This window comes from Populus trichocarpa, chromosome 10 (genome assembly GCF_000002775.5).
Source record: "Populus trichocarpa isolate Nisqually-1 chromosome 10, P.trichocarpa_v4.1, whole genome shotgun sequence".
NCBI lineage: Eukaryota > Viridiplantae > Streptophyta > Magnoliopsida > Malpighiales > Salicaceae > Populus > Populus trichocarpa.
The window spans coordinates 18,795,985-18,906,644 of NC_037294.2; the positions used below are offsets into that span (position 1 = coordinate 18,795,985).

At 33.6% G+C, this 110,660-nt stretch overlaps 14 protein-coding genes across 19 annotated transcripts; 4 read left to right on the forward strand and 10 right to left on the reverse strand.

The window, feature by feature from the left end:
- Window positions 1-18,400: 18,400 nt before the first annotated feature.
- Window positions 18,401-22,867, forward strand: LOC7490347 (coronatine-insensitive protein 1). The gene is made up of 3 exons (XM_002315142.4): window positions 18,401-19,700; window positions 20,520-21,000; window positions 21,731-22,867. Exons 1-3 carry the CDS (start codon window positions 19,186-19,188, stop codon window positions 22,550-22,552), a joined length of 1,818 nt encoding a protein of 605 aa, XP_002315178.2. The 5' UTR covers window positions 18,401-19,185; the 3' UTR covers window positions 22,553-22,867.
- Window positions 22,868-30,300: 7,433 nt separating this feature from the next.
- Window positions 30,301-32,777, reverse strand: LOC7490348 (transcription factor DIVARICATA). The gene is made up of 2 exons (XM_002316196.4): window positions 31,573-32,777; window positions 30,301-31,039 (listed from the first exon to the last, which is right to left on the reverse strand). Exons 1-2 carry the CDS (start codon window positions 31,953-31,955, stop codon window positions 30,541-30,543), a joined length of 882 nt encoding a protein of 293 aa, XP_002316232.1. The 5' UTR covers window positions 31,956-32,777; the 3' UTR covers window positions 30,301-30,540.
- Window positions 32,778-34,228: 1,451 nt separating this feature from the next.
- On the reverse strand, window positions 34,229-37,936 carry LOC7457267 (laccase-4). Its single transcript, XM_002316197.4, has 6 exons — window positions 37,770-37,936; window positions 36,906-37,057; window positions 36,566-36,810; window positions 36,296-36,424; window positions 35,214-36,134; window positions 34,229-34,742 (listed from the first exon to the last, which is right to left on the reverse strand). Exons 1-6 carry the CDS (start codon window positions 37,857-37,859, stop codon window positions 34,612-34,614), a joined length of 1,668 nt encoding a protein of 555 aa, XP_002316233.1. The 5' UTR covers window positions 37,860-37,936; the 3' UTR covers window positions 34,229-34,611.
- Window positions 37,937-41,405: 3,469 nt separating this feature from the next.
- On the reverse strand, window positions 41,406-44,022 carry LOC7458089 (sedoheptulose-1,7-bisphosphatase, chloroplastic). Its single transcript, XM_002316199.4, has 8 exons — window positions 43,785-44,022; window positions 43,481-43,600; window positions 43,192-43,377; window positions 42,935-43,016; window positions 42,593-42,814; window positions 42,275-42,375; window positions 42,087-42,158; window positions 41,406-41,988 (listed from the first exon to the last, which is right to left on the reverse strand). Exons 1-8 carry the CDS (start codon window positions 43,893-43,895, stop codon window positions 41,704-41,706), a joined length of 1,179 nt encoding a protein of 392 aa, XP_002316235.1. The 5' UTR covers window positions 43,896-44,022; the 3' UTR covers window positions 41,406-41,703.
- A 1,052-nt stretch (window positions 44,023-45,074) lies between these two features.
- LOC7458090 (uncharacterized) lies at window positions 45,075-48,900 on the reverse strand. The gene is made up of 10 exons (XM_002316200.4): window positions 48,546-48,900; window positions 48,295-48,438; window positions 47,952-48,167; window positions 47,670-47,852; window positions 47,286-47,507; window positions 46,543-46,659; window positions 46,310-46,453; window positions 45,863-45,964; window positions 45,567-45,635; window positions 45,075-45,420 (listed from the first exon to the last, which is right to left on the reverse strand). The coding sequence occupies exons 1-10, from the start codon at window positions 48,762-48,764 to the stop codon at window positions 45,187-45,189; spliced, it is 1,650 nt and encodes a 549-aa protein (XP_002316236.1). The 5' UTR covers window positions 48,765-48,900; the 3' UTR covers window positions 45,075-45,186.
- Window positions 48,901-53,058: 4,158 nt separating this feature from the next.
- On the forward strand, window positions 53,059-56,995 carry LOC7458091 (uncharacterized protein At2g39920). Of its 2 annotated transcripts, XM_002315143.4 has the most exons (6): window positions 53,059-53,246; window positions 53,757-53,805; window positions 53,932-54,088; window positions 55,045-55,492; window positions 55,796-55,996; window positions 56,621-56,995. In XM_002315143.4, exons 3-6 carry the CDS (start codon window positions 54,019-54,021, stop codon window positions 56,829-56,831), a joined length of 930 nt encoding a protein of 309 aa, XP_002315179.2. In that variant the 5' UTR covers window positions 53,059-53,246; window positions 53,757-53,805; window positions 53,932-54,018; the 3' UTR covers window positions 56,832-56,995. The 2 variants fall into 2 exon arrangements, with proteins under 2 accessions (XP_002315179.2, XP_006378678.1); XM_006378616.3 differs by lacking the exon at window positions 53,757-53,805 and having other exon boundaries at window positions 53,060-53,246.
- Window positions 56,996-58,759: 1,764 nt separating this feature from the next.
- On the reverse strand, window positions 58,760-60,822 carry LOC7490349 (glucan endo-1,3-beta-glucosidase 2; the record flags this gene model as incomplete). Its single annotated transcript, XM_024610714.2, has 1 exon — window positions 58,760-60,822. A coding segment is annotated over one exon (1,080 nt), but the record flags the coding sequence as incomplete, so codon positions are not given.
- A 4,085-nt stretch (window positions 60,823-64,907) lies between these two features.
- Window positions 64,908-68,023, forward strand: LOC7458092 (LIM domain-containing protein WLIM2b). The gene is made up of 6 exons (XM_002315144.4): window positions 64,908-65,114; window positions 65,455-65,655; window positions 66,097-66,196; window positions 66,286-66,320; window positions 66,437-66,526; window positions 67,571-68,023. Exons 2-6 carry the CDS (start codon window positions 65,521-65,523, stop codon window positions 67,778-67,780), a joined length of 570 nt encoding a protein of 189 aa, XP_002315180.1. The 5' UTR covers window positions 64,908-65,114; window positions 65,455-65,520; the 3' UTR covers window positions 67,781-68,023.
- A 3,988-nt stretch (window positions 68,024-72,011) lies between these two features.
- Window positions 72,012-75,666, reverse strand: LOC7458093 (probable sugar phosphate/phosphate translocator At3g11320). The gene is made up of 4 exons (XM_002316203.4): window positions 74,863-75,666; window positions 74,188-74,291; window positions 73,858-74,086; window positions 72,012-72,552 (listed from the first exon to the last, which is right to left on the reverse strand). The coding sequence occupies exons 1-4, from the start codon at window positions 75,301-75,303 to the stop codon at window positions 72,406-72,408; spliced, it is 921 nt and encodes a 306-aa protein (XP_002316239.1). The 5' UTR covers window positions 75,304-75,666; the 3' UTR covers window positions 72,012-72,405.
- A 7,379-nt stretch (window positions 75,667-83,045) lies between these two features.
- LOC7458094 (60S ribosomal protein L35a-1) lies at window positions 83,046-84,190 on the reverse strand. The gene is made up of 4 exons (XM_002316204.4): window positions 84,034-84,190; window positions 83,871-83,906; window positions 83,337-83,565; window positions 83,046-83,248 (listed from the first exon to the last, which is right to left on the reverse strand). Exons 1-4 carry the CDS (start codon window positions 84,063-84,065, stop codon window positions 83,207-83,209), a joined length of 339 nt encoding a protein of 112 aa, XP_002316240.1. The 5' UTR covers window positions 84,066-84,190; the 3' UTR covers window positions 83,046-83,206.
- A 1,511-nt stretch (window positions 84,191-85,701) lies between these two features.
- On the reverse strand, window positions 85,702-89,954 carry LOC7458095 (syntaxin-81). 3 transcript variants are annotated; one of them, XM_024611216.2, is made up of 9 exons: window positions 89,747-89,954; window positions 89,554-89,651; window positions 89,372-89,455; window positions 89,155-89,259; window positions 88,527-88,670; window positions 87,739-87,987; window positions 87,484-87,615; window positions 86,556-86,602; window positions 85,702-86,022 (listed from the first exon to the last, which is right to left on the reverse strand). In XM_024611216.2, exons 2-9 carry the CDS (start codon window positions 89,629-89,631, stop codon window positions 85,998-86,000), a joined length of 864 nt encoding a protein of 287 aa, XP_024466984.1. In that variant the 5' UTR covers window positions 89,632-89,651; window positions 89,747-89,954; the 3' UTR covers window positions 85,702-85,997. The 3 variants fall into 3 exon arrangements, with proteins under 3 accessions (XP_024466984.1, XP_002316241.1, XP_024466983.1); XM_002316205.4 differs by lacking the exon at window positions 86,556-86,602 and having other exon boundaries at window positions 89,747-89,952; XM_024611215.2 differs by lacking the exon at window positions 86,556-86,602 and having other exon boundaries at window positions 89,554-89,648; window positions 89,745-89,952.
- Window positions 89,955-90,056: 102 nt separating this feature from the next.
- LOC7458096 (uncharacterized) lies at window positions 90,057-92,261 on the forward strand. 2 transcript variants are annotated; one of them, XM_002315146.4, is made up of 3 exons: window positions 90,057-90,224; window positions 90,694-90,940; window positions 91,935-92,261. In XM_002315146.4, the coding sequence occupies exon 2, from the start codon at window positions 90,697-90,699 to the stop codon at window positions 90,928-90,930; it is 234 nt and encodes a 77-aa protein (XP_002315182.1). In that variant the 5' UTR covers window positions 90,057-90,224; window positions 90,694-90,696; the 3' UTR covers window positions 90,931-90,940; window positions 91,935-92,261. The 2 variants fall into 2 exon arrangements, with proteins under 2 accessions (XP_002315182.1, XP_024466985.1); XM_024611217.2 differs by having other exon boundaries at window positions 90,069-90,239.
- A 1,016-nt stretch (window positions 92,262-93,277) lies between these two features.
- LOC7490352 (proline transporter 1) lies at window positions 93,278-97,547 on the reverse strand. 2 transcript variants are annotated; one of them, XM_002316206.4, is made up of 7 exons: window positions 96,613-97,547; window positions 95,959-96,183; window positions 95,751-95,845; window positions 95,186-95,375; window positions 94,378-94,502; window positions 93,778-93,993; window positions 93,278-93,677 (listed from the first exon to the last, which is right to left on the reverse strand). In XM_002316206.4, the coding sequence occupies exons 1-7, from the start codon at window positions 96,719-96,721 to the stop codon at window positions 93,300-93,302; spliced, it is 1,338 nt and encodes a 445-aa protein (XP_002316242.1). In that variant the 5' UTR covers window positions 96,722-97,547; the 3' UTR covers window positions 93,278-93,299. The 2 variants fall into 2 exon arrangements, with proteins under 2 accessions (XP_002316242.1, XP_024466374.1); XM_024610606.2 differs by having other exon boundaries at window positions 96,588-96,734.
- Window positions 97,548-106,440: 8,893 nt separating this feature from the next.
- Window positions 106,441-107,797, reverse strand: LOC7458097 (L-type lectin-domain containing receptor kinase S.4). The gene has a single exon (XM_002316207.4). The coding sequence runs from the start codon at window positions 107,660-107,662 to the stop codon at window positions 106,631-106,633; it is 1,032 nt and encodes a 343-aa protein (XP_002316243.2). The 5' UTR covers window positions 107,663-107,797; the 3' UTR covers window positions 106,441-106,630.
- Between the last annotated feature and the right edge of the window lie 2,863 nt (window positions 107,798-110,660).

Below are 110,660 nucleotides of genomic sequence, written 5' to 3' on the forward strand. Positions count from 1 at the left end.
GTGACTGGTAATGATGAATTGTTGAGTCGACTGCATTTTTGAATCGATTCTTTCTAGAGTATAAAAAGGCATTAAAGCTGTGACGCTTTTTGTCGAAAGTCGTGGGGCCGAATGAAACCCTGAAGTTCAATCATGTTTGGTGATAATGCTGCCTGGCAATGCTTACAATGGGTGAGAGGTAATGGGAATTCCCGATGGAGTTCGCTTCTATAATTTTAATACAGATGAAAATTTGTGTGGACTCATTTACCTTTCAATAATTAAGACGAAGGCCCTGTGGTTCAAGGGTTTGTTTGTTTTTTCACCTCTATTCTGTTGGCCCGACTTCCCTCTTGATTTTTAACCTGAACTTGTTAGAAAATGGCCATACTCTGGTGATACTCTTGGCACTACAGAGTGTTCGAAAGGTGGAGAAACCCACCCTTCGTCCAATGATGTAAAAGAAGAAGGTTGAGGCTCGTTTGCTTGTATTTGTTTCCCCTATCTGCGGTGTATTTGTGGTCTCAGTTAGGCTCAGTTTCGATGATGAAGGCAAAGATTAGAGAGACAACACATTGTAATCTGTTTGTATTATTGGTGGTCTAAATATTTATTGTAATCAGTGATCGGTTTCCCTTTGATGGGTTTTGTTTCTTGTAATTGGGAGCAAGAACAAGAATCAAACAATTGTATCTCACTTTGAAGTCACCCATTCTTAACTCCCAGCTACCATGTATATAACTTGATGGCACAATTCGAGTTCCGAAGATTGGATTGAGGAATCGGGAAAAAAGGAACTTATAACTGGATGGAAGGAGCTCGGTTTCTTAAATGCAGTACCATGACATTAAACTAGCAAGCTCCACTTCTTTAGTTAGTAGAATTATAGAAGGATACCTAACAAGGCTAATGCTTCAATCAGCAGGGACATTTATGAATGGCTCTCTGCAGACTAAGAACGTGGAAAGTTGGAACAACGGTAACCTGCATATATTTAGCAATTGACCTATAGAATAGCAGACAGACAATAGAAAGTATCCCTTTAACAGAGTGTATAGCAATCCAAAGATGGAAGGGAAAACCAGGGAAATTAAAGAGAGAGAATGAAATTGGAGATTTTTAATTTCCCCGTTTTCCCTACCGTTACTTTCTTCTCTATTCCTAATTTTAGGATCCAAATTCCATACTACGGAAATTAAATTTCTTTTCCATCACTTTCATTTTTCGTTCCATTCCCTCAAAACATCACATTGTGATCTGCTGTCCTGCAAGGAGGGACTAACTATTAATAACAGAGTGGCATCACATAGAGTTCCATGAAAGAGCATTTTGATCATGATGGTAATACATTAAAAACAAAATCCTAGGGACAAAAGGTACTACGGCAACGAGCAGAATTGGAAGCATCCGCATCTTGACAACTTGGGTGCAACAACAAGAATCTTTTTGACAGATATGCAACGTGCTGCATTGAAAAGATACGCGACAAATTTACGTGGAGAGGTAATTTGGCCATCTGATGCGTGAACAACAAAGATCGGACCCAAGAGCAATCAGATGTTTTCCTGTAACTAATGTCCATTCATCGCCACTGCAGAATGGGTTCTGTCTACAGTTTACTCCAAAATCCGGACGAACATACCTTTAAAAGTTTTCTTTAAGAGAGTCCTAGTTAATTAGGATGATAACTTTGGTTACTCTCTTTTCTCAATCTTACTGGGAAGAATGTCTAGAATGGGAGTTCTTTCTTGGTACAATAGCTATTCTAAAGCCCTCCAAAAAAACAGGAAGTACTTCATATGTAAAGAAGAAATGCTCAAGTTTCTAAATATTTTGGATTCGAACTGGTAAACGAAAACCGCAGCTCTTGCAATTTGATTAAGCATAGTATAAGTCCCTTCCCGGATTACAAGCGGCTCTTAAATCCTTGGTTGTAACGTAGAACAGATCACATGTTTGAATCTTTACGTTTATTTTTTCCTGGAGGTGGCGTATTTGTTATAGTGTACTCGAGGCCCTGGCTGTGGATCTAGCTTACGGCATACCTTTAATGGCGTTTTGTTTCTTGTAATTGGGAGCAGTAACATGAGCAAGCAAACAGCTGTATCTCACTTTCGAGTATGTCTACGTTCATCTCCCAGCTACCACAGCCTGCTTGGAGTAAATGTAATGCTTGATGACGTGAACTTCGAGCTCAGAGGGTCATTAAGTATTGGGTGAATCACGACCTTATAACCTGAAGAACGGAGACGGGTTTGTTAAATGGAATGCAAGTACTGGGTTGATGAGCTTTGAAGGCCCCTGTACTATCGACTTTGTTTTAATAAGGTCCCTCATCTTTGAAACTTCTTAATCCAAACCTTTTATTGTAAGTCTGTGCTAGTCCTGCCAGGCTGCCATTAATAACGGTGTTAGATAGCTTTGGCTTTGAAGTATTCTTTTGAATATGCTCTCTTTTATATTAGAAAAAAATAATAAAAATAGATAAATAACTTTAAAAAAATTAATAAATTAAGTTCTATACCACTAACTCTTTCCCTCGTGTATAACCAATCATTTTAAAAATCATAAAGAAATTTTAACTTGTAAGAACATAAAATCGATAATACAATCAATTCACATTAATAAAAATAAAAAAGAAGCTAAAATAAAATAAATACAAATTTGTTTTTATATAATTAATTGTTTTCCCCTCATTTATAATTATTTATTTTTATAATTAACATAAATGTAATTATAAAATCAAGGAAATGCAAAATTGGCGGGACTTATTTAAAAAAAAAATATTTTTTATTTCTTATCTTTTTATGTTTTTTTAATATAAAAAGTAAGCATATTCTAAGAATTTTTAAAATTATCGGCCAAATAACGTTGTTAGTAACCGAAGACTAATAACAGTGTTAACATACTCATTGTATAAAGTTTGAATTAAAAAGTACAAGAGTTTAGGCTAATTAAAAACCTATTGGTATTGTCATAGTAGGTATTTTTTAAAAAAATTAATTTTAATATTAACACATCAAAATAATTTAAAATTATATAAAAAACAAAAAAAAATATAATTTGAAGTAAAAAAATAAAAATAAATTTAATTTTTTAAAAAAAAATCCTTTGAGATGCATGAATAAATAGGCTTAAGTGCTTAACCATCAGTAAATTAATTAGGTAATAATTATTGAGGTCTTGGCTTCAACATCCATCCAAAAATACCTAATGACAAGCACCCCAGCAGAAAAGTCTCCATGCCATTCTGTCTTTATCAAAGAAAACACCATTTAAGGCAAGAATCGGCCTAAAATCGCAGACGAGGCTCTTATCTTTCCACAATCCTTCATTTAAGATTAATGGTGAAAGAAACATGCCGCCATTCATGTATATACAATTGTAAGTTGAAGCTTTTGCTTTCAGACCATTGAGGTATCCCTTTAAAGAAATCTATGCTGTTAATATTTTTGAACCTGGAAAGAAATTATATATATATATATATATATATATATATATATATATATAATTTCAGTGCCCGTAAAATTTTTTATATATATATATATATAATGATCCGATAAGAGAGGCTGCTTCGTCTGCTATCCGTTGAAGGACTAATTATTGATAGGTCTTTATCATTAATAGGTTTCCAGGGAGGAGCATCTTCATGCTATTGGTATAAAACATTATCACAAGGATAAGAAAATCCTGTGGCTACAGAAGGAATTCGAAGTCATGGAATCTTGTCAACTTAGGGCAATAGCAAGAATTTTATGAACAGGCAGGCAACATGCTGCTTTAAGAACATATGCAAAACATTCAAGTGGGTAAGTAATTTGCTTATCCCAAGAAACAGTAAATCGGACCCATTCAAAGCTGGAGCTGAGTAAGCAACTGAAGTCATTTTTTCCTCCTTTTGATCAGCCACTAATGTCAGTTCATCCTCGATCTACTCGGTGACACCAATATTATACCCATCTAAGACGAGCATTGTTCAGAAAAACCCTTTTACCTGAACCAATTTCGGTATAAAATCTCTTAAATTTTGGAAAATAGGTTGTTCAGATAATTATTTGAGTAATTCGGATAGTATCGTAAAAAAATTCGAGTTAACAGAATTATATTTTTTTATTGTTCTATATGCTACAATTTTTAAAATTAATGTGCTTGTAGTTTTTTTAACCTAATCTTGGTTAGTGAAAACATTCCTTGCACTTAATCCTCGCCGGTAAAAACAGTGAGGGTTTTTCTAAGGTGTGTGCTTAGGGCACACATTATTAACAGCTTTTGGTAAGTTGCTCTTCCTCAATTATGGGTTGTTAAAATGTTTAGTTACAGATTTTTGAATGGTAAAAAATAAACTTTAATTGAATTAGATTAATATTAAAAAAAAATAGCTTTCTTGTTTAATTATAAACAGGGGAAAAAAGGCACATCTAAGGTTCGAGATTTTCCAGACTTATTCCGGCGACTAAAAATTGTTAATTAATATTAAGTATCTTCTTTGTTTGTTAATTAATTTCAGTAGAAAAAGACTATTATGCTCTTCATTAAATATGTAAAAAAAAACATTATCTTTATGTTTTGTCGGGTTAAGTTTCCCATCAAATCTCACAATTAAAAATTAAGTATTTTCATAAGTGGCATGACAATTAATCCTGAATAGTATTTATTTTATATGTTAGTTTTTCTTTTTATTCCAAGTATAAGATTATTTTAATGTACTTTTTTTTATTAATAGATTAATAAGAAAGTTAAAAGAACCTCAAGCTTTTTAATATTAATTTAATTTAATTAAAGCTTACTTTTCACCTTTCAAAAACTTATAACTAAACATTTTACAAATAAATGAAAAAAAAGGGCCGGGTAACTATCCTTAATTTCAAAGAATATTTGTGACAATTATTTATTAGGTTCGTGCAGCGGTAAAAGCTTGGGATCATGTTTTTTCTGTGGTCTCAGGTTCAAGCCATGCAATTGTTAATATGATGGTCACTGGAGACTTACCTGATCGTTAATTTTAGAGCCCGTGAGATTAGTTGAGGTGCGTGCAAGCTAACCCAGACATCCACGTTAGTAATAATAATAAAAAAAATATTTATGATATTTTTATATATATATATAAAAAAAAAACATATGAAACCACCATAAACGCGGTTCTACATAAAGAAAAACAAATATTAAATTATGTATTAACCACGTCGAAAAGAATCTCCAGATTCCCTAAAAAAAAACCTGCAATTCCAAATCCAGATCTCAAAAAAAAAGAAGAAGAAAAAAAGAGATATCCTTTTCAATAAATCAATTGGCATAACTGGCACGCGATTCCAGGTGCCTAACGAGTCCAGGAACCTTGGAATTTAACAAGAGCAGAGACTGTTTCTTGATGGGCTTTTCCTAGATATTTTTTTGATGGTATACAAAACAAACTATTTTCAATATTAGATATTTTGAAAACGTAAACATTATTGATTTAATTATTAACATTCAGTAAAAAGTTTGGCTTTTCACTGTACAGTGAATTATGGAAAGCAAAGCTATTTTTCATTTTGACGATTCAAATTTTCTAGAATTTTTTTTTAAAAAAAATTATATTTTAACATAGGTTTTATTAAGTATTTAACTTTATAATTTATTTTTATTTACTTTCTAGAAAGTTTTTCAGTTTCATAACTCGGGTTATACGTTTTATGAATTAAACGTGTTAACTCAGGTTATTTTTCTTTTTATTTTTCTAATTATTTGTTTATCAACTTTATTTTTTAGTATTGAGTTGATTAAGAATTGAGTTTCATAATTGTTTTTTTAATTTTCTTTCTATAAGGTTTTCACTAATTTATGATCTAGATTTGACAGATTAACCCGGTCAGGTTGACTTAAATCATTTTTATTTTATTTTTATTCAATTTAATTTTTTAATATTGTGTTGATTTGGAATTAGAATTTGTAATTATTTTATTACTCGTTTATTAAATTATCATAATTTTATGATATAGATTACAAGTTAGACCGATTGACTCACGATTTTTTTTTCATTCAAATTGGAAGTATATCTGTACATAGAGCAGGGATTCATTTACAACCGTGAGTGAAACTATTGGTTTTCTTGAGATTTAGCGGTCGAGATCAAATCACTGCTTTTACTTGTCTATAGATAATCTTCGTTAATTAACTTACCATATATTGGTCATTCAATCTTTATATATTAGCCACGAATCAGACAGGTAAAATAATCGACACGCATGAGTCCCGTCACTGATCGTCAAGCTAAGAGTTGTGGATTGAAAGCTGGAACTTCATGGCTTGGAAAACCTTTCCCCGACAGAACAATTAATGTATATATGGATCGATTTATTTTTAGGCTGAGTTACTCTTTTTCCTCGAAGATTGACTCTTATTTTTCCATGCAAATGATTCCTTTCTGTAATTAAACAGAGCTAAAAGAGGGGGAAAAGCAACTCTTTATCCTACTTTTGACTGTATTTTTCCATGCAAATGATTCCTCTCTGGAATTGAGCAGAGCTAAAGGAGGAAAAAGAGACTCATCAACTTCAAAGACAATCCTGGGCGATTAAATATAATTAAGACATATCAATTCAAGTAAAAAATAGAATGAGTTAACATGTTTTGAGTTGTAATAGTGATAATAATTATTTTTTAAAGTATTTTTTACTTACAAATGTATTAAAATAATATATTTTTTTATTTTTAAAAATTTATTTTTAATATTAGCACATAAAAATAATCTAAAAAAATTAAAACAAAAAAAACTATCAAATTTTAAAAAAACTCCAATTAAAATATTATCCAAACATAGATTTAACATCAAGAGAGCAAAAAACCGTAGCTAATAAATGGGTTCACATGGGGACCATGGTGCTGTCTTATGGAGGACCATCCTTTATTCATGTGAGCTCCCTGATTATTTGTAACCCCACTCTCGAAGTTCTTATTCCACGAGACTAGCTATTATTCAGGCTTTATATTAATGTTTATTTTTTAAAAAAATATTAAAATAATTTTTTTTATTTTTAAAAAATTATTTTTAACATCAACATATTAAAATGATTTAAAAACATAAAAAATAAATTTTAAATAAAAAAAAATTTTAGAGTTTCAATCACGTTCCCAAACAATATTAAAAACAAAAAAATTTCATTGCAGGCATTTTAAATTCCTCTTTGGTGGAGAGGTTGAACCAACATTTTGTTAATTTTAGAAATTTTTTTGTTTTAATTTTGTTTTAATATATTTTTAAATTATATTAATTTCAAGAATAAATTTGAAAAAATATATATTATTTTAATATATTTTTAAATAAAAAATATTTTAAAAAACATTTTCAATTATTAGGGGTTTTGTTGTTTTCTGGTTAGCGGAAGGGACCGAAAATTCTAGTGATAAGATCTCCATCCTCCCTTTAAGATTTGAAATTGTTGTCTCCTGAAACACCCACCAAGCCTATGAATTGTTAAAAATCAAACTTTTAGAATTTTGATTTAATTAACCAGTTAATATGTTGAGATTTATTTTTTCTGAATATGTTTTATCCGATCCATAATTGAGCACCAGGGTTGAACAAAAGATCACCGACGTTCTCCAGTCAGCAATTGGCATTTTGAAATTAAGTTTTTTTTTTCCAGATTAAATCTTAAATAGACAGGATATTTACACTATGCACAATATCTCCTTTTCTAGGCTCTTGATTACAACAAACTTAAACGGTAAAAATGGAAAGAAAGTCTCTTAGAACCTGTTTGGTTCCGTGAGAGCGTCCACGTTTCCTGCGGTTCTATTGTTTCAAGACCCACGTTTTCAAACTCCATGGGGCCCACACAAATTGCGTTCCAAACGCAGGATAAGCAAAAGCAACTTGCAATTGCTTTTGCCGTGGCTGCTGTTTAGAAAACGCTGCAACCTTTACCAAGAAATTAATTAGCCCTATCTATCCTCAACATCACGGTCGTTTTTCTTGTGTTTGTACTTTATATGCTTGTAAATAGTCTTCGTTCACAGGTCTCATAGTGACATATAAGCTTTCTTTTGTAGAATATAAACTGAAGGTTTTCTTTGTCTAAACTTCTGCCAACTGTAATATTCTATACATCACATATTAATATATTATTATTATCTTCATTGGCATTAAAATTGAAGAAATATTTGTAATACTAGGCAATGCAAACATTGACTTGCATTCGTGATTGCATTAAAGTTATTGCATTCAACAAGTTTGATAGTCATCCTGATTTCGTTCCTTTAGATATTTTTCCTGATGTCATTCCACAATCACAAACAACTGGACACCAGAGAGCATCGCGTATGTATTATATTTGTGATGACATTGCAAATAGTTTGATGAGACAATAATATTTAATTATAATAACAAATCACGCTTTTATTATTTTACCGGTATTTATGTGGACAAAATATTTTATTTTCTCTTAACACAAAGAATTATTTATTTTATTTATGTCATTTCTCGTCATTTTGGGTACAAAAGCAATCGCAACTACAGGTTTAACCAAACATGTTTTTAACAACAATAAAGTCAAACTACACTTTTAACCAAACACTCAAAATATATACACAAACCACAGAAAAAATGCTTTTTTTTTTAAATTATTTTTTTCCAACCGCAACCACAACAATTACAGCAAAAACAAATACACTCTTAACATCCAAGTCAAAATTAAAAAAAAAAAAAAAAAAAGAAGCAGAATTAAATATCAATATCCTATGAGAAAAAAAAAATTCAAGGCAAAAAATCAAGGCTGTAGGTTTCCAGTGACGAGCAATGATGTATTTTTCTCATCCAAGCGAGAGAAAGGACAAATATGATTCACGTGATCCATCAAATCAGTCAAATTATTCGTATGATGTAAAATTTGATAGACGTGGGAACTGTTACGGTGCAAGAGTAATATACTAATATCTCGTTTAGGTGCAGTTTGGAATTTCATGAAAATTTAAAATTATTATTTTTATATATATTTGTATTATTTTAATTTATTAATACCAAAATATAATTTTTTAAAAATAAAAAAATATTATTTTAATAGAGTTATGAGTAAAAATACTTTAAAAATAACCGCTATCATATTTTCAAAAACTTTTTTAATTTTAAACATGCTTCATCGTGGTTTGTATTTTTTTTAAAAAAATAAATATATAGTTTTTCTAAGTATGTTGTTTTCAAAAATAAAATAAATATAAATTAAAAATTTTATACAAATATTTAATTAAATAAATTAAGAATTGTTTATGAAAATAAATGAATATATAATTATTAATGATAAATAATAATAAAATTAGAAAAATCAACAATTAAATATGAATTAAGATATTTGTTCTCATAAGGTATGATATTTATCTAGTTATATTTATTTAATTTAAATTTTTATTCAACTAAATGACAATAAAAATAAATACACACAATAAACTGATTGAATAAAAAAAAAATATTATGCAAGGCAACATATATTAAAAATATTATTTTTTATTTTTAAAATAAATTTTATCTATATAAAACATAAATCAAATTATATATGAATCATAAAAAATATATTTTAAAAATAAATACATACAAATAATTAAAAAAATTATATTTAAAAAAATTAAATAAGCAAAATAAAAAATGAGGGATATTAATTGAAACATGGATTAAAAAATCATTTTAAGAAACAAATTAAAAAAAAGGTATCAATTAAAATATAAAAACAAAATTAGAATGAAAATAAAAACCTATAGAAAAAACCATTGGATCAATGGCTTATTTTTTCTTGATTACAGGGGTAAATATGTTTTTTTATTTTATTTAAAAAACAAAAGGATAAAAACATCATCGACTGACAATTTTTTTTTTATTTAAGATAATTTAGTTATTTTACTCTTTATATATATATATATATATATATATATATATATATATATATATATATATATATATATATATTAAACAACCCTTTGATAACCACTATGAGAAAATGTTGAGTTACGCCTAACACCAAAGGCATCTTATTTTTTCTCTTAAATGGTTAAAAAACAATTTCATTGCAGTAATGGTTTTTTTTTTGTGTCTGGGCGTTCAGTGTTTTTGCCACATAGCTATTGTAATTGTAATTCTACAATAAACAGATGCATTTTCCTCATAAATTATCATAGTATATACCCACCAAACAAAATGGTTGAAACTGCATATAATGACCTGAGTCTGCCTAGATCAACGGGTGCTGTGCTTCACATTGGTTTAATTTATTTATTTTTATTTTTTAGAGATTAATCTATTTATTTGTCGTTATTGTCCAGAGATGCAGACAGAAAACACATACTGGGAGTTAAATCTTCGTCAACCATGGAAGCTAGACAAGTGGATATGAATACTTGCTCATCATTGCATCATCGGTGGCCTCTCCTATCTCGCTATGGACATGGGACTTTAGTCAATTATTCTTTAGAAATGGCAATTTGTCTAATTATTGGAGTTGGACTTCAGACGATTGCTCTCAGCTGCGTAATCGGTCTTATTAGCTACGAAAAATCCTTGGGTTTCGATGGCGAGACCACGGCAAATGGCCACTAGAAAGTATAGTACGCCACTAAAAAAGAGCAAAATAACCAAGCGGGATGTTTTCTTTATATGCATTATTGAACACTGAAGTGGATTTGGCTAATGTCAAGAGGAAGATTTGATTAGAAAATCAGGCACTCTTGACTAAAATATTGTTCGAGGAAGGTATTTGTAGGCAGAAAATATATTCTCCACTTGGGATTACTACTAGTTAACTCATGGAGAAAGCTGGGTTCCAGCTTAACCTAGTAATAACACATAAAACGACTGTCTTTGTCAGATTTGGAAATATTCAGTGTAAGAACTCATCGTGCCATTGCCTTGTAAAGCCTTCTCAGGAGGCCTGGAATAGAGATTTAGTATTCCAATTCTGCTTGTGAAATATTATATGTTTTTTAGAATTCTCGTAAACCAAAAAAATCTGTCATTTCTAAATATACATACAATTCAGGTATCTAAATTAATATTCTTCTCTTCTATTTTTTTTCCCTTGCGTTATCATTTTTCAAAGCCATGCTGTGGTTGCTTTTAAAAAAAAAAAACAAAACTCGGAAAATTTAATTCTTGCGAAGGCAAACTTATAAGAGAAGAAAGTTTTTATATCCATCAAGTTAATTAGTTTTAGATAGATTGAAGCTAATTTATGGGCATGTTTATCATTGCTGTGCTATACTGCGATCGATGGTGTTGCTGTGTTGTAACTTGTAAGGTGAAATCAGTTTCTGTAACAAATTATGTTTTATTTTAAAAAGTTTTAGATGATATTTTAATATATAATTTATATATATATATATATATATATATATATATTTTAATATGTTTTTTCAAATAAAAGCTATTTAGTTTTAAAACTTGAATAGATAAAAGATTTGAAATTTGTATAATTCAACGTATTCCAACTCATAACCGCTTAGTCGATAAGACTTTGATATTATGTCAAATAATTATCTCTACTTAAAATTTAAATTGTTAAGCGAAGTTCCAGAATATAATTTATAATTATTATCTTTACCATACTAATCAAGTCTTAATACATAATTAATTAATCTTGTGTACTCAATTAAGTATAAAAATAAACGGGTGTTATCTAGGTTGATTTTTGTGTTCTTCTATTTTTTTTTTCCTGAAACTTTACACTCTTTTTTGTATTGATTAAGTCTCTTTACTGTTATTTTATTATGTAAAAATTCTTTTATCATAACACCGTGAGTTTGTACGTGCACATGGTACCTTCATGTTAGAGTAGCTCTTCTATTTTCGAAAATTATGTAATTAACTAAAGAAACGAGGAAAAACATGTAAAAATAATCTACTTTAATTAATTAGGTTCATTTAGGTTATTTTTTTCTCTCAGATAACTTGCTCTATTTTAACCATTTAATTTTTACATCAAACAAGAAAAATTAAAAAATGGAAGAGTTGTTGGATTATAGTATTATGACATAAAGGCGTCTCATATACATGCTAGCTAGCATCATGTAAATGGAGGAATTCATTCAACACAATAAGAAGAAGAAGAGGAGTGGAGGGACTCAATCGGTATGAAAAAGTGCAGGAGAGGTTCCAGTAAAGAAAATTAAAATAATCTACAGATAAAACTCCAAAATAAATAGTTATACCGATAAGCTAATCACATAATTGATAGAAAATAACACGACTCTCATGTCCAAATAAATTCATACAAATCATACCACTTTTACATTGGAAGTTGAAACTTAAGGTAATTCTGCGAATGAAGCCAAACGGAAACTAAATATGTTGCCTCTAATCTGTTTGCACGTTCCTTAAAAATTTAATTTTTTTTTGTTAAAAATTATTTTTTTTTATGTGTTTTGAATCGTTTTGATGTGTTGATCTCAAAAATGATTTAAAAAAAATAAAACAACATCATTTTAATGCATTTCAGCACGAAAAACACTTTAAAAAGCAACCGCAACCATAATCATACTCCCAAATAGATTGACACGTAGTTGAGCTAGAACAAATTATTTGAATTTAAAAGGGCCATGTGAGAAATATGCAAGAGTGATATTAAAATGAGGTGAAAGAAATAGAGCCAATAGGTAAATTTCTTATAAGGTGTCTACTGGAATTAACCTGAAAAGGAGGGATGAAATCTCACCTTTAAATAATTTTGGAGGACTGCAACATCCTCAGAATATAACATAGCTCGCGGTGCCGCTGCCTCTGCCTCTGCTCTTGAAGGGAATGCTAAAACTTTTCACTTCCACGCGCATTTCAAGTCTCCCAATTCCTATTAAAATTTAAATTATTTTTTTCTTAATAAAACTAATTAAGCGTGGATATATTGATTTTTTAAATTAATTAACAACAAGATTCAACCCACATCCCTTGTATGACTGAGTCTTTCTCCCTCGTCACCTGAACTAAGAATATAAGAACACATGAACGCCACAACTCTGGACACTTGCATCAAGAGAGCGGGTTGCTTCCGTTCTAATTTTGTGATAAAATAATAACTGACATGCTCAATCAATTATTGAAACTTACAGCAACAATACACACAACAGGGCTATATCACGAATGTGACCACATAGTGACCATAGTTTAACGTGATACTTGATATTGTATAACCTGTTTGTTTTTATGTTTTAAATAAGTTTTTTTAAAAAATTTAATTTTTTAATTTTTTATTTATTTTAAATTAACATTTTTTTATATTTTTAGATCATTTTGATACATTGATGTCAAAAATTATTTTTTTAAAAAAATTATTTTAATGTATTTTGAATAAAAAATAATTACAATCACACTCTCAAACACATTTTTACCATTAATTTTTTTATATAAAAAAAATCTGACAGAACCGATTTTACATTTTAATACATGCAAGCTGTTGAGATTTTGGTATGAAAAGTTGCAGAAAACGTAGATTTGAATCTTCCGAATTTTTTTTTTCAAATTAATTGAGTGCATGATTATGAGTGGATTATACATGTATACTTTTCTTAATAATAAATGAAAGGAAATTAGAAGAATTAATTCAAGACCCTTTTTCTGGTCCTTTAGAAATCAAAGGGAAAAAAAAAGGAGACAAGAAAAGGATCTGATCAAAATCCATACTTGCAATTTGGTTGAAGGAGAGGGAACTGAGATGAAAAGAAAAGAAAGGGAATTTTCACTTTTTGTCCACCGTTTTTTCTCGTACGAGTTGGAAAATTTGAACTTTAAAAATAAAAAAAGCTTAAGAAAAAACTTCCCTGCCACCTCATATACAGGACAGAAATCTAGTACCTACAGATTCGTCAATCGTGAATATATTTTATTCGATTTTCACTCTTGTTTTTCACCCTGGCACGGAAGACGAAAGCTGATTTAATTGAGGCAACAATTTTTCTCGACAACGAAAAGTGGAAGATGTTCGGTTTCCTTGCCAAGTTCTTGTAGCCATTTAATTTAGCAGGAATGTCACTTTCAAAGATTTTGGTGGTTGTGGCCCTTAAATGGAGCACTAATCTGAAACATGACCGTAAGCTGATTGGTTCGATGATCAGTAGCCACCGAGTTATTTGATTGTTTGAATTACGTTTAAAATATTTTTTATTTTTTCAATATTTACACATTAAAATAATTTGAAAACATATAAAATAATTATTCTTAAAAAAAATCAAAACTTTTAAAAATAGTCTACATCGCGAAACAGTCTGCATCAGCCACATATGCCCCCCCCCCCCCCGCGGGGGAAACTTTTTTTTTAAAAAAAAAAACAAACTGTTTTAATATTCTGATTGCTATACAGTGGAATCTTTTCTACTCCCATATCTCATGCAATGGTCGAGACAAACCTCGGAAACTTAATGCAGAAACACACTGTATTTTTTATTGCAGTTCTCTAGCAAACAAGTCCGCTAATTTCGAAAACAGTGTAAGCCGCACATTGTCACTTCCTTTCGGGGGGGGGGGCGGTCGAAGCTCCACAAAACGATATCAAAACTGTTGCTATAAAATTGAAAGCTATTAAAAAAATATGTGCACACATTTATAATAAGAATTGACTTAATATGAATTAATCAATTTATAAATTCAAAAGTAATCTAAATAATTTATAAAAATATAATTTAGTTCTTAAATTTTTTTTAAGATGATAATATTTTTTAAAAAAATATTGAGACGACACCAGATTAGATCAATCCCGCTCACCTCGTAACCCAGGTCATGGACTTTATTTGGTTTAATAACTTTGTTTTTATAAATTATTTTTTTAATTTTATAATAAAAAAATAAATGCTCATAAAATCATGCATCAACCCTAAAATAGATATTTTATTTGAGACTATGATAATCTGTAGAAAACAAACAAAAATAAATCATGAAGTTTATTTTCCAACCACTCCAATATTAAAGGATAAAATAAAACAAATCAATTACAAAAAAAATAAAGAACTAGAAACTAAAAAAAACATATCAGGTTCAATGGGTAAAACTGTCAAACCATTAAATTGAGTAACTTGTGTCAACATGTCAAACTCACGAACTACGTCGTGGACTCCATTGGAATTAATAACTCATTATTTATTTTAAATATTTTTTACTCAACTATATGATTACAAAAATAGGCAGTAATAAAGTCAAGCACCAACCCACTACCCATATTTCTTTTGAGATCGCGATTACCTCTTAAAAAGTAAAACAAAATAAATTATAAAACTCAATTTTCAATCAACCCAGTATAAAATGATAAGATCTAAAAATAATAATTTGAAGTAAAATAAAAGTTAAACTCGTTAGATTCATGAATAGGTAAATAGACTTTATAAAGTTTAATGACAAGGTTTATTTCCAAAATTATTTTTTTCCAAGTATATGATAAAAAATAGATGATCACAAAATCAAGTTTAATTAAAAAAAAAACATTACTTTGTTAAGCCTGCGATCCAGGGCAATCAGAACTGTTCCACCAAACCCCTAAACTATGTCATTGACTTCACAAAATTTAATAACTTGGTTTCTTTTCTGAACCATTTTTTATTTAGCTAAATGTTAAAAGATTTAGACAATCACAAAATTGATTATTAACTCAATGTCGGTATATTTGTTTGACACTACGATAACCATATAAAAAGGCAAAACAAAATGAAACAAATTATTAGTTTCAAAAATCAACTAGCCTTATATTGAAGGATACAAAAAAAAATTAAAAAAATCAATTAAAAAATATAGAACTAAATTAAAGAGATTTTAAAAATTAATGGACTAAATTAAAAGAAAAAAGGAAGAGTACTTAATGCATGTGTCAAGGCGCAAGGAGACCCATCTTCGAGAGTCGTTTGAGCCTTTTTTATGCTCTGATTTGTTTCTTTTTGTATGTTGTTGACATCTTCGAGGCATCTTCTTCCATATAAGACAGCGTGTGTTGCCGTGAGAGGTCCAACGTGGCTTTGACAATCCATTTATTACAAGCCTTAATGTTTTCTTATTCTTCAATTGTAGTCCATCAACTATCAATCTTTTTCTCATTCTCATTCTCTTTTTTTTTTTTTTCTATCTACTCACTCTCCTTACCTTGTTTTCATGCTTGACTAATTCATTTATCCCCTATAAGCCATAATGTGTTTCTATTCTTTGATTCCAATCCCTTAACTATCAATTTTTAGAAAAATAAAAAGTCTAAATAAGTTCTTGTAAAATCAAGCATCGACCCGATATCATGATATTTTTTTATACTACAATAACTATATAAAAAACAAATTAAAATAAATTATCAACTCTAAATTCTAATAAAAACATGATGTGAGAACTAAATTAAAAATTAAAAATAATAATAATAACCAAAGCAAAAAAAAAAAAAGACCAAAATGCAAAAAGAAAAGGCATAATGTGGATTATTATTGCAATTCATGGTTTTATGGTTGTGAGTGAAAAATAGTTTTACCGCACCCTTTAGTTTTTGTTATAACTGTAATATGATGTAGACAAGGCATAACCAGTATTTAACGTGCAAAAATCAAACTAGAAACTCAAGAAGCAGCAAGATTAGACTCAATTCATGTAGAATCGATAAACTCGATCAAAATCATGCAAAATCATAATTTTATTACTAATTTTACAAGTTTAATTAAATTATAAATACTCCCCTTGTTAACTCACCTTTCTCTCAAATTAAAACAAAAAAACCCTAGCCCACTACTCTCTCTCAAAACACCTTTTTTACTTTTTACTTTTACTCTGTCTCCTTCACATTCCTCTTTGTTTCTTGTTTGTTGGAATAGATGTTAAATTGCACTTCCAAGTGAATCAACAACCACAACATCACAACGAAAACTAACTCTCAGCCACGAGTCCACTCCTGAATACTGGTTGCAACCCGCGCTCTCCTGACCAGCTCAAGGGAGTGGACAGAAAGGTACATGCATGCTATGAATAATTGTGCACCTAATTTATTTTTCTTTATTATAATCAGTCACTTTATGATTCGATAATTCACATATTTGGAAACCCATATTGTATGCGTACTAATTGCATTATATACATATACATATATAGTAAGTACTAGTTATCATGTGATTTTTTTAAAGTCACTAATAATTCATAATGATTATAATTATTCTCAATTATTATCATGTTGCTTTCCTTTTCCTTTTCCTTTTCTTTTTGTTTCTTTCATATCAATGTTTTCGTGTTGATTAATAACAGTGATATGGAATATTAATATTTGCTAAAGTTTGATGGTGTATGGTTGCTTAATTTTATTCTAATGTTTGTGTGTGTGTACACTAATTAAATAGGAAACACAAAATAGAGTTTAATTCCAGAAAGCCATGAGAATAATTGTATGATATCATTTCTTGAATTTAATTTCCACGGATCGTTATCCTAGCACGTACGTAGAAAGATAAGATATTGGTGTTGAAGAGTATTTGTTTTACAATTAACTCTAAAGATTTAAAGCGGATGTTATAATACATTATGGTTTTTTGGATACAACTGCCGCTTGGTAGCCTTTTATTTTTTTAAGTTGATTGGCTGTGTCATTACGGTTATTTTTTAAAGTGTTTTTTTATGTTGAAATATATCAAAATAATATATTTTTTTATTTTTTAAAAATTATTTTTTAGATCAGCGTATCAAAATCATTCAAAACATACAAAAAATTAATTTTTTAAAAAATAAAAAATTTAAATTTTCTGGGAACACAGATAAAAACTTTTACTTCTAATTTCGAGCATATATTATATCTTTTATATCATTTTTTTTTTTTACAACCATGATCACCACCATAACCCATAGTCTTCGCAAGTCCAACTTAACACCTCCACAGCCACTACTCACAATTCCAGGACCATCCTTATTAAAATCACTAGCTACCGCCAAAAATCATGAACAAAGTCATCCTCGATTTTTGTTTTTAACCAAAATAACATAAAAAACCCATGAACTTCAAAGAAAAATCCAAAATAAAAAGAGTAAATACTGAAGATGGAATTAAATTAACCCTTGGATCACCATCTAACTATCAATTTAAGGATTCTAATTGAATATGATTTCTATTTGCAAGGGTATATATGGTTAATCTCGTGTGAAGCGAGGATGCAACGTTCAAAATACACGGGATAATTTTAATAATCTATCAAAAAAGAAATAATAATTACTCCCACCATGTCCTCGCTTTCCTCTTTCCAAAGTCCCTCAATGGAGTAAAATAAATAATAATCACCACGCTTTCTCTCGTTTCTCAATAGAGTAATAAATGAGTAGATAAATAAATAAAATACTCTCTGATTGCTTAAAACACCACTGCAGCAGTATTTGTTTTGTCTTCTCCTCTTTTATCTTTTCCATCCATCATCCATCCATCCATCCATCCATCCATCCCTTTCACTCTATTACACGCATACATGCGCACCCTTTCTCCTTTTGTTTGTTTTTTCGAGAGGCGTACAATCCTAATAATCAAATACCAGTAGAGAAATAGAAGCACAGAGCCCCTTAAGAGGCTGTATCTGATCCATAAACCCACAGATTTCAGTTTTTCCATAAAAAAACCGTCTCAACTGTCGCCGTCTGATTTCCTCTCTCCGTCGATCACCACCGTCTACTCTCTCCTCGATCTCTTTTTCTCCTTTTTAGCTTTCGTTCCCCTTTTCTTTGCTCTTGCTACCTCTAACCCCACCTCACTCACTTACCAACAGTCTCGGTGCTCTATCGATCTGATGCAACTGTCATGATCCGATTGGCTCGATTCCCGTTCCAAAATCGCTTAAATCACCAGCTACTTTGCTCTGCATCCCGCTAATATCACCACCTATCGATTTTAGTAACTTTATATTCCATGTCTCTCTTTTTTTTAAGTTAAGTGAGCTCAACGTTTTTGATTTTTATGTAAGGTTTCAGTCATGCTTAGTTCTTTTTTCTTGAGTTCAAAATTGCAGGATTTGAATTATTTTTTTTTGGTTTTAGATCGGATAGTAAAAGTGTTAATCAATGAGTTTTAATAGAAAATTCTCAAATCTATGAGGTACTCTATAGTAACTTCAGATTTGTTTTCTTATTCCCATTTTTGATTACTCAGTTTATTTTATATAGTATAAGCTTAAAATCTGTAAATTACGAATTCCCTTTAACAAATCAAGTCTCCTATCTTTTTGGCGTTCTGTTTTTTTCTTCTTTCTTTTCTTTTGTTTTTTTTTTAAATTTCAATGGAAGAAATTCAGAACAGAAAAATGAATAACTTGAATTGTAGCGGAGGCGGGGTTGGAGGAGGGATGTCCGACGTCGTACTAGAATGCGTGATGCCATACATACACGACCCGCGGGACCGCGACGCTGTTTCGTTAGTTTGCCGGAGATGGTACGAGCTAGATGCGCTAACACGAAAGCACGTGACAATAGCTTTATGTTACAGTACAAGTCCAGATCGATTACAACGTCGTTTTAAGCACCTCGAATCATTAAAGATGAAAGGGAAGCCACGGGCTGCTATGTTTTTTAATCTGATACCGGACGATTGGGGAGGGTTTGTGACTCCATGGGTTAATGAAATAGCGGAGAGTTTTAATTGCTTGAAATCGCTTCATTTTAGGAGGATGATTGTTAAAGATTCGGATCTAGAGTTGCTTGCTAGTTCTAGAGGGAAAGTTTTGCAGGTTTTGAAGCTTGACAAGTGCTCTGGGTTTTCCACTGATGGCCTTTCGCACATCGGTCGCTCTTGCAGGTAATTCTATTTTGGGCCTTTTCAGTATCGGGTTCATTAATTATTGATGGTATTAAGATTTTATGTGCGCCTAATACTGCAATTATATTTAATGTTACTGTTAATGAACAAGCTGTGACTGTTTTTCAAGAGTTGTGGTTTTTTTGCCCTTTGGTTTGGTTGGAACATTGAGCAGCTATGCTCTGTTTTAACAAACCATGAATGCGTGATTTTAAGGAAATTTATAAAATGCTTATATGAATTGGTTATTTGCGTGAGGTGGAGAATTGAAGGTTTATATAACGAAATTCATCATGCTTGTAAACATGACTATCTGGGTAGTTTTGTTTTTGAACATGCTGAATGTTTACTTGATAACTGCAATCCATATAACATTGGCCGGAGTGAGTTTGTTCCAGATTCAATATCCTCATGCCTTATTCCAACTTGCATGGCTTTGTTTTCTCAGGATTGTCAATAAAGTAGAATCAACAAGTCAATTGTTTATAATGGACTTTCTGATTTGTATAAGTTGTAATACTATGGGGTTGGCTGTGGCTATTGCCTACAGTTTGTGATAAAGGAAAATAAAATACCAGAGCAATGGAGTAAGAGCTGGAGGATCTTTTAATGTTTCCTACATGGTCTGGATCCTGTTCTAGTGACACTAATGCTTTAAGTCCTCCAGGAGCATACTCTGCTTGTATTCTTGTTATCTGAGGCATTATTAATCATAATTCCAACCCGCCTCCCCCTCCCTTTTCCATTGCCTTTGGGTTTGGGGATCTTAACATATCGATTATGATGCATTTAATTTATTGTTATCATGTGTTTCTTCAGGCAATTGAGAACATTATTTTTGGAAGAGAGTGCAATAGCTTATGAGAAAGACGGTGACTGGCTCCATGAGCTCGCTACAAACAATACAGTTCTCGAGACTCTAAATTTTTACATGACGGATCTTACCAAAGTCAGATTGGAAGATCTTGAGCTTCTTGCCAAGAACTGTCGTTCATTAGTATCTGTGAAGATTAGCGACTGTGAAATCTTGGAACTTGTTGGTTTCTTTCGTGCTGCATCTGCTATAGAAGAATTTTGTGGAGGTTCCTTCAATGAGCCAGATCAACCAGGGAAGTACTCTGCTGTCGTATTCCCCCCAAAATTATGCCGTTTGGGTCTCAGCTATATGGAGAAGAATGTAATGTCAATAGTGTTCCCTTTTGCATCCCTGCTCAAAAAGTTGGATCTCCTCTATGTATTGCTTGGCACAGAAGATCATTGTGTTTTAGTCCAAAGGTGCCCCAACCTAGAAGTTCTTGAGGTACAGTCATAGATATGTTTCAACTCTTTGTTACCTTTAATTGCTGTCTTCATTCATAATTTGTCTGGAATCATGTCTTCATTTTACCATCCCCTTTCTGCAATGGCTTTGTCCCTTAGAAAACAGCTTTCTCAATTAGGCTTCTGTTTCCTCTTCTTTGTATTCTTGATCCTCCAGAATCTGTTGTTTCTTATTTATTCATCAAATAAATGTGTGGATTAGGCTGGTCGCATTCTAGAAATAACATGACCACCTTATCTTAGTCTTAATCAAACTACCCCTCTTCAATTCAAAAGTACGAGGAGAAAATAACTTAGGAAGGAATTTTGATTTGTTTAGCAATATAATATCATAATTGCCCATGATAAAATTGTAGGTTGAAAGAAGCTAATTTGACCCGTCATATTATCTGTAACATAAAGTAGATCTTAACTCGATTCTATATTTTCTTATTGACATTTTTAATGTGGATTTTTTTTTTCCTGAAGAACATCTAATGCCAGAATTTTCCCTTTGTGCTTCTAGCATAATTTTGAACTTCTCTTTGGTTTGAAGGAATCCTGTGTTAATTGTACAAGAAAGAGATTTGAAGTTCTTTTGAATGATGAGAATATACCAGATTTATTACTGAAAAAGGGGATTCTTATACTCTGTTGCATGCTGAACTTTATTTGGGATTTGTGCATGTATTTTAAGTTTATACATTTAACCTTGCGTTTTAAATTGGCAGACAAGAAATGTTATTGGAGATAGAGGGCTGGAAGCTCTTGCCCGGAGTTGTAAGCGACTAAAGAGGCTTAGAATAGAGCGTGGTGCTGATGAGCAGGAAATGGAGGATGTAGATGGCCGGGTATCACAAAGAGGACTAATCGCCTTAGCTCAGGGCTGCCTAGAACTTGAGTACATAGCTGTTTATGTTTCTGATATTAGCAATGCAGCTCTGGAACATATGGGTGCATACTCAAAGAACCTCAATGATTTTCGCCTGGTCTTACTTGAGCAAGAAGATAGGATTACAGATCTGCCACTTGACAATGGAGTCCGAGCTCTATTGAGGGGCTGTGAAAAGCTCCAAAGGTTCGGTCTGTATCTCCGATCAGGGGGTTTGACTGATGTAGGTCTTGGATATATTGGACAGTACAGCAGACATGTGAGATGGATGATTCTGGGTAGCGTTGGGGAATCTGATGAGGGGCTTTTGGCATTTTCTATGGGCTGTCCTAGTCTGCAAAAACTTGAAATGAGGGCCTGTTGCTTCACCGAGCGTGCACTGGCTAGAGCTGCCTTGCAACTGACTTCTCTGAGGTACTTGTGGGTGCATGGTTATAGAGAAACCTCTAATGGTCATCGTGATCTTTTAACAATGGTTCGCCCATTTTGGAACATTGAATTGATTCCTTCTAGAAGGGTCGCGACGGTTAATAACGCAGGAGAAGATATTGTGTCTGAGAATCCAGCCCACATACTTGCATATTACTCCCTTGCTGGACCAAGAACAGACTTTCCAGATACTGTGATACCACTGGATCCAGCGAGGGTAGTTGCTGCGTAGAGCTGTATATGAAATCGATGTCCCTGTCATTTTACTGCCACGTGCTGTTCATAGATTTATCCTTCCTTTTGCCATTTGGTTAAAGAGTGTTTGAGTTTAATTTTAATCTGGACCCTTGTCCTGTAATAAGTTGCTTTCCCATCTGTAATTTAGCACTTCCACTCGTCTTTTTTCTGCCGCCTGGGGCAATTAGCTTAAGGTTTAACCGTTTGGTGACTTTGTATTTCACCTGCTTCAATGTTGGAAATATTGCTGTTACCGGGTAGAATTTTGGGATGTTTTCTATTGACAAATACACGGAGATTTTCACTTGTATTATGGTTTCAAATTTCTGCTTGGCGTGCTTTGAGAAATGCTGTACTCGAGCTAATCCCTGTAAAAGAATCACCACGCCCACACGGGTTTGTCAGGTGTGTTGTGTAAAAGAAGAATGAGTGGGCATTTGCTGTTCGTTCGTGACCATGCACGGGCAACATGGTTTGCTGGTGCTTTGGGATGTGTACTCCACAAAGGGCACGTTTTGGCAGCTTCAAAGATTGGTGGCTTGAGATGGGGTATCTCAGACTGCAATGATACGCTGGCAAATACCGAAGCTAGACGCCTGTGTGACGGAATGAACTCAAATTAATCCAAAACGAATCTCTTTTCGGAAGAGTCGGAATCTATAGCGAGTGGCAGGGAGCGGAGCTAGATACGTCTCCGGGAAACAACAGGTCACACCTTCAACAAATTTTAGGGCTTCTAACACAGATTAATAAAATTTTTGAGAAAATAACACTGTTAACAACAAGTCATACAAGTGCTCTCTCGTCAATTAACTCTTTATGATTATTTTCTTGCTTAGCTTTATCTAGTTTTTTATGTCGTGAAATTCCAAGCTGTTTTTTTTTTAATTTTTTATTTTATTGATAACCTTTCCAACCTTCTTTCTTTCTTTAAGGATATCAACCTGTATAAATTTGTTGTTCGTATAAAATCAATAAATACACAAAATACCCTTAAAAATATTGAATCAAGTTATAATAGCAGCCCGTCTTGCTTTGTCTGCTGTGGTTTTTATCCAAGTGATCAATGAGTGGACAAATGATCCATTTCATCTTATTTGAGAAATTCATTTTTAAATATAAAATTATTATCACTAATATTCACGTAAATTGCTAGCTAGATTGGTTGTATAGTTCTTGTAATTTTATCGATCCTCTCATGTTCAATTGGCCATCCTCCAATAACTAGTATGGATATTGTTTGTGGTAATTTTCTCCCATCAATGATTTGATAATGATCTTTATTCTCACTATAGTAATACGATTATTTTTTCTCTCAATCTGCTATTCTCTAATTGCAGATTTCGAGTTTTCCACTCCTTTTGCTTTCTTTTGTTAATTTTTTTTTAAATCTTTATATTTTGATCAAAGAATTTGGTTCTTGTTGTTTTACCAATTGGGCTTATCTAATTTTTTTCCTTGAGACTAATCAATTTTTTTCAATGTCTATGAAAAGATGAACAACGAAATTATACATGCATTCATGAGCTTCATGTGGATAATTTTTAGATTCACTAACGCAACATGTGACATCTTTCATATTTTAGAGCTTGAAGGGCAAAATGGTAGTAAAGGGCGAGTTTATTTTTGGTTGATTTAGGATCTAATCACACAATCATAAGATTCTGGGGATCAAAATCTAACCCACCCGGCTCAAGTGTGTAATGGGTATGTGTTATTAGTTTGTGTTACTGTGTCTTTTTCTAGTTTGTGTTTCACAGCACAACGAGAAATAAATTCCGTAAACTAACAATCATCTTTTAACTGTTTATGTTTAGCGTCAGCGAGAAATAAACTATCATTAGTGGTACGATAAACTGAAGTAACAATCGCTAGGGCATCTTACTGAAAAGAATGTTAACGTTAGAATAGATCTGACTTTCTAGGAACTTGCTGTACCATAATTATGTGTTCCTACGCAAGCGGTCCGCTTTGCTAATTACTATGGAGTTAATTCAAACTTAAAAGGTTGTAGTAACTAGAACCAAGGCTAATTACTATGGATTTTGCTGGGCCAGTTTGGCAATGTTCCTTTTGGGCAAAAATATGAGACATGGTGGGCCGAAACGAATAATTTCTCTTACAGGGTGGCCCAGATCTTTAACAAAACCTCCTCCAATAGGATTTGGATCCTTTTACGGCAAATAAGATTATAGGATCTATTTATCCATCGTGGTTTTAGGGGAGCTGCTTCTCCAATCTCTCCCAATTAATCAGTGAATGCTCGTCTCATTTTCAATATGATGGGCTCGGGATTTATACTCCAGATCAGCTGGCCCATCTCACTGAATACAAGCCAATGTTCATGATAGATACAAGTTCAGAATCCTAATAGGTCAACAAGCTTTTCCGAGCATCCAGGATCCAAGTACAAATCACCTTTTTTCTGGCCTTGTAAATATGAAGTGGCTTTTTTTTATGTTGGATATGAAAAGGACGACCCAGTTCTCTAAAAACCCTAGTTAACCCATTAAGTTAACGATTTGTTTTTAGACGGTGTTAGACAGTACTTGGAGCATTCACAAAGCTCAATCAGATAACACGTTATGTAACATGAGAAGAGAAGTGTCATTTGATTAGGTTTTAAATTTGAATTTTTAAAGGTTATTTTAGAATCATTAGATATTTATATAATTATTAATTTTAAATTTTTAAAAAATTAGTTAAAATACACGTAAACTAACTCAGTCATCCATTAAAAAATAAAAAGAAAAAAAGAAGAGGAAGATAACACGCTGTGTATAAAACTAACCATGACTTTTGGGAAAGCTCAAGCCTAAATTGACAAACACACCTTGACGCTTATGATCATTCATCCTGAATAATACCTAAACTATTCCACCTGCTCTCCATATAATTGATATCGAGCATCTCACATGTTTTTAATTATGTTGTAACTGAGTTTATAAAATAGTGTTATGATATGTTCGGGTGAATGATCCTTGTGACATCATCATTTATACTCAACAGTAGATTACAAGCTATTAAGAATTATTATCCCAAACGACGGTCTCTGAAATAGGTATTAATTGTAGTGTTTTCTCCTCTCTCCCCCATGTTTCCATTCAAATTAGTGTGACTCGTGCCTATATTAATGTCTATGAACCATAAGTGAAAAATTCAAACTTCTTAGCCCACTTCTCTTCTCCTTCAACATTTAATCATCTTTTTCCTGACGTCTTCGCATAAACACACGTACAATACATTTTTAAAAAATCTTCTCTTCCATTACAATGCTAACTTAAGCATTGAAAAGTTCTTTAAACTAAACAAATGACTTGTTTGATAGGTGTGAGGTTTTTCATAAGCCCCGTCACAATACCTTTACCTTTATGTTCTGTCTTGGCCCTTTAGAATGTGATATTTTGGAAGATTTAGTGATGGAACCGTGTATGCTATCTGGCATAATAATGAGAAGCCATGTGCTGTTATTTTAACTAGAAAGTTCAATTCCAGAAACACCGAAAGATCATTATTGGACTCGAGGACTGTGGACTCTGGTCCAAGGCAAGGCCGAAGAGTACTATGCAGAGAGAGTCTATAGTTAGGAGAAAGGGACTGCTCAGAATCAAAGAGATCATTGTGCGGTTAATATTGCAGGAAAAATAAAGGCGAAAAACTGAAGAAGACGAAGTGACAAGTGTTGACATTCAAGGAGCAACTGTTGGAAGAAGATTGATTTTAGAAGAGATCCAAGACAAGCCATGTGTGAAACTAGAAGTGTTGTTATAACTAGTGAATTGAGTTACTATAACTAAAGTAACGGCATATCATCATTGGACTTTCCTTTTCCATGGAAAGTTGAAGTTACACTAGTGGGTGACTTTCATGGAGATGAAGTCAAAATTGATCAACACCAACAAAACTTGTCGGGTCACTTCAGTCTTCATACCATACTTCCATTTATTTTATCTCTTGTGCTGATCCCATCAAATGACCAACTCCACGATATGAGCTCAACTGGAGAGGAAAAAAAAATTGCCCTCTGTGTTTACAACTTGTACTGATCAGTAACATTATCTTTACCCTTGTTTATCCCGTTTGGAAGATCTTATACCAAGGTTTTTTAGAGAGAATCACCATTAAAATATTTCAGGCCAATATTGTGGTGGAACCTAAACCATGCCTTTTGCTAGATGCATGTCACGACAAACTGAATACAAACATGACCTATGCGTAGCTAATTCAAAATGATTCCAAGAAAGAGTGACCGACATATTATTAAAAGTTTCTATATTTATTACAAAAAAAAATGAAAAAGAAAGGAAAGGCGACTTAGGGATCTAAACGAAGAATAAAAAACAAAATAAAAAATAATAATCTTTTGGCTTTTCTATTCTAATTTTGTAATTTAAATGGAATAGTTAGATGAAGAGTCAAAATGATTTCTTGTCAAAGAAAATCCATTTCTACATGAAACATTAAAATATATCATTTAAAAATTCATTCATTCTTTCATCAATTAAATTTTTCTCAATAGCTTTTCTTAAAAATAAAAAAAATATTAATATTAAATATATTAAAATACAAATAAATTGTTAAAATATGTTAGAGAATAATATAAATCATATCCTGGGACCTCACCTAACACTTTAAGCTATTGAGTTGAGATGGTTCTTTGACATGGTATTAGAGCCTTAATGACCAAGTGGTCTCGAGTTCGAATCTCACTATCCTCATTTATTTGATAAAAATTAAGCACAAGGTAATGTGAGCTTGTGCAAGTTTCAAGTCCAAAGGGCTTTCACTTGAGGAGGTGTGTTAGAGAATAATATAAATCATATCCTGGAACCTCACCTAACAGTTTAAGCTATTAGATTGAGATGGTTCTTTGACAAAATAAATTCTTTTATAAAAAAAATCATATTTATATCATTCAAAAAAACCATATTAACAATTTATTAGCTTTTATAAATGGTTTTTGCCTTGCGGTTTTTATTTTTAAACCTATTGAAGATAGAATTGAGGGGCTAGTGCTTTCTTATGCAACTTGCAGAGAAGATTATTATGAAAGTTGATTGCTTTGTCATTTACCGAGAAAGGTTAATAAAAATGACCGTACTGCTCGTGTTGCTTAGGAGCTTTTAATACCCATTATGTGGATAATTAAGAAATCGATAAATATACACAGGTGGGCTTGCACTAGGCTTCTAATGATTGATTCAGCAGCACAATGGTAGCAGAACCCACAATGGCAACATATACAAAACAAGCACAGTGACAGAATATTATATAACCTTATTTATAATCTTGGATAGACAAACTTTGTGAGATAATGTTTATCAAGCTAGCAGTAACCTTTTCTGAAGGACCCAGTAAGAAGCTGGGGGGAGGGAGGTTGAGCTGCAATGATATGAAAAAGATCAATGATCTGAACTCGTTTCCATATCAGACCATTACCATTATCCATTCCATAATACTGTTTCCTTTTTCTTTGTATGTTACATAAAGAGTTCAACTTCTACACAGCCAGCTGCTGTTACAGGAACATCGCATCTTCTTTGTTCGTAATCAGGAGGACAGGCATATCAGAACAGGCCCTTAATCATCATATATACGATCCATCTTCCTGGCTCAATCCAGAATAATTTTTTGCATTTTAAAGATTAAAAGTAACAAGCTCCTCATATATAAAAAGCCAATTCAGCAATATATAACTGAATCACTGAAAGAGATGTTCTCCGGAGAAAGGCTGAAAAAAGCAGTACAGGGACAGCAAAGTTTTAAAGATCACAGCTCCTAATTCTGGAAGAGGAATTCCTGAGGAATATCAGGAAAAACCAATATCTTATCCCTAAAGAGTTGAGGAAAAGGTTAACATCCAACCAGCCTTATTATAATGCTAGATTCTCTATTCCCACAGAAACCCGGTTAAAACTGTGCACAAAATCTAGCTAGACCCACTCACTATTCTTTCACGCGTTGTCAAGTTAAATAAAGAATCGCAAAAAGGCATACGCTTCCAGAGGCTTTTTTTTTATATATATATATATATATATATATATATATATATATATATAAAAGGACAACATGTTGTTAATAAATACTGCTGACAGCAAGACGTGGCAAGCCAATAAGAATTCAACCTGAGGAGACGGTGCAACCCACGCGTTGCTGGGAAAATAAAGGTGAGGGGGTATGATTCTGATAAGGCTTACTTAAATCCAAAGGCTTATATTTAAAGTCTATATCCATCCCTTAACTTTTGATTTGACCTAATTTGAACCTCGTACTTGTTTTTGTATTAAAACCAACACTTTACTCCCATTTGTTTTTGTATTTTACACACGGTAAATTGATTTGTTAGTTTAACTATATGATTCCACCTGTCCCTTAAATCAAAGAAAATGAATTAAATTATAAAAAATATTAAAAATTAAACAAAAAATACACACAAACAAGAAATTTTTAAATCAAAATAATTAAAATAGAAAGCGTATAATTTAGATAATTTAAATTTTTATAATTTCACAATACCTTGACATGTAATTTACCATGATCTATTATGTCAAATAGACATATATTTGTTTTTAAGAGGGGAAGGGGGAGGGGCAATTTCTCCATAAATTAACTTCAAGATGTTGATTGTATATTGTCCTGGGATAAAAATAATTTATTAGTTTATTCTCCGAAGATAGAGCAAATGAATTCAGTTGATATTTTTTAAGTTTCAGATAATTTATTAGTGGTTAAGAAGCCATCTGAACTAACTTTAAAGCTTATTTTGTAAATAAATAAATAGAGCTTGAGCTTGGATTAGCTCAACTAATTTAGGTTGATGAATTGACTGATCAATTAGGCTAATGATTTAGCTTTCGAATTAGTTTAAGTGTTTGCTTTAATTACATGTACTTTTGCATTTCCTCACGCGCTTAATTGAGATGGCAAGAGGAGCACACTTCATCCTGCTAAGTCGGCAAGTAGATGCTGTCAACCAACCACTGCAGTAAAAGAAGAAGTATGCTGATGAAACAGTGTTGCCACCATCGGCAATTGGGTTGGCGGAAAGACAAATATCATAGAAAAAGCAAATATATATATATATATATATATATATATATATATATATATATATATATATATATTGGTTGAATAAAAGATGCTTAAACAAAATGTAAAACCTGTAGATTGGCATTCTTGCGTGGATCGTTCCATATTCTACGATAGATTGAAGCATGTGATGCTCAGCTAAGTGGAATGCAAACTCAGCTGCGACTAAAGTGATCATGGTGATCAAGCTTAGGTCAACTTGGCCATATTGGATCGCATAAAGCTAAGAATTGCTCAAAGGTTCTTTAGCGACGAGAAATAAATAAATAAAAATAGAAAATAAAGCATGCAATCAGATACCGCGGAATTCCAAAAAAGAGTGCCTAGTGAGTCAGCTATAGCTTCGCCAAATCACTGAATGACATGGCGGATCGTATGTCATAGTTACAAAATTGCAATGCATAAAGTGCTTTCACATCACCCTTTGAAAGCACGACAAAATTTTGTACCTAATTGATAGATTATTATACTGCTGATCTTGAGTTCAGCACAACGCCAACATAAATCGAAGTACGGATTTTACAATCATCGAGATTTAGTCTGCACTGAAGGGGAGACTTGAGAAGAAGGTTTCCATTACTAGAAGAAAGCCTCCTGAAACTAGCTTTCCCTTCTTGAGCCCTGCATTTCATTTTCACCACCTGGAAGTTGGGATTTCAGGCATTATATAGAGTCCATATTTCTTTTATGTTCAAGAACAAATTACTACAACTGTTCAGGGAAGAAAAAGGAAAAGAAACAAAGCAAGAAATTAAAGAAAATATACTGGAACAGTCACCGATTAAACCGATATCACACACATGACTAGGGCAGAAGGAAGCACTGCCATCCAGATTCGATTGAACCTAAACCAAATTCGCTTTTCCATCCACCTATACAACAAAGAAAGGTGCCCTAATATTGAATTTGAAATCTTGGGGGTGGCAATTTAAAAACCATGTTATGGGGGTTGATACGAGCCCCATGATGAGCACCGACACACAGATTTTGCCCCTGAAATTTTAGACCGTTCGAAGGTATCTCATATGGAGATGACTTAAACAAGTCTTCATGAGTTGAATCAAAGACCATAATCGATCCATCCTTTGCTTCGTCCCAGTCAATCAACACTTTCTGCATCCCTGCTGGCTTTTGCTGCGATAAAAGCAAATCAGATTGATCTAGCGAGGAAGGTTCGTCACCATCTGACGGAGTAGTAGCATCTGCGAGATTGACAGTTGTAATGTCATGGATGCTAGGTCTTCTCTTATCCTTCACTCCGGAAAGCTGCTGCCGTATGAAATACTTCTGTGCATGGCTCGCCACTTGAGTTGGAGTCTTGGAAACTACAAAATTGCGAGAGATGTTCCTCCAGTCCCCTTTTCCATGCTTTAGAAGCCCCATAAGGAACCGCCTATTGATCATCATCAAAAGCAAGAACAAGTTCAAGGAGAAATAAACACCACTCGAAAAGAAATTGTTTCTGTCACCTTCATTGCAAAACAGAAAAAAGAAGAAGAAGAAAAGCAGCCCCTGACAACTATAAAAAGAGTTCCAATCTGGACATTTCCAACTTCTAATCTCTCAGCTAGATAATCTTAGGCCTATTTCCAAAAATTTACAATGACAAGAGAAATGGATGTAAAATATAAAAGTTCCTATCCTGGAAATAACAAGTCATGAATTTGAACCATGGCTTGAGAGAAAATGTTCCATCATCTGAAAAACCATTTTGCTGCTGATAAATTAACCAGTTGAATTGAAAAGTGCATGATCAATGAAATAACAACTCTACTGAATCTCTTACAAATCATTTCACTGTGTTTAATTAATGATTTATTTTTGTTGTAAACTAATGGCTAGATGCCTTGTCACTTCAAAATTTACTGTTTTACATAAGAAATCTTACAAGAGGGAAGTCATAACAAAAAATTGAAGGGGATTCACCTGTGCTCATCTTCTGTCCATGGCACACCTTTCTTTCTCTGCTGATCAGCACTCTTGGCAGTCAAAGACCTCTTCCTATACGCATCAAAATTGCTATTGCCAACCAACTGGAAAGTGAAAGACGAGCTAAGGTAACCCGGAACCGGAACCCTCCCTGCTTCTATATCACTAACATCCTCTTCCAGCTCCTTGTATTGCTTGATCACATCATAAACTGTCTTTCCAGGTATCATAGCTGCCACCTTTAGCCACCTATCAGGCTCATGCTCATCAAATATCGCCAAAGCTATCTCAAACTCCTTGTTCTCCTCTCTAGTCCACTCTGTGGTTTGGGTAAACCAATTCGAATTCGACATGTACCAAGATGGATTCAGAGTTTCCATACCTATCAGCACTTAATATGCAGCGATTGCTTACAGTTTCATATTGATGAAAAGTGAAAATGATTGAAATCAAGAAATAAACAGCAGGGAAGAGAAGAAGAAGGAAACAGGTAGTATATGGAAGATTAAGGGTTTTAAGCAAGTCTAAAAAGCATTTACAAAGAATCATACACAAGGAATCAGGAATCTGCTTTCCTTAACAGCATACACTGAAGAATCTAAAAAAGACCCATCTTTCAAGAATCGAAGAGAATCCTGAAAAGACGAAAAAAACTTAATCTTTTACCCAGGTATTTGCCCCAAGAGAGAAAAGCAAAAGCCGAGATGGAAAATTGAATTTGAAACAGAGAAGTTGACAGAAATTTTGAAGAAGTGAATCTCAAAAGATTGATTTCATACCACACGGATTGCTATTATTAGCACATAATTAAAGTGAAAGAAACTTTGAAACCAAAAAGGAAGAATCTAAGTGAACGATTATCGAATAAGAAAAGGTAAGAAAATGATGATCAAGTCGACCGAGTAAGCAAGAGAGTAAGAAAGAAGCCAGGGAATCTGCAAGAGAGAAAAAGCGGGAAAATTATTTTCTTTCTTAATTTCCTTGAAGAGAAGAAAAGGAAAGGGAAAGTTTTATGTATGTATTTATAGTACGAGTAGATTGCACAAAGGCGGCTGGTTGAGCCGGAGATAATCAAAAGTGAGGAATCAAATTATCAAAACAAATTTCAGATATTTTTTCCTGATTGTAGATGCGAGAAGGAGACATGGAAAGTGGCAGTCCGGTATTGGAGTGTGGCACTTGGACCAGTGACAGTAGTTCCTCTTAATAATTATATACAGGGAAGATGAAAAAAGATTTCGGCTTTTTAATGGGCAAAATTAGATCTCCAAGGGTGTCTAGCTTATGAAAATAAAACTTTTTTCTTTGTAAATTGAAAGATTTTGGATCCTCGTTTTTTTTTTTTCTAATTATGATTTTTGGTACTGCAATTAGAGGGTTTTTTTTTTTTTTTACAAAAGTACAACCTTAATGCTATTATACTTCTCCTTTATGGGTTTTTTTTTATACTATTAGTATTTGAATGTGAAAAAGAAAAACACCAACACACTTGAACATATGGAGTATTTTTTTATTGTACTTCTTTTTATATAACATTATCTATTTAAATAGTATTTTTTTTAATTTATAATTTTTTTTTAATTTCAAATTCATATTTTAATAGTAGGTTTGTTACGAATTGTGATTTATAATTTTTTTCAATTAATTTTTTTATAAGGTTATCTCATACTCATGATATAAACTACAAGTTTAACAGTTAACTCGATTGATACGAGTTTTTTTCTCTTTTTGTAGTTGATTTTCTTTTCTCAGTTCTAACCTTTAATATTAGATTGATTTAAAACTAAACTTTATGATTTGTTCTGATTTGTTTTCTATAAGGTTATTCTCATCTCATAACTCGAGTTACAGATTTGGTAGGTTAATCCTAATCGACCCGCGTTATTTTTTTGTGCTCTTTTTTTAATTATTTTTTTAATTTTATCTTTCAATACTTGGTTGATTGAAAATTGAGTTTCATAATTTGTTTCAATTTGGTTTGTATTGGGTTATCCTGGTTTCATGACTCAAGTCGCGGATTTGACAAGTTAACTCGAGTTAACTCGAGTTATTTTTTTACATCTTTTTAATTGATTTTTTTCTAGTTTCATTCTTCAACATTAGTGGCTTTATTGGAAAATGATTTTCATAATTTTTTTTATTTTTTTATAGGGTTATAATGATCTCATGACTTGATATGCAGATTAGCAGGTGAACCTAAGTTGACCCAAATCAATCTAATATGTTGTTGTCTCGGTGTTTATTAAATAAAGTTCATCTTAAATATTTATTTTGACTCAAACTATATTTTTATTAATTATTTAAGTTGTCTTTAAACTGGCCACATAAAAATTAAATTTTAATTAATTTTTTTTTAAATAACATTTGCAACACCTATACATATTTTTTATATTAAAAATATTAATTATACCTGCAGCAATAGCATATCACGTGATAATTATCTATTTGTTTCTGCTCATTTTGAGGTGACGATTTTGAGTTCTGAAAGCTCATGTGGGTTATTATACGTATGAAATCCATTTGATTTACCCAACTTTTCTCTCTCTCTCTCTCTCTCTCTTACATATCCATGGCCTAAAAAAAGAACACTTCTCTCTTCCGAGTAAAAGCTAATGATATGACAATCTTTACAAAGAAAATATACAAAGTAAAGTTTAAATTAACACCCCCAAGTTGGGATTGCCTGCTTTTAATTCTCTCCCAATTGTTGCAACAGTCACAAGCATTCATACAACTTCAAGTGGAATCAAAGTGTGTTTAACAAATTCCACCTGAAAATCAAAATAAAAATAATAAACATGACTAACTTTTACAGCTTTATTTATTCACTCTTTCTGAGCAACTTCATTTGGCTACATATATGCAAAAAATAAAACGCAACCCATTTATCTCCTGTTTATTAGCTTTTGTGATCAAATCTCTTTTTTTTTTTTTTTTTCCTGAGCACTTCATCCCCCAATTGTAAACTATACTATACTCCTCCCTCCCGCATCCCTAGTCTCAAATATGTGGTTTCAAAGCATCTTCATCAAGTTTCTAGCACGTTGGAAGGTCACTAGGAGGTGGTAGTATTGACTCATTTGGGCCCTTACCATTGTCCACCACAAATGCCATCTTTAGTCCCCATGTCGTGTGTACTTCCAAATGGCAATGCAAAAACCAAACACCTGCATGTCACCACCAACTTATCAGAAAAATGGATAGCTATAACAACACACTTCGCCAATCAATTCAAGCATGAAACTGTGGTCATAAACAATTCGAAGAGATAACCATTCCTAACAGATGATTTATGCTTTATATTTAGTCCACTCGTTTTTTTGCCTTACAAAACTGAAAAGAAATTTAAAAGGAGAAGGAAGAAGCCATTCAAAGTTCAAATAGTAAGTACTGTTTAGGGAAGGATCTTCCCACTTCAATTTTCAAAGGAGAGAGAGAATTAATCTTGTCAAATACTATAACTTCATGCCAAGGCAACATAGACAGATTAAGGTAGAAAATCATTGTCGGGAAAGTTACTACCATGACAAAAATCTCATATCCGCATTTTAGACAGCTACCTTTAACCTGATTAAATTGAAAAGTACTACGACAGAAAAAGAAGAAGAAAAAAGAAAAAGGATTCTAGATTTAATTACCTGGATTATCTGCCTTGAATCTGATTGCAATCCATCCGGCAGTAGGTACACTGACTGTGTTCCTTTCAACAGGATCAGCCAGATTAAATTTCTTTGGATCATTATCTGGATCAAAATTTCCTATTCCCTTGCCAACAACAAAGAAATTAAATCCATGAAGATGGAATGGATGACTCTCAGGTGCTATTATAGTGGTTCCTTGCAGCACCACTTGAACTGCTGAATTAAAAGCCAGCCTATAAGCTCTAGTCCCATTTGTGGTCTTTAGATTCATTGCCGTATTATTTCCCGTATAATTAAAAGAAATCGGTGGTTTTGCTGGGAAATCATCTGTGAAGACCCCACTTATGTTATAGTAGTGTGCTTGAAGTAAAGCTGTAGTTGGCATTATAAAAGAAACATTATTTATATCTGCCACAGCCTTGCTACCATTAGTACATGTTGCACAAGGGTCAATCCCGACACCGATCGTGAAGTATAGATCATGGTCTACTGTTAATGGGACATTGGCTGGGTACTTCTTTGAATTCAGGCTTCGAAGTTTGTCCATGAAAGTTGAAGTTGCCGGAGTTGCGTTTATAGCAGGAGTGGTGGTTAGGACAGGTGGGGAGAATGCAAGGGTTCCCTTATAGCGCAAGAAAGCGATTGCAGTCACATTATCAACAGCAACTACAGTATCCATGAAGGGAGAGACAGCTATTAAATACTTGCCAATGCTTTTATCTGCAGTAAGCAGGGCATTTGTGGTTTGGCCTGGACCGATAAATATCGTGTCGGTGCTAAAGGGCTTAGTGAAAGTAGCATCCACTTCAACAACGGTAATATTATGCCCTGCAATCTTGAAGAAGAGTTCATCATTTAATGCTGCATTGATAATGCGTAGCAAATAGGTCTTGCCACTTTCAACATGTAACGTGAAACCTGCGCACAAAATAGAATGTCAAGGATCTATGTCAGTCATAAATTTTCTTCATGGCAGCAAAAAATGTGGCAATAAAAGAAGACTTTATTTTTTGCTTTAAAGTTGAAAATTCATACACAATATGAATTTGTTATCAGAATCATTAAAAAGGGGTCATTACCCGGAGAAGTGCAGCCAGGAACTGCCCCCGTATGGCCATTAACGGTGTGTGCATCTGATATATTTGGAGGCAAGCCAGTCATTGTTGCTTGGTTGACCACAGCTTCAACATCAGCCTTCCACCATTCACCTACATAATTAACAAAACCAATCACCACCACTAGCTTAATTATCGATCTATGGGCTTTATAGGACAACCACAGAATGAGCCAATAAAATCATTATAATTGCAGTGAAATTGAAAGGAAAAAAAACTAAGATTGGGACTCACTCAATATGATGATCTTTTCCTTGTCAGGTTTTGGAAATGGGTAAGGAACCCCTTTCTTAGGAAAGATGACAATGGCACCATGTATCGTTGCCCTTAACCATGAAATATGTGCATGCCAGAGAAGTGTGCCTCTCTGGCCTGTAAGAGTGAAATTGTAGAGATAACTTTGCCCAGGCTGTATTGGACACTGTGTAATGTATGCTGGCCCATCGGCCCAGCCCGTACGCAACTGCCTCACTCCATGCCTGCCAAAACAAAAAGAAGCTCCATAAATCATCCTAATCAACAAGAACCTCTTATTTTTAAAAAACAGGCTTAAGATGAACTTAATGATTCTCACCAATGGACGGTAACATTGTATTGGACCTGGTTAGTGAGCCTTATATTGACATTATCACCTTCCCTTGCATAAATAGTGGGTCCCGGAAACTTTCCATTGATGGTGGGGATGGACTTAGTTGAACAAAGCTTTGTTGTGTTCGTCAGGACTACCTGCTCGCAGAGCAGCCAATATAATTAAACAGTGGTTTTCACAGTCAAGTTCTCGATTTCCAGTTCCAAAGAAGTTTGCAAACTTTTCATTGAAGGGGATAGAAGAGACAAGGAAAAGGGCATACTACCCTAAGAACTTGTATTTCGACCATGTCAAAATTACTTGCTAGAGAATGATTTTTAAATTTAGATTGGTGTGTGTATGTAATGTGTGAAAAATTCTTACATTGATTTAATTCGTATGAGCCAAACTAATCACATTACAAGAATTCGTTTTCAATAACCAATAATAATGTATACGAAAGCTTATTACACCAATCAATAGAAAATTTTCATCTGCGTACGTAAATCTAATTTATTTAATATTTTTTTATGATTGCATAATGACACCAACAGGTAGAGATAAACTTGTGTTGGGCGACAAGAATCTCCTTTGATTAAATTTCATACATAAATTCTCACATTTGATCATGCATGCTCGTATATAGCAAAGTTTGTTTTGTTCGGATTAATGCTTGATTTTTCTGAGGCACTTGGCCCTTTTGCATAAAATAAAATAAAAAAAACGAAATTATCTTTTAATTTGTCATCACAGCTAATGAAACATTAAGCATGACCCTCTCTTTTTTAACTATCAAAATAAGAAATGGCAGCCCTCGTCCATCGCTAGAGGTGAACTCCTGCAAAAATGTAGCAGAGAATGGAAACTTACCCTGAAATTATAAAGACGGACCTTGCACTCGACCAATGCCGGAAAAATGAAAATCACTAGCAGCATTGTCCGAGCCTGATAGTACTCCATCCTCTCTCACTCACTCTCTTTCTATCTTGTCTATGAATTGTGACTTGTTTTGAAACGCTAAGGTACGACTGACCACCTTAAGTTTTATAAGAGAACAAATCTTTGATGCAATGTCTTTCTACCTTAGTTAGGTGAATGAAAAAAGCCCGTCTGAATTTTTTTCAGGTTTTCTTGCATGTTACACAATGCTGGCCCACACATTTGGAAGTAAGCTAGCAAGACCTTGTTGCCATTAATGTCAAATGACTGAAACCCTATGTGTTTTGAAACATATAGCTCAACTGAACTATCTCTCTCGGGAAGATAAACCTTGCATGTAAAGCCATTAATGTAGGCGTACTCCCTTGTTAAATACATTGAAACCAAGATTTGTTTAATTATGACAATTAATCAGTGATGCTTGTACCAATTGCGGGAGCTCTTTCACCTGCTTGCACCGCGTACTCTTCCAGAAGAGTATAAAAGCACAGGAGACGGCAATTGTGGTGGTGGGTAATGGTCCGTGAAAGAATGAAAATGTTAATAAAAATACATATTTTATAGCTGAGAAATGGCTTTCAAGAATCAAAATGTTTAAAGTAAGCTTTAGATATGGGTTTGTGCAGTTCAACCTGCCTATCAATTTCCAAATCCCGCATCTGTTTCGCCTTTTAAACCCACATTCTTTTTATTATTTCATCAGGACACCTCTTCATTTCCTTTTCACTTCTCGACTAGTTTTTTTACTTTGCAAGGAAATATCTTACAGCTCAAAAAAGGTTGAGATCGAACATCCAAATTAGAGCAAACCACAAACTAGATAACTATGATGTGAAAATTTGTTGGTGTGAAGCCTTTCAGTTCACTCACTCCTCGTCATCACTAAAGTTAAATGGACAAAAAATTACAGTAGCTTTTACATATGTAGCTGCCACATTTTCATTGACTTAAACATTTGTACTGTGATTGTAATTTTCCGAAGATTAGCATCAATGAACAATATCTCAATGATTATACTGTGATTATGACACGTTAACTATGGTATTTCCTTTCGTTTATACGTCATGGAGTTTTGTCTTTGGCACTTGAAGGTTGGTTAGCTTCACAGGCTGAAATTTGACATCAAGGGCAGCAGCGATAATGTAGACTTTCTAAAATAAACCGATCTTCAGTCAGATCCGAGTTTGCATCAGTTGTCTGGCCCATAGATTAGCCTAAACCGCATATAAGGCCCCGAACCCTGATTTTGTGATTTCAGAGCGTAGCCCAGCGAGAAAGCTTATCGAAGTGTGTATTTAAACTTAATTACACCGGTCATCTTTCGTAAATTTTATGTATTTTCTTCGAAAATAATAAATAAATTTAGGTGCCGTTTCTACCATTGTTAGGAGCAGCACGACGCTATTTAAGAAAAAGAAAAGGAAGTGGCTGGAAAGTTGAGGATCAGAAAAACAACGGCCATCATATGTACGTTTGAATTTAGCAACGATCATTCAATAATTTATTTGGAGGCAACCACCACCAAATCACAGTTAGTCAAGCGTCTATAAACGCTCCAAAATTACACTCTTCCTAAGCAAAACTATGTACATCTGGAACCCATCCTTGTCCAGTATTATTGAATGTGATTAGTAGAACGTAAGAGATGGGGATGCTGAGTTCGTCATGGCATTGACAGGTAAATTTTGAAGTTGAGAAATTGTTTTCAATAAGCACCCGAAAGCAATTTCTAAATTTTTCTATATTTATTTACTAAAAAATTTATAAATAAAATTTATTTTTTTGTTGGCTTGGTTTCTAAAATAATGTTTTTCTTTTATTTTAAGCTTTTAAGGTGAATATACTTTTTAAATCTTGATTATATCAAATTTAGGGTTCAATTCTTTTATTATTATATATTTTGTTTTAATTTTATTTTTTAAAAATTTCATCCTTTAGAATTTAATTTTATTTTTTATATATATTAGCTTTATTTTATTCTTTTGATTGTTATTTGTTTTTTTCTTATTATTTTTTTAATTGAAATTTGTTTTATCCTCGTTCTTTTGATTGTTTATTTTAAATAATTTATAGAATTTAAATTTTAAAAAAACATTTATCCTCTTTTTATTTTTTTTATCTATCAGATTTAGTTTTCATGTTTTTTAATTGTTATTTATTTTATTTAAAATAATTTATAAAATTAGATTTTTTTAAAATTTTATCTTTTTTTAATATTTTTATCTGTCGGATTTCATCCTCGTTCTTTTAATAAATTTTTAAAAAAACTAAAATACTAATAAATTATTTACCATCTTAATTTTTATAATATTCATGAAAACACAATACCGAAAATATACTAAGGAGAGCGAAGTAAAAGTGCAATGATGGATGTGAGATCTTTCTTTTTCTATTGGAATTTACTCCAACGTCCAACCACTCAGAAAAAAAAAATTCTGGCTAACCAACACTGCACTTTGTTGGATTAGCCTAACAGAAAACCTAAAATATTAATCAAACTCCAGTTGATGAAGCTCTTAGAGCACCTCCAATCCTATTAATGCCAGATTTGTACAGAAATCCAAGATAATCTATATTATGCTATCTGAAATTAATGACCAGTTAACTAGTGTGGAATCATCCCCGCAATCAACAAGTTTTAATGTATTTATTGATCCATCTAAACCAACATTGCTGACCTCCATTTTGTAAACATGGCTATGTGATGTAGAATCCATTGCAACCAGCCTCTCCTTAATCCATGACCTGTCACCATCTCGTTGAGGGAACATGAATCCTGATACTGCCCGAACATAACCTGGAACGCCTTCTTCTCCAGCCAAGTCAGTGCATCTTTCAACCATTGGCATCCATTCTGCTAGTTTCTTGGTTTCAGAAACCATGGTCCAGACTTTGTCTATAGGTGCCTCAACTATGCCTCCTGCCGATCCGCGCTATTTCACCACTCCTGCTTCGACCTCCTATATGAAAGGTAACTGCTATTGATTAGACTAGAATGAAGTTCAAAAGCACAAGCAACGATACATAAATAAAAAGAACTTGTGCATCCCAATGTTACGTGTTGGTTTTAGTTTCAAGATCATAGATTGTAAAGAGCTACATACCATGTGTATCGGTATCTAGTGTGGTCTAAGGTTCTGTCTCAAATTGTGTCAGCAAAATCCTTCACCTTGCAAACAATCAAATTTTTAGGTTCGCCCTTGATAGAGTGGGTAAACTTGCTATGGATCTTCTTATGATTATGATCACCTTAAGCTGGCAAATAGAATATGTTCACTGTAAGATCGCAGCGATAGTATCTTGAGAAGAATCCTATGAAGTAAGATCTAAAGCAAAGCTTGGCATGGTCTGAGAATCAAGACAAGGGAATAGGGATAATTCCAGGGCCAACCATCTTTATTGCCGCTCAAGTAGCAGTACTATTGCCACTCTGTATCTTTACGCGTTGAGACAACAGACTCAAAAATCTTGCCGGTGAAGTTCACGAAATTCCTAGCAGGCTTTTAATAAATATTACTCGTAGAGCTGAAACCATGAATGTAACTTCCCCCTAACAGCAGCAGAAACTTCAACAAAACCCAGTACAAATTTATGATCATCTAACTTTAAAACATATTTATAAGCAGTTCCCTTGAAGGTCAGTTCCATATATAGTCAATCACACAAATCAGAGAAGAAAACATGCCTAGGAAAGAATAGTCATCATTCCTGCTTGATTTTCATGCTCGCGCAAATCTAATCCTTTAATTGTAGAAGTCTCCAATATTTGAATGTTCCATGCACTATCGCACAATTCTGTATACCAGATAGCTTAAATTTGGATCAAAACAAAGATAAGAAAGGCATGAGAAGCTAGCACTTTTGCTTAAGCAGCAGCTCCGACAGGAACGCCCTCAGACTTAAGTCTTGATTTCCCGTATAGAGTTTCTTCAAACCGTATAATCTCATTCTTGGAGCCATATGCAACTTGAGTTCTATCATCAAGATTTATGATTTCCTTGTCTAGCACAGACTGATATCCATCACTACTGTAACCCCCAGCCTTTTCAACCAAGAACCCCAATGGCGCAACCTCAAATAACAATCTCAGCTTGGCTTTGGAAGATGGTGAAATAACATTTGTGAAGACACCCTTCTCTTTAACAATGATCTGCGGATGATGGATAATAAACTCCTTTAGACATCTCTGAAACCAGCCATTGAATAGAAAATATGGGAGTAACATTTGATGGGAAAAGTTATAATAACCTGGTTTACATCTGGCACCATTCCTCCTGTGTATCTCAAGGTGTACTTCTCTTTAACGTAGTAGTTGATCAGCTGTTGAGTGAGCAATAAAGACATTTGATAAGAGACAGAACCGCTTATGGTTTAGAAATATTGATAATTAGCGGAACCTCTCAATTCAATCAAATAGGAAAAAATAAAATGAAAACCTTTTCATAGTCAACGTTGTCAAATGTGGCTCTCAAATTTCCAGGGGAGAAAAGTTTCCCTTCACCGATCTCTGTTGTCTCTTTGACATGTTGCCATTTTCCTGGGAAAAGACACAAACAGATTCTTTTCAGAGAGAAAGTGTAGATTTAGGCACCCAACAACTCTGGTGAAACCTGATTTCTATGCTGTATGGAGCAGAACAAATGAACAAGGGAAGAGGTAACAACAACTGCTGGACTGAATATGAGATGATCATAACAGTGATAAGAATTGCCCCTCGACTAGATTGAATATTTGATCATAGTATTAAGCCACACCTTCATCAAGAAGAAGAAACTCGTGGGTTCCAGGGTAGTCTTTAAGAGCAAGAACGTATGTAGTTCGAGGACCATAGACCCCCATGGCTGCAGCAACTTGATCTCTCCCTGTTACCCCAGTTAATTTGTCTCCAGGCCACACTCCAAAGATGGTGCCCACAGAGAAATTTGTGTCGACGATACTGGAACCATCAAGTGGATCAAAAGCAACACTGAATCCACCTGTTCATAGCATCATTATCATATAAGGCTACTTTACTTCCTAAAGAGAGTAAAAAGTTAAAAGGTGTTGATATCTGGTCAAAATGTGATTGTTTTTAGACAAGTTGTAAATATGCAGACCTTCGGTTGGGCCACCCATGTCTTGTAATTCAGGGACTTCTTCAGAGCAAGCATATTTGCAGAAGTGGGAGTAAGTCAAAGCCTGCGCATCAAAACCAGCACTCGTTATTTATAAATTTAAGAAATATGTCCAAAAGGTGATAACCAAATTAATATCAGAATGTTCTGGCAAGGTAAATAAGCTATCTAGCAAAAATCTAGTAAATAGTCCATCAAGCAAACTTAAAATAGTGATAAATTAATGTTTCAAATCAAACCTCAAAAAGAAGATTGTTGGCAAGCATGTCCACAGCAAGCTGCTCATCTCCAAAGGAGTTCACACAAGCTGTTCCTCCACAGGAAGCAGTCCTGACTTTGAAGGCAATGGTCCTTAATGCCTCTCCCATGCACATCAGCACCCTTATGAGTCCCTTATCTGAAGTTGCCTTTGTGAGGAATTCTTCCTAAAGTCGGGAAAAAAAGAAAGGAAGGAAGAAAAACTTGTAGCTATTAAGATCATAACTAAAACTGTATGCACCAAAATTACAAAAATACTATGTTGCTTACCAGGCTATCACCAATCTCACATCTGGTCACAAGGGAAGAGTTCTTTGCCTTCGAAACCTTCAGTGATGATCTTGGTACGAAGCGCAACGTCTCCCCAAATAGTGAGCTTGATTTCAGACCCTGTGATGCATTTTAGACTTTCTTTTACAACTTATTTTTTGTCCATAAATGTTCTTATGCATGTAAATAGACTTATTCATGTCAAATTCTCATTTCTGCATCTCAAGTCTTACCAGGCAATACTGAAACATGCATAGTATTTCTATAAAAGTAATATATAGGGTGTTATTTATTAGATGCATACCCTGGAACTGCAGGATGGAGAAATGGACTGCGGAGACACCGGAGCTTTTGAATGCTGAGAAACACCAGGTAAGTAAGCCCCACGAGCACAACACGCTATGCCAGTCTCCATTTTAGCTGGATGACCAAATTTCCAGGAAAAATAGTAAAGGAGTGCAGCAGCGTTGCTTTTCTTGAAAAGCTAGAAGCTCTTGCTAGCAGAATATTTCAGTTTTGGCCTTGGAACCTTGGAATGGAGTGTGATAATAGATAAGCAGAATGCCACGTGGATGGTGGTGAGTAGATAGGATGATCGAGTGGCATTTGGGTCAGGTTAATTACCATCTCTCAAATATATGTGGCTCTGCTCTTGTTAAAGAGTAATGGTATAGCAAGCCCAACATTTTTGTTGTCTTATCATACTTTGACGACCCACGGTCCGCACTACGTCTTCGAGGTTACGAGGCATTGTAGTTTGTTGCCGAAAGGTAGGAAAACAAAAACCTCCAGGTTCTATTGGAGTCGGTGCCACTAAAATTTCACGTCAGTAGCCATTCGCCAGCTTCGTATTGTTTTTCTACACAGAACAGATAGTAATCAACCATGGTTAATGCGCATCTGATAGATTATATTAGTTATCATAAGGTACGCAAATTCACTTCGATAATCACTGATTCCAAACCAAAGCATGTTACTTTTGCCGAATTCCTGTTATACCCTCAAAAAGTAACCAAGAAACCTTGCTCGGAAAAAAAAATCCTAGGTCTCTACTGATATTATTGCTTCTTTCCCCGATTCGTCTTTGGATGTGGTATGCCTCGCCAGATCAGGTTCCACTCCAAAAATTGTCCGCTTCAAGATCTATTATTTCCAGCAGACAACTTGGTCAAATTTCCCAAAGCACCACTAGTTCCCGCGATTAAAGAAGAGTAATCTCTAAAATTAAGCCCGAGAGTTGATCATAAGGTTAATAAGATAAAGATTGGCTACAAAATTTCCACCCTCGAGTTTTCTTAGTAAGCTTACATGACATGGTCATTTTCAATAGCAATGCTACAATATTCTAGCAAGAAATCTAATATCTTTCTCTCTTCCCCTATCAGAATGAATCATATTCAACCTTGTACGAACTGAAGTAAGACTACTTTGTGCATAGGACTACTTTGTGCATGTTTATTTCTGCCGCATAAACAATGTTTTCATAAATTTTGAAAAAGATTTTTTCCTTTAATTTTTTTTTTGTTTTTAAATCTTTTTAATGTGTTTATATCAAAAATAATATTATTTTAATACATTTTAGGTCGAAAAGCAATTTGAAAAACAATTGCTACCACAAATACCAATTAAACACTTATATCTGATTCTGTGGTACAAAAATATGATGGATGGTGATCCCTGTCCTTGAACGACTTTCCACAATCCACTTACAAAGTTGTCACCCCATTTACCAAACTGATAGCATTATCCAGAGTCTTACTCAATTCAATAGCTGCTCCAACATAGGTATGGGGTGTCAACTCCAAAAGATAATCCTTTGCTTCTTTGGGTAATTCCAAGCCTTCAATGAACTCCTTTATGCTATCTTTGGTAACAGCTCTTCCCCTGGTTAGCTCTTTCAGCTTTTCATATGGCTCAGGAACACTATATCGGCGCATCACCTGTACATGATAGGGATGAGGGGTGTTTTAAGAATGTAATGGAAAAGACTCGAGATGCATCGATCTAAAGAATCATTGAGTAATGATGTCTTGATTACAAAGGAGACAGGAAAATTAAAGATTAAATAAAAAGGAAAGGCACGTACAGTCTGTATTGGTTCAGCAAGCACCTCCCATGATTGGTTCAAGTCTTCACTCAAGCGAGTTTCATTGACCTAAATGAAACATTCAGTTCAGTTAGATAAAAAAAAGCTAAATGTAGTAGCAGTTAAAGCATTCTCCAGCAATCATGATTGCTGCTTATTCAGTCAAACGTCAATTGAGGTTTCATTATCCAGGAAAAAAAAAATCAATTCTACTACGAAAATGGAGCACAAAATTAACTGCCTTGCATGCACCTCATAGGAGAGAAGGTGCATTACATATATGTTGTATCCCATACCTGAAGCTTTGCTATTCCTTGCAACGCACTTTTGTAGGCAAGAAGAGAATGTCCTAAGCCTTCACCCATATTCCTCAGAACAGTTGAATCAGTCAAGTCACGCTGCAAATAGAATACATTGCAACAAAACAATTACAGCCAAAAACAAAAAGATCACCACTTTCAAATAACTACCTAAATAACTGTGCCTATATAAAGATGCATAAAATTAGAGCAGCTACCTAAGTACATAACTACTACTTCTGTAGGAATATAACAAAATTATGGAATTAAAAAGCAAAAGGCACTGTCACTTCTAGGTCTATGCTGTTGTGCAGGAATGACTTCAGAAGCTTCATTTAGGTAGGATCTCAACACAATTCTTCAATATGCCATAGAAACTAGAAGCAAAAGCTTAGTACCATAGACAAGTAGCCGAATAATGAAAGGGAAATGGGCTGGCCTTACCTGCCAGCGTGAAACTGGCAACTTCTCACCAAGATGAGATAAATTTCCATTGGCTTTCCCAAGATTGCCTTCACTATTTTCAAAATCAATAGGATTTACTTTGTGAGGCATAGTCGAGGACCCAATCTCACCAGCCTTGGTTGTCTGTTTCAAGATTTGAGCAAATTAACTACTCTACTATGAGGATAACTACTTCACAGTTCAGAGTGTCAATCCAACACCAGAATATTCACCTGCTTAAAGTATGCCAATGATACATAGCCCCATATATCTCTATCAAAATCGATCAATATAGTGTTAAAAACAATAATTGCATGAAAAAGTCTTGCCATGTAGTCATGTGGCTCAATCTGCAAAGCAAGCACAAAGGCATATAGTCAGCGGGAGGACCAGATGCATTGATATAAACATGGGACAAAAATATCAAGAAAGAAAGGAAAGAAAGAAAATCTAAAGGAAGAGAAGAAAAGATGCAAGCAGGAACTTTTTAATATATCCCTTCAACACAGAGTTCCTATGTAACTACTCCCAAATTTTATAGGATAATAGAGATAATTTTTTTACTAGAATTCTTTACTAAGTGGAGTGGCATCATGCAATTGGTGTTATATTAATCACTCGATTCTGTAATTAAAATTATCCCAGTAAATGTGATAAGAATCATAAGATCTACATTCCATGATTTGAAATTCTTTCCTTGTAATAGATGCCAAGTCACTTAGTAAAAATATTTACCCCTAGCATTTCCAAATTTTATATTGACAATCAATGAAAAAATATCACCCTCCAAGTTCCCATTCCCCCAAATTCCTTTATTTGAGCACTAATGTGGGCAGTGAAGCAATTGAGTTAGTTACAAATGATGTTTCGAATGAATTTAGAGAGTAATTAAGAACTAGTTGGCTAGCTCTTAATGGGGAACCAGAGCAGGACTAAGAAGATCTTACAAGGAAGAGTATAAGCACAAAAATTATACCTGAGTAACATAGGGGTTAAAACACAATCCAAGAGATTCCACAAACTCTTTTGCAATTAGAGGCCAATTAACACTGGGATATGCTGAAAAATGGGCATTGTAGTTTCCAACAGCACCAGCAAACTTCCCCTTTATCTTAACTTGAGAAATTTCATGCCTTTGTTCGCTTAGCCTGGCTGCAAAAACTGCCATTTCCTTCCCCAGAGTTGTTGGTGAAGCTGGCTACAGACAATGAAAATAACAAAATCATCACGATCATAAACAAACAGCAATTTTTTGAAAGCAAGGATATGAAACAAAATTGATAAACAAGATGCGATGGACTCTATAAAATAGTTTTGTAAATCAAAACACATCATTACATGCTAGAGATAGCTATATCACCTGTCCATGAGTGCGAGAAAGCATAGGAGTGGAAGCATTATCTTCAGCCAATTTACAAATGGCTTTGATCAATTTATCCATGACAGGAAATACAACCCCATTCATTGCTTCTTTCAGCATCAATGCATGGGCAAGATTATTGATGTCCTCGGATGTGCAAGCAAAATGGAAAAACTCAAGCACCTGAGGTGAATTATCAAGAGAAAAGGACATTTTTATGTAATTGCAAAAATTCCAACAAGATAGCAAGCTATCTCTGGCAAGTTAGGTAGGATTTGTAACCTTGGCAATCTCCGGATGCGATTGGCATTTCTTTTTCAAGAAATACTCGACTGCTTTTACATCATGGTTAGTCACTTTCTCAATGTTCTTAACTTCCAAGGCATCATCCATGCTAAATCCATCAATTAACCCTTCCAAATAAGCCTCAGCTTCTTCACTAAAGTTCGGGACCTCGGTAATTTCAGGAATTTGTGAAAGTTTCAACAACCATTTAATCTGAGAAAGAACACTTAAATTAAAACTAAATCCTTTTTAAAAATTACAATTTCTATAAAAAAAAAATCAATAAAAAAATTTGAAAATAAAACATTTATGTAACAGATTGAGGGGAAACGAAAGGTACCTCAACAAGAACACGATAATAAATTAGACCGTATTCACTCATATAAGGAGACAAGTCCTTGACTTTATTCCAGTAACGACCGTCCAAAGGGGATAACGCCGTCAAATTTGATAGCTCAAAATCACGAACGCCGTTTTCAGCCATCTTCAATAACAACAAATAGCAAACCAAAACATTTTTACATGAATTTAGGAAATTTTTCCCAGGAAATATCTAAAATTGAATTAAATTTATGGGAGGGATGTTGCTACCTTGGGTGTGGCGATTCTGGTGGTAGTGGTGTCTCTGAGGGTGGATTTGCAGGACAAGTCTCTAGGAGAAAACGATGTCGTTGAGAAGCGAATAAAAAAAGCATTTAAAGATGGATTGAAGAGGCTGCTGGGTTTTTGGCTTGGTGGTGGAGTTGATAAGAGTGAGAATTGGTGGGTTCTATTAAAAACCCTAGAAGAAGAAGAAGAAGCAAACTCCATTAACAAACGATACACAGTCACTGTGAGTTCGAGCTCAGGCCAAGCGTGTGTGGTTTTGCGCTTCGCGGTCTTTTTTCCTTTCTCTGGCGTCGGCTTGCAGCTGCTATTATTAACTTAACCCTACTCCTGAATTTTTTTGTTTCGTCTATTTCTTGAATTTGAGGTGACTGGATCCGGGCTTTGGTTCGAGTTTATAATTGGGCCGCCAGTTGGGCAGGAAGGGAAATCTTCGAAATTAGGAGTACCAAAATTTCTATTGTATTGTATTCGATAATCGATAGTATTGCTTTCGAAATCGTTACTTTTTACAATGAGAGACCGAAGTTGTATTTCCTTACTTCATGTAAATTATGAAAATACTTTCATTTATTAGAATGATATATTTTATAATATTTAAAAAATAATTAATAACATTCTATTAGTTATTTTTATTAATTTTTATTTTATCTTTTTTTTGTGTTTATTTTTCTCTTTAAGGTGATTCAGGAAATAAAAACAAAAAATCACTAATTATCGAGCACCATAAATGTTTTTGAAATGAAAATAATATCTAATAATAATAACAATTATTCCATGCATTTAAGGTTAATAGATAGGCTTTTTTATTTGTAAAGAAAATTATTTTTTAATTCTTAGTTGAAACAAAATGATTTTGATGAAAATATGTATCATAGAAAAAATAATTTTTAAACAATTAATTTATATCTGCTTGTTAAAAAAACAATTAATGGCTTAAAATGGTAAGTCTTGTTTTTATGCTCTCTCTCTTTCTTCTTCCTCTCTCTCTGCAAAAATAATAAATAAATAAATAAATTGGGGTTTTATTGTTTGTTAACAGTTTTAGTTATAGTTTATACCTAGCTTTCTATCCAATTTAAGCCTCCAAACTCGCCCCCTTCATGTTTCTCCCCAACTGCAACAAAAGCAAGCAAACCCAGAACTGAAAACACCTTTACCTTTTTATCCTTCTTCTTTTTATACAAGAAAACAACCAAAACGAAAGGCAAAACCATTGTAGCTTCGCTTATTATTTTTGTACTCATCACTCCTAGGAAATTTGCTTATCTTTGAATTAAGGATATTTTTATCAATTTCACAACATAAATTAGTCATTATAGGAAATGATGTAAATGACGTTCATGATACTCTAAAAGAATTGAAGCAATTTATAAAATTTGCTGAGAGGTCAGTGTTAGCTATAGAAATCTTTCAGTGCTATTTATTATTATTATTAATAATAATGTGGATGTTTGAGTTAATTTGTGTATATTTTGATTAATTCCACGGATTTTAAAACTAACAAGTATGTAAGTCTTCAATGATCCTGAGAGGACTCGAACTCGTGACCATTAGAAAAGCAAACCCAATATCTAACCAGTTGAGCTACTCCTCGAGAATTTTTAAGTGCTATTTTATTTAACTGGGTTAGTGTCTTGGGAAAATATAATTTTGCTTCTCATTAGTTAGTAGTTTGGGAGTGTCGTCTAAATGATGTTTTTTAAAATATATTTTTTTATTTTTTAAATATTAAAAAAATTAGAAGAAATAGACTTTCCCCTATAGCAATTTCGTTTTTCGATTACTGAGTTTTTTAATGGCGGTGTTTAGTTTTTGACTGCGGGGCTACTCATTTTCTTTATTTGATTTTATGTGTCATTGAACAAGACGGGGTATTTTCCATTGGCCACTTTCTCTATCTCTCTTAGTTCTGTGCCAGTTCTGTTGATGGCTATGTTCTACTTTTGCTAGCGGACAACCAACTAAGTTACATTTATGTTGTTTTCTTTTCGTTTCTTAAATTTCAGTTTCATTTGCAGTCATAACCTTTTGGCAGTTCATGTCTTTTCAACGATTGTTTGCTTGCTACGTTTCACCTCCATTCATTCTCTAATCTGCTGGGTGTCATGATTTGTTTTCTTGAGACTGCATCATCAGACAAATAATTGTTCCTTCCCTTCCTCTTTCATTGCTAAAAAAAAAAACATGTCAGGGAGCAATGAAAATAAAAACTACTCTCTCTTTAAGATTTCAATCTCTCTGTTTCTTCTTTGAAAAATGACTTGAAATTCTTATGGGAAGGAAATTGTTTTTGAAGCTTGATTCTTCATGTAATCCCTTGGATTTCAAATTATCTTCTACCTTCTTTGTGATTGCCTGTCTCCCCCTGTCTCTCTGTATATCTAATGGGTTTTTGATTTTTAGGTTTAATAAAAATCTTGCATAAATCAACTTAAAAAAAATCCATATAGCGTCACAACAATCGAACTTTCCAAATTCACAAGCCCATTTGAAAGAAGGAGATCCACGGGGGAAGAGTTGCCGCTGCTACTGGCGTCGCCAACACACAAATCCACGACCAGACAGGCAAGATAAAGGAACCACGTGTTCCTGATGGTGGAGCTGGTGGTGTCAATTCTGTCGCAATTCTGTCGTCAGCCCACCATTCCGCGTCCTGTGGTTTCGGATGAGTCAAATTGAATTTTTATTGGATTTGAGCTATATATATACATCACGTTTCTCTTTTTATTCATGATGTTTTCTTTAGAAGGGAGTTACAAAGACAAGGCAGTCGAGTATGGTAACTTGATTTGCTATATGGTCTTTTTATCAGTTGAATATTGACTAATTACCAGCAGAAGGCCTAAAATCACAAGTGCACAATTGGTGACTGGAGGCAAGTGCCCGATGTATAGTGATTGGCAGTTGGCACTTTCACTCCAAGGAGGCAACGGCCCCCTCTTACAAATCAAGTCGGCAATGATTACAGGCATATCCCAATAGATAGATCAGAATATATATATATATATATATATATATATATATATATATATATATATATATATATATATTATGCACGTATTAGAAATAATATATAAAAGTAAATATTTTGTGTTTTTAAAATTAATTTTCATCTATGTAAAACAAAAAAAAATCATATTTATTGATGAATCAAAATAATACCTTTGAAAATTAATTTTAAACAAGATAATTTTAAAAAAAATTGCACAACTCGTGGTCTAAGTCGTGAGACCATAATAAATCAATAAAAAAAAATAAAAATAACCATGTAACCAATTTTTTTAGAAAAATAAATTATATGAAACAATAGATTAGAAGCGTCATAATAGAAAAACCACGAAATTTAATCCCTGACAAATCAAACGATGAAAGATAAAACCGGGAAAAAAATTAATTATATAAAAAGACCCAAAACAAAAAATTATACTTAAAATAATGAGGTTGAAAATTAAAATAAAAAATAAATTAAAGAACAACAAAAAAAATTCAACCAAGAATTAAATTGAATATAAAAAATTTAAAAAGATAAAAATAATCCCTGACAATTAAAGTAATCAGATTAAACAGCAAATTTTAAGAACAAAATCAAGACGAATAACCAGTTGCTAACTCCCCGATGATAGAAGGAAAATGGAAGCACAGCAGCAATGGATTTCCCAATAAAAAAATCTTAATACGTTGGTAAAGGGAGGGGGCCCCTTTACTACTTTCATGATTATCATTTCATCGTGGTGATTTATTTCATGAACATCATTACAACGGTATATTTCTATTTATTAGCAATAACTTACTATCGTCACCTTAATCTTGTTTCATAAAAATTTATTATTTTATATTTTAAAATTATTTTAATTTTATAATGTTATAAATTTTTTTTAAAAAAAAAATTTATTATATTATATTTTCAAACAAAACTTATTTTAAAAAATAACTACTATTATAATATTAAATGTTAATTTAGTTTAATTTTTATAAATGTGTATGACAACTTTATCTGTAACTTGTAATAACGGTTTATTTTTTAGTTTTAAAAATATTTTTTTATTTTTTATTTTTTAAATAATTGATATTAAAAATAAATTTAAAAAATAAAAAATTATTTTAATATATTTATAAACAATTATTTTTTAAAAAATAACCTCCCCAGCACCATAAAAAACACAATGATACTTAGGAAGTGTTTGGAAACACGGTTCAACTTGCGTTTCTAAAAAATTTGAAAATTTTTTTTTTGCTAAAATTTAATATGGTTTGTATGTTTTGATGTGCTGATGTCAAAAATAATTTTTAAAAAATAAAAAAATATCATTAACATGTATTTTAGTATAAAAAATTATTTAAAAAACATCCGCAACCACACTACTAAACAAGCTTTTAGTGATTATTATTATTATTTTTGCTATTGCGAAACTCGATTCCCAAACAGCGAAATTTGCCTTCGATCTTATCCAAAAGACATATCAATCCCTTCACAGTGCAAACAAAAAAGAAACTTAGTCACGAGAACGACAGCGAGTGATGGAGCAACATCTTTTCTGTCCTGGGGCTTACATTCATTCATTTTCGCAACCTCTTGCCCAGTTCCAGAAACCCACCAGCTTTTTAATGTCTTCCTCAGCTTCTCGCCCTCTTTCTGGTTTAGTAATCATGATATAAAGAACGAATATTAATTTTACTGCAAAGGTGATTTTTTGTTTCTGGTTAAACACCGTGTTCTGATTCTCTCTCTCTCTATCTACGAGTTGTTGTCGCTGGCTAGTTTTTTGTTTTCCTTTTTATCTATTCTTGCTGATGTTGTGAGATGATTGGGAAATGGGAACTCATAAGTCATACCCTCACATCAACTGATCAATAGGACCATTGGAATGATTGGTAGAATATTTATAGAACCTTTTGCTTGTGCCTGTGTTTGTATTTTGGAGCAGAACTGGCTGATCAGCTGTTGGTTAGTGAAATTTGATCTAGTATTTTTATTTGATTGATACTGGATTTAGATCGATCGGCTGAAATAAGACACGACCTTTATTAATTTTTCAGCTTTACAAAGTTGATATTTTTTCTTGAAAAAATAGAAGCTTTGGATATTTTCTGAATGATCATTTGAATATATTGTTGTGGTTACTAGATTTGGATTTGGATTTGCAATTTACTCTTTTTTGGTGGTTGTTGGAATTATAATGGCTGGCAAACTAGTTATGAGATGCGGTGCTGGTAGTTTTTGGCATGGTTGATTAGTCTATTTGTAAGTTTTGATCTCATTTGGAAGTTATGTTTCAATATAGTAGTTTTTTTCTTTTTCGGTGATTGATGATATGGCGAAATTGAGTCTCATATTGCAAAATTTTGAATTTTTTTCTTTTCTTTTCAGGAGACCCTTATATCTTCCATGAGGGAACGGTGGATTTTTTTGAGACATCTTACTTGAGCTGCAAATGGTTGATTAGAATACAGAACAATGTCAGCTTACGCCCATCAAATGGAGAGGGAGTTCTCAGCTCAGAGTCTCTCCAGTAGAGGAGTTTCTGGTAAGTGCCCCCATTTCTTAATTTCCCTGTTGATTGGTATCTGTGATTGATTGTTGCAAGCATCCACACAAACAGCTCTGCATCACTGAAAATACCTCAATGATAGATCATGATCGACCTAATTGTCATATTTTCTGAACTGAGGTTGCAACCTTGAAGTGTCTTAATTAAATTCAGTGACTGTGTGGTTATCATGCTAAATCCAAATACCAGACTTCTTGCATGAAAAAAAAAACAGAGATCTATGACAGAGACTATCTTCTTCATAAGGAGGTACCTTAGAGAAGAGAATGCATGTGATGGAGACTGAGGAAAGTCATTTTGTGGATTTTGGAGAAGAAACCAATCATAGTGTATGAAAAACTGTTTATTGGTGCAAATGTTCTTGGGAATGACACGAATAAAATTGAAATTCCTATTAGGCTGGCTTATTCTAAGGATCTTCCATGAGTCCTTGACTTTTGACATTGCTCATGGATGAATGGAAAGGCATAATCACAATGATATCTCATGATTTGACACACAGGCTATTGATGTTTTGACGCAGAAGGGTAAGCTGATTCAAGAAGAAGAGATTCAGACCAGCAATGAATGTAGCTAAAACTTATAAAAGTTGTTTTAGCATCAGAGAAAGTTTGGATCCATGTAAAGTAGGATTTAGAAAAAATATTCATGTGCCCAACTCTAAGTAGTTTGGGAGGCAGCTGGAATGTAGTGAAGAGCTTTTATGGTAATCGGTTGATTTATATGAAACTTGCTCTCTGGATGGTGTACCCATCCTTTTCCTCTTTATACACTTACCACACGAAATAACATTTAATTGGTTGATGGATCTTCTTGCAGATTTTTATTGGTTGACCTGTAATGAGTCTTAAATTAGGACTAGCAGCCCTCTTCATTTGTTTTTCTCTTTTCATTTTGCTTGAGCATTTATACCTCTATCTTCTTTGACACAGAGATGGGAAGCCATTATGTGGCGGAATCAGGGTTCTACATGACATCCTTTGCAGCAACTATCTTCATTGCTTCCCTTGTAACTGTTGGAGTTTTATTGACCACCTTGCTGGTTTCTCTAGCCGTTATGTTACAATCCTGCCAGGATAGGAGTAAAGGAGTTATTGAGATCCAAAAATTAAGTCATGATTACAATTACTGCAAGATGTTTGCTTTGCATGCAGAACTCAACAGCTTGGGACCAGATGACTTCCCTTCAATGTGCGCGAGTCTTGCCGTTCAGCACAATAAAGGAGGAGCATATGAGAGAGATTTAAATGCTAGTCTGCTCATGATTGAGAGATACTTTGACAGTCTTCTGCCTTTACATGATGGTCTAGATGTGTTATTGATGGATATTGACGACATATTTCCTTCAAATATTCGTTATACTTCTCTATTGATGAACAGGTAATTTCATTGGAGCCTTCACCTGCGTGCACATTTCCTAGTGGTCTGTTGCAAAAACTCAAAAGGTGCTCTTGGGGGTTCATATATTGGCTCACTAACTCAGATAGCATTCCTTCTTCAAATAAGTTGGTCCTCCATAAGTGCCTGTTCAAGCTGTGATGTTTTCATTATGCCCTCTACTCATTCCTTTCTGATTCAAAGATATCGATTTCTGTAGTGATAGATACTTCCATGACTTCTCTTGGACACTATCATAGCATTGTGATTATCATTTGAATTGCCATTTTAATTTTTATGGTGCAGAGTCCGTGATAATGGCTGTATTGATTGTTTTCAAGAGGAAAAGCATCTGAAGCAAATACTGTGTCTCAGTTTATACACAAAACTTCAAGCTAGTGGGTGGTCGTTGATTTTGTTGTCAAGAAAGCCAGAGAAACTAAGGAATGCCACCATACAGCACCTAATTTCTGCAGGATACAGGGGTTGGTCCTCAACGATAATGAGGTACTATTTGTGTGTCTTCTCTGAATAAAATTAATTAATTCACCAACTAACAACCATTTAAAATGAAATGATTTAGCTACAATATTAAGCTCTTGTTTTTTGGATTTGTACCGCATCATCGATGATATGGTAGTATAGTACTCATTGGAGATGCTGAAATGTGTCAATATATATGTATTGTGAGCCTGAAGATGATAGGAGTGGGTTTCGTGTCTTAATCATGGTTTCTGTTTGCTTAGTTTCCAGGTGGGACGTCCACTTGTTTGACAACTTATGAAGACAAACAATTACTTCATCAAGCCATTTTTGTTGAACATTATCCATTTGTGGAATGCCTCTGTTTTGTTTAGGAATATTACTGTGTTTAATCTCATTTTGCAAGTTTCCTCTAGATGAAATTCTTTTCAAGTTAGTTTGCAGTTCGATCCAATATGACATGGTTTACAATTTGAGTCCGAATTTGGTTTCCATGTATAAAATTTGTTCAGAGAAGGCTTCCTACTGTCACTTAATCAAATTCTGAAAGACAGTCCGTGACTAATGACTGATTAAGCAGACCATGTACAGTGGTTTGTACTTGTACTTTTACATTTGACTAACCATATCACTTCATCACTCTTGCAGGTCAGATAATGAAATAGAGATTGATAGCCGTGAATATTTCTCAAGGCGAATGGTGGCAATGCAGAAAGCAGGCTTCCGTATCTCAGGTGTAATTAGCAGCCAGATGGATGCTTTAACGAGTGCGTCTTTAGGACACCGTGTTTTTAAGCTTCCAAATCCGGTATATTACAATTTTGAGCATCACACAGGGAACTCCCGTGTGCTGGAATAGATCATGGTCCAGGGTTGTATCATTTTACGTGCTATTATGTTTTGAAGGTTTGCCATTCTTTCATTGTAAAGTCAGGTGTCAGCCATATCGGGACTATTTGGTTCTGCTTCAGTGTTGTTGTATACAGATTTTTATATCGTCTATTTTTAGAACAAATTTCGTCTTTTTTTTTTCTTTACGCTTTTTTTCGTGTAACTGGTGAATTGCCGAGCTTTGGTTTCAGCTAAAACTGCCAGGATAAGCTGTTCTTGGCTAAAAGAAGATTGCTGAAATTTTTTTGCAGTTTCTGGGTTTGTTGATGCATCATTCATGTATGGGTAGAGCAGAAATTAAATGGGAACGGACCTGCTGCACATTTCTCTGAGGGCTGGAAGAATAATATTGAATAAATCTATTTTTTATTGAAAAAATATGTGTTCAGCTAAGAGGCATAGTCTAATTGTTCAACAACTTATGATCTAATTCATTAAACCAGGACAATGATTCCCGTGGAAACACAAATAATCGATGAATAATTCGAAAATAATATATGATTGATTTGTATATAAAATAAAAATAAAAGGAAAGAAAGATTTTTCTATTTCAACAAAATAAGGGGTGGAATTTGGTGAGAACTAGAATAGTTGGTTTACGCTTTGTTTCGGGTTGTTTTAATTTAAAAAAAAGCATAAAATAATTATACATGTATTACTAATGTATTTTTTATTTGTAAATAAAATTTTAATATATGCAAAGTATTTTTTTAAACATCAAAACAATATATTTGATTAGCTTGAATTAACTTACCAAACCTCTTAAACCAACCTTTTGAATTATGGATCTGATTGAATTTAATAATATTGATTTTTTAAAATAATTTTTATTTAATTATTTAATAATAAAAATATACATTGCTAAGAAAACAACCAAACAAAATTTTAAATAAAATAATGATGGGCTTTTTAAAAAAAAAACTTGCTAATATTATTAAAGAAAAATGTTATACACTTATTTACAAACAAAGTAAAAATTGAATGACATTTAACATCTAAAATATATTCTTAATTAATTTAAAATTTTGATAAACTAATATATTATTAATATTTTAAATTAATTAATTTTTAAAAATATAATTTTAAACTAATGAAAAAATAAAAAAGATCAGGCATGAGTCTGAACTGAATTAAAATACTCAGGCATGCCTAGACATTTTATTTTATCACTTGTTTACTTTTTTTGTAGTCGCCTGTTGGTGTCTAAAATCCGTCATTATTGTGATGATCAGAAAATCAAAGAAAGAATTTTGTGGTTTAAAATTCTATTTTTTAAATGTTTTTCCTAAAAGATCATAAAAACCAATATTAACCTCCCAACAACTCCAAAACACTTAAAAACAAAATCAATTGAGTTTCAAAAATCAAAACCAAACTTGATCTATTGTTCCCACCATGTTTATAGGAAAAAACACTATAATTAAACTCCTCTTGTCGAATAGAACTTTTTGATACTAGACCCAGCTATTTTGAATATTGTCGGATCGTGATAACCGACAACTTTTTTTTTTTTATTGTTTCTAGTATTATTTTATCTCTCAAATATAAAAATTGAAAAATAAATTTTTGCATCAAAATAAAAATTATAGTGAATTTAGAATGAGTCGTATATTTTCCTTATATTTTACTTTTCAATCATTTAGCTTTTAATTTGGTATTTTTTTTTAAAGCCTAATTTTATCTAATTATACTACAAAAAAAAAAAAATCAATTCCAAGAGGGAAAAAAGTTTGAAAATGAAAAAAAAGAGTATATTATATTAGTAATTCTACCATTTGAATCATGAATCTGCATTAAGATGTCCAAGAGCTTAGATCGATGAAAAACATCAATACAATTCCAGTCAGCTAGAATTTACGCATTATTATTTACATGAACTAAAAGAAAACCGTAATGATATTAAACTGCTCAATGCGATGCAATTACTCAACAAATCACAAGATAGTGAAAAGCCTTACCCAAATCCCATAAAACGTATAACATTGTTGTCAGGGAGATTAAATTACCGTCATTTCAACTGCTTTTAAGGTTTTTGGATGTGCTTTTGGAAAGTCGAAGATGATGTGCCTTTGTGTATCGCATCATCTAAACAAACAATCTCACGCTGTGCAGATAAATATGGCTGGCAGGGCATCTGTGCCCTTGGAATTGGTGCTTTAAGGCTCTAATTCAAGGTACTGATTAAACAAGCTCTATCAATTTAATCATCCTAATGAACAAAAATTTCCCATCACATGAATCATCAGGCATTCTTTCTCTGGTAGTAACAATAATTTGAATTCCTTTTGTCATGTATCTGATGTAGACGATCAAATGCTTATGGATTCCGGCACGATGATGCTGGTGAACAATCAATCAACCATTCTTTCTCGTGCAGTAACAAAAAAGTGCCATAGATCAACCATTGCATGAAACTCAACACCACTTTGCACTACAGCTTTCTAAACAACAAAATGTGTAGAAACAGATTATGGAATTCCAAATTTCCAGTCACTACAAATTTGAGATGTAGAACATTAAAGGCCTTGCAAGAAATCTTATCTAATCGAATCTACAACAACTTACACGTTGTGACTTCCCCTCCCAAAACACAAACTAAATCTCATGAAAAACCCATCATTTGTCAACATCAAAAGGGCTATTTGAAGAAATCTAAACTTCTTAGAATCAACTCCTACTTACTATTATCTCAACAACAGTAAACAAAAAACGTGTGCAGTACTAGTTAACCCTATCCATCCAACAGAAAGCAGAAACCAGGAACAAATTAACCCTATTTTCCATTTAGCTCTCCAACAGCAGTACTAAACAAAGCTGTTTACTCAAATCCCAGTACTCCACCAAACAAATCAGGAGAAATTCCCAGTCACCCAAATCCACTAAACAAGAAAGAAACCAGCCAATAACCACCATACCAAGCAAACACGCATCGAAAGCACCCTTCCCACGCCACTTCCACCACAACCAGAGAACTCAACATGATACTTCTTACTCATATTCGCATACAAAATCCCCCAACTTCTAGTCCCTTGTTTCACATTATCCTTATCAATCAACTCGAATATATAAGCCTGTGAAACCCCTTCTTTCCTTAACGGGGTGCCCACCCCAGACCTTAAATGCCCGACCAAACCCCTAATATACATCTCGGCATACTCTAGCTTCGCATCAACCTCAGTTTGATCTCCACCGGTACTCGGCCACCCAGTCTCCGCCACTATCACCGGAAGGTTCTCATGTCCGGCCACCGCAAGTGCACTTACAACCGCATCCACCATCATATCGAAAAGATTCCAGTATCTAACTCCAGTAATCAAATCATCTCTAAAATTGAATGGATGCTCTTGAAACAAAGCAAACCCTAATGGAATCTCAGAGTTGATCCTATACAAGTTATACGGATAAAGATTCACCAAGAACGATGAATTTGTATCTTCCAAGAACTGAAGCAATGGCTTTATCAATAATTCCCCAAGCGGTTCTTGGAAAGTACCAGAAGAAGGTGGAAATGGCGTCGTAATAACGTTCACGAAAGAGAAAGTCGTGGAGACTGAGATTTTTTTAATCCCGAGGTCACGGAGTGCCAGGTACACGTTCCTGATTGCAGGAAGTAAAAAGGGAGACAATTGCGAGACGGCATCGTCTCCAACTGAAATGAGAGAAATCTTCGAGCGAGGGTAGAAAGGGAGGACGTGACCGTAAAGCCAGCGGGCAGCGAGTGAGCGGTTGGCGGCGAGAGGAGGGAGGAGGGAGTTAGGGATGGAGAGGAAAAGAGAGGTGTTGGTGAAAGCGAAAGAGCGGATTAGGTTAGGATCGGGGTTTGGGAGGCGGAGAGAGTGGATGTTGAGGGAGGAGAGAGCGGAGAGGACGCGATCCGCTGGGAGGGAGGGTGTAGAGGAAGGGGAAAGCGGCGGCGGCGAGGTGTAGGTGACGCCCAATGTGGTGGTGGTGGAGACGGAGGGGGAGGGGGAGGGAGGGAGGGAGGTGGCGGTGGTGATGGAAGGGAAGAGTGTGAGGGAAAAGAAACAGAAAGAGAGGAAGGAAACGAGAGGATTCATGGTTTCTAGAGAGAATTTTTTTCAGGAAGAGATAAAGATCGTTGAGGAATGGAACGGGTGTTTGTTATGTGAATAAAGGCGGGATATTTAGTTGGGACTCTCGGGGTGCGCAACGCGCACCGATGTGGGTGGTAATGTAGCGGGAAAGTTTGAAAGGTGAGGGTAGAGGATGCCACGTAGGGGGGGGTCTGGAGACGCACCAGGCGAAAGTTAGTTGGGTTTGTTGTTTGTTACGGTTAAACTGGGCGGGTCAATTCATACTCTCTCAGTTGCAGATGCCAGATATTAGCAGGGGTTTAGATTGATGAAATCTGATTTGTACACGTGGTCGTTTTAACAGATTGTATCGTGGTTGCTGCTTATCACGGAGTTTCTTTTTGGGCGGAAAAAAATTTTGATGATTTGATTTCATGGGAGCCCATGAGGCTCGTGGAGGAAGTAACTTAAGTCCATATATTACAAGGACTTAAGCCTTGAATCCATATAATATTAACCCATCCATTGTCCAATATATTAGAACTTGCTATTGGACCCGCATTCTGCAAACGAGTGAGATAATTTTTAAAAACAAATTATATATACAATTTTTTTTAATATATTTTTATACTTCAAAAAATATGTGTAATTTAAAATTTTTATACATATATGTAATCAAATTAATTAATAACCATGTGTGTTAATAAAAAAAGATTATTAATGATATCTAAAAATAAAACTGGAAAAAAATCAAAATACATTAATAAATCAGAATATTTAATCTTATAAGATGAGATATTTACTTGGTTGTATTTATTGAATTTGTTTAAATTGCATGTTAAATTGATTATATAAAAAAAAGTGAAAAATTGTACCTATTATAAATATCATTTAAAAATAAATATTTTTATTTTTAAAAGGAAGGTTCTTGTATACAAAAGATGGAAAAGAATTATAGATGGTCTAGAAAAATCTTTTCAAAAATGAAATATACACAACACCGTAAAAAAAATCTTTATTCGTAAAAGGTTAAATAAGAAGAAGAAAAAATCACAAATAAGGGATATTAATTGAAAGATAAATTTGAACATCGTTAATATATATATATATAAATTAAAAAAAAATCAATATCATAAAAAAAAATAGCTCAGGTATTGCAATTTAATTTATCAAATCTGTTACCCGGAAGATGAAGTGAAACAGGTTCAATAATTTTTTTAAAAAAAATTTAAGCTCAACCTAAAAAAAAAAAACAACAAAAAGCTCGAACTCACGAGCATATAATCCAGCGCCTGGCTCACTACGACAAAGAGCCTAAGAGTGTTGGTAGGCTTTAAAGCCTAGGCTTGTTTGTAAATAATTTTTTTAAGGGTTTGTTAATTTTTTTTTTTTTTTGAAATGTGACATGTTATTTGTAAATTTAAATTTTAATCATCATAATGGTGGCTGGAAAATCAAAACTACAACTCTTTTTTGGGCAAAAATATTTTAAATTTTAAGTTATTTCAACCTAAAAATACTTTACTAACACCCTCGTAACATCTACAAACCATTCCATCAACTCTAAATACTTAAGAAATGACCAAAAAACGGAAATCAAATAGGATTAGTTTAGACTTTCTCGGTTTATATATGTTTTTCATGCAACGTTGTGGGTCCAAACAACCACAATGAAACTTGTCTCATTTTTAGGAACCATTGACAAAAAAAAAAAAAAAAAAAAAACTATTCTGTTAGTCGAAAATAACACCAATAAACTTGTGTATCAAAAATAATTTTAAAACAATTCAAAGATACCTAAATTAAACAAATTGATTTAATAAGATCAGTGGTGTTTTGTAGTTTTGAATTGTTAAGATTTTATATACCGTCCAGGTAATACAGAGTGTTCTCTTGGTAAACTACGACGAAGCCAGATCTGTTTACACACATCGTGTTTAAAAAGAAAGAAAAAAGCTTACAGGATTTTAATTAGAAAGTTGCACGTCCATGATTCCAATTTATTTTATTTTTTTTAATATCGTGAACAACATACAATAAACGTGTGAAAATCATGATGCAATTAAAAGTGTATCGAGCAACTGTAATCTGATACTATACTACTTAGGAAAAAAAAGAAAAGAAAAAAATAACGTACTAGACCGATATTAGTAATCATGCATGGGAGCTTTGCCGAATCCATGGGCAGGCGAGAGACAACCTGGCGAGCTTGAGGAGGATTCTCTTCCGGCGACTCAATTGAATAATTCAAATAGATCCACCGGTGACATGCATAGTTTCCGATCAACTGAGCTCTGAGAATTCAATTTTTTAAATAATATAAAAACCAAAAGAGAAGACGGTAACAAACATTTTACATTTGTCCACTCTCTGAAGTCTGAATAACTGATTGCCAGGCGAAGGGGGCATCAAGTGAGAGGCCGACCAAATTACTTTTCGTGCTTTTTGAGTAATAAATGTTTATCATCGTTGGGAGTAATTATAGACATGCTTGCTACGCCATGTGGAGGTGTCGCCGTGAGGATTTGAAGATTTGACATCCATATTTTCTTTAATTTCCAATTTGCTTCGTTGCACTGATGAAAAATTCCCTCAAAGAACTATGCCGTGTTTTTAAAAATATGCTTAGCGTAAAAAAATATAAATGAAATTAATTTTTATTTTAGTATTTTTTGATTATTTTAATATGTTAATGTAAAAAATAAAAAACTAAAAAAATTATTTTAATATATTTTTAAGTAAAAAATATTTTAAAAAATACTCTTTACTGCAATATCATTTATTTTTTTTTTTTAAGTTTTCCAATAGCAAAAACTATCTGTTATCTAAAAAAAAAAAACAAGAATATAAGATATGAAATTTTGTGCAAGCCAGCCAAGGTGATCAACGCCAAGAATCCAGTGCACATGCCATAATCAGCGGTTAAAAAATCAATAAATTTATATTAGTTGTTAATAGTTAATGGGGGCAGGAGCCACTCCCATCTTATCTTATAATAAGACATTCTTGTTTTATTTTTTTATTTTTTTGATTTGACTTGGTTTTTTTTCCTGTTTTGGTTCGGTTTTTTCAGTTTTAGTCTTATAAAACCAAACTGAACCGGTTAATTTTTTCAAAATTTTAATTGGTTTAATCGGTTTTTTTCACAGTTCGGTTTTTTCCAATTTAATTGGTTTTTTAGTTTTTTTTTTCACCACTAGTTTTGAACCCGTTGTTAATACTATGCTTTATTTGAACACATAGTTAACGATACTATTGAATAATTCTTCAATTGAATCCCTCATTTAATTAAATATTTGCCTCCAGATATTTAAATTATGGTCCGAAATTTATTTTCAAATTGGGTAATTAGGTAACATGAAATTAGATGGAGACTTAATTGCAAAATATTGTGTCAGGAGACACAATCGAGAACAGAGCAATAATTTATTAATTTGGAACTTTCTCAACATTTTTAACCACGCGCAGCGTTACCAGGGTAAATAAATAAAAAAAAAACAGGGGTCAACGTGTAATTTTTATATCACAAAAAAGATGAGAAAAAAAAAAAAAACGCATGATGGAGTTCGTTGAATCAGACAAACAAAAAGTGTCTGCGGAGCCCGTAGTGCAGGTGCTTCCAGCGAAGTAGGTATTTCACATCAATCTTTTTCTATCAGTCTATGTAATATTTTTGTAATAATCTCCGAATTTATTTCTCTTTACATATTATAAATGTATTTAGAATTGAAATACTAGTTGTTTCTTTTTAGATATATTAGAATAATTTATTTTTGATATTAATATATTAATATACACAAAATTATAAAAAATAATTAATTTAAAAAAACCCAAAAAAGTTTATTTCTCTTTACATATTATAAATGTATTTAGAATTGATTTAGAATTGAAATAGTAGTTGTTTTTTAAGATATATTAAAAATATTTTTTTATTTTTTTAAAATTTATTTTTGATTTTAATATATATATATATAATAATTAATTAAAAAAAATCCAAAAAATTTCTTAAAATATTTTTAAACACAAAAACACGCCCCCTTCGCTGCATCCTCTCGCTGCAAAAAGCGCCCAATCCCCGCTCCCTTCGCTAGCCCTTTTATCCTTTAAAACACCCCTTTCACCCTTTCAACTCTTTCGCTTTCTTTTCATCTCTCGATTCACTACCTTTGATTCCCAGATCGAAATATCCCATCTTTTCCGATTCTAATCTCAATTCGGTACGCGCCTTCTCTTTGTATTTTTGGCCAAACAGATTTCACTTCATTTCAATTGCTGTTTTTTTTAATGCTAATCTTGTCTATTTCCTTCTGCTAATTAGCTCATTTTTTAAAAATTTTAAATTTCTTGCATTTCTTTGAAGTTTGAAGTCTTAGATCGGTTACCAATCTTGAATTTCGAATCTTGAAGTTTATATTTATTTATAAACACTTCTCTGATCAACCGTGCTTCATTTGAAAGTTCAACCTTTATCTTCTACGAGTCTTAACTGATACTGATTAATCTGCAAAGCTTCCATTGATTTGATACATAGCTGATTTGGGGGTTTTGGATGGGCAGGTTATCCAAAGGAGTTAACAGGACAGTCATCAGATCTAGAGGGTATAGTTTATATAGCTAGAAACGATGTCGTTTACTGGTACCCAACAGAAATGCAAGGCTTGTGAGAAGACTGTGTATCCTATGGAACTTCTATCAGCAGATGGGGTTGCTTACCATAAAACTTGCTTCAAGTGTTTTCACTGCAAAGGCACGTTAAAGGTGCTTATACCTTTTTAATCTCTGACTTACCTTATTTTCTACAATTGTTTTGTTAATATAGTCAAGAATGTAGTTGGCAATGCTTATATCTACAACTGTTAGAATTGTTCATTACAGATAAATTGACCCAAGTGATTCGTTTTAGCTGCTAGGCAATGGCTTGTTTAACACATCGACCTGTTAAAGATCTTTGCCTTTAACTAACTGGAGGGTATGATAAGCAGAATTTGATAGAACTCTTTTACTTATCAACTAGTAGTATATCATAGAGGGATTTTAGGGATAATTGCTTATGATCAACAAATGATTTTATACGTATTTTTTGGGGATTTTTTTTGAGGAAAATATTCATGTTATATACCCAGATTTTAATGGATGACTAGTAGATTATGTATTTCTTCGATTTGTGCTAATTAGGTTGTGCAATTTATGGTTTTTCAGCTAAGCAATTATTCTTCGATGGAGGGTGTATTGTACTGTAAGCCTCACTTTGAGCAGCTGTTCAAGGAGACCGGTAACTTCAACAAGAACTTTCAGTCACGTATGTTTCTCATTCTTGCCGAGATTGATTTCTTTTCGATAACTCTATGTTTTTGGTTTTTAATTTGCAATTTATTTCATTTTCAACAGCTGCAAAGTCAGCTGAGAAGTTAAATCCTGAACTGGTAAATGTTCCCTGCAACACTGTTTGTATTTGGCATTTATTTATAATTAGTGAATTTCATTTATGGATTTTGAAATGCTGTGGGTCGCTGATACTCTATGGCTGTGCTGTTTTCAGACAAGGTCACCTAGCAAAGCTGCTAGCATGTTTTCAGGGACACAAGAAAAGTGCGCTACTTGCGGTAAAACTGCTTATCCGCTCGAGAAGGTAAGAGTCAAAGATTTCCCAGATATTTCGTGACATACATGCTTATAAGGTTGCTTGATGGAACTCCAATAGTTAATTTTGATTGATTGGCTTGGTTGAGTTTTTCTTGTTCCAACGAGGCTGTCCTGTGAATGCTCATTTATGGAGCCTATATAAACAAATTAAATCTGAAGAAAAGGCTGGGGCTTGTTTGGGAAGTCAAAGTGGCGGGGCTACAGATTTAGAGAGCTAGGAATGACATGTAACTTAAATGCATTACTTAAGCTCGGGGTAATTTTATCTGACATCAATTTGGACTTCGTGAATTCAAGGAGGTCTTGTTTATGAAGTTCATTTTTTCTGGTGGACATTGATGGAGGAGCTCGTGATAACAACATTGATAGAATATGTCTCCTTATGACATACCCATGGAATAAAGGTTGCTCATATGTTATCTCAATTGACCATTTCAAGTTGTTTAGCATCTGATAAATCACAATTCGTAATGCATGCTCCCTGTCTACTGCCTGAAATAGCCAGTTGTTTATAGTGAGTCCAATTTTTCCTTTTCTTTTCTTTGTTGAGAAGAGCATAGTTATTTCTTGGTAGATGGTTTGATGACTGTGGTGCTATTCTACCAGTATTGTTATTATTATCCATCCACCTCTCAGTCTAAGGTTTTAGAAACCTGGCCATTATTATCAGATGCAGCATCAGTTATTCCATTATTAGATTGGTGGTTGATAAAAAGCTTTTGAAGGAACAAAGGAGGTACCTTGCCTGGTCAGTTTCTTCCTATTAAACTGGCACTTGGCTTGCTGAATGAGATTAATGGCCCCCAGCTCCTCGTCTTTTAGATGTTTCAAAACCAAATGCTAGATATTTCCAAGTATGTGCCTGCTGAGCTGTTTGTGAAAATTGGTTGAATTTAAAATTCCCATGAAAATAAATTGCATCTCTTTTGACGTAGAAGTTCTTTATTTTTCTTTGGTGCGAGTTCCATCTGTATATGCTAAAAAGTACTCTGGAATCATAACAATTGCTCTGTTCTCCAAAAAACTACAGGTAACAGTTGAAAGCCAAGCCTATCACAAATCATGTTTCAAGTGCTCGCACGGTGGCTGTGCTATAACACCATCAAATTATGCAGCACTTGAGGGCGTATTGTATTGCAAGCATCACTTCTCCCAACTTTTCAAGGAAAAGGGCAGCTACAACCACCTCATCAAGTCCGCAACAATGAAGCGTGCAGCGGCTTCTGTGCCAGAGGCTTAAATATCTCCATTTGATATTTTATTTGTGTGGCTTTATCTACTTTTCATTGTGTTTTCCTTCCATGCCCTCCGATTTCCATTGGAAGGAGTAGGCAAAACTTGGTTCTGCCTTGTTTTTTTTCTCTCTTTCTGCCCAGCTATACTGGGCATGTTTGTTGTGTTTGATTGATAGATGGGTTTCAAATTCTCACAAATGTAAAATTACTTGCGGAGGAATTTCAATTGCAAATATTGGATTCTACTAGTGATTCTTACTTTTGTATCTTGTTGTTACTGCAAAAATTCGGGAGGAAAGTGTTTCAGAATCTCATACACAACAAGCGTCTACTCTTGCTGACACGGATAATTATTCATATGTTACGATAAATTTTCTTGCTCCATCTGTCCCAATCTTTATCTGCAATCTTGTAATGATGAAAAACAAGAACCTTAAAGGAAAAATTCACTTGTAATTTGGGATGGAAGATGCTAGTGGAGTAGCTAACAGTAAGTGCTGTTTAAAAAACCTCAATCTGAGACGTGGCCGGTCCCGATTAGTCCTTTCTAAAACTCCGGGTAACATTACGTCACTCACGAAAAACGACTCTCTTTTTCAGCCACCGTCTTGACATTCTGATACCGTGAGCTGTGAAAAAGAATCAAGTATGAAAAATCAAAGAAAGCGCGATGGGGGAGCCAAAAATTGCGGAATCAACACTCAGCTCTCCATGCCCATCTTAATTCAGTATCTGCAAGCCCTAAAATGTTTTGAACCTCTAATTTCTGTGTGTTGTGTTTAATTCAGGTTGTCCGAGACAATTTTAAGCTCTCTCTCAAAAAACCCCTACCCGCCGCCTGAAGGCGCACCAATCTCGATAAAATCTACTCTCGATAAAAAAACCCTAGCCCTAACATTAATGCCATCACCGAAACACAACTTTTCAATCAAAGAGTTCACGTTAGCAGGTGCATTGCTCTCCTCCTCTCAATCCTCCACGCAGGAATTGCTCTCCTGGATCCCAAAGAACCTCTCAATTGAAGCTAACTTGGCTTTCAACGAGCTATCGAAAGCTTATGCTGAGATGATTTTGGTGACAGATATGAGAGGAGGATTGGTGAGTTGTTGGGAGTGGATTGTGGTGGTTTAGTGTGTGAAGAGAAGAGATTGGTGATTGAATTGATGCCTAAGGTTTTGCCTTTATTGAAAGATGAATCAAAGAGAGTTCAATTGATAAGAGTGTTGATGGAGATGAGATTTCTGCCGCGTCGGCTAGGGCTCCTGTTGGATTCGCGATGGTGGCTACTCATCAGTTTAGATGGTTTGTTACTCAGGTTCTTGGTTAGGACTTTGGATTTAGGTTTTTATGTTGATTTTTTTTTAACCTGTTGATTTTATTTCGTAGGTTGATTGACCACGTGGATGAACTTGCTTTGCTGTACAAGCAAGCGGGAAAAAATCAGATCAAATGATGTTGAGATATCCAAATCCGCACCACATGCAGATCAGTCCATGCGAACCATCGAGTAGTCAAAGGACAGTGCCTAACATCGGTGGCTTACTGTGAGCGTTTGGAAATTCTTGTTCCGTGTTTTTTAAAAAGTTTAATTTTTTTATATATTTTAAACTATTTTGATGTATTAATTTTATAAATAATTTTTAAAAAATAAAAAAAATATTATTTTAATACATTTCAACATAAAATTTTTTTTAAAAATAATTACAATCTCATTTCACAGGCAAATAATGTCTGGAATTTATGTTCAAGGTAAGATTGGGTTCAACAGCCATCAAGACTCGGTGTAATCATTATTTCCAAAAAGTTAAGCCACTCTGCATCCGATCCTTCGAGCCGGCCGTTGTTTTTCAGTGAACAGAGTACTTGGGAGAAGAGCTAATAGCAAAAGGCAACGGTCCAATGACGAGTGGGCTGTAAATGGCAAGTGACCAACAGCCTTTTGCAAAAGCAGAAGACGTTCGTCTAAGGATTCGGTTTGCCACAAAAAGGTTACACATCCCAAAATGTAAATAACCTAAAGATATTTTTCATCTCATAAAGAGATCTGGAAGGATCACTAATACACTGTTTGAAAACACGGTTTTTTTAAAAAAATTGACTAAAATTTAATATGTTTCATATTTTTTATGTACTAATATTAAAAATAATTTTAAAAAAATAAAAAATTATTATTTACATATATTTCAGCACAAAAAATTATTTAAAAACAACCAGAATTAGATTATCAAACAACAAGCTTATATTTTCTAGATTATAGCCACAACCTGCTAGCCAAGTCTACCCAATATCCACGATTTCAACTTCAGCCTTAATCTCAAGGTCAGTCTTCTCCACCATAGGCTTTCTTTCCTCATCAAGGTCGAACCAAGCCCATAGATTTCACACCGATTAACAGAAAGAAACCAAACCCTCAATCAAAGAAAAAAAAACTGAAAAACAAAATCCAATCTTCCCGAACAGGAAAAACACACTCAACAGTGATCAAAACAACAAAAACACAAACTAAGCTATGGCTTTCATACATGAAATAGACGGTATCTCCACCACCATCAGCCTTGATAATGACAATACCATCGTTATTGGCGAATTTCAATATCTTCTCCATGTTACCGATGTTCGTGCCCATGGAGAAGTTGCGATCGCAGCGGATCAGCGGTAGTTCTCGAGGCCATCAGATCGGAGGAGGGAGATGATTGCCACGTGGATATAATCCATGGATTTGAGAGAGAATCCGGTGGAGGAACAGTCAAAATTGGCATTATTGACTAGGTCTTAGCTCTAACATGATTTTTTTTTTATTGAGAGTGGTGAGTAATTTAGGGTCATATTTTCGGAAGAGATGGAGAGTGGGGGAAAGTGGAGGTGGTTGTGTTCGTCTGCTCTTCTTTTAGCGGGAAACAAGACTGTTTTTTTCCCGCTAGAATTAAGGATGGCAACGGTGTCGTGTAAAGAAATATTATTTACCCTTGGCTGGTGACTTTTCTTCTTATTTACGAGAGAAACCTGTGATGACTGTAGTTTGTACCGCACCTGCTTTTTTAAGTGTGGGTGTAATCGGTAATAATAGTTACTTTTTAAAATATTTTTTATTTTAAAATATATTAAAATAATATTTTTTTAATTTTTAAAAATTATTTTTAATATTAACATATTAAAATAATTTAAAAACATAAAAAATATATTAATTTAAAGCAAAAAAAATTTTAAAATTTTCAAAAATATTTTTTAACCATAGTGTCAAACACCTGATAAATTTTGTTTTTAAAATTGATTTTTATTTAGGAATATATAAAAATAATATTTTTTATTTTTTAAAAACTTATTTTAATATTAACATGTTAAAAACAAAAATATATATAAAATCTCATGAAACTTTGTTCGCACTTCTTCTCTATACCGGCACTTAAAGACACTATTAGAGTCCACTTGTGAATAATCTCCCAAGCAACTGGGAGTTGGCTTGAAAAATTTGTTAGTGGGTTTGCTTTTCAGGTCAAATTTAAAGGGAGGTCAAAAGAAATAAATTCTGATGAAGTTATTTCGGGTGTGATGATTTATTTAAAACTCGATTAACAATGAAAAAAAAATCTTGACAATAAAAAAAAAGGGAAAATACATTTCTTGTAAGAAAGGTTGTGTGATATAATGAATTAAGCAGCAAATAAAGGATCCTTTGAGTTTTTCGATAATTCTGGATTAGTTAATTTTCATATCACCAGATTTGTCTGCTCTTTTTTATACATTGCACATGTATTCTAGTCAGGTATCTTGCTAATTAAGTGATACTGCAGATCGATTTTGAAAAGCATCCCCACCAACAGCAAAGGATACTAAATGCTTGATTATGGTGGATCTGTCGTGGATTCTGCTTTCGGAGAGGTTCGAGCTAATTCAATCACATATGAAGGCGTGCATTTTCTATGGGATAGTATTTAGCAACCACTTATCCCTAAATGGACAGCCACTCGACCGGCATGACAGCATTTACCGGCCCTCAGCTTAGGTTTGTTCCTTCCAGTAATTAATCCTTTTCTGAATTCAATGTCATGCTAATCGTAACAAAAGCCGAAACTCGGGAACTCAGTCGGACTTGTCATCTTATGGTCGGCAACAAATTATCTCATATGAAAATGAGTCCATTCTCAAAATGCTGGACATTTTGTGGAACAAACATGGTAGCCACCACCAGCTTGAAGACTTTGTAGACTTCCAATCCCCGAGGATACGAACATGAAGTAGTAAAATTTTGAGTGTTCCTTTCATTAATTAATCGAATATGACAAATGTTAATAACAAACTGACTGTGTAACGACCCCATTCTACAATATTTTTTCCTGAAAGAATAAAAAAGATAAAAATGATATGTCTCTACAACCTCAAGCTGGAATGGTAGAGATAAATCAGTCACTTATTTGAGTATTCTACTTCTGGCTAATCCTGCTGTCGTTGCTGATACAAACGGAAACCACCCACTCGGGTTTCCTGGACAAAAAATATAGAATCCAGAGAGCCAAATTCCATGGCACCAACCACATCCTGAACTCGCCTCTTGGAAGGTTGCTGCCGTCCTGGCACTGACATAAATGAAGTATGGAAATCGCAATTAATGCTTTTCCCGAATCATACATCATCATTTGCTTCGTTTCTTGGCTTCACTGTAGAGGACGACTCCAAAAACTGTAAGCGAGTAACCAAGCATTCCAGTAACAGACACAGGATTTCTGAATATTAAAATTGAAACCACAACAGCTACAGCTCCTTTTGCATTACCGAGAACCTGGAAGATCAAGAATTCTTTGTTATCTCAAAGTTCAAGGCCTATCAACACGATGCTAAAAGGTGATGCAGAAATGTCAGTGATTCACCAGAAGAAAACAAGTACAAAAATAGCAACTAAACAATTTAATTCCACTAAACCTTTTTTATTTCTTGACCATGGAATCTTGATACCAAACTAGTATCAAGTTCTGTTTTAACCAAGTTTTCTGTAGGCTGGCGAGATTAAATCATTTTTACTACTTCAACCTACACCATTCTTTGTCCAACATTCCTTGCTCAATCCTAAAGCTTCAATCTTTTTTTCTTTATAAAGAGGATTATTTGATCAATCTAATCACTCTTTTCTGCTGGTACATCAGGTGCCAACATTGTACATACAGAAAGTACAAAGATTGAAGCATGTAATCAAATGAGAATGAAATCGATTGTCTAAAGAAGCACAGACAACCAAGCAGAGATTGATTTCCCCTCCAACTTTTACAACAAAAACTCCTTTTGTCCTTTCCTTGCTTTCAACTCAGATAACAAATCACTCCTTGTCTTAATGGACCATAACCATTCATATGCCATTGTGCATTGAATGATTTCCGTCTATTGTCCTCACTTAATACAGCCTAGAGTTTCTTGAAATAAATGTTTTTACAAGTCCATTTGTTCTTCTTGCTGCAAGAATTATCTCCACATCCCCATTTAGTAAGTTCAATGTTCCAGCTATTTCTTAAAAAAAAATTAAAAACACAGCTTTCAAAAAACATGTAAATGCATAAGCTACAGATATCCAGAAGAACTAACATTGAATAACTTTCAGCATTATAATGAGCTATACAAACAGAGACTACCAAGCAATCTAATGAAATCTTCCAGTTAGCAAGCCCCTCCTAACACTACAGCCCTCCATATTCTCAATCTCCAAAACACATCTTGCTCTCTGGATCTAATATTTCATCATCAAAATATGTGCAAATATAATCGAAAAGTTTGAACCATCGTGTGGCACAAACTACTCCTGAAGACAGGACAGCAATCCTGAGCTAATCACTTCTGGAGAAAAACTCCCAGAAAATTAACCGAGGAGAAATGAACCGAACACATTTAGATATGAGAGGTTTTGCACATTCTAAGAGATTAAAATGCAACACCCTGAACTGAAACACCTCATTTCCTTTTTCTTTCCGGAATAAATTATTGTTTCATCGGACTGACTCGCAAAAGCACACATAAGAATTTTATGACAATTGCATAGTGAGTTAAAACAAAAAATAAAAAAATCAAGTCATTATATCTTTTAAAATCAAACACCTACCTGGAGAGTTAGAGCACTTGTATGTTTTGTAACCAAGAAGTTGGTCAAATTCACAAAATACGCCAGTGAGGAGTTGAATAGCAAGTACCAGATGATCTTGACATCATCTCTGGCAAGAGCTAGGGTGATACCAACCACATTTTCTTCCATGATAAGCGTTGCAGGGAGTAAAAATACAACAGCTATCGGAGCCATGTACAGGAGGAGATTCATTGAATTCAGCTTCTCACTGAAAAAAAAAATGCAAACTTCTCAGCATACAAAGAGCCTGGCCATCAACTTCATTTGCAAAAAAAAATAACAAAGAAATCAAGAGACAGACATCCTTACCCTTCCGAAGAAAGCAAAATCCCTTGCAGAACTGATTTGAGCGCCCTTGCAGCCGTAGCAGAAATACACATTATAAACCCAAATAGATGAAAACTTGGTTCACCCTATTTCCACCCAACAAAGACAGACCGGAGTTAAAACACTTAGCTCAAATGGAATCCATTTTCATAACACAACACCACAAACGTTGCCTAAGCTCAAAAAGAAAAGAAAACCGAAGAGAAGTAATGAAGCTGACCAAATTCGCAAGATAATTTTCAAACCAAAATAAATAAATGAAAACTTCTTAAATCCAATGGAATACTGAACTCCTCAAGAATTTTGGGAGACAAATTACTAACAACTAAAAGTCAACATAACAGGCTGTGGAATCCAAAATACATTATGAAATTTGGATGCTGGAGATTTATTTGATTTCAGCAACAGAAATGCAATTCTCGGTCGTGATAAGGAGCTGAAAATATAGAAAAACAAATCCCATTCTTCCCAAGCTAGCATAAAATACACATGAAAAAAGAAAATCAACTAAAACAGCTAGAAACCAATCGAAGAGAACCCATTTGGAGGAACATCAAAAATACAATAATAACAGTAAAAAATCAAGAAACCCAATTCAGTTATTGAAACAAAATCCCAGATTAACAACATAAATAAGAAAAAAAACAGGCAACTTACCCCACTAGCAATAACAACCCCGGTGACAACAGGAATCAAGGTAACATAAGTCAGCCAAGCCTCTCTTTTAAGAGTCATCAGATAAGCGAAAACAGCCGTAAAAAAGGGCGTGGTGGCACCAATAGCCTGATTAAAAGAGACAGGCAAGAACCTCAAAGAAATATTACCAAACACAACCGACACACAAAACACGAGACTTAAAGCCGAGATCTTAATGAATTGTGTTTTAGACCGGATGGTCTGCATAGGCACCATCTTCATCCACGCAATTGCAACGTAACTTAGCAAACTACAAGCTGTCATGTGACACATGGTCAAGAAGATCGGATACTTGAACCCGTAATTGCTTAAAAGGTATTTGTTTAGTAACAGAACTCCTATGTTTGAGCAGTACCATGATGACACTAGACCGATCGTGAAAAATCGTGATGTGCTCTTCATCCTGGGTTTTTTAGAGATCGGACGGTGGTGATTATTGGAGGGGTGTCGGTGCTCGCTGGTTAAATCAGGTGGGCTGAGGTGCAGGGAAATGGTGTGGATCTAATGGAGATTATTCGGGGGTTCTTCTCCCATGGATCTGTGACATAATTATAATAGTAATAAGAGAGGATTTTTACAAGACAGAGATGGGGGGATTTGAGGGATTGGGAGGGAATTGAAAAGAATGTGGTTTTCCTTCGCAAATAAAACTGAGGAAGGGGAGGAGGAGGAGGTAGTGGTAAACGCGTGGGGTGGGGACGGGGGCGTTTCGTTTTGGCTTCTGTTTAGTTTCCTCTCCCTCTCGCTCTTTCTCTGTGCGGTGTTATTTATGTTATGGGTTTTGTATATGGAAAAGGAGAATACGGTGCTTGTGTAGTATTCTATTATTTTGTGTACGGTATAAGGAAAGGTAAAGCTTTGACTCTTCAATGTAGTTGAGTTTTTTTTTTACCTGCCTTTCCTTTTTCGCCAGTGCAAGTCTAAAACTGACAGCCTGTAGAGTTGGTTTTAAAAATATTTTTTTATTTAAAAATAAATTAAAATATATATTTTTAATTTTATTTTTAATGTCACATGTATTATTTAAAAATATAAATATATAAAAAATTATTTTTTAAAAAGTAAAAACAAAACGTCCAGTTATTTATTATCCAGTTTTAACAATTGTTTTTCTAATAAAGTAATTTTTACTTTTCATGATAAGATATCATAAAAATTGATGTATAAACTAAATATATTTACCCGCACTTCACGGTCGATCAATATCAAATTTTTTAAAAATATAAAAAAATATATTAAAAATATAAAAAATGTTTTAAGCCTTTTGGGTCTGGTGGTCATGTTATACCCGCGCTGGGGTCTGGCAACCAAGCCAAACCCGTGCCGGGGTCTGACACCAAACATAGTTGTCACATCCAAGACTTTTGGGCCTGGTATTGTTCTCAGACATAAGTCTCTTTAGTTTGGCATATTGCTAGACCCAAGTTGCTTAGGTCTAGCAACCCATGTCAGACCAAGCAAATAACAAACAAATAGAGAATAGTGGTGCACTTTAGTTGTTAAGAGAGAGAGAAAAAAGAAGAAAAAAAACACAAATAATCAATAACTGGCAGCAATCCAACCATGGTATATCTACAGAAGTCGCACAACGTGAAAGAGAGCATGTATGCACATCTATCTAAATTGCAGGTAACTAAATTTGGCCATCGAGAGATGCCTCACGCGTCTTCTTAATGGTACCGGCGTCACCTACTCTCTGAAACGTGTAGAATACATGCCAGCAGCTTTTTGAATTAAAAAAAGAAAAGACAATGCCCCTATTATCCTCTTACTTGCATGTTGTACCTATATAAATTTTACTATCGCAATCTATAATAATTTGTGTTTAGAGCTACAGTAAAAACCCCGCGCCTTTTAATTTTTTTTATAATATATATTCAATTTGTCATTGAGTAGGTTATTCATATTGAGAATACTGTATTAACATAGAATTATTTAAAAAAAAAATTCTAAATTGAGGACACTACAACTAAAAACCGTTTTAGATTAAAAAAAAAATCTTGGACGAGTCTGTTCAAGTTGTAAAAAAAATATTCATCTGGAACGAGGTTTCAAGCTTGAATTTTATCATTAATTTCATAGTGAAGTGGCATCTTTATGCTCAATTGATATTTGATCTAAATTTAGAACTGTTATTTTTACATTTCAAAAAGGTTTTTTAAAAAATATTTTAATTTTTTTTACTTTAAATTATTATTTTTATAATATTTTTATATCATTTTAATTTGTTGATATTAATAATAAAAAATTTTAAAAAATATTTTAATATATTTATAAGTAAAATATAATTTAAAAAACAACCGCTATAATAATATCAAACATGCTAGACTCCATCAAGGATATGATACACATGCTTAATGTGTTCATTATTTTATTTTATTGCATATACCAGTTTTACAATCTAGACATACCCCATCTTTATTTTATTTTTATCTAGAAAAAAACTGAACTGGATTTACAAACTAATTCTTATTTGGGTCTCCAAACAATTTGATTTTTCGTTTAATTTCTGACACATCAAGAATTCTAAGTCCGGGTCGTTTTATTTGAAATATTTAATAAAGAAATGTTATATTTATTTAAAAATGGTGTTTTTGTAGTCCATTGAACAAGTGTTCTATTCTAGGTGGATAACGTCAGTGAGTATAAATGGAGGTTTCCCTTCTCTTCTTTAGACTCGTGTAACTCCAAGATCAATTAAGAGATCATCAAGAGCTTCTTCGTTCGTCTAATGCTAGGAAATTAAAATTTTAAATTTTAAATCAATATTTTAACATTTATTAAGTAACAGACCCCCCTTCCTTCAAATTAAAAAATAAATAAAAACCATGAGTGGTGTAGCTTAACTGGTCAGGTACTAGATTTGCTCCTTAAAAATCATCAGTTCGAGTCCTACAAACCTTAAAACTACTGGAGACTTACATGATCGTTAAATTCAGGACCCGTAAAATTAGTTGAGGTATTTGAAAACTGGTCCAGATACTCACGTTAACAATAATAAAAAAAAAATTTGAAATAGAAAAACTAGCCATGCCATTTTCTTTTTTCACGGGTCAGTATTGAAAAGTTCACTATCGGAGACCAACAAGGAACGGAGACCAACAAGGAACATAGAATTACAGGCAGGTTGGAGGCGAAAGCACCATCACTACTCGGACCTTTATTTTGTATGCATTTGAAAAGAAAAAAAAACAGACAAGAAATTTGCACCTAAAATTAGGCATTTACTTTTCAATCACACGAAGCTGGTATACATACGTGTTTAAGATCCATTGGAAGGTACGATTCCAAATAATTGGAGTATTTTGTGCAATACGAAAAAATCAACACGTCTTGGAGACTAGACGGAGAGGAGGTAGTCAACTCGTCATGGCTGCAAGGTGTTTGTTAATTTATCAGTTGTTGTTTAATGTATTTTTTATTTATAAATATATTAAAATAATATATTTTTTAATTTTTAGTATTAACAAATCAAAACCATTCAATTTTTTTTTTATATAAATGCTCGGCACAGCGGCGTTGCCAGACACATTACAAATGTCGGTCCAAACGGCAGCCAAAGTAATCGAAACGATTTTAATAATGAGCGTGATAATGAGAGTGTGTGGCCCATTTGTTGCGAAAGTTCTCGGCACCGGAAGAAGTTCGGGGGTCATGCATAGAGATTAGAGCATGCTCGGGTTAGGTAGGCTTCGGTTATTCATAGGTGGAACCCAGTCTATCTATTTAATCTTGCATCGTCAACCGTCCTAGGCTTCTGGTTCATGGGTTATGGGAGCAGATAGCAAGTGCCATGCTAAGGTCTCGGTTCGAGCATGCGATCAGTGGGGTCTTCTTGACCTTATGGTGAAGTTGAAAGAAGAAAAAGGAAAGGTCTTCAAGTTGTTAGCATAGCAATCAACATGGAATTAATTGCAGATTCCACGAGTTAGCCCATTAGTCGGCCGATGCGAAGACGTTTAAGTTGGCATGAGCAAAGATGGCAAACTCGTACTGAGGCCTCCATCGCTGGGATTGCACAAGTTAATGTGGGTTGCTACGGTAAAATTTCTATTTTGCCCTTCGTTTCCTATTTTTGGAGGCTTTGCTCGAGGGTATAGTAGTTTTTTTCACGCTACAAATCAGTTTTTGTAAAGTCTATTAAAGGTGTATTGATATTTGACTTTTGTAGTTCAGTGCAGTCACTGAATTATTTTTAAAAATAAAATTTTCATATATCTCTTCCAACATATTTAATTGACTCAATCAAGTCTATGACTTGCGGGCAGATTCAGCATGTGTAGTAGCCAAAGCTTCGATCGGCTTCCGGTTAATTTTTTTTTTTCTTTTCTCTTCTTGTTAAATTTTTTTTTTGCCAAGCTTGAATTCTATCCTCGGAGTTTATTTCTTCTTCTATTTTTTTCTCTATTTTTTTAATTAATAATTGTTTTGAATTTTTTTTTTAATTGTGTCCCTCATATTTGATTCAATTTGTTTTTTTATTCCACTCCTCATTGTTTCGATTTCTTTTTATTTTACCCTTAATCCTTTTATGATTGATTTTTTTTCAATTTCATTTCTTAATATTTTATTTTATTTTGTTTCAATCTTTACCCCCATTCTTTTAATTTCTATTTGTTTTGTTTTTTCTCATTTCACTATTTGACTTTGCTATTCAATTTAATCCGCGAACAATTTGTTTTGTTTTTATATTGAATTTGATTTTTTTTTATGAGGTTATCAATGTCTCATATTCAAGATTGTAGGTTTGACGGGTTAAACTTTTTATTCTTGTATTTTCTCAGTTTTTTTTTTTACATTAAAGTTTTTTGTTTCATTTTCATAATTTATTGCAAACAAAACAAACAAAAGAGGCTTGACCCGCTAAACAAATCTTTTTTTGAATAGACGAGGCATGTAGGCTAGAACGCGCCTGAATCTCCTTTTGTTTTATTGTTTTTTTTCCTTACAATTTTATCCTTATGCGTTTAGCTTGCTTATAATTTGCTACATTGTTTTCCTGTTTTATATATATATATTAATTGTCCTTGGATTATCGTCATCGCTTTTTTCTTAATCCTTCTATTATTGTTGCTTTTTTTAATCACCTTATTAAAATGAATGCAACATATTTAATTGACTCAATCAAGTCTCTAACTTGCTGCGCAGATTTTTCTCCCTTTCTTTACGATACATCTACATGGAATGAACATCATTTTTTTACACTAACAAAAGAAAAATTATCCAACCTACCTGTAGTCGAGCAAGTGCAATATAGCTAGCGAATAGATATGAGTTCAAAATGCAAATATTTGTTAGCTATAAGCTATTGCACAAAATTTTTTATGATATTCAATCTATAATTGTGACAAAAAATGAAAAATTATATTCAATTCCACCCAAAAAAAAATATAAAAAAACTCTCTCGTTAAAAAAATGTTCCTTTAATTTTCTCTAATACGTCTCTCACTCTCTCTCTGTTTCGGTGTAGAATCTCTCTATACGTACAATCAATCGTGGGCAAAGAGTTTGTAAGTGATAGATTTTTTATGAATGCATCATCAAGGACATGAATACCGTATCAAAAACCTAATAAAAAAGGAAAGCTGACTTCAAAATACACAGACTGAAAAAAAAAAAGAAGCAAAAATTACTGAATCTATTCTATGTTTCACTAGTCTGATTCCCGTTGCTAAAGAAATTCCTGACGGTAATTAGCTTACTTTCCGGCTAATTAACTAGCCTTTTTAATTTTAATTTTGAGAGCCAATTTAATTGATCAGATTTTAAATTTATTTTTTAATAATTACAAGTTCAAGTCTTTTCAGAATCACTAGAGATTTACATGATAGTTAATTTTAGAACCCATAAAATTAGTTGAGATATGCGTAAACTAGCTCGAATACTAAAAGTAAATCTAAAAAATAAAAAAACTAGCCTCTTCAATGCCATTGGGTACTTTCCAATTAATTAGCCATCTACCCTTTTCAATCAGTTTTTTTTTTTTTTAGCACCCATCACCTTCTGCCCTACGTATCAACTACTACATCATTCCGAAAATAATACTATGCCTCCTATCAAAAATCCTGGATAGATAGATTATACGGTGACCTATCGTATTTAATTTGAGTAAAACTTTTACGAATTATCATACAGAACGTGATAGAGACTAAATATATAGCTGGGCCATGTTATCAAACATCCACAGCACTTCTATTCGCTTATACATACTTTACTCCACCCATACTTTCAGATGCCGAGCTCTAGTCAATTGTAGCCGTTAAGCTAGCTTAATCATGCATAATTTGTGTGCAAAAGTAGAGCTTTCCTCGAGGAATGCAATACGATAAATTGCGTGTTTACACTTTACATCCTTGAACTTGACGGAAGATTTTTTACTTATTATTATTTTAAAATAAAGTTTTGTTATAGCATCTGTCCTACTAGGGTGGTAGCCTCGGTTAGAAACATAACTGCTAAAGATTAGAGGTTAAGTAGCAACAGGATCATGGATGAATGAAACTCTTGTGAAGAAAAATGGATATGATCATAAATTTCAATCTCACCTTTATCCATCTATTGAGAAAATTAGTCTAAAGTAATAACCCCAAGTCATATTAAAGGTACTAGCAGCTTATTCTCTCCCTTCTCAAAGCCCTGGCGTTCGGACGTTAAGTTGCGAAATCTCGCTGATGTAAAGATCATCACACGATTTCTCTCACCCCCACTTTTTCTGAAAACCCTAAAAAAAGATCTTAAATTACAATAACTTTATCTTTCAGTCAACAACCTCCCTGGGGAGAGACTAGAGTTTTTCAGATTTCAAAAACATAAACTAACCAGTCTCTTTCCAAACTAGTTGCACGGTTCAATCCCAGAATTTGTTGGAGATTTTTCAAACCTTGAACGCTTCAAGTTTAGGGAAACCACTTCATTAATCTTGGCCGGAATGGGAAGCTGTCTTTTAATCACTAAAAAGATTGGTTCCCCGAGATTTACACAAAGGAAATTGAAGACGTTGATTACCATGAACAATTTCACCGGATCGAAGAAAATTGGATAGCAATCCGAATCATGAAATTACCTGTTTACAGGTGCAAAATCTTAATTTGGGTGATGATTAAATGCTCATATTCTAGTGTTCTTCCTTATCAACTGTAGCAGGACACCATAAGCAATTCGGTGGAGTTCTAGTGCTTTGAAAGTCAAGGAGCTCTTAGAGAAGAGCAATTTAAAGGGATTTGTTGGGTTCAGGTGGCGGCTAAATTGGTGCTTCAATAAAGAGCATTTGTTGGGTTTAGATTGCGAGATTTGGGAGGAGAAAAAGGACGATGGTGGGCTAGTTTTCTTTTATAAAAATTCAATAGCCAAGTTATAATATTTAATATAAAAATTGTTTAGTCATTGATTGAAATATATAAAAATTATTATACAGCTAATAAACTATAATATATATTTGAAAATATAAAAGCATAACTCAGCAATTTTGGTGTTTCCCGAACATGGGCTGAGATATTAGTATGTCGTATGAGAGAAACAGCCGCTCGGAGTCCATAAGCTTCGGGGCTACAATCCGGATCAGAACAGTCCATAGCAGCCCAAGATGCTAAAGATATACAAAGGTCCACAAGGGAGAACATCCTAGACATGCATACGCGCAGGAAAAAAGAAAAAGGGGCTCCTAAAAAAAGGAAGGGCTACTCCCAATTTTCTACCATTAAGAGGTGTAGGTGTTTGAAAGAGGGGCTGTAATTTCTTTTCAATTGGAAAAATATTAAAATAATAATTTTTTATTTTTAAACAATTATTTTTATCTTTCAAAATAATATTAATTTGAAGAAAAAAAATTAAATTTTTTAAAAAACGCGTAAAAATAATAAGGGCTTAAAACCATCATTTTGGGGGTTATAGCGCATCACAGGTCAAAAAATAGATCCACGCTGATCATAGCTCTATAGCTGAACCAGTGGAAGCAGAAAAGATAAAAAGAACAAAGCGATTATTTAAAAAATACAGATTAAAATACTGCACGAAGGTGATGGATGATTAAGCAATACAACATTCATAAAATTCCCGAGGTAACCCAGCAGCAGAACAGAAAAAGCATGAAGAGTGCTTTGATATAATAGTCAATTGCCTTCACTTTCCATCCATAAAGCAACGCAAATCTTAAGAGCCAAAATTCAATTAAAAATCACAAGATCCGGACAAGAGAAAGAGTTCTCACTACAGCCATAAACAGTCCTCGATAAAGAAAGCACTCAGAGGCATGAGAAGCTAAACCTAAACTACCCACCAGTAATGACTATATAAAGCAAACTGTACCTCAGATATTGCTGGGATACATGAAAACCCGCACTCGAGCTCCCTGCAAATGAACCAAAAATTAATTAAACATAGCCAAATAGGCATAAATTGTGACATATCAATCACAATAGCTATTTTTTCAACAATACCATTGACTTTGGAGGCAGATTTGATTTGAACTTGGCTCTCACTACACCGCTGTTACCATGAGGCCTGGTGACCTTGCCCCAGATGCAGCGATAGTGGGATCCATTCTTCTTCACCTTGGCCTTGTAGATGTATGCCATACGCTTCCCAGCATACCATGCAACCTCTTCCTTGGTGTTGACTCCCTCAACTTGGACCAGTGATGTGTTTGGATATTGGTTGGACTTCGACCTAATAACAAAGAATAATATTTTAATCTCGAAACTAGCACACAAAATCCAGACTCAATTTCATTTCCTGTCAGACTATTCATTCGCTGACACTCGCACAAAAGAATTAAATTACTCGCAATAAATCTAATATACCAGTTCCACTAATTAGTCAATTAAAATTGATGCACATATTGATATATTTCATCAATAAAAACGAAAACTTGTACTGCCACCAAGATGTGGAAACTCAAAAGTACTAAAGTCAAGCCTAGTTATTACCAAACAGATTAAAATCAGAGAACTAAAGTCAAGCTTAGTTGTTACCTCTTATAACCCAAGATTGTTCCCCGAACATAAAGCCTATAAAAGAAACAGAGATAGTAATAGACATTAAAGCAATTATAGCTTCAAACAAATGAAAAACCGATCCTTGTCTTTTTTAAAACATATATGTATAATGTAGAGGGTGCAAGTATAGATCGCAGACCTGACTCGCTCTCCTTGACGTCCCTTCACCATTTTCAATCCCGCGAGTCCAAGCTCTCTCGCGAAAAAGAATGGCTGACACCGAGACGGGTACCTTAAACCCTAGCTACTGCTGCCGCTGCCGCTGCTTCCGCTTTAATTTGTTTATATAGAGCAAGGAGAGTTCACAGACCGTTCTGGTGGACTATAAGCGTATACTTTAGTTGGGCCGCAAGCCCATTATAAATTTCATTCAGCATTCTGGCCCGTGAAAAATATCAGTTACTGAAGAAATGCTACTGGTCCTTTTTAAGGGTGAGAAAAAAACTGAAAAATCAATTAAACCGAGAAAACTGAATTAAAAAAAATTAATTAAAAGTTTTAAAAAACTGGCCGGTTTGGTTCGGTTTCAGTTTTATAAGCAAAAGACCGAAAAAACCAAACCGAACCGGAAAAAACCGAGAAAACCGAGCCAAACCGGTTTGAACCGGTTTTTACCCTAAAAAACAGAACCGAACCAAAACCGGTCCGGAAAAAACCGAGAAAACCGAGCCAAACCGGTTTGACCCGGTTTCGGTTTTTTTAAAAAAAATTTCGATTTGGTTATTTTTTTTGATAAAAACCAAACCGAATCGAAAATGATCACCCTTAGTTCTTTTGTTCTTTGAAGAGACGTCATTATATAACTTTTTTTTTCTTCTTGTTTTACAGTGTAGTGTGTTTGGTGTTTTTTAAAAATATTTTTAGCTTTTTTTCCAATACTTTCAAGTGGTTTTTGATATATTTATAACTCTTCATTTGATGTGCTATATATATATATATATATATATATATATATATATATATATATATATGACATGATCAAAATGTGTTCACTTTGCTAAATTTTACTAACCAAGCAGTACCAATCCCAGATACGAAAAAAGACATCCTTGCTTCCACTGGTTTTTTCAGTCCGAGTTACAAAAATCTGGAAGAAGGGAAACTATCAATACCACAAAGCAGCGACTTAAAGGGTTGTGCCGCAGGACTCCAAGAGAGACTGCAGTGTTTCTTGAGGCAAATGAATTTTCTTTAGATACAAGAATTTACATAGTTGCAGGAGAAATTCATGGTCATTATGGAATTAAAGCACTCAAAGCCAAGTATCCAAATTCATACTCTCATTTCTCTCTGGCAATAGAAGAAGAAGAGGCTCTTTAAGGATTGCCAAAACCAGCTACCTGCCGTAGACTATATTGTGGCGGTCGAGAGTGATGTTTTTGTTCATAGCGACCATGTTAATATGGCAAAGGCAGTGACAGATCATAGAAGATATGAAGGTTTTAGAAAAAAACATCAACCCTGAATCCCAAAATCACAAATTTATTTTTAACATCAACATGTTAAAAACAGTAAAAAAAAATTCAATTTTTTTTAAAAACTACAACCGAACCACGGAAACAAACAAGGTCAAATTTGAGTCGGAGAAGGGAGGAGAGTCAGGAAAGAAATCACTTGTCTCATACTAGAGGAAGAAAAGAGAGAAAAAAGAACAGTTTGAGTCCATGCTTTATTCATTTGAAGTGCAATCACGAAGAACAGTTTGACAAGTTATTTTATTAATCCTAGCTGAATGAGATTTTCCAATATAAAAAAACCAAACCATAGCCTTAAATGAAAAAGAATGGCACCTTAACAAATTCTCACAGGCCTAGAAATGCATGCCTCTATTTCAGTATGAAACAGAGAGATTTGATTCCAGCAATGAAAATGCAATCTCAAGTAAATTTGCTCACATGTTGATAATAAATCATTTCCCCCCTTACTGTAATCAAATCTACAAGAAAAACTGTACTTGCAAAAGTCAACATGGACTCTGAGAAGCTCAGCTATACCAATCTAGAAAGAGGATTGAAAAAGTAAGCACAAAAAGGAAAAGCAAGAGAAAAGTCCTGCTACTGCTATTCCGCTGTACTGCCTGCGACAACTCTTTGTTTCCAAGCTCTACGTTCTTTGTAGCTTCAACTGCCTATAGTACGACATAAAAAAGGAAGGTGTGAGAACGGATTACAAATCAAAGAGCCAAAAAGAAAACCCTTTCAGTTGATTAGCAGTTAAATAGGAAGTCCAAAAGACAAGGCAATCTTTTACCTTTTCCTTTTTCCTTTTTTTTTGAGGTGAAATGGTAAAAAAAATAATGCAATATTACACGTGGCAGAGAACAAGGTTTGATCTGCTCAGGTATTTGCAGCAGCAGCAAAATTCATAATCCGAAATCAGAATTAACAAGGATATTAGCAGTATTGGAGACTTGATTGAAGAGAAATTACTACACAAATTTGTTTTAATCATAGAACAGCATCAGAATTGTGGCATCAAAACATAACTTCATTTTAAAACAAAACTGAGAATATTTAGCTAATAAGAATTTGTCTGTGTAGGAATTCTTCTATATACTGCTGTAATTAATCTCATCACATTTGACAACATAGTTCCAGGATCCTTGAAATATCAAAAAAAATTTTATTCAAGTTTTGCTATTAAAATGTGCCAAGTATTAACCTTGAAACAGCAACTCGAATGCAACAGCAATTGAAGAAAAGCATTATCTGAAAAGAGAAAAGAAAACTTGGTACACATCACACATGTCACATCGCTATTAACAGCAGTCAGTCAGCCTCCAACCATGTGGATCCTAAATCAACCTGGATTCTGCATAAGCCTATTTAAACTCAATATCACCTAATAAGAAAATATCTATTCTGAAGTAGAACTAACTGATTTGTATAACAACTCAGGCCTAAGTATTTTCCTGTTTGGTCTTCTGGCATCAAAAGGTCCTATGTTTGTTATCAATGCCCAATAGTGTGGCAAGGATTTTCAATTTTGGGGGGTAAAAAGATAATTGCACTTTATATTTGTTCTTTGGAATGCAAAGTAATTGGAGAGGTGAAAGATCCTTTCCCTAAAGGTTGGAGAAGCTATTTAGGAATTGCAGCAATGCAATCAGAGAATTCTGATGTGATTGCAGACCAATCTGGTAGTTTCAACTGGCAGTTCATTGGTTAAAGAATCAATTTCACTCAGTGTTTGATTCATCGTACTGCACCTAACCCATCCAATCACGAAATCACTCTACTGCAATGGATGCAGAGGCTCTGTAGTACCCAAAGCATGGGAGTTATCCAGTAGCCCAGAAATGAATTGATATACTATTAGCTTAGATCAGACAACCTGAATACAATCACACGAGAAATATGAACCAAAAATTCATTTTCAATAGGATATTTCCTTTTTTCCTAAGTTTAAAATACGAAGGAGCATTCTGCACACAGTTTCTTCTTCATAATGCGGCGCGAACTATTATTCCAGGCAGATTTTAACTTGACAGAATCCACCCAACCACACAGCCTCATATAAATATTAGTTTTCCTGAAAAAGATATTTGGAGGTTTGAAGAAATGTAAATGTTCTAGCTAGACATGCTGACCTGCTCATACAGAAGCTCTATTTGTTGTGCTTGTTGCAGAACATGTGTGGACATGAGGTGATTCAATGCAGACATTTCTACCATCTTAGTTTCAGTTTCTTGAACTGCATCTAGAAGACTAGTCAACTCCACCTGCAAACAAGTCCAACAGCAAGCAGCCCTTGTTATAGAAGCCTCAAAGACCCATCTGAACAATCATAGAATCTGATAATGGAAAAGGTTGTAAAAATCTCATCAATAGCTATTTCTTATAACCTGTAGGGCACGAGTTTCATCATCCAACAATTGCTGTTGAACTCTAAGAGGCTCCGGCTGAATTTCATCAGGTTCCATAAAATCTAAATTGTTTGTTTTAGAGGAATCAACAGAGCTTGTATTTTTATTTGCAGCCCGGTTAACTTTTCTCCTTGGTATCCTCTTATTAATAGCATCCTGGAAGCGTATGGCTCTAAGCTGATCAAACCGTGCAGTGACAGAATGAAGTTTCTCACTTAAAATCAAAACCTGCAGATTTAAAAGTAGCAGAATGGTAAATTAATCCAGCTAAACAATGCCTTCGATTTCATTTCATCCTGAAAGAAACTGGAGATTCATATGCAGGGATTTGAATATAGAAAGTGAACTTATTAGCAAATCCTGAATCTGCAAAGAATGAAATTTGTACTAAGACTAAGCAAAGACAAGAGACTTTCTTGCCAACACAACTAAGATAACAACGAAAAGGGTTTGTGTCAGACTATGTGCATGAGGCATTACAACTGTTGGTAGTTATGATATCTTATACAACTGAGAATTGTGACAATTTACATTTAGAGCTCCGAGGCCCCTAATTGATTTAATATTTGTACTATGCTAAATGTTTAGAAGAATAGATCTATATAAAATAACAAACTTCGACCACAATCTTTACCATGGAGATTAGGAAGAGAAAAAGGTGATCAAATGAAGGATACTGTTCCGGTAAGCTAAATATTTTATCTCCCAGACAAGTTTAGCATGCAATGAATAAGCTCAATTAAACATTATGAAGATAATAATCATACCACTCCATGTTTGTGTGCTATAGTATCAGCGTTGGAGGTATCAGCCTTGATGCCAAGCCATCCCTTTGTATTTGCTTCTTCATTGTTTATGCTATCCTTGAGAATGTCAATTTGTTCTTTGCATGCTTTAATAAATGCAGTAACCTGCAGAAATCGATGTTGCAGAAAATGCTGAGGAAAAACAAATACCATCAAGCAAAAGGACAGATAGAAATAGAGAAGACAAAATGGCAAAAAGAAAAAGGATCCATTAATCCAGCCTATTTTCAAATGCTGCTTTAGTGAACATACTTGGAATTTATGATACACTAAACACAATAAAAAAGACAATAAATCAGTAAATATGTCATCGAATTAAACCTAGGAATCTATCGCAGCCAAGGCTCATTGATCTATCAACCACTTGGGGGACTAATGTTTTAATTTCACATTCTCACTTATAGTTCCAGGCATCAAAAGAAGATAACTGGTTAGAAACAACACCAATGAAAAAACAACTTAAATAATACCAACAGCTACTTCCTCTATCAAGCACAGTTGAAAGATTATCCGATCTGCAGCATTTCTATAGTGTCTCCAATTATATATGACAAAGTGACCCGACAGACTATTATACCCCATGACTTACCTCTTGTTCAATGCTATCCCTCTCCTGTTCGGTGGTACGATGCAGATCAACATAATCCTTCCTATGCTTCAACATAAATTGTTCTAAAGCTCCAATGCTTTCAAGCTAATACATACATCGAATGAACCCCCCAAAAAGGGGTAGTCAGTCAAATATAAATTGTATGTGCATCCCAAAATTAGCACAAACAAGCGCACGAGTGAAACATTAAACATACCGTTTTAAGAGCAGCTTTAGTAAACGGTGACCTTTGCCGTGGTTTATGAATGATAAAGGACGCCATAATGGCTGCCAATTTGGCCTGTCAAAAAGTAACCACATCCACATTCGCATCCACACAACACAAAATTCAGCAAAACATAATTTGAAAGAGGAAATGAAACAATTTTTTTTTTTTACCTCATTGTAACCTAAGGAAACAGCAGTGTGCCTTACTGCATCTTTAAAATCCTCTGTTCTGTCTCTAATTTTAGCCATACCACCCACCAGTTAATTACCTTCACAAATAGATTGTCCAGAAAAAAAAATCAAGCTTAAATGCACCTCATATATACATATAAGCAAGACAAATTCGAGGAAAAAAATTCCTAACCTTGATCATGCAATCACTAATTTGAATTCAAGTTAACTGGATCAAATTGAATTGCAGCAGATAATAACGGCCACGGAAGTGCAAAGGAATTTAATCATGATCAAACTGAAGTTGAATAATTCTTTCGAATAAGAGAGAGAGAGAGAGAAAGGGAGAGAAGAGATTGGAGTCTGATAAAGTAATCGAGACTCAAAAGAGACAACGCTTGCACGAAACGCGTTTCAGTTTTTTCCTCTAATTTTTACACAAGTAGGCTGATTGGGCTCGGGCCCATCATAAAAAAATAGACTTGACAGCCCGTCTCTTGTATAATTTTTGCCTAACCAAACGTGCCCTTGATACAATCAATCTAAATTCTCACAGTTGCTTGACAAGAAGAGGCTTCTTGCTTTAGTTCAAAGCTCTGATTTGGGTTCGCATTCGCATAACTTGCTCAGCGATTCAAAGCATCAAAGAGGAAGCAGCTTTGCCTTCACAGGTTATTTTATTGCAAGTTCGGTTCTTTTATATTGTGTTTTCATATTCTTATTTGATCTGCTTCTTCATTTGTGTGCTTAACTTGCTACCTTCGAAAGCATTAGATTTATTTTATGCTGCCAACGATGACATTGTATATTTTCGTGTTCAATGCGTGATATTTTTTTGATGATTTTTTCTCTTTGAATTTTTAAAGCAGTTTCTTTGAAATTATATTGATGAAAAACTCAGTCATTCTACGGTAGCTTATGCCTCTTTTATCTTTGGATCAAAACGAAAGGTAGACATAAACAAGATTTATAGGGTAGCACAGAGTTGAAGGAGTGAGAGATCCTATTTTCACATGCATAAGAGTAACTTGTCTCCTGTTTGTCTACTTTTTCCCTCTTTATTTTTTCTGGAATTTCATCGATTCTGAGCATAAAATTTTGGGTTCTGTGTAGTTAATTTGGGCTTTGTTTATCATTTAGGAAATGGGTTTGTGGACTTTATTGGAGGGCTTTCTGCTTCTTGCAAATGCATTTGCAATATTAAATGAAGATCGGTTTCTTGCACCTAGAGGATGGAGCTTCTCTGAATTCTCTGTAGGACGAACAAAGTCTTTGAAAGGCCAGCTTATCGGTCTCATTTATGCGACCCAATATATGAGAGTTCCACTTATAATACTCAATTCCATTTGCATCTTTGTAAAGCTGGTGTCTGGATGATGATGCTAAGGTAAGTTAAAACCGTATTGTATGTTTGTCTCTACGTGTGATTGCTGGTAATAGATTGCATGGGTAGATTTTTGGTCAAGTAATGATGGGCTTCACTAGGGCTAGCCCCTTACCCTTGGCTGGGACTTTTTGTTTAACATACATGCTAAAACGGATAGAAACTGAGTTCTTTCATTATGATGAAGTGACCTGGATCTCGTGAGAAATGAGATAGAAATTTGAGAATGTTTGCATGAACACAACTCCAGAATTTGAGATCGGTGGCCTTTGTTACTACTAGATTTTAATCATTGGTTATATGCTTTAAAGAATTCAATTGCTTAGATAAGGCCTCCAGTATGCTTTGAGAATGTTTTTGTTTCTCTTTCTAAAGATTAAGCATACGTCGTAGGCCATTTTCTGATTTATGCTTACACAGTGTGTCAAATCAGTAACAAGGATCGCAGGATGAGGATATGCAAATGCAATTGATGCTTAAAAAGATTTTTCCCCCTTAAAATTAATCAGGTAGGAAGACAACTAAATCCCGTACCTCTGGATTGGATTTATACTGGAGCTGCCAGAGGCAAAATTGAGATTGGCAGATAAAAGAAAATACAATATGACATCAAATATTATGATGAGAATGGTGACTGGATGTGACATCTCTCTTTTTCAATCTTGTGTGATTGAAGATTAAACCCATGTTATGTATTCCTTTGCTCAGTGCATAGGTTGGTCGTTGACTAGTCTTTTATTTTACTGCTTCAACTCATAAGCTTGCTAATTTTGAGAAGGATTCCTCCTTAACCAAGAACGAAGCAAATGCTTGGGGGGGGGGGGGGGGTGTTCCTCCAGCGTTGACTTTATCTTTTTTTGCTTCTTTTCATTTCTTTTTGTTATTTTAAAGTTCACATTTAGTCCATAAGTTATTGTTTGAGCTTGAATCTAGGATATAAATTTCTGTTTACAACTATCTTTCTGTGATTAATTTAGTTCCTTTTCTTGTGTGGCAGCAATCATGGAGTTTGGCTAATAGGATTGTAAACAACATTTCTTTTTAGAAAGGCAGAGGAGGCATACGATTCAGGAAATCCAAGACATGATTGATTTATTTGGAATATCCTTTCTCAAAAACTAGTGTTTTTAAGGTTACATATGTTGCGGGAAAAAAAAACGATGAGATGTGGGGTGAAAATGGTGTGGATTTAGGGCCATTTTATAATTGGTGTTTGTATTGTTTGACAAGTTTCAAAAGTAACTAACGTTCTATGACATTTAGTGTTTTGTTGTCAACCTAATTATTCTTCATGATTTGATGCAGTAATAATGTTTTTCCTTCATTTCTCGATAGATTCTGAATGTTAATGCGAGGAACACCCTTACTGGAGTGGATGTATTTTACGCTCGTTATGCATTTGAAGTTGCGGTCTTGTGTGTGAAAACCAATTGTGACTTCACTGTTTGGTTCTTATGGGAACATTTGGTGTTCATTTCATCAGTGTGGTGAGGGGCTTCATGTGATTCTTCTACATGCAGGCAGATGTTGAAATAGGATACCTGGGGTGCTGGTCCCTTTTTCAGTTAATGCTGTGATATTGATGCGCAAAATCTGATGTTTGCCCAAAATTTTTTATAAATCAGAGGAATGAAAGCGCACTCCTTTCACTTCTCCTTTTTAACCAACAACCTATCAAGATTCCACTCTCCATTATAGGATTCTACAACCTCCATACGGGTTGTGCTGTGATGGAGAGCACAAGTTTAGAAGTTTTTATACTATATTCAACGAGGTACTATTTCAAGAAGTGTACGTGTCGAATGTAGCTGTTTCTGCCATCATTTTTATGTTGGCATCTATTTATCTATTTTTGCAGACTCGATCTGGATGTCAAGTAATCGGGATAATGAATTCTGCATATAATCACACCATATGTTATGCAACCATTCTCCTGCATTTTTTAAGCAGAGAATTGGGCATTACGTTGTAAATTTGTGATAGACGGTGTTCAGTGGAAAAGATTTGTTGTTTCAAGGGCGCCTGGTGAGTATTCTGAAGCTATACTTGAGGATTTCTAAGGCCCTTAGTATATCTTTTCTTTTTTTGGTTTTTCTCAATCTATTTATGAGCAATAGATTTCATCGAAAGTTGCAGTTATCGAAATTAAACGCCACGAGCTGCACACCAGGCAACAAAGTATATAAATTGGCAAACACCGAAAAACACCAGTCTGGATGAAGGTGTGAAGCTTCGTTGATTGCGGAAAATCTATATACTATTTTATGAAGGTAGCTATAAGAAAAATACAAAAGAAATCAAATGTTAACTGAAATGCGGATAAAGTCTAAATCAAGTGGATTCAATCGAAATCTAATTTTCACTATAAATCAGCGAATACATGGTATGTTTTGGAATCTACAGCAATAAGTCTCAGAGCTGAAACTGCTGCTGCAATGGACATAAGGCCGAAAAAATAAACATTGAACCAATGCCAAAGCTTTTGTAGAGAAGTCAATTTGTTCTTCTTTGCTTTTAGGTACATGTGGTTGGCCAGAATAAATGTAAGGGGGAAGGTGCTTATAGCGCCAGTAAGGCTCATAAAATCTCCAAGGAAAGGCAGAAGAGCTGCCACCAGCGTGTTAATAGTTAGGTAGCCGCCTCTTACCCCGACCCTAAACGACAAGTTGCGAATTGAAAATGGACTTCCTATAATCCCGTACTTTGTATCCAAGTACTCATACATTGGGCTTGCAAATATCTACAAGAAGCAGGTGTATGTTAGCGCAGCAGTCAAAAAGAAGAAGAAGATATAGCGATAAAAGGAGATTTTCAGAAAGCACGAGTCTTGAATGAATTACATGCAGAGCAATGACTGTTTGAAGGAATGCAGAGATGTTGGCCAATGCCTTCACCCAAACCGGGCCATTGACGCTGCTAAGCAAATAGCTTGATGTTGAAGATCCATAAGCCCAATATCCAATAAATGTCACTGCATACATTGGTAAGACTCCAGCCGAGAATTGGAAGTAAAGTGATTTCATCATGTTACTGACAACGGGCTGTTTTATTGTTGCCTGGTGCAAAGCAGACACCAAAAGACGTGTAAGTTTTGGAGGCATAAAAACAAGAGAAAAGGGAAGAAATAACCTTACATAGCCTACATCCTGTGAAATATACTACCATCAATGTTAGCCTCAAGAAGTATGCACTATTATGACTACCGAACACAGGTTTCCAAATACAAAAGGGTCAAACTTCGATAAATCTCGGACCATACAAGAGAATAAGAGGCTGAGGCTGCAAAATAGCTTTACAGCCGGATATAAAATAGATATCCAATAAAAATGCATTCATTCCCCGACTACAGTTATATTACATCATTTTTATTTTTATTTAGATGGGGCAAAAGAACACTCTCAAATTCTGTGAAAAACTCATAGACTTGATCCCTTGCTTACCTGTATTTCTGGAAGCATTCCTGTATTAAATGCAAAAACCAGATTAGCAGATGCTCCTATTGTTGTAAAGATTTTGCTTCTTGTTGTTCCTGGAATGCTGTAATCCCTGGCTGGTGCTTCAATTCCTATAACAGCACAGATATTGATGCAAATTCAGAACTAGAGAAACAATGGCCTGGGCTAGAAAAATAAGCAAAATAAAAATTACGTTTATCATGCCTAAACTCAAATTTATGGTGGGCAAATAGGACAGGAAACATAATGGTAAGAAATTGAAGGAAAATGAAATTCAAAAAAAAATTAGCAAAAGAAACTCTCGGAAGCAATATGATCTATAAGTTGTTAATTCTTAACAATCTAGGGACAACATACAGTATGGAAACAGTAATCAAATCATACAAACAGAAAACGCACAGCCAAGTTTGATGAGAACCAATAATTGTATCAAACTGTATGTCAAATTTACTATTGCTGCGTATGTCAGACAGTGTACCGTGTTGAAGGAAAAGAGAGTGGCGATTCCTTAGAAGATAGCCATCTACCTCCCTCTCTATCTATCTATCTATACATTTACACATCTGGCTGGCTGCATAAAGAATTGCTTTGTGCAAAAGATGTATTTTCCATCTTACTCGAAATCATATTGCAATTACAGACTCAGCACTAAGGTTTGCAACATCCCTCTCATAGAAATCCTTCATTTCTTCACACAATCAAATAGTAAAAGGGAAAGAATGCATGAAGCAAGGTGCATGGCATTACCGGAATGAAAAGCAAACAACAGACTACTTTGGCACAACAAACTTACCATCCTTAACAGAAAGCACAAACGCCACAACTATATATATCAGGCTGAAAACCGTGGAAACTCCCAACCAAAGTCTGAGAGCAGACAAGTGGGGAATTGACATGGCAAACAAGGCACATACAAACCCAGAAATGGCAATGAAGTATGGGAGTTTCATGACATGGTCATCGCTAAAAAGAACATAGACAGCCTGCATACCAAATGCATAGAATCAGAAAAACGAAATCCAGAAAAGAAAGAAAAGAAAAACCCGAAAATAACTTCATATATCATCATATAAATGAACTTCTTATACCTAGCAAGAAGAATTCAAATCATTATTCCTCTTATTGGCCGTAGCTTGTATCCATAATTAATTAATTAATTGATGTCAAACAAAGGAAGAACTCAATGCATAAATCTCGATGAAAAACTGAGAACAACTTTTTTGACGAAAAAGAGAGAAAGTAGAAGACAAAACATTATCCTGAAAAAAACATAATGCACTGCAAAAGAGACTCCCAGTTTTACCAGGCATGTAAATCTTGAAATGAAGAGTAATCCAATATGCCTAATGTGATGTTACCTTCAAAGCTGATCCAGCCAAAATGATGTATCCCGTGTTAATCATAAAAAGATTAACATATTGCAATCCCCAGGTTAAAGAATAAGCTTTCCTACCTGCAGCAAAAGGGCCCTTCATCAAATATAAGAAATGTCGATAAATTAATGTGCATGTCTAATTTAAAGAGTACGTATAATAAATCATCATTCATTTTCCGTTTTTCACATACCATAGATAAATCCTGCAAGATCTCTGTATCTGATATGTCTCCTCCCTCCAAATTCATGCAGCTCGGCTATAAGAGAATTTGCATACAGTGATATTGCAGTGGCTATGATCAAACCTACTACTCCAGGTATCCAGCCCAAGGGAACCATAATGGTCCCAGAATATCCCAATACATAGGCACTATTGATACCGGTGGTGAGGACAAAACCAACTTGAAACCATGAATCTGTGAATTCCAGTACAGAAAGTCAAACGACCTCAAAGTAACAATAACTCAAAAATACAATTGAGTGCCCAGAAATGAAACACCCTTTATCAAAAATCCATTTTCTTCCCTAAAAAAATTGTAAACCAGACGTTAAAACAACCAATCAGATAAAAAAGGGTGTAAAAAACCCATTATACATCAATCAGAAAACATTAAAAACACGGAACTCTAGAGTTTCATCTAGCCCACGTTTTCTTTTTGAAAGAGGAACAGCTTCATTAACATAATAACATCCCAAGGAATTGAAACCGAACAGGCGAGTTAAGTTTTTACGCGGACAACCGCTCCACGCTACAGGTGGAAGAAACCAGAAAAGGACAAAACCAGACACAAAATCCCAAAAAATGGAAAGAAAGATTCACCGTGTCAAAAGAAAGGGAAACAAACCACTGCTAATCTGATGGGCAGTCTCGGGAATCTCAACTGCTGAGTTATCCTCGTCAAAAACTTTTCGAGGCCTGGTAGAGTTCCCTGCTCCATCTCCATTGACTTCCATTATAGAGCTTGACTCTTGGTGAGGATCCTCTCTTGTTTCTTGTCCTCCGGCCAAGAGCGGCTGGCCCTCTGCCTCTTGAATTGATATGTGTATGACAGCCAGATTGTATGATGAGTATCTGCCTTCTATTTATATATTTAGTAATTAATATTATGTATCTGGAGGCAGAGAGTTAACAGTAATCGCAGCCAGCAAAGTAGGACACTTTGTTTTGAGTCCTAAATGATTTGGTCTCTCAGAGAGAATCAATATTGCTGATCTTTCTCTTCTTTCTGTACTTTCCCTTCTGGGGCAGTGGCATCGGTCAGATTTTTTCCTTCAAAATGCGTGTCACCATAAAACTTTGAGAATTATTATCCCGTGAGAAACCTGGCCCATTGCTCCCTCCCTCTCGAAAAACACCATCAGCATGGTGCTAATTGATAATTAATTTTCGAAAAAACACCATCACCATGGTACTAATTGATACTACTTAACCATTTTAGATTTATTAATTATTAGTAGATGCGTATAGAGCAACGCAAAAAAGTTCCTTTGCAGTAAACGAATATGGGTAAATCACAATAATCCGAAGATAAAGTTAAGCAAAAGAAATGGGTTGGTGGATAGCATCAGTAGACTTTTGGAACAGCTTGATTGAAAGAAGCCTAAACGTAAGGGATACACTCAACTTCTAAAGAGATTTGGATGATCCATACCACCGAGCTAGTTTCTTCAAATCACCCAAAAATTTTAAAACTTGATCCTCTTCACGTTCAAGAAAACATTACTAAATCCCTTTTTATATCTACATGTATTGGCTATTTAAAAAAAAAAATCACCCTCTTCGCAGTAAAAGAATTTAGAAACAAAGAATTTCATGCGAACAAATCATGGATGGTCTTTAATTATGTAAAATAAAAATCACAAAACTGGTACGCGCATTGGATGGATTTTTTCCATGTAAACGTGTGTATCCATGATTCTATAATGAAAGATTGTAATGACAGGTGGTGTTCAATTATGCATCTCGTCGGCTTCAATTTGAAAATCAATGATATGACAATTAAATTAGTGAATTGACTGCAAATTTAGTATTTGTAATAACTGATTCTTTTATGTTTCTTTTTTAACTAAAAGTTTAAACTTGATTCTTTGAAATTCTACTAATTTATTTTTTTTTAGATATGTTTCAACCTTTGACTTAAGAAAAAATTAAACTGTTAATTTTTTAATTTATTTTTATAATTTTAATATATTTTCAAGTATTAAAACATAATTTAAATGGTGTGGGGGAATTACTGTTCTCCCACGCACATTTCACTGTGGATTACAACAGTAATCCACAGTGATTCTTTTCTATTTTTCCTTTTTTTTTGTTTTGTTTTTTTTTCTAACTTTTCCCATTTTTTTTTCGTTTTTTTTCAATTTTTTTTTAAATTACTTTTTTTTTTCAACTTTCCTAATTTTTTTTTTGTTTTTTTCAAAATTATTTTTGTTGATTTTACTTTTTAAATATTGACCTAGTTAAAATTTTTACTTTATAATTTTTTCTTGAAAATATTGTGGATTGCTTTGATGTTTTCCACATAGTTTTTCTATTTTATTTTTTTATTTTTCAAAATTATATTTTTTATTTTTCAAAATTATATTTTTTAATTTTTTTTAATATGGAGCTGATTGAAAATTTAGTTTTATAATTTTTTTTCTTTAAAACATTGTTTATTGCTACAATGTTTCTCCGCATGGTTTTTCTTAATGATTTTCTCTAAAATTATCTTTTTTTATTTTATTTTTTAATATTGAGCTGGTTAAAAATTACAGTTACAATATGTGAGGAAAACACTTTAACTTTCCTCGAAAATTACTGCTGGTTGCTACAGTGTTTTTTCCCACATGGTTTTTTTTTCTGTTTTCGTTATGTTTTTCCCTAAAATTATCTTTGTCAATTTTATTTTTTAAATATGAAGCTGGTTAAGAATTGTAATTACAAGTAAATACAAGTTTTTCCTCAAAAAACACCATTGATTGATATAGTTTTTCCTCACATTGTTTTTTTCCAGTTTCTTTTGTGTTTTTTTTTATAATATTTTTTTCCAAAATCATTTTCATCGATTTTATTTTTTTAAATATTGAGTTGGTTAAAATTTAACTTTGTAATAAAGCTTAATCATGTGGGGAAAGTATTGTAGTTTTGCTCATAAAACATTGTGGATTGCTACAGTGTCTCTTCGTATAGTTTTTTGCTGTTATAATTTTTTTCAAATTATTTTTTTCAATTTTATTTTTTTAATATTGAGTTGTTTGTGAATTATAATTACAAGTCATTACAAATAAGGCTAAATCATGTGGGGAAGCACTGTAACTTTCATCACAAAACACTGTGAATTGCTATAGTGTTTCCAACATGATTTTTTTCGTCTTTTTAGTGTTGGTTTTGTTATTTTTTTTGTTAAATTATCTATGTTGATTTTTTTTTAATATTGAGTCGATTAAGAATTTAGCTTTATTATTATTTTTTAAGACACTGTAAATTGTTGCAATGTTTTCTCATGTGATTTTTTTATAATTTTTTCCAAAATTATATTTGTCAATTTTTTTTTAATATTGAGTTGGTTAAGAATTATAATTACAATAAAGCTAAATCATATGAGGAAAGCGTTGTAGTTTTTCTCACAAAACACTGTGGATTGCTATAATATTTCTCTAAATAGTTTTTTAGTTTATTTTATTGGGAAAAACGCTATAGTTTTCCTCACAAAACATTGTCAATTACTGCAACATTTTTTTTCATGGGTTTTTTTCCTTCCAAAATTATCTTTATTGATTTTTTTAATATTAAGTTGGTAGAGATTTAGCTTTGTTTTTTTTTTTTTGCTTTTTATTAACTGAAAAGCTAAATCATGTGGCGAAAGCACTGTATCTTTCCTCACAAAACACTGTAGATTGCTACAAATTATTTTGTTCAGTCTCTAAGTTTTTAATCACCAACACAACTTTTTTTTCCTTCATGAAATATTTGCTCCATCATACCTTTAATTTTTATTACTTATCTAGTGTTGGTCCACAATTATAACACTATCAAGTGCATTTGTTTTATAAACTCGCGGTAACGCGCGCTCAAGTCATCTTGTAAATACTCTAAAAAATATCCTATATTACAGTACCATACACATAAAATATCGAGCGGTGAAAATTAAATTGAAGAGACGTGAGAGTGCTCTAGTCCCTGAAGTGACGTTGGTAAACTCGAGAGTGCTGTAGTCACTGATGTGATGTTGGCAAACATGAAATGACTGCCTACTTTTTTTTCTTTTCTTTTTCAAGTCTCTCCTCAAATTTGTGATTTTGGGTTTATTATTGTGGATTTGGTGGAATGGAAGGTGGGAATTTATCATTCTCTTTCCAGGTAGTAGCAATTCTTAACGAAGGAGGGAGAAACTTAAATGTATTATGAGCAATAAATGTATTTTATTTATTATTTATTAAATAGAAATTTAAATATTTTTATTTTATTCATCAAATTTCAAGTATTTGTTCGAGTATCGATTTTTCAAGTATTATTCAATATCCAACCTAAAATTTAAAATCTAAATAGATATGATACGAATATCTGTATCTCAAACCAAGTTTAAAATATCCAAGCCAGTTATTTAAAAAAAAATCACTCATAAATCCACTAGAGCGATATTAATGGAGTTTTTAACAGACCCATGATGTCCAGCATCGGTAGGTAAAAAAACACGTGGAGAAAATGGGGATGCCAGGGTGCAAGGGACAACCAGAAAAAATAACCTCAACTTGTGCTGTTGACTTTGAGAATGCTAGTGGCATACTGGTCTGGTCTACTATTAGATTTTTCAACATACTTTACACGCGCACGGGTCAAGCTTTTTTTTCCTGGTAAAAAAATTATAGCCACGGTTTTTTTTACATGTTATTGTAATTAAAAAAATTCTAAGTAAAAATTAAAAAATTTATACATGCATCTATTTTTTTAAAAGTATGACAATGTAAATTTTACACACGACTTGCAAGTATTAATATGTTTATATATATATATATATATATATATATATGATTATTTGTTTTTAGCCCTTTAAAAAGATCCAATGACGCTTGAGAATATCTAATCATGGCCCATGAGCGGATCATACAGACATCAGGTCAGGTGATCACTAGAGCTCAAAAGGTCACGACAGAATATTGGTGCGTTTGGATTCTTTTTCTTTTCAAAATGCGTTTTTTTTTAATTAGCGTGGGGTGTTCGGGCCAGCTTGCGCGTATCACGACTATTCCCCACAGGCCACTGAACACTCTGCAAGTCCAGTGAGCAGGTAAGACACCGCGGGGGTGACAGGCGTACGCAGAGAAAGTCGAACTTGGGACGGCAGAAGGAGACAAGCCCCCACACACCGCTGAAGCACGACCCTCAAGCGTTTTCAAAATGCGCTTTGATTAGATGCATTGCTCTTGCCAATCGGCTCTCCCATCCTCTTCTCATTCTCTGGATAGATTAAAATAGAACACCCTTTTACTTGAGTTCGTGGTCTGGTGGGGAAAGATACTTTTTTTTTCCTGTACTTGAATTCGATTTTTTTTGTGCATGTCTATCACTCTCGTGGTGTCTTACATACCCACTGGGCTTGCAGGATGTTCAGTGAACCTGAAGATTAGTTGTGGTGCACGAAAGCTGTCCCGGACATCACGGTTTTAAAAAAAAACACCCTTTTTATACGTTGTTGTGCAGATCATTCCCCCTAACTCCATCGCACAAGAAAAGTTTTTCTTTTTGCTTTTTTCCATTTCGATTTGAGAGCTATGCATAGAAAATCTATTATTTAGCTCTCTTTTTAAATTATTTTTAGAGCATTAGCTGAATTTATTTTTATATTTTGAGTCCTCTCTTTAATATATTCTTACAAATATAATAACTCTGAATGTATCCTTACATGTTAAATTACTTTTTAATATAAGATTGTAAAATTTTATTTTTTAATATCTTATATTAAAATATTTTTTTTAATATAAGATATTTTCGTTTGCATTGATAAAATTACTCTCATATGAAAAACTTAAACTCGACTTGATTGGTTATAAATAATATCTTATAAGAAGTAATCATGTCATGTCATATAAAAATTTCATTTGCGTCAAATGAAATTCGTACCTAAACCTTATATTGAAGTATTTAAATCTTAAAATGAACTTTCAAGAACGGTCGTTTCTTCTTGGAAAGAAGGGTTGTAAGGATGTGAAACAATGATATGATAAGATATTGAAATTCATAATTAATTAATTGCTGAGGAATTATTAGATATTGCTGGAATAATATTGTTTTACTTGTATAAAAGGGAGTTTCATGATCGATCATTGGTAGATCCCACTGCTATACGATAGAGAAAACACTATCCAACAATGGCCTTCAATTACTTTTCTTTAGCCCTATTTGATCTAGCAATTCGATTTAGTGACTCCTCTACATTGGGATTTAGTCCAAGCTAAACTAGTAAAAAAAATTATTTTTTTATTAAAATAATATCACTTTAATTTTTTTTAAAAAATAATTAAAAGTTAAGTTAAATTTAACCCTCAAATTAAATTTGAATTGATGAATTAGTTCATTAATCAAGCCTCATAACTAAACACTCTGTTGTAAGATTACTAGGGAGTGCTTCGCAAGTAACTAGGTGATTTTATTTTCTTTCCTTTCCTTTTTTTATTTTAATTCCCATCAATTAGAGTACGTTTATTTTTTAGATAGCTTTTGTGATTATAATTTTTAAAAAAAATTAAAAAATATAGTTAGGCGTGGTTAGTTGGATTTAGATACGTGTTTGATAAAAATTATGGTTGAGGTTTATATGCAGTAAAAAAACATGTATAAAATGTTTGGTAATTTGTGGCTGTGGTTGTTTTTCAAAGTGTTTTTTACTTGGAAATGCATCAAAATAATTTCTTTTATTTTTAAAAAATTATTTTTAATATCAGTACATCAAAATGATCTGAAAACACAAGAAAAATATTAATTTGAATTTTTTTAAATTACTTCATTTTAAACTTAATTTTCTAGTAGATTCCACAATTAAAAAAATATAATTTTAACTTGTTTTTTGCACCGTAAATACAAAAACTACAAACAAACGCAGCCTAAGTATAGAAGGAGTTTAGCGCCTTGTTACTTTCAAAAAGAGGATCTGTCTTGACCATCTCTTTTCCGGAAGCAAGTTTCCCGGGTCGTTGAACAAATTTTTCTCATACAACAACACAATACGATTAAAGCATGGCAAAAAAGTCTGAATTACAAATACCCCGCAATTTCTCATGCCACAGTGCGATCGTTGCTAGTGATCGGAAATGGGCGTAAGAGCAATTTTGTTCAATGGGAAAAGAAAATGATTAATCACCGAAACATCGAAAGAATAACCAACTCACAATATATTTATGCTCTCGCATCTATTTCATTACTTTTTTTTAATATATATATATATATATATATATATATATATATATATATTCTAATTCATCACCAGTATAATACAATTTTGGCATAAAATAGGCTTTATAACATCTGTGAAAATGACATAAACCATTAACCAAGATCGATCTACCTTCATGCTCAAGTGTAAAGTTGCAAACGGCATGGAATCCATCTTTAAAATAATACAAAAGTAAGTTTTTGATTATTTTAAAGGGATTCCTGGGTCCATGGGAATTGAGAACCATGGGCACGAAGCCAATAACGCCATGAAAATCCGAAAAAATAAAAGATTGGTGAGAAGTCCACGTCAGTGAGGTGGCTGTCTACATTTGAAGTTCAAGATTTCCAGGGTAACAATTATGAAGGCTTGTTGGTTTACGTAACAACAGCTGGGTAGTTCGGGGCACATTGCCTTTTGCCAACCACCAAGAGACTGAAACGTGGAGATGCCACGTTCCCATGGAGACCTACGAGATGATAATCTCGATTAGCGATGTTGATATCCTCCGCTCCAAAGCCCATTGGGCCGACGCAGCTCCAAGCTTCCTTGGTGCTAAGTAATAATCTGGTCCAGCAAATCATTGCATGATAGGCTTTTAGTAATCTTGCACATTAATTAACGGCCTGGAATCAAGTGTAGAATGTGTTGGAACTAACTGGAAATTGGAATACCGTCAGCATCAGCCCAAGCGAAGGTGGGCAAGCCCGAACATCACCACAATACACCACGCTGACTCATCAGCCCCCATCTATTAATATCTATTTAGGAGAGAAGTACAGATTTATATTATTAAAGTTTTTTTTAAAATAAAAAATATTAAAATAATATATATATTTTTTATTTTATAAAATCTATTTTTAAAATCAATACATCAAAACCCAACAAATTAAACACAAACCAAGGCTGATGGGCCATCCAAGATTGCTATGATATTATTAAAGTAGTGTTAAGAATATGGTTAAAACTTACTTAGAAATTTAATATTTTTTACTTTAAATTAATATTTTTATATTTTTAAATTGTTTTGATATATTGATATTAAACATAATTTTTAAAAAATTTTAAAAAAATTATTTTAATATATTTATAAAAACCCTTTAAATTACAACCATTACCATTCTTAAAGAGATGCTGAACCTCTAGAAGCCACAGGTCGACAATGCACTTGTACCTAAAATTTCAAAACTTGCGGGTTTCGAAATGTCTTGTTTAGATTACAAAAAAGGCGATGTCAATTCACCACCCTTGAGCATTGCATAAGATTGCTGAGTATTGGGTTATGGTTGATATTATTTTTCAAATCAACTTAAGAAGTTTTTAATTTTTTTAAAAAAATTATAAATATAATTATCTATAAATAACGTTCAATTTAAATAAAAAAAACTTGTATCAAAATTGAGTTAAAGTCTTGATTTAATCAAAAGTTAAAATTTAACTTCTAACTTGTACTATATTCATTCTTTAAAAAATTTGTTTTCAATCATTTTTTTTATATATTAAATGCACCTTTCATTTAAATTTATTTTTTATTCATGTTATTTATGAAAACAACTCTTGGATTATCACTAAAAGTCAAAAGTTATTATTCGGAAATTATGTCAAACGAACTCACAAGTCAAAAGTTATAAAAAATGCCTTGAATCATTTTTACTATATATATATATTTTATTTAAAATTATTTTTACAAATGTTGAATATGTACTTTGCAGGCATTCTTCGTGTTTAGACACGTGAACAACCGTGTTTTTAAAAAATTCAATTTGTTTTTCTTATTAAAAATTAATTTTTTATGTTTTGAATTGTTTTGATGCGCTGATCTCAAAAATAATTTTTTAAAAATAAAAAATACCTTCTTGATGCAATTTAAAATAAAAAAATAATTTAAAAAGTAATCACAACTAAAACATACTTGAAAAGCATGATCAAATAGCGAGTCAAAGGAATAGCAAATGGTTACTGCGATCCCACAATTTTTGGAGAGACAGCCTTTTACCTTCCTTTCCGAGTCATGACAGGAAATCTTCTATGATTGACTAATTCTAGGCTTTCACCAAATGACTAGTATAACTTGTGTAAGAGACTTTTGTATGAACAATTTGTTGCTATAGCGTAGTCTTTACCTTCCTCTGGAGTCATGACAGGAAATCTTCAATGATTGACTTGTTTCAAGGCCTTCAACAGACGATTAATACTCTGTGAACTATTTGCTTGTATAGCATTAAATCTTTGCTATTCCACCAGTAACTAACAGTGGATACTCCATAGATGAAAAATAAATACAAAGAGTAGAGAAAATTAAAGAAAATATTTATGTATTTACCTGGAAAATTCAAATCATCTTCTATGGGATCCATCCTACTTTCTTTTTCATCTTTGCATATGCTTCACTCTTCAAAGAAGACCATAGATTGTCTATAATTAAGTACTCCCGGAATTATTATACATGCATATGCTCTAGCTATAAAAAAAAGAGGATAGAGCGAACCTGAGATATCTTGTTAACGATAAAATTCCTTTTGAGCCATTTCTTGCTTAGTTCTTGTGAACAAAACTGGTACAGAGTCTACAGACAAGTTTAGTGACAGGTGAGAACCAAAGGAGAAAAGCACCACACTCTGGTAACTCTTGAGGAATCGACATACCCAAGTGATAATGGAAGCCACTATAAATTCCTGGCTTGATAATATTTCCCCTTGCTTTTTTAATGACCGCGCATAGACCCTTGATTGTGATTTGATTTAAATTTGTGCAAATCGCTTGTGTTCTTCTCTCAGTCCACACATCAAACAAATTACGTGCATGACTTTCTTGGGACAACAGGGACCTCCAGAAGTTCTTAACCATTTGCATGCTTCATGTTTTGTTGATGCAAGGTAAAGCACTAAAGCTCCTCCATAGCATTGGTGGTGCACGGAAATTAGATTAGTCTATCCATAGACCTGGCAACCATAAGACCGGCTTTACTTTCTTTTCAACAAACAAAAAGGAACCTAAAATTTCTAAAGACTGATTTTCTGTTGTTAAAAAGAATAATGAAATCGGTTGCGCCATCACCAGCAGCGTGACTAACAACTTTCTGACTCGTCTCATTATCGTCTAGCAGACACAGGGTCTCACAAATCTGCAGAGCAAGCCTGCATGCCACTTCCTTACATATATGCTTTTCTTAAAACAATCAAACATAACATTTAAAACAACAAGAATTGGCGATGAACATACAACATACATTTAAAACTGGTAACATAATTAGACAAGGCATGTACAAATGTCAAATACTTAAATTGATCACGTTGCAACATAAATAACAGTAACATAATCCATTTGCATCCAGCTAGACATCTAGACAGAAAAGAAGTAATCACAATCTTCAACCGCATAGGTTAGTAACAACAAGCACAGAAAAAACTTAAACTCACAGCAGAAGTTTAAATACTACATGCTCTAATTCTCAACTCTTAACAACTTCCCCATCTTTCTCCACAACTACACTGATTTTCTCATACTTGAAATCAACTGGCTTCACATTACCCTTTGTTGGAAAAACTGTGTGCCTGTTCACAAAAACTGCCCAAACAAACAGAACCGCAAATGCCAACATCGCTCCGCACCCAGTCACAAAAATTATCCCAGCAAGAACTGATAAGGGACAAAACCTCCTCTTATGCACTCTTAATTCCTCATTAGGCTCATCCACATAACCATGTGGATCGGCTGGCAATGAATGCATCCGATTAGGCACCTTTCTTAATCTAAACCTCCATGAGTACACAATACAAGTCTCTAAAGATTTCCCATTAAATGACTGTAAGGCCACATAAACCTCATTATCTCCCCACGTTTTTGATAAATCAATTGAATATGCAATAGTTGGATTGTGTGGCCTTTCATCACCCACTTTACTTAACCTAACTTCTAATCTTTTCAAAGACACCTTATAATCGACCCAAGATTTCAACTTCTCCCCAGTATTTGTCTCTAAATGCACAGATGATGATGCATTGCTAACACCTACAGCTACAAGACTTGCGTTGAAATCACCCACATTACTATCACTTAAAGAGCCAATTTCAACACCCAGATAACTTTTCTCACTCAAGAACCCAGATTTACCCTGACCCAGAACTCTTAATGCAAAATTACGAGACCCCATTAAAAGAGAAAGACCATTGCCTTTACCGGAAATGGAGAACGAGAACTCAGTGGAAAACGATGTCGCTTTGGCAGGACTGAAGCTCGGAAATTTGAAAGGGTGTTTGTACATGAGAAGACCAGAACTTGACGGAAATGGGCTGGTGAGTAGCACGTGAGAGCCATCGTTGGAGACTTTGGCGTCCCCGAGAAGGGTAATTTGGGGATCGAAGTTGGGGTTTTTGCTGGTCAGGGTTACAAGCGAGAAAGTGGAAATGGGACAGAGTAGATGGAGTACAAGAACTAAGAGGTTAAAGGGTAATGTGGATCTGGAAATGGGGAATGTAGCCATGGAATTGGAATTGGAGGGATTTGGATCAATGTGATGTAAATGTTATGGTTTAATTAACAGATTTCCATTTCCAGGGTCTCTTGTGATTTTGTAGAGATGGAATTTCGATCACTTTGTGTGTTTTGGACATATACTTGCTGTTTTTTACTATATCAGCGCTTGCTTTCACGAGGAGGAAGGATTTTTTTTTTTTTTTTTTCTGGTCGAGTGTCTTCTCAAATAATTTAAATATTTATTTTTTTAAATTGATATGATATATTTAAAGTAATTTAATATTAAAAAAAAAATATTAGAAATTATTTTGTATTGTGTTAGATTTCCAAAAAAATAATTAAGTTAGCTAAATAATTTATGTTTGTTTTTACTAAGCTTTACATGTAATTGCGTTTTAAATTTTTAGAAGTTAAAAATATTATTTAACATTACGATGCAACTGCACTTTTCAAATAATTTAAGTTTTTTTTAAAGCTTTAAATTAATGTTTTTATTTTTTATTTTTTATCATTTTGATATGTTAACATAAAAAATAAAAAATATATTTTAAAATATTTCAAATAAAAAATACTTTAAAAAATAATCTCTACTACACTCCTAAACAAACTGAAAAAACTCATCTCATAATAATTTTAACAAAAAATATATTTTTTACAACTTTAATTAAATATATTTTTCTCAAATTTATTTTTAAAAAAACTCAAACTAAAAAAACTATCATAATATTAAAAAAATAAAAGGGATTCTCTAATCTATATAACACATCGTTTTTAATGTTGCTTTCATTACTGCAGTTTCAAAAGGATACAGTGGGGATGTTTTTTTGTGGTGTTTGATATTGTAGTTTAACTGTATTTAAAAAAAGTTATTTTTTAAAATTTAAATTGTATATATATATATATATATATATATATATATATATATCATTTTAATATAGTGATGTAAAAAATAAATTTTAAAAAATAAAAAATATATATTTTTAATATATTTTCAAGTAAAAAACATTTTAAAAAATAATTTTTATCACCCTTCATCGTTAATTAGTTCTCATGGTTTTATTCCATCCCTGGTTGATTTTATGTTTCTTTTCATCTATTTTTTTATATATAGAAAAGGGAAGAAAAGGTAAAAAATAAAAGAAATTGATGAGAAAAGAAGACATGTTGTTCGTGTACTAAAAAAATCATGTCAAGTTTCTTTATATTCCTTGTGATCTATTCTTTTAGTATTCTTAAGTTAAGTATCTTTCAAATTTATATTCTTTATCCATTCCTTTTGAATTCTTAAGTAAAGTATCTTTCCAATTGAACAGTAATTAAGGACGTTTTGGATATATTAAAGCTTGAAAGGGAGTTTTTGTAATATTTTCTTAACATTAAGGGAATTTTTGTCAAATATTCAAAATTCTAATTAGTTTATGTAATTTCATAATATCTCAAAATTTTTATTATAGTTTATCCCTTTTTTTATAGGCAAAATATCACCTCTTTAACTTAGGAAAAAGTATCACCAAGCTAGAAATGATGGGTAATCATAATATTGGCATGCACTCCAAGTTTTCTTGTTATAATATATATATATATAAAAGATGTATCTTATCACAAGCTAATCTCATATAATAAATTCTGCCTTGGTCCAATACACTGAGATCTAGAAAACAGAAGTGTCCAGATTATGCTCCCACACCCAAATAACAACGAAATATAATTACCACAATCTTCTCCCAAAATTAAAAAATTGTATGCAGGTCGATCGGTGATTACCCATAGCCCATAGGTGTCTGCTATTATGCTGTCACCTTTAAATCTGTTGTTGGAATTGTTTTTAAAATGTTTTTTAATAAAAAAATTAAATTAATATTTTTTTTTGTTTTGGTACGCTGTTATAAAAATTAAAAACAAAATATAAAAAAAAAATATTATTTTAATATATTTTTCACTAAAACACACTAACCGCACGATAAGTATCCTTGAATCTCACCATTTAAAGTACAATATTCAAGGAAACAATTACTTGAAGCATAAAAAAGGCTATGCAAGTTACTGATTACCCGTAGTTTTAGATTGCAAATTACTCCAGGTCCAAACTTTTAGAAATTTAAATTTGCTCCTAGCAAAACTTTCTAAATTCTAAACCTATCAATTTCAATCATAGTTTTGAAATCCGGACCGGCACGACGGGTCGACTCGGGACCCGGCCGATCCGGGCATGGAACCGGTCCGGGTCTAAGCAAAAACCCACCTGGGAGTTGGCCCGGCGAAACCCGGTCGACCCAGGACCCGGCCGACCTAGGTAAACCCCGCTGAGACCCGGCCTATTTTTTTTATTCATAGAGGTTAAAAGACGAAGATGAACGATGCACTGAAGATGCAAGCCTGCAATTGCAAACAGAGAAAACCTAATAAAGAAAAACAATTTCAATCCCGAATTGTAGAGGAGCAGAAGACTCTTGATCCCTTCAATAAGGTTGAACTTTTGTTTCTGTTCAAGAATCTCCTTCTTTTACTCTCTCTTTTCTTTGTTCTTTGCATTTTTTTTGAACTCATAGTTCTTGATTGAGTATTGATTAGCAGTTCTTGATTCAATCATCAAGATTCAAAACTCCCATCATTTTCTCAACAACCCCAAAATCATTTAAAGAAGCAAGAGAACTGATATATTACCCGAAGAAGAAGTGCATTTGGTCTTGTTATGATCACCACTATTTCTCTTTCTCTTCCCCGTAACAAAAGAAAAACTTTGATTGTTTAGTCCCTTTGGTGGTGGCTGATGGTATTTATTCTTAAAAGGGTTTGAATTTGCAGTGATAACTTTTGTGTTTTGAAGTAAACCTATGGTCATCAAAACACATAGGAAGGGAAAGAGAAGTGCTTTTAAAAAGTTTCAATATAGTTTATGTCCGAAAAAAAACAAAAAGAAAGGAAAAACATGCGGAACGGTGGGTTATGGAATTTGGAGTGGTTGTTTTTCTTGTTAAAAAAAATTAATGTATTGATAATAAGAA

What these genes read in the sequence shown, in the direction of transcription:
- LOC7458092 (XM_002315144.4), top strand. Translation starts at nt 65,521, where the DNA reads ATGTCGTTTACTGGTACCCAACAGAAATGCAAGGCTTGTGAGAAGACT. An exon ending in AGAAGTTAAATCCTGAACTG is followed by an intron (nt 66,321 to 66,436) that starts GTAAATGTTCCC and finishes TGCTGTTTTCAG; the next exon opens with ACAAGGTCACCTAGCAAAGC. An exon ending in CTGCTTATCCGCTCGAGAAG is followed by an intron (nt 66,527 to 67,570) that starts GTAAGAGTCAAA and finishes AAAAAACTACAG; the next exon opens with GTAACAGTTGAAAGCCAAGC.
- LOC7458094 (XM_002316204.4), bottom strand. Translation starts at nt 84,065, where the DNA reads ATGGTGAAGGGACGTCAAGGAGAGCGAGTCAG. An exon ending in CGTCAAGGAGAGCGAGTCAG is followed by an intron (nt 83,907 to 84,033) that starts GTCTGCGATCTA and finishes TTTCTTTTATAG; the next exon opens with GCTTTATGTTCGGGGAACAA. An exon ending in ATCTGCCTCCAAAGTCAATG is followed by an intron (nt 83,249 to 83,336) that starts GTATTGTTGAAA and finishes GTTCATTTGCAG; the next exon opens with GGAGCTCGAGTGCGGGTTTT.
- LOC7490352 (XM_002316206.4), bottom strand. Translation starts at nt 96,721, where the DNA reads ATGGAAGTCAATGGAGATGGAGCAGGGAACTCTACCAGGCCTCGAAAA. An exon ending in TCTTGCAGGATTTATCTATG is followed by an intron (nt 95,846 to 95,958) that starts GTATGTGAAAAA and finishes CTTTTGCTGCAG; the next exon opens with GTAGGAAAGCTTATTCTTTA. An exon ending in GAATGCTTCCAGAAATACAG is followed by an intron (nt 93,994 to 94,377) that starts GTAAGCAAGGGA and finishes GCTTTGCACCAG; the next exon opens with GCAACAATAAAACAGCCCGT.
- LOC7458093 (XM_002316203.4), bottom strand. Translation starts at nt 75,303, where the DNA reads ATGAAGAGCACATCACGATTTTTCACGATCGGTCTAGTGTCATCATGG. An exon ending in GGGTTGTTATTGCTAGTGGG is followed by an intron (nt 74,292 to 74,862) that starts GTAAGTTGCCTG and finishes GGGTGGAAATAG; the next exon opens with GGTGAACCAAGTTTTCATCT. An exon ending in CAAGTGCTCTAACTCTCCAG is followed by an intron (nt 72,553 to 73,857) that starts GTAGGTGTTTGA and finishes TTGATCTTCCAG; the next exon opens with GTTCTCGGTAATGCAAAAGG.
- LOC7458090 (XM_002316200.4), bottom strand. Translation starts at nt 48,764, where the DNA reads ATGGAGTTTGCTTCTTCTTCTTCTTCTAGGGTTTTTAATAGAACCCAC. An exon ending in CCAGAATCGCCACACCCAAG is followed by an intron (nt 48,439 to 48,545) that starts GTAGCAACATCC and finishes TTGTTATTGAAG; the next exon opens with ATGGCTGAAAACGGCGTTCG. An exon ending in CGCATCCGGAGATTGCCAAG is followed by an intron (nt 47,853 to 47,951) that starts GTTACAAATCCT and finishes AATTCACCTCAG; the next exon opens with GTGCTTGAGTTTTTCCATTT.
- LOC7458096 (XM_002315146.4), top strand. Translation starts at nt 90,697, where the DNA reads ATGGGTTTGTGGACTTTATTGGAGGGCTTTCTGCTTCTTGCAAATGCA.
- LOC7458089 (XM_002316199.4), bottom strand. Translation starts at nt 43,895, where the DNA reads ATGGAGACTGGCATAGCGTGTTGTGCTCGTGGGGCTTACTTACCTGGT. An exon ending in GTTTCTTCTTCTTGATGAAG is followed by an intron (nt 42,376 to 42,592) that starts GTGTGGCTTAAT and finishes GTCTTTTCCCAG; the next exon opens with GAAAATGGCAACATGTCAAA. An exon ending in ACAACGTTGACTATGAAAAG is followed by an intron (nt 42,159 to 42,274) that starts GTTTTCATTTTA and finishes CTCACTCAACAG; the next exon opens with CTGATCAACTACTACGTTAA.
- LOC7490348 (XM_002316196.4), bottom strand. Translation starts at nt 31,955, where the DNA reads ATGGAAACTCTGAATCCATCTTGGTACATGTCGAATTCGAATTGGTTT. An exon ending in TGGACAGAAGATGAGCACAG is followed by an intron (nt 31,040 to 31,572) that starts GTGAATCCCCTT and finishes GATGATCAATAG; the next exon opens with GCGGTTCCTTATGGGGCTTC.
- LOC7457267 (XM_002316197.4), bottom strand. Translation starts at nt 37,859, where the DNA reads ATGGAGTACTATCAGGCTCGGACAATGCTGCTAGTGATTTTCATTTTT. An exon ending in GGAAAAGATCATCATATTGA is followed by an intron (nt 36,425 to 36,565) that starts GTGAGTCCCAAT and finishes TTAATTATGTAG; the next exon opens with GTGAATGGTGGAAGGCTGAT. An exon ending in TCCTGGCTGCACTTCTCCGG is followed by an intron (nt 36,135 to 36,295) that starts GTAATGACCCCT and finishes TTTTGTGCGCAG; the next exon opens with GTTTCACGTTACATGTTGAA.
- LOC7458095 (XM_002316205.4), bottom strand. Translation starts at nt 89,631, where the DNA reads ATGGCTAAAATTAGAGACAGAACAGAGGATTTTAAAGATGCAGTAAGG. An exon ending in TTTCCTTAGGTTACAATGAG is followed by an intron (nt 89,456 to 89,553) that starts GTAAAAAAAAAA and finishes ACTTTTTGACAG; the next exon opens with GCCAAATTGGCAGCCATTAT. An exon ending in TAGCACACAAACATGGAGTG is followed by an intron (nt 87,988 to 88,526) that starts GTATGATTATTA and finishes TTAAATCTGCAG; the next exon opens with GTTTTGATTTTAAGTGAGAA.
- LOC7458091 (XM_002315143.4), top strand. Translation starts at nt 54,019, where the DNA reads ATGTCAGCTTACGCCCATCAAATGGAGAGGGAGTTCTCAGCTCAGAGT. An exon ending in CTCCAGTAGAGGAGTTTCTG is followed by an intron (nt 54,089 to 55,044) that starts GTAAGTGCCCCC and finishes TCTTTGACACAG; the next exon opens with AGATGGGAAGCCATTATGTG. An exon ending in TGGTCCTCAACGATAATGAG is followed by an intron (nt 55,997 to 56,620) that starts GTACTATTTGTG and finishes TCACTCTTGCAG; the next exon opens with GTCAGATAATGAAATAGAGA.
- LOC7458097 (XM_002316207.4), bottom strand. Translation starts at nt 107,662, where the DNA reads ATGGCTACATTCCCCATTTCCAGATCCACATTACCCTTTAACCTCTTA.
- LOC7490347 (XM_002315142.4), top strand. Translation starts at nt 19,186, where the DNA reads ATGGAAGAAATTCAGAACAGAAAAATGAATAACTTGAATTGTAGCGGA. An exon ending in CACATCGGTCGCTCTTGCAG is followed by an intron (nt 19,701 to 20,519) that starts GTAATTCTATTT and finishes GTGTTTCTTCAG; the next exon opens with GCAATTGAGAACATTATTTT. An exon ending in CCAACCTAGAAGTTCTTGAG is followed by an intron (nt 21,001 to 21,730) that starts GTACAGTCATAG and finishes TTAAATTGGCAG; the next exon opens with ACAAGAAATGTTATTGGAGA.